Raw genomic sequence first — 144,179 nt, forward strand, 5'->3', positions numbered from 1 at the left:
TACACACCAGTTCCTATTTATGAATATTTTATAGAAAAAAAAGTTCATCAAGAAGGAGATAAAGTGTACATTTACAAAGCCTTTGAACGTTGCAATTTTCACGAAAAAAGTTTAGTAGAAATGTTTCCCACTGCTCAATGGTTTTTTTTCTTTAAAAGAAATTTTAACATTTCAAGGATTTTATATAGAAAAGAGGATGACGTTTATAATTATGAAAACGACATGATGGTATTGAAACAACCTATTCATTCAAACACACATTATACTAAATATTATGTGACTGCGGAAGAAGGATTATAAATAAAAACAATTTTTTTATTTTTTTTTATTTTTTTCCATTTCAAAAAGTTGATATACAAGTTTATTTACTTGAAATATATTGTCAAAACATTCACAAGTGTTTTTTTTCAAAACTCTCATACATTGTATATTATCTTTTATCAATTTAATGAGTGGTGCATTTTCTTCAACGCTTATTTCTGTAAAAACAAATTCGTGAACGTAATCTTCTAAATATAAACAAAACATGTATGTTTCATATCGAGGACAATGATCAACATTGCACGCCTTTGTAAACGAATGTCTAAAATGTTCCATACATAATGGTTCGCTATTAATATAAGTAGGTAGTCTACTTACTTTAGGAAATAAAAAATGGTTCAAATCAAAAGTGTAAATGTTTCTTTCAACTTTTATTGTTTTTAAAACATTACTTTCAATTTGACCTCCTTTATAAAAAACAAGATTCCATTCGTATTTATTGAATTGTTCTTTCAAATAATTGTTTACAGAAGTGCAAAAAATAATTTCTCCTGTATATTTGAAGGAAGGATAGAAACCTAATCCATGCATGTTATCATGACAAAATTTAAAAACTTTTTGATCTTTTTCATCTAGTTCTTCCATCTTTGAACAAGGTATCACTTGTACATGAAAATATTTTTTATCGCTAACAGATCTCAAACAAATTTCTCTAATACAATGACGACCCCAAGAATGAACTTCTTTATTCGTTATATATTCTACATCAAGTAACCATAACTAGAAAAAAAATGCTTTTTTATTGAAAAAAGAAACGTATTCTTTTATTAAAATGAATAAAAAAGTATAAAAAATCAAAATTTTAAAACATTTTTTAACATTTTTTTAATTTAAAAAAAAATGAATCGCGTTGATAGCATCATTAAAAAAATACATAACAATTGCGCAGTTTGCGCGCTTGATGAAGTATCTAAAAGATATAAACATTACGAACAAAGATCTGGAAATTCTTCACCTTCATCTGATCACGTAGAAGAAGAACATTTTACAGATAAAAAATCATTTGAATTTTTACAAAATGTACTCGATTCAAAAAGAATAACATTAAATTCTTACAGTATTGAAAAATGTTTTAAAAACAGTCAATTTAATAATTTACTCGAAACACCACAACTCTGTTCTAATCATATCCACCACTTTGATGATTTGAAAGAAATATACGGCGATAACTTTATCATAGAACTTTATAAATCCAAATTAACTCTTTTGCTACTAGAAAGAAATATCAAACCACCTATGGATCAAACAGATGGTGATCAAACTGATGGTTTTGTAGATACGTTTACTACAAAAGTAATACCTACCGTCTCTTCTTTGCTAAAAAAACTAGATGGAGCTTTAAAAAAGAATTCTGTTAAAAGAAATTTCGAAGGAATTATAAAAGAAGGAACCAGTGATAAAAAAACTTTATTTGTTAATATATTACATGCTATTGTAACACTATTTATTACGAGTTTTTTTAATTTAGAAAAAGAAGAATAAAAAAAAATGGCTACTGATGAATCTTTGTCTCGTTTTTTTAAAAATTCAGAATTTAAAAATTATTTTATAGGAATATATGCTTTTGACAAACTCAGTCAAACAAAAACACATATTCATATTATTCAACAAATGAAAAAAAATGGTTCTTTTATTATTTACAACAATGAAACCACAAAAGAAGCAGGTCAATATTGGAGAGTTTTAATGAAAATAGACAAGGGTCATTTTTTTTGTTTTGATAGCTTAGGTGAAGAAAGTGTATTGCAACAAATTCCAATACATTTAAGATGTAATAAATATTTATTTGAAGCTGTAGAAGAAGTCAATAGCAATATACAAATCAACACTATTAATATCAACTATAATGAAATTGAAATCAATTCTTATATAAGACAAACAAATCATTTTCCTACAGAATGGACAGCAGAAAATCATGAATTTTATTGGTTTACTAAATTTATTTTAAAATATAGTGAAATCAGTGGTAATCAAAATGTTTTTTTTTCATACAATAAATTTCTTTTTCAATGGAATGATAGCAGTTTATGTGGTGCATTTGCCGCTTATTTTGTAGCTCTAGTTTTTCGCAGTGAAAATGTATTATATACAGATCAAATATATTTACCTTCGTTGTGCAGACTGTTAAATTATTATTTTTCCGAAGTAACAACTCTTCATGCCTCTTCACTAGTTCAATCCATTCTCTATTCATTTTTCCAATTTATTAAGTATGAACTTTTTCCTTACCTTGATAACACTGCAAAACAACTGTTTAAAAAAGACATGCAGTTGCATTTATATATGAGAAAACAAGAAAAACTGGAACGTGATATATTGTCTATGAAAACAAAAGAAATTCCTTTACATTATGATATTTATGAAAAACAAATATTGGCTCAAAATGCTATTAAAAGTTTTTTAAAAGATGCAGGATTTTTAAGAACAAATTATGAAGCTACATGGGATAAATTATCAGTATTAGATATTCAAGCCATTCCATCTGTAATGAATGAAGAAAATATTTACTACATGATGCAAAATGAAATGGATCGAATTTATGCAAATAATTATACACGATTAAAGACTGCCAATCAATTCTTAGACGTGCCTATTGATGATGTCATGACAAAAAAAGAGATAAAAAGGCAGATTGCTCTAAATTATATATAAACAGAATCATGAAACGATCAACGTATACACTACTAGAAGAAATTGTGGAAGAAAAATGTACTACATGCAACGGTTATGGTGAATTGTTTTTTCTAGTTTTAAAAGATAAAAAAAATAACGCTTTATTACAAAATTGCACGATTCATGTTGTAAATCAAGAAGTATGGATTTTTAATACTGTTACGAAAAAATCAGCAAAAATACAACTTCATAAAATAAACTGTTTAACATGCAAGGGAAAAAAAATAATTACCATCAAACGATGTAAAAAGAAAAAAGAAGAAGAAAAAACAAACAATTTTTTATTTGTACATATTTATTCATTAAATGAATTAATATAATATTTTTTTTACAACTCATTTTTTAATATACTTCAAACACTTTATCCGGAGGCATATATGGGTTAGCGGGTTTTGTAACAACAGGAACAGGAACAGGAACAGAAGTAGTTTTTGTTTTTTTGCCTTTCCACGCTTTTTTTAAACCATATAGCAGCGAACCCACTTGCAATGCGTTAGTTACATTTTTAGGCGTAATAAAATCAGCTAAACCTCTTCCTCGTCGTACTCTTCGCTTACGCAACTTTAATTTATAACGTCGTTTATACCTTTTACGTCGATTAACCATTTGCTTTGAGAATTTCCAACAAATCTTAAAAAAATTTTTTGTCTTATTTTAAAATGATGAATTTGTCCGTCTTCATATATAAAAAAAAATTATATTTATTATTTACGTAAGTTACTTTAATCATTTGACCCTGTTTTAAACGATGCAACAAACAAAAATCTCCCTTTGCTTTACTATTAGCTTTAAATAATGAAATATACAAATCTTCTAATTGTGGAAAAGGATAACAAGTCTCTATATAATCTGTAATAAACCATTCTTCTTGAGATTTAATAACAAACGATGAAAAATTTTTAAAAGGAACTGTAAAAGTATGTTCGACATCTTCTTCGTATATAAATACAATAACGAGTTCATCGTTGGTACGTGTTACTTTAATAATGATTCCCCATTTGTAACGATATATCAATGAGTAATCTCCTCTTGCTTTACTATTAACTTTAAAAAATGAAATATAAAAATCTTTTAATTTTGGAAAAGGATAAGATTATCTACATAATCAATAAAATGTTTCATTCTTTGATGACTTCTTCTTTGAGTAACCAAATATTAAATGACTCTTTAATAATGTCAACAAAATTTTCATATGTCATTTCAAATTCGTGGTCCATTTTATTATAAATAAAATTAATATGAGCGTTTTCATTAGAACGATTAACTTTAATTTCAGCAAGACCGTCCAAACGAAATATTAATTTGAAATTACCCTGAACTTTTTTTAAACTATCATTCACTTCAAACTTGGAAGCTTCCACATTCATAATAGAGTTATAAAATTCGTTTAAACAAGTTTTAAACTCCATTTTTTTCAATAATTTTTTAATCAAAATGAATTTTTTGTTTTATTAACAAAATTTATAGTCTTTTTTTAAAAAAAAAAACAGAAAAAACACTATTAAATATTTTTTTTATCAATATATTTTAGGTAATTTATGTCCTACAAAAAAAACACCGTCATATATATGTGATACACTATATAATTTATTTATAACATCATAATCTAAAACAAATCCACCAAAAAAAGTATTTTTGTGTGTCCATTTTTTTCATCGCCAGATATAATTTCGACAATACCATTTTTATATTCGTAGGTTAAAATGTAATTGCCAAACACACACGTGTCAGTTCGTAAATTTTTTAATTCATCCGGGTTATGTTTTTCCATATCTTTAAGCATCCATTGATAATCTTTTAAATTCTCTTGTACGTGATTTTTCATTCTTTGCACAAAACAATTGTCACAATATTTTTTGATATGTGTTTTTCTTTTAACCTCTTTACACTCTCTTGAATTCATTTTTTGTAAATAAACGTTTTACAGAGTTGAGCTTTTTTATACATGTTTTTAATCCGATTAAAATATAGTTTTAAATACACCACCAAGTACGGGTATATGTCCTAATAAGCTACCAATTATGCCTTTACCACGCTTTCTTAGTATACGTTTTCTCCCTTTACCAACTAAAGAATGATAAGGTCTTGGATGAGGTCTCAATTTTCGATGAACAAAAATATATCTTTTAGTATTTCTATGACCTCTATGTCTTCTATGTCTCATTTTTTTTTAAATATTAAATACTTCGTTTCTTTGTTTATTGCGATCCACTTTTGTTAAAACAAAACGATATATCGGTTTTCCTACTCGATTTAATTCACGATTTTGTTTTTTATTTATATACTTGCTTTTTGTTTTTCGATAACACATGAGTGCTTTTCTACAAATTTGACGCTTTATTTTTTTCAAATTTTTCTTAACTCTTCTTTTTCTTAGAGCTCTTATTTCCGTATTATTTGGATCTGTTAATTCATTTTCATCAAATGAAGTTCTATCAAAAAATTCAAAAAAAGCATCTCTATGAAAAGGCCATTTTCCATCTACTGTATATTTGGGTAATTTAGATGTATATTTAGCTCTTAAGTTACTTTTATAATACGGAGGTCTTGAAAATAAATTCCGTCTTACAATCATACGGGAAAAATCAATATCATCTGCAGCCATTTTTTTTTTTTTTGACTTTAACTTTTTTAAGACTTTAACTTTTTTTGTCTTGTATTTTTTTTAACTTTAATTTTTTTGACTTTGATTTTTTTTTGACTTTAACTTTTTTTTATATCTTTTTTTTTTTTACAATATAAAAAACATAGTGTCACCCTGACACAACCTTACTTATTCTGTCTTTACTTTGTCTTAGTAGGCCTACTTAGTTGTGTTTTTTTCTTACAGTGTTTATTTTTTTATACGGCCGTATTTTTTCTTACTTACTTACTTAATCTTACTTAGTCCTTACTTAACTTACTTAACTTACTTAGTCCTTAGCCTGCTTACTCACACACTCGTTCGCTCACTCGTTCGCTCACTCGTTCTCACACACTCATACTTTCGCCGAGTATTTCTACCCAACGTTCGCCGAGTATTTCTACCCAACGTTCTAAGCTTTCTAGTACTTTCGCGGAGTATTTCTACCCAACGCTCGCCGAGTATTTCTACCCAACGTTCTAAACTTTCTAGTACTTTCGCCGAGTATTTCTACCCAACGTTCGCCGAGTATTTCTACCCAACGTCTAAATTCCTCTAGTACTTTCGCCGAGTATTTCTACCCAACGCTCGCCGAGTATTTCTACCCAACGTTCTAAACTTTCTAGACATTACAAACATAGAATGATATGATATATGCCTTAAGCAAGATTTGAACCCACGGCGGGTAAATGACATGGCGTTTGAAACATAGTGCGGAATGCGAATGCACTATGCTACGTCGACGTGATGGTTCATGAAATTTTGAATTTATTTAAATTGTTATTTTAACACTTTACGCAGAGTTTTTTTTTTCTTCGTAGAGCTTTTAAAAAGTTGTTTACTCCGTATTTTAATCTCTTTAATCTTGTTCATAAAAGTGGTATTAAAACTTTCTAAATTTAACTAACATGACACAGCATTTTCTTTTCATTCATAAAGTTGCATCACTTTAGCTTTTATTTCGCGTTAATCTGTAGAGATTAAATTTTATACATAAAAAGCGTGTTTTTTGTTAACAAAATCAAATGGCTCGTACAAGAATTGTAAAACGTAAAACTATGGCAAAACAAATAGTCGCTGATATAGAACAGGAATTGGAGTTTAGCGAATCAGATTTACCTCCTCTAGATGAAATCATCGTTTTAGAATCTGACGAAGATGTGTTTGAAAAGTTATTCAATATAAAAACTTTAGAAAAGGAAAATGACAAAGAAATACACGAAATCGATTTTGTAATCGAAAAAAATGTTGAAAAACTTGATGTTGTCGAAAAAGATATAGAAAAACTTGTTAAAAAAGAAAGTTTTTTTTATTTTTGTTTCTAAAATAAATAATATTATATATTCTACAAGTATTTTTATTTTTTTTTTAGAAAAAAAAAAGAAATAAAAATAAAAAATTAAGAAGTGCGAAGAGACTACAAAATTATCTATTAAAAAAAAAAATATTGTAAATACATTTTTTTATAAATATATTATTTTTGTCTATTTTTTCGTCGTATATTTGCTTCTTTTAATTGTCGTTTAATATCGACATAAGATTCGGCAGTATGAACCCAGCGTTTTATTCTTTTACCGACTCTTCCAAGTTTACGATTTGTTTTATTATCTTTATATCTATTGTTTGTTCTTCGTAAACACGATAATATTCTTTTACAATTGCTCGGTAAATACTGACTTTCAGTCTGTGTCGATGTTGAACTTTGTTTAGTACTTGTTTGCGTTTGAACTGCTTTTTTTGTTCTAGGAACTGTAGTTTTTGTTCGTGCCATATTCACCGTGTTTAATGATCTAGGAGTATACCTTATTTTAGGCATTTTTATAAAAAATGATATTTTTATATTTATAACTATTTTTATTTATTACAATAAAATAAATAGAGTATTTATTTCTAAATAAACCTATTTTTTTAGTTATAATGAAATATATTACCATCAATAAAACTAATTATAAAGTATATAGAGATAATCTTAGTGATCGATTTTATATAATACAAGATGGCAAAATAAAACCGATTTGTCAAGTTTTTCCCTATAATCCAAAAAGAGGTAATTGTTTTATATAATTTTATTTATAAAATAAATTTATTTTTTTATAATACTATTTTTTTTTTTTCTAGAAAAAGAAATGCAAAGACTGACAGATTTTAGGAATTTTGTCAATACAAATTTTGTCGATCATACAAGAATATCTCGTGCTCGTCGTAAGTTTTTTTAACTTTACTATTATTCTTATTAATAAAAAAAATACATTTTTTTTTAAAAAAACGCTTTTTTAGAAACTCCGTATCCACCACGATCACCATCATTACCACCACCAGAACCAGAACCCAGGGAAGTCGGTCCCTCACACTGGGACTACTCTCCTCGTAAGTTGAACTTGAACCTTTTTTTATTTTATAAAAAAATTATAAATTATTTTTTAATTATTTTTTTTCTTTTTTTTTAGAGAGTCCAGATCCTGAAAATTTATAGTTTTTTAATGTATTTATTGTATATTGTTTTTTAGAAAATAAAAATTTATTGTTGTTATTACTATTTTGGTATTACTAATTTGATATTTTTTTTCTTATTACTATTTTGTTATTACTATTTTAATATTACTATTTTTATATAATAGAATAAAAAAATGATTAAAGAAATAATAAATCACACCTCAAAACAACTCCATCATGAATGGAAACATTTGGCGTTTTTGTTAAATTTAAAAAGAACTGAAATCAGAAAAATCAATAAAAATTATATAAAAACATTCGATAAAATAAAAAAAGTTTTAACTACATTTATACTAAATCAACCAAACAAAAAGTTGGCAATAAAGCATTTGTATTTTATTTTATCCATATGGGAAGATGAAAAACTTTTATATAATATACAACAATGTAAACTATTTATAATGAATTATTTATATTAATTTTTTTTTGTATTTTTTTAGCAAAAAATAACATGAATTTTATGCAATTAAAACTAAAAATAGCAAATTGTTTACAATGGCAATGGGAAAGTTTAGCAGAATATCTTGGATTTAAAAAAAGAGAAATTGTATGTATTCAGCAAGACTATCGAGACGTAAATGAAAGAATTCATAGATTATTAAATTTAATTTATCAAAAACAAGGCACAGAAATACAAGCAGCACGTATTTTATACGATTCGCTATGGTCTTGGAAAATGGACCTCACAAGTGACGAACAAGAACTTTTAAATAATATAAATGATTGCATGTCAATAATACATAATTTTATATTGCAATAATTTTTTTGTAACTTTTTTTTGTTTTTTTTTAGCAAAACTAATATATTTTTAAAAAAAATGAAGCATCATGTCAAACAATGTGGATGGTAAGTCTTTGTTTTTTTTTATTTTATTTTGAATTTTTTTTTAATTTTTTATAACATTTTTTTTGATTTTATTTAGTTATGGAGAAAATATTAATGAAGAAAGTATATGCTATCATGATTTATTAACAAAAGAAGAAGAACAAGATTTGGAAGAACTTATGGAAATAGAGGAGTATACAGAAGAAGATTATGAAAAATATTTAGAACAATTAGTTCAAGAAATGGAAGATGAAGAAGAATTAGATTATATTGAAGAACTCAAATCACAAATGATAGAAGAAGAAATTGAAAAAGAAGTACAAGAAGTAGTAAAAGAAATTCATGAAATCTTTGAAGAAATAGATTGGGAACAATATATTCTAGATGTCATCAATAAAATGGACAACTTACCCGAACTTTATTTGTAACTTTTTTTTTTATTTGTAAATATATTTTTTTTCTTTTTTTAGTCAACTAATAAAAAAATGAATAATAATAATGATTATGAAGATATGTTTCCTGATTTTGGCGACGTGTTTGAAGAAATTGAAAAAGACGCAACAGAAGTTGAAAACATAACTTTCACCGATATATTTAAACAGGAGGATGATGATGAAGAATTAGAAGAGAATCTTATTTATATTTTTATTCTTTTATATGTTTTATTGTCTTATTTATTTATTAATTCTTTTATGTTAAAAAAGACATGTATATTTTTTATTATGGTTTTATATAAATAAATGTTTTTTTTCAGCAACTAATAAAAAATGTCAGACAACACATATCCATGCTGTTTTTGTGGAAAAGAATTTAGTGCAAAAGAACTTTTTAATCATCAATCAGAATGTTCTACAGAACAATACTCTCATCATTGATTTACATGTAAGAAAAAGGTACAAGATTTGTTAAACCACGAATGTGATTATGAGTTTCTAGATATACAAAAAATATGTTTTTTTTGTAATACCAAAGTAGAAGATCAAGATTATTATGAGCACTCTGTCATTTGCTTTCAATATTATAAAGAACAACAAAATCGTTATTTAAACCAAATCATTCAAGACGAAAAAAAAAATTTAAATTATTTAAATCTTTCCATTAATCAAATCATGAATGGAATGAAGAATCTTCAAGAAATAACAACTAAACAAATCATTCTCACTAAAGAAAAAGAACAAGAAATTAAAAAACTAAAAGAAGATAATGACAAACTTCAACAAGCACTAGAAGAAACCAAACAAGAAATGTCAGAATTAAAAAATATTTTTTACGACAACATGATGGTTTTAGCAAATGAACAAGATACAGATCTTAAACAAGAAATTACAAAACTTTATCAAATCGTAGAAGAAAACAGTACTGAATTCTTAGGTTTAAAAAATTTAATGCAACAACCTAAAAAAGTCAAGGTAATACAACATATTTTTAAAGATACTCAAATCATTAAACTGGATCAAATGGATCTAAGGCTATTATCAGATGAACCATTTTATACTGAACCTGTTTACACATCAGAAGGTTATCGTTATCGAATAAAAGTTTATACTCGAAGCACCAACGTAAACAATTTAGCCATTTATTTTCAATTATTACGAGGTGATCTAGATGATGCATTAAAATGGCCTTTTACTAAACATGTCAATATGACCTTGAGAGATAAAGATAAAGATTTTACTCGTACTACTAACAACGATAATTATCTTCAAAGTTCATTCGATAGTTCTTTTGATAAACCTACAGAAGAATATAATGTAGCTGTCGGCTTTAACAATTTTATTACACACGAACAACTCAAACATTTTATTATTAATAATAATTTATTTATCACGATTACTATTATATAATATTTTTTTATTCTAAAAACTCATTTTTTTTATACAATTTTTTTTGTACTTTTATCTAATAATTATACATTTATTTTTTTAGATTAAATAATAAAAAAAATGAATACAATTGACATATTCAGAGAAATCAGTTTTGAACTAACCACTGACAATGTCAAATCTATCAGATTCCTTCTCAAAATACCGCTAGGAATTAAACAAACTTTAAAAAATGGTTTGGATATTATAGAATACTTTAAAGATAATACTATACAAAGTGAACATGGTCATATTTACGAATCATTAGAAAGTAAATTGGAATATCTACTCGTATTATGCAAAACAATTCATCGAAATGATATTTTTAACAAATACAAAAACAAAATACCACGACTTCCTAGTTATGAAGAAAGCATCGCTAAAAATTTACCACCTGTATATTCACCACCGAACGCAGTATATCCAAGTGCAGTCGTAGAAGCAAAACAAGAAGAACTATTACATTTTTATAATCCTGTACCAGAACCAGCTGAAGCACCTGAGTGTGCCCAAGAACCAGATTTTATTTAAAATACTTTTTTTATTATATTTTTTTTTTAACTCTATTTTTTGTAAATTTTTTTTTTTTTAGACAACTAATTAAAAAAATGGGCAGCAACTGGGGTCATATTGGAAATATACTTCATATAGAAGAAGCTACACTTCGTCATTTTTTACAAAGACTTCATCAACAAATGTCAAGAAAAAAAAAGTTTATAGAAATAGACAGAGAAACAAGAAAAAAGGCTCATTATTTAGAAAACATTCATTCTTACATTAATAACTTTGAACAACAAACACTCATCTGGTTTACTCCTCAAGAACGACATTTTTCTTATTATCTTTTTGAATACGACAGTTCTAGATTAAATAACAGATTTACCCATGAAAATCAATCCAAACTTAGCTTGAAAGATTTATGTAAAAGAACTTTGGCATATCGTCGAATTTATTTAGAATTTAAACAGTTGCAAAAGAAAATTGTTTCTTTATTTGATAAAACTAAACTAACACATAGCAAATGGAAAAATAAAGATAATATTCGTTTGGTATTTTACAGCTTTCATTCGCTCGTTGATTTTGAATTTGATTCCTTTTTTAATATTTATAATAATCGTTTATTATTTTTTAAACTTCAAAGACAATATCTTTTCAAATTATTTCATTTACTTTTTACAGAAATATCCTATTTTGCTGATCCACGTAAAGAACTGGAAATACATTTAATACGAAAATTATATCGATTAATTATGGAATATATAACTTGGTCACAAGAACAATATTTTTATATTATTGAACCTTGTTTTATTCATATTAATATTGTTAATAAATATTTTTAATATTGTTAATAAATATTTTTTAATTTTTTTTAGATTAATAAAAAAATGCAATGGTATATTGGAGATAAGCTTCGTAAAGAAGAAGCTACATTTCGCCGTTTTTTACAAAGACTTCATCAACAAATGTCAAGAAAAAAAAAGTTTATAGAAATAGACTAAGAAACAAGAAAAAAGGCTCATTATTTGGAAAACATTCATTCGTACATTAATAACTTTGAACAACAAACACTCATCTGGTTTACTCTTGCAGAACGAGAATATTCTTATTATCTTTTTCTTTTTGACAGTTTTAAATTAAATCGCTTTAACAAATTTACCCATGAAATTCAATCCAAACTTAGCTTGAAAGATTTATGTAAAAGAACTTTGGCTTATCGTCGAATTTATTTAGAATTTCAACAGTTGCAAAAGAAAATAATTTCTTTATTTGATAAAACTAAACTACCACATAGCAAATGGAAAAATAAAGATAATATTCGTTCCATATTTTACAACTTTCATTCAAACGTTGATTTTGAATTTGATTTTTTTAATAATCGTTTATTATTTTTTAATCTTCAAAGAGAATATCTTTCCAAATTATTTCATATACTTTTTACAGAGATATCCTATTTTGATGATCCATATCATCAACTGGAAATACATTTAATACGAAAATTATATCGTTTAATTATGGAATATATAACTTGGTCACAAGAACAATATTTTTATACTATTGAACCTTGTTTTATTCATATTAATATTGTTAATAAATATTTTTAATTTTTTTTAGATAACTAATAAAAAAATGCAACTAGAAAGAAGTAAAAAATTTTACGAATACAACTTTTACTACATTGTCAAATGGTTTTGTGTTGAATCGTACAATAACATGGATCGAGATAAAAAATCATTTCAACAATTGACTAAAAGAACTTTAGCAATAAGAAGAACTAAAATTGAATTGCAATTCTTAAAAGAACAACTAGGAGATTTATTCCCTCAATATAATTGTGAACAATTTTTTTATACCAGTTATGAATTGTCTTTTTTAAATGATCATAATTTATTTTTTTGGATACACAGAAGAATTATATTTTATTTAGATCAATTATTTAGAAAACATTATTTTAATCTTTATATTAATGATAATGATTTAGAATTTTTTTATCATTGTATTATGAAATATGCTCAATGGTGCATTGATCAATATTATTATATTTGTGAAAATAATTTTGTAGATTATAAAAATAATATTTTGTATTTTTAGACAAACTAATAAAAAATGAAAAGTGGTTACAGCAATAGAAAGCCGAATAAAAAAGTACGAAAACAAATGAAAGGTATATTTTTCTATGTATTTTTTTTTTCTTTCTTTTATCATTAAATTTTTTATTAATTCTATTTTTTTTTACAGCCATGTACGCCTACTATTTCAAAATTCAAAAACATTCAATAGATTATTCGAATCAATTAAATAAGCGATACTTTTGCATCAAGAAATGCGGGATATGCCAATCGTGTCGTTTAAAGAAATAACTTTTTTTGTATTTTTTTATTTTTAGAATATATATATATATTTTATCGCATTTTTTTTATTACATTTTTTGTGTTTTCTTTATTTTTTTATATTACTTTATACTAACATTTTTCTTTTTTTAGATATAAATAAAAAAAAATGAATAATAATATTGAAGAAAATTGGGACGAAGAACTCTCAGCTCAACCGTTTGAGTTACCACCACCTAATTTGAAACTTAAAAAAATTAATCCTAAATTAAAAGGACTTGATGTAGAAAAATGCACAAAATTAGAAATAAAAAACAAAAAACAATTGGAAGAAACAATTGGAAGAAACAAATTGGAAGAACAATGGATTTGTGATTCACCCCCTTTTGAACTTAATGAAAAATTTTATGATTATTATGATTTTATTATGAATTTATTGTGATTTTTTATAATGATTAATTTTTTGTAAATATATATTTTTTAAACTAGTTTATCTTGATTCATTTTTATAAATAAATTTTTTTTTTTTTAGCTAATACAATGAGTAAAAATTGCAATTGTACCAATTGTAGCGTTCCGCACATAATTGAATTAACAGCTGAAGAAGTATTTTTTATCTCGAAGTATGCAAAACAATATAAAAAAACATTCTTTGAAGAACTCAACATTTACAATCACTATGTCACCATTGGAAAACGTTTTCATCCAAATATGACGTTTGAAAATGATGTCAAAAAAAACTATCCCATTTTCAGAAAAGAAAAAAAATCAATATTGTAATTTTTTTTATATGTAACAGTTTTTTAAAATAAATATTATATCTACGTATAATCTACCTAATCTTTTTTTCAGCGCGCATGCGCATGCGCTTAGAGTCATCTCCGACAAAGAGGTCTCTTATGACAAAAAATTCTTTCACTTTAAACGGTTCATCATCTCGGTTTCAACACTTTATTACTCGGTCAACATTACAACGACGGACGGATGTCTTTTAAGATCTCTTATTAGAATTTTTAAGGTCTCTTATGAGAATTGTAACTTAGTATATCATCAGAGCATCAGTCTTTAACCGACTTGTCACTCGTTTGTACTTTCTTGGCATCTGAAAAATTATTACTCATATTACTCACTCCATTATTAAAAAAAATTATGCTCTTTTTAATTGCACTAACCAAAATCCAGATTAGGCTATAAATTTTAAATTTAATTTAATTTAATGAAAATAAAATAGTATCACAACGCTATAAAACTTATAATGTGATTAAATTTAATAAGGCTAATAGTGAAGAACTTTATTTAAACTGAATTTAAAATACAAAAATGATTGGCATCAAAACAATACTTACTGTGAAAGATGTCTTCAGGACAAAGTAACAAAGAAATTCAATATAATTATTATTATTTTCTATGATAAAAAACACTTTACTATAAAGTAAACATTGAAATCTTATCATAAACATAAACATAATTTTCTGTTCACTTGCTTTTATACATAAATACTGATTATAAAAGTTAAAGTACAGTAAATTAAAAAAATGATAAAATTGAACAGTGTCCCATTTCACCCCATCACTTGTAGGTATGAGAAAACCTTTATTTTATATAGTTCTCGTTGCCATATGCTTATCATATTTTTTCAGTAGTTAAATAAATAATAGTGAATAATTAAAAACCATAAACATAAAAATATATGCAAACAACACATAAATATTTAATGTTAATGATGTCTTCAAAATCCAGGAAAATTGTTACATTTTACATATTCGCAAATAATCCGAAATAAAAAATACTTCTGAAACTTAAAAACACAATAATATGATGAAGCTATTGCCAACTTACAACATATATTGAAAAATTTTTGCTTCATTAAATTTTTCACTGAGATATTGCCAAATCCCATCTCACCCCATGTCCAATCTCACCCAGTTCTTCCCTACGGTTGATTTTTTTTTTCGCGACGATTTTTAATTATATAGGCAAAAACCAACATTTTATCAAGGTTAAAAATTTATTTAAAAATATCAAAATAATTTGGCGTTGATTCAACGTTACTTTGACGTCTTCATTTCTACTTTGACATTATAAATCTTGTGCTTTCCTTATTAACGGGTGATGCGGAAGTTATCGGACAAATCCTAATTTCATTATTTGAGCATAATAATTAGTTTTTGTGGTTTTATGCGTAGGCATAAATGTTCTATAAAATATAAACTTTATTATTTGAAACACAATTATTTAAAATGAGGTTAAATGCAGCTGAACGAGAATCTTTTTGAAAGCGACTAAAAATGTTTTTTTTAAATAAACCTAATTTTAAAAAAAAATCGTAAATCATTTTGAAAAGGAAGGATTTGCTCGAAATACAATATATGATAACCTAAAAAGACTTGAAACTGTTCAATCGTTTTCTGATAGAAAGCACCCTGGTCGTCCGACATCCTGGACTTGAGAAAAGAAAGCCGAATTAACGAGACTTGTCAACAATCGAAAAAAGGTCAGTCAGAGAAAAATAGGTATTAAATTTGGTGTAAATCAATCGACAATTGGTCGTCAGTTAAAAAAAATGAATATGAAATATAGAAAACGTGAAAAGACTCCAAAATACACTATAGAACAACAAACAAAGGCAACAACAAATAAACTCTATAACACAAAATCGCTTCTAGTCATCGATGACGAAAAATACTTTTGTTTTGCAGGGGACAACATGCCTGGAAATTCTGAATACTACACAAACAACAAAAAGACATGCCCAGATTGTGTTCGTTTTATAGGAAAAGAGAAATTTCCAAAAAAATTACTAATATGGATAGCCATATCTGACCGTGGTATGTCCGAGCCATTGTTTCGCACTTTCAAGGCTGTAGCGATCAATTCATCAATCTATATTAATGAATGTTTAGAAAAAAGACTTCTTCCATTTATTTACAAGTATCATGAAGACTTTAACTATTTATTCGGCCAGATTTAGCAAGTTCTCATTTTTCTAAAGATTCTCTAAATTGGATGGACCAATATGTCTATTACGTTGATAAAGAATCCAATCCCCAAATGTGCCTCAAGCACGACCAATTGAAAATTTTTGGGGACATATGGCACAGAAGGTTTACGAGGGAGATTAGAAAGCTTCAACAGAGTATGTTTTGATTGATCGCATTAAACTAAAACTACAAGAAATTGATTTAAACTTTTTACAGTCGCATATGAAAGGTGTCAGAGCAAAATTGAAATCAATTGCAGATGGTGGTATTTTTTCATATAAAAAATAATATATTTTACTTTTTAGATAAATGCTTTATTTAAAAAAAATATAATAGTAGTTAGTTTTTTTATTTATAAATAAGTTATTGACGTTTTTATTTTGTCTGATAACTTCCGCATCATACATGCCGAAGTTATCAGACAAAATAAAAACGTCATGATGAAACGTTAGATGGTGAGTTTTACAACTTAACAAAGAATACCACAAAGAATACCACATGACTTAACTTATGATCAGATGCAATTCTATAAATAAAATGAGTGGGAGAAAGTAAACCCTTAAAAAGGAACGATTGAAAAGTGCTAATATAATAAGTTCAAACTAGCATTAAAGCGAATACCATAAATGCAAATTAGCGCTTGTGAAAACTTTGAATACTTGTTATCATTGAAATGTTACTGAAAATTATTTATAATTTTAAATCAAGTTTTAACGTTGAATCAATGTTGAATTAGGTTGATTAATTTAATTCGACGTTAGTTCAAAGTCTTCATTTTGACTTCGACATTAAAAGGGTCTTATCAGGTCAAAATAAAGCAAACTGAAGATACTTAAGTAGTGCATTTTCAGAACTCAAGCACCCATGCGTGACATTACAGTTATTTATTTGGTCATGTTGTGCTTTCTTATAAGGTTGTGAATTTGAAAACTTAACAAATAGTAGGAAAGGGAGGGGTATTGGCGAACAGCTAATCGGGAATGCAAATTAAAGACACCAGTTACACGAACTTGATCATATTTATTGATTATCAATTAGTCTAACCATTTAGTCAAAAACCCTTAAAAGCAATTTTTATAAATCTTATTATGAAATAAATGTTTAGGGGGAAAATAATACTATTGATGTTCGGACTTACCCTGCATAAGTGGGGTAATTCTGAACACACCGTGAGTAATCAGAAACACCGTTGTGCAAAAACAAATAAAATGCTAATCACTTTTTAATAATGCTGATCTTAATAGAAGCGCCCCTTCGACCGTGCTTGAAACGGAACCCTTAGCAGCCATTGCAACCAAAGCAATGGTGAGAAAGAGTCGCAGCACTTGTTTTATGAGAAAACGTTATCAAAAGTGCATGCAAATACCTTTGAACGAAAGTGCGTACACTTTTGTTCAACATACATGTATGCAAAAATATTTTTTATTATATAACATATATTTATTATGTAATTTTAAATATTATATTATGTGATATCAGGTTTTGAAGTTTTACTTGCATTGCGACAGCATATCCTTAATTTTAAAATTTCTACAGAATATAAACCTGGATGGCCGAGTGGTTAGCGCCCAGACATTTTGAAGCAGAGCGCCCGAGGTTCAAACCCTATTGTTGGAACTTTTTTATTTTTTTCATTTTTTTTTTGTCTACACTAAAATACAAAAAAAAAACATTTAAAATGAGAGCTATAAATTTGCTTTGTTTTGCATTTTGAATAACAAAAACTTAAAAAAATGCAAAATGATGATTTGAACTTGGCGCGCAGCGACCTAATCTTTTTTTAAACACAAAAAAGGGGTTTAAATAATATGAAGAGTACACGAGAAAAAACTGCTCTCACATTTAAAAAATTTTGTGAAAGTATATAATAATCATTTATAAAAGACTTTGTATAAAATTAGGAAAAAAAATTTTTTAATAAAAGTTACAAATATTTTATTAAAAATGTAAACTTCAGATAAATTATCCTAGAAATAATTTTTTCTAATTTTCTTCTATGGTTTATATGAAAACTTTTATAAATGATTAATATATACTTTCTCAAAATTTTTTAAATGTGACTGCCGTTTTTTCCCGTGTACTCTTCTTATGTTTTTTATAAACATAAATAAAATTTTAATTTTATATTTAAAATGAATCATATTAATAAATTTATTATTTTTGAAAATAATAAAAAGTTTAAATTACCCAATATTAGAGTTTTAAAGAAATTTTATGTATTTATAGCTCTTTTACCACGCCCCTGCACTGTGGAAAATAGTACTACAAAAACGCACCATAAATGTTTTTTGCTCAAATTTCAATTTCACTACTGAAATTATATTTTAATTTTTTTTAATAGTATAATAGTCAATCTTTACTATAATGTAGGAATTGATTGAATGACCCTTTTGAACGTAAATGTGGATGGCCACTTTATCAATTGAACTCCAGATCTTTGTATCATTAAACCAATTCATTTTTGAAAGACTTTGCTAAACTTAAGGCAAGAAAGATTTGTTACTTGAAGAAATTTTTAGTTTCTTTGGTTTATTTCATTTTTTATCATTATAAATTGTACAACATTCTTTACAGTAAAGTTTTTTTAATTTCTTTGATCAAAAATGTGTTTTATGACGCTAACAATTTTGTAGTCAGTTTTTATGCAAAGTACGGTAAATATTTAATAGGACATTATCGTTTAATTGTACTTCAGGGGTTTTAATAAACATGCGCAGTTTACCAAAACACATATGATAAGTTAATAATAAATATAAAATTATATTTTTATTTTTTCATAGTTACTGTGATGAAAGGACATTGGTTTATTTATATAGCCAACTTTACTAATATATTTGATTGTTTATTTAAATTATAAGAAACAATCGCACTAGTAATACTTATCCAAATATTTAAGAACTTATAAAAATATTAAACCCTCAAAACATTTTTTAGAACTTTTAAATTCTAATTACACTATTTTTTATAATAGGGAACGCCAATTTTTAATCTTGCATATACCAAAAAAAAAAATTCTTGAACCGGCCCTGATTACATTAAACTATTTGCATTTATATTATAAAAGCAAATAATTATAAAAGTTAATATAACCTGTTCTGAATGACAAGGTTTCTTATCATTTGTTAATGAACTCAAATAAATTTATTACAAATAGAAATCGATATATAAAAAAAATAAGAAAACCGACGTTAGTTAAAAAGTTAAAGACAGTAAATTTTATTAAATAGCACATGCACAAACCCAAAATCTTTATTTTATAACAAACATGGACAAATAAAGCCTGGCACAAAATCGGTGAGATCGGCAAAGTTGGCCGATCGTAAAACAAGCATGGCTAATAGGGTGTGTCAATTAGACAACTAAAACCCTATATTTTCAACAACAAAAAAATTATATGAGAAAAATATTTGGATTTCATAAATGAAATGGAGTAATACTTTTAAAAATAAATTAAATTAAGTGGTAGCTACATTTTTTTGGGTTTTTATGTATTCTGTTTGCGAATATTTTGAAAATCATTAAAACAATGACGTATTTCGTTTTTCTGTTTAAAAATTATACTTTAAGTGGAAGAAAATTATTTCGGACCTATTAGGAGATATTTTTCAAAACTTTACGCCTTGCCTGATAAAAATAAATTTAAAATAAAATTACTTTGATTATTGAAAAATTAAGTTTTAATAAAATAAATGGCACCAAAAATCACAAGAAATTTATCAGCTACTCACTTAAGTAGATATGTTGGAAAAGGAAAACTTCTTTTACCATCTGAGCTCCCTACTGCAAGGGATATTTTACGCTATGGAATATTTTTGAGAGAGACCAGTGACCTTAACAAAAGAAACTATACTGTTGATAAACTAGTTAATGATATGACTCTAGCTTTATCTGCTCAATGGAAAAAGGCTAATTGCAAGTTTTAACATCCAGTAATTATTAAAGAATGTAGTATTAAAGCTAAACTAAAGTATCTGTGGGAAACTGCAGTTAAAGTTAGCCTAGGAAATGCAAAAAAATCAATAAAGGATACTTTTATTCCAAAAATGGACAAACTCTTCGATATTTTGTCCTGTAAATGTTTAATAATGTTTTGTTCAAAGTATGGTTGTGACCAAGACTGTAAAAAGCAGGCAGATTTTAAATGTACATAAGTACGTGAAAGTAAAATTCCTGTTATAGAACTCAGCTTTATCAAGTCACAGAGAGACAAAGTTGGAAGTTTTGCACATTACTAAATTGGTGGAGTTGACACTCTAGAATCAACAAAAATAAAACAAGTTATAAAGAGAAAAGTAGAGTATCAGCTGCAATTAGAAAAGAGAGATAAAAAAATTAAAAAAAAAGAAAAAGTAAACCAAATGATTCCAGTAGATTATAATTGCTTGGCACAGATTATTCAGGTAATAATAAAATATGTTTTTTTGTAATTAATATAATTTTTTTTGGAGAAATGAAATGTTGATATAGTGATTGTTTATAAAAATATCTCAATATCTTTTTTTTTTAGATTTTTTATTAACCAGTAACTTAATGTTAATAACAAAAAGTTTAAGTCTTGTATTTATTTTTTTCAGATTGAAAAAACAAATAAAGTTGAATCAGAACCGGATTTTTCTAGAGAACCAGAACCTTCCAATAGTATTGTAAAAGTTTATAACAGAATGGACATAACAAACATTGCAATGGCTAGTATGAGGCATCACACTAGCTTACGAGAAACTGCAGAAATAGCAACAGCAGCACTTATAGATGCAAAAATTATAACAAAGAATAATACATTGATGATTATTGATCACAGCAAGGTTAAAAGAGCCCAAGAGAAGTTAGCTATTGAATTAGCTAATAAATTTAATAAAGACCTTGAAAATAATGTGGTATCCTGTATTTTTTTTGATGGCAGGAAAGATAATACAAAAGTATTAACAGAATTTGATGGTACGCATTCCCTGGTCTTCTCAAGGAAGAGCATTATTCTGTCGTTACTGAACCAGGTGGAAAATATCTATTTCATTTTGTTCCTGATAAGACTGATCACAGAAAACATGCTGAGGTAATTGCAGACCACTTGATTAACTGGTTGATGGAAAGAAATTTAGGAACACAACTAAAAGCAATAGGAGGAGACAGCACTAATGTAAATACTGGTTGGGAAGGTGGTGTGATGCAATGGGTGGAAAGAAAATTGAGAAAGAGATTAGTATGGATTGTCTGTGATCTTCACACAAATGAGTTAGGTTTAAGACATTTAATTATAAGCTTAGACGGTCCTACAAAATGTGGAAATAAGTGGTCAGGAATACTGGGAAAGATATTAAATTCAGCAACAAGTCTTTAAATTAATCCCAGATTTACAAAAACTGATATTGGGCCTGCATTAATAGTTCTTAGCCCTGAAGTTATAAATGGTTTAAGTACTGATCAAAGCTATGCTTACCGAAAAACAAAAGCATGAAAGTCTGGTGATTTACCTCAGCAGTTAGCAATGCTAGAAATAGGACCTGTTTGCCACAGCAGATGGCTCACTACGGCATTAAGATTTTGCAGGATATGGGTTTCTCAGCATGGCCTATATGGTATCAACCTTCAAAATCTTACATGGATTGTTGAATATATTGTAGGTGTTTATATTCCAAACTGGTTTAACATAAAAGTTAAATCATGTTGGGTTGAGGGAGCAAGACATATTTTATACAAATTAGAACTCCTCAGAAGCCAGAGGGAACCGGTTCTTGATATTGTAATGCCCACAATTAAAAGCTCAGCTTGGTATGCACATTCAGAAGCTATTTTACAAGCTATGATATGCAGTGACAGTAAAGTAGAAAGAGGTCAAGCTGTGGAAATTATTCTTAAACTCCGTGAAAAAGATCATGAGCTATCTAATACTGGTGGTTATAGCCATAGACATCGAAGAACACCTGATATTAACATTGATGCTAAAAATCTTTTTAGTCTGATAGACTGGAGCAATAATATAACAGAACCACCTTTGACATGCAATTTTACATCTTCGGATATTAAAGACTTAATTGATAACCCCATGGTTGTTCCCCAATGGAATTCACATACACAATCAGTTGAGAGGTGTGTAAAGATGGTCACAGAAGCTGCAGGACATGTCCACACATCAGAAAGAAGAGAAGCTTACATAAGAGCCCAATTCATTAGCAGAGAGTTGATGTCTGCTAATAGGAGCAAGAAAGACATGATGGAACTTCTAAACTATAGTTAAAGTGATTTTTATTTTTTTATTTTTTGTTGAGCTCAAAAAATATATAACAATATGTTGTTGTTTTAATATTTAACATATATGTTTATATTTACTGAACATTTAATATTAAATAGATTGCTTATTATTTTTATAACATAGTAGTGTTTTTTAATATTATAAGTTGTCATAACTTAACAAATTATATATTTAGAGACCAAAATATATAGCCTTTTTCTAAAATTATTTTATTTTATGAGAAAGCACATATTATAAGGATAACACAAATTATAGGGATATTTAACAATAGAGCACAAAACCACCCTAAGTGTAAGAAGCCCTAAAATGTATTTTGTAACACAATATTTTGGTTTTTATAAGGATATTGTTACATATTTTACACTATTTTTAGCAGAATTTTGTAATTTTTTTTGTTTAACCACAATAAATGGAATACTTAGAAATATTAAAAAGAAAACTGTTCGACTCTAGGCAGAAAAAAATAATTCAAAACAGCCAACCATTTTTTGGTGTGTGCTCACTGAGTAGTATACAGAATAGCAATAAACAGTAAAACTAAAAATTAAAAAAAATGTAGCTTGCGCTAAAATTCAACAAAACGGAAGGTTACATTTCTTAATTATATATAAAGTCCTAATATTTTTTCAATATAACTTTTTTTAAATCAATTTTTTTTGTAAATGACACACCCTAATGGATAACTATTGGTTGATGACAGGCATTACTGGGGCGGTGGTGCCGGTCATCAATCAATGAATCTCTTGTATGGACCATGAATGGCATGTGTACTGTGTAGTGTTTTAGGTATTTAATTTTTAGAGATTCAGTGTGTTAAGTATTTATTTAGTTAAAGTTAATATTTAACGTTTATTTCACGTTTTTATGTGACGTGTCATTGAGGTGTAATGTCCGTTTATATGAAGTTACGAAATCACGTCATTTTTGGACGTGCCGTGAACGTCCCAGATAAACTTACAACGATCGTGTTTTGGTCTTTTATTGCACGAAGTTAAGACCAGTTCTTGAGACGGAAAATTTTGTTATCAAGAATTCTAGCAAACCAAATTTTCCGTTTTTCTTTAAAGAAAAAAAACGAAATATAAATGGATATGTAATTATTTTTTAGCATTAACTACATTCTTTCTGGACTTTCTTCACGTTGTTCCAGCGCAACAGTTCGTGGTTCTTGCTTTAAGTGATCACCAATGTATCGGTCAATGACATCACGGGTGTTAGATTCCGATACGAGCGCAGCTGCAAAAAAAAAAAACTTTATTAACGGTTATTAATAAACATTCTACATAGGGATAAAGTTAGTTACGATATTTTAACTTAGAACACGGCATTATTGCCGTGTTTGAATGCATAAATGTTAAAAAGATAGAAGACTCAAACAAACAATAAAATAACTAAATAGTGCATAATAACATTAAATAACAATACATTAATTTATAAAAAATACCTATCATTGCTTTGTATAAGAGGGTTTGCTTGAAAGGACGTTTTCCTTTGTTTCCAGCTTTATTGAATTTCGCTTGAATTCGCCTATGTAACACTTCGTTCAGGCATTTGTTTACTATTTTTATGTTTCACAATGCATATATCTTAATCTTATCATTACGTTCCACTAAAGGTATGTGAAAAAAATATGGAAATTGCACAGACACTAGTTTAATAAAGGATCTTTATCTGTTATAAAAGACCATTAACATTTTTTTCTCCCAGTACCTGGCAGAGAGTGTATTTTAAGTGTGATAGTTAGACTTCAATAGTAGCTTTTGAATAATAAATATAAAAAAGGACTCAAAAACATTAATTACCATTAACTCAAATTCACTTTTATCAACTAATTTTCTCTCTAGCTGATCAAATTCTTATATGGAGTCGCACCTCTTAATATAAAACAACGAATCATTAGGCTCAGTTCTCTGTCCAAGTAGATCAATAGCAGCAACAATATTAGCTTGTGTTGTTTTGATCTCTGTCATTTCCATAAAGAAAGCGTATTGCAAACCTATGATAAACCAAAATTTAGAAGCTACCCATACAAAATAATTTTAAAACATCATTTAATATTGGGATTAACTTAATCAAAACAATATTCAATAAACTATAACTTTTGAAAAAACAAAGTTAATATTACTCCTTTGAAAACAAGTACATTAAGGCAACATTTTATGATCAATGCAACTGGTACCATGAGACGAACCAATTTAACTCCGCTGTATTCAATCTTTGGGAGAGTAAACAAAAAGTGGTAACAAAAATACTCATATGGTGTGTAATTTACTTTTTAATATACTATAGCCTTTTAAAATAGTTTTAAATGGAAGAAAATCTTGTAGAATTTCTTCATATTGGCACTCTTCGAAAAAATGGCTGATAAACTACATATTACTTAGGGTGATTGGGTCATGGATCATTAAAGTCTTTGACAAAACTAATAAGGAGAGTAGTTGTGTCAAGCCAATTTTTGTTAGTTTAAAAAGGAATACTTACGCCTGAGATCCATAGATTGAATGTAACTGGAGGTTCATCATAGTTTCCAAGAAGATAGTTTGTATTTCACTGCTAACCATCAACATTCTGTTGACTAGAGGGTGGTCTAAATGGCGTCGTTTTTTTTCTTGGTGATCCTTTAGGTTGTTCTGAACATTTCGGTAACTCTCTTGACAACAAACTTAAGTTTCCCCTTGACTGTCCATGCTGTGATGAGTTCAATGTTGAAGATTCTGACTGATAAGTTAAACTACTTGAAGAACATTGTGCTTTACTTTGTAAAATCAAATTACCAATCTATGCTTCAAATCTCTGTTCAAATGCTGCCTTTGTTAATTATGAAGAGCTGATTTTACAAAGAAAAGCACTATATATATATATATATATATATATATATATATATATATATATATATATATATATATATATTTATATTTATATATATATATTCTTCTGTAGTGAAATCTGTTAGGCTAGTTAAAATAAAGAAAATAGTGTATGATTTATTGAAGGTGGTCTTGTTAGATTGGTAGGGGATAATTTAAAAGTTTTTTCCTTTACCTGTTTATTAATTTATATTAAACAGCAGCATTAACTGAAAGAATTGTTATTATTATAGTGAAAGTATATTGTTATTTCTTTTTTAAAATCAACTGTCTTACAAGAAAGCCTATTTGTGTTTTTAAATATTTTTATACGACATTATATTTTATACTTTTGACAAGACTTAGTTAAGTCAGAAAACTTTGCTCAAACTAGAAAGCCTTTCCAGGAAGAAAATTAAATTCAAATTTAGAATTGAGTGCTAAAAGAAACTTGCCTTCAGGAACATCACTACACAAATATTCACAATCAATATTCATACAATTGTTGCACATATCCTTTGTGCCTTTTTCAAGGCATATTTTCAGCAGATCAAATTCCTGCCAACTCATATCTGGCATCGCTCATTTACTTGTATAATAATGGATTGGCTTCTTTCCTTTTAGAGGCCAGTACTTTATCTTTTGATTTCCTCCAACTCAATGCAAGGAAACCATGCACTTTTTTGTCAAACCTTCATTTATGGTCATAACAGAATGCAGTCTTCTTATGGAACTAAAAAGCAAAACAAAATATTATTTATGTTTTAACAAACAGGTACATAAAATAACAAAAATATGAATGTGGTGTGCAAACAATGTCACATTCTCAACAAAATAGCTGTCAAATAGTTTTATTTTATTCATATTGTCAAATAGTATTGTCAAATAGTTCATACAAAAGTAAATGTCATCAAAATTTATGTTTTTAATAAACATGAAAAAAAAGTCATACGTGTCATATTATTCAACTTGCAATTTGTAAAATACTGTTTTCAAAAGTTAACTTTTGCAAGTGGAAAACTATATAAAATTGAAGTGTTTCGATGTATGTTTATTTGGGCATAAACATACACCCATGCAGGTGTATGGTCTAAAAAAGGAAGATATATGGTTGCAACTTTAACAAGTCTGACAGGATTTATTTAATCTATAATTACATACTAACAAGTAAAATAAACAATACAAAAAAAATTTTTTGTCTTATGCTAAATCTAATACTATATTTTCATGCTAATAAACCAACTCATGTACCAATGCTGAAATAACAAACCCATCTTCGACTTTCATGCAATAACATTTCCGTAAAAGGTTGTCTTTACGTTCAACGCAAACAACAGGTTGAACACTATTTCTAAGAAAGTATATTCCAAAATCTTTTGAATAGAGAAAATAAGTGAAGTAATTTTCCAAACATTGTTTACGATATGATTGGCACTGAAACTAATCTTTAGCAACTTGTTTTATTAAGAAAACTACAGTATTCTCAGTTAAAAAGCAATTATCTTTTTTAGATGTAGTTATTTTACTAGTCAACTTCTGTAACAGAACTGCATCATCCATTTCATCTAATCTTTTTGAAGTCTGAACCTATGGATTGTGTTTGCTACGTACTAACTGTTTTAACTTTTGGAGGTAATTTTTTTGGAGGTAAAAGATGATATAATGTCAAGAGAAGCAATATAAAAAAAAACATCATCACATAAATGCAAGAAACTATGGACATCGTACACACAAAACAACTCTCCAAAAATTTCCTGGGAATTTCCTACAAAGTAACTTAGGAGTTGATGAGCACTTTGAAGATTTAAATTACGAACATAAGTATTACTTTCGCACAAAAGCATTAATGCAACAGAAAAGCTAATAAAGTGCTGTGTCTACAATTCCTTTTAGAACACCTATACCAGTATAAATTAAAAACGAGTGCATTTTAGTTGCTTTCCACCGATCAATCTCACTTAACGTTCTGGGTTGTCCTATAAAATCACTTGATAGCTTTCCATTCAAATTCACAAGTTTAAAAGTAATTTGACTTATCATATTAGTGGATATTTTTCAGTTGGTACCTTTAATAATCCCTTTTAAAAAATATAACCATCTCCGCATACACCCTAAGCACGCTAGATCCATATAATCTAATGGAAACATGTTGATAAAGTTTATTGTATCAGGTTTTCTCAGAATTGGATTATTTTGTTGATGAAATCTTCCATTTTCATCTTTTTCCTTATAATCATCATTTTTAAATTTTTCACTTGTTAACAAACTAACACCTTCTTCTTGATGTGTAAAGACTACTCGGTGAGTAATACTTTTGCCCACTATTATACATCTCGCACAAGAATGCAACCGAGAATAAGTAACAATTCCTTTAAGCAAATAAAAGCATAAATATTAATTTTATAATTAATTCCGTTAAATTGATAAAATTATCCTGCAAATCTTTTAACTCATTAACAAAGTCTCTTAAATATGGATCCCAGGGTGGTTTGGTATTGCCACAATAATGTTCCACAACGAACAGTTCAAAGTTCATAATAGAGGCAAGAATAGGCCACAGCTGAGTAGAACTTGATTTGTATAATGGCATTCCATAGATATTGAAACTTAAATACGAAGAAGTTTCTGAAACACAGAAACGAATAATTTGTTTTGTAACTTCTGCCTTTAAACCCAAGTAGATGAAATCTCCATTATCAAGATTAGTGCAAATTATGTTTCGCTTAGTATTCAACAACGTCCTAGAGTCTTTTGGGACATTAAAAGAAGATTCTAAAAATGTGTTTAAGACTTCTTTTATATATTGTCGTGTGCACCCATTTTTAATTGCCCTATTGCGTAATTTTAAACATAAAGCTTCATCATAACAGTCATTTTCAGTTATACTTTCATGACAATTTGATAACTCCGAACATTCATTTTCTGATTGTGAGCCATTAACAACTGGATCATCCAAAAAATGATTTATATCATTTGGAGATGTACAACTGTGTTCAGGCTCAGCTTCATCTAAGGGTCTGGATTCGCTGGAAAACTTGACACGGATATATCGTACATTTGTACAACTGCCCTTCTACGTGCACGCCAAGAAGAAAGCGAACTAAAAAGTTTATAGTTATTTCAAACACCTTCTTTCGTTTAGTAAATTATTGTATAAATTATTTGATAGTTAGTTAATCTAAATTGACTCAACAAAACATTAATTTAAACTTAACCTCCCAAACCTGGTGTTTGAAAAAATTGTTATGGGGTTTATTTAAAACAAAAAAAATTTAAAGCAATAATTAGATTGGTCTATTTGATAACATTTTAATAATATATGACCTAACCTGAGGTAAAAAAAGTTAACTTTTTTTTTTGCTATAGCTAGCTATCTACTGTAGATTAAAAAACAATAAAATGTCATAGCCCTATATATATATATATATATATATATATATATATTTATATATATATATATATATATATATATATATATATATATATATATATATATATATATATATATATATATATATATATATATATATATAGATGTCTAAATATCTTTATTTGATATCTAAATTTCTAAATAATTTATATATAAAAATTATTTAGAAATTTAGATATCAAATATAGATATTTAGACATCAACTATAGATTTCTTTGCAATCAAGTATAGATTTAACAGATTATTTTACAGCAATCTGTTATGTGCGTGAGGTAAAAAATGTTAATTTTTATTGCTATCGCCAGCTATCTACTGTACGATTGCAAAACAATAAAATACTCATGGCCTTGTATAGATTATTTAGAAATTTAGATATCAAATATAGATGTTTAGGTATCAGGTATAGATTTCTTTACAATAAAATATAGACTTAACAGATTGCTGTACAGCAATCTGTTAAATCTATATTTGCATACCTTGTATTAGGATTCGATCTTTTTCTAGTTGTAATATATTCAGCCGTTTTTTATTCTAATACTCCTGATATTTTTGTATTTTCAAAAAAATCCGTTTATGGTATTTGTGTGACGTTTTTTGAACGTGAATAAAACGTTGGTAAAAGTACGTCATTGTTGAAGCGATTTAAAGACGTGAAAACACTGTTATTTTAATTTGTCTACCTATATTTTCTAACTTTTAAAAGGTATATTAAATATATATTTTTCGTATGCTTCTTACAAAGTAGAAAATATAGGCAAACAAATTAATATAACTTTTTTTTATGCTTCAAATATGACGTGCTTTTACCAACGTTTTGTTCACGTTCATAAAACGTCACACAAATACCATGAACGGATGAACCTGAAAAAAATGTGCCTAAAACGTTGTGTGCCCACTGGGAAGTAACATTTTGATTTATCGATTATCTTTTTGTTAACTTATTTATCATGATTTGAAAAATACAAAGAATGTTTAAAGACACATATTCTTCTATAAACAAAAAATGTAACTTATTTTTAAAACATTAACACATTAAAACTCTCACTTTTTGATTAATTAAGCCGTAAATCTTGTTTTTTAATTGTATGTTATACCGTAGACTAAACCAAACGTGAACATATTCTAGTCAAAACGTTAGTTTTAATAGTCACGCTAAAAATTTGTTTAGGGAGATTTTTGGCCAAAATTTAACGCGGTGTACCACCGTCATAAAAATGGTTGTTAGTAAAATAAAGAACACTTTGAGATTTGGAGTTTGCAATAAACCTATTCTTAAAACGGTGACAGATATGGTATTTTTTTACTCCATTTTCAAATAAACAGCTTTGTTTTAGTTATCCGAAATCCGAAAATAGACAGGCGTGCCGAGAATAGACAGGCGTGCTAAGATTTAGGGTACCAAATCATAAAAGCAATGCAATTGTTGATCAATTCAGGAGAATTTTTTATCTTATCGAAATATTTGCGGCCTTATTGCCTTTTTTATTTTGACAAATTTAAAATTGTCAACCATCTTATTGTTGTATGTTTAAAGTATATTATTGTAAATAAAATAACAATAACAACTGTTGGTTAACAAAAAATTTGTTATTTATTATGGCTTTTAATAAATTTTGCAGTTTAAAAACTTTTCATTGGTTACTTAAAAACTTATCGTTTTTTATTTGCTTTTTCTTTAAATTCGCAGTACGCAATGACAAATAATAAAACAATTTTTTTGACGCTTTATAAAACACTTTCAATAAAGTGTCAGAATGCAAACTTTTATATTTATAGAACAGTTTTAATTTTTACTTTCATAAAAATAAGGTTTAAAAATATATATTTTTATTTAAAAAAAAAATCATAAAAGTTAAAAAAAATGTAAATAAAATTATATTATAGTTAAAAAAAAAAATAGATAAAATTATTCTTACTAACAGCATTTTTATGTTTTTTAAAAGCAAAGAAATCTAAATGGAGAGCTTGGATCTGGAAAAGTGCGGAGGATACAATGCGCATTTTTTACATGAACTTTTAGACGATTATGAATGCCCTGTGTGTAAAATGGCTCTTCGTGAACCTGTTTTAACACTGTGTGGTCATCGACTTTGTTTTTCATGCTTAGAAGAAATGAAAAAAAGGTATTGAAATGAGTTAAAAATTAGGTAATGTAATATGTATATATATATATATATATATATATTTAAAAACATTTAGATTTGTTGCAAAAGTTTACCAAACATGTTTTCTGAAAATTTTAAAACTGTTTAATAAAAGTTGCTAGAGCAAAAAATCATTTTATTAAATATTGTAAAATAACAATAAAAGGAAAAAAATAATGTAAAAAGTTAGATATAGGTTTGTTTTTTGTTTTTTTTTCCTGTTAAGTTATGTTTATTGAGTATGCAATTAATATGCAAGTAATTCTGCTTCATGAAAGCTTTAAGTTTTGAAATTTTTCAAGCTAATGAATCTTACAAAATGAATATACTATTGTGATTATTACTTTTGTGGGTCAAATGAAGGAAAGCTACCAAATGATAATCTGTTTTTGAGTTGATCGTTTGTGTACTTAAAGAATCTCAAGCATATATGAGAAGACAAAAGGTTTAATTTGATATGATTTATACAGGGTATACAATTAATTTCTGATTCCCCATATTTTATTACAACAAGTAGATGTATTATGTATTACAACAAGTGTATACAACAGTGAATGGTGATTATTAAAGGAAAAAGATCTGTTTACATAGCTGCCATGATTGATAAAGTATGCAGTTTGATTGGAAGATGGATTATATTGCATGTTATCAATAGGGAGTTCAACAATATCTAAACTGATTGACCAGGGAATTCACCAGACCTTAATTGCCTTGAGCATGTATGGACAAGACTTTAGAAAAGTGTTTTGAAAAATCTCACACCCCAAAACCGCCTACAATTCATCACAAGAGTTCAAAAAGAATGGGCTTCCATCACCCAGGAAGAATGCTATTCACTTATTAAAAGTTTTTGCGCCAGAATTTCAGAATAATGTTGATAAAAATGGTGGAATAACTCACTACTGATCAATAACATTGTTCTAAAGATTTTGTGAAAAAATCAATAAAAAATATTAACTAACAACTGAGTTTCAGTCATTTACAAATGAACACTAGAGGAGGTTGGGGGGGGGAGCTCAGAAATTAATTGTACACTCTGTATATATATGCATATGTATATTATGAAAATGTATAGATATATTTGTAAATATAGGCCTTGTTATAAGATTTCATTGTGTAACGAAAATGCTTAAGCGTAAATATGACTTAACTCACCATTGATATTTGATATATTGATATGTCAAATGTTTTTCTGTACTCACTGTCAGTCAAATGTTTTGTATCACCTTTCAATACAAGTAAAACTGATTAATATTACTACTTTAATTTTTTAATACTAAATACTTTTTAATAATAAAAGAAAATGTAATAAAAAGTATCATCTAAGGAAATTGAACATTATTTTTCCTAATTTTTAATTTTTTTAAGTAATCCCCCAGTCCCATCTTTTAGCCGGACAAATTTTTGGCTTTTATTATTTTTTTTTACCTATTTCTTGAATGAAAGTGGTAATTATGGGTGTACTGGAATGAAATTTTAAAATTTCAGCCAGAACCAGATTTGCCAGAATTATCAATAAAATTGAATCTGAATTTTTATTGATTATTCCAGCAAGAATTTATATTATTTTTTACCTTTAAGATTTAAGTGAAAACCTACACTCAGAATCGTGGCTATATAATATATAGTTTTATAACCTATAACAATATTTACTGTAATAGGCATCCTATATTTTTTAACTAATTAAAATTTAAGTAGCATTTAAAATAAGAAATCTTTTCAGAGGCAGGCAACATTCTTGATGATAAAAGAGCTAGTTTGCTGCCCAAAACTGAAAAATTTTTTTTACCACAAATATTTGTAAAGCTTAAAATAAAATTACATTGTGCTTTTAATATAAGTTTCTATTTTTATAATTTTATGTATTTTCCTGTTGAGTTTCTTCAATAAGCAATTGTTTTCTCTAATTTAAACAGTCATACTACATGTACTGTTTCAAAACTATTAGCAGACCCTATCAAAGTATTTTGCAGCCTGTAAAGGGAACTTGCTTTCCTTATTTTCAAAATTCTTGAGACTATCTGACTCATCTAACTACCGTCCCGTTAGTTTTTTTCCTATCATAAGCAAGGTTTTTGAGTCTTTAATGAACAAATACTTAACTTCTAATCTTAAATCTAATAATGTACTTTCTGATCATCAATATGGATTTCGATCTTCTTGTTCTACAGCTGATTTGCTAACAGTAGTAACCGATAGCTAATTTGAAACCATATATCAAATCCATTGCAAAATTAGTATTTGCTAAGGTTGCATCTCTTTATCATGCTCGACACTTTCTTACTTCGGATTCTATTATTTATCTCTATAAATTTCAAATCTGTCTTTGTATGGAATACTGCTTCCATATCTGGGGCAGATCTTCCAATGATGCCATTTCTCTTTTAGACAAGGTGCAAAAACGCATTGTAAACTTAATTGGACCTACTTTTGCAGCCAACCTTCCACCATTATCATATCATTGTAATGTTGCTTTTCTTTCTCTTTTCTACAAATACTTTAATGAGAAGTGCTCTAAAGAGCTTGCGTCTCATTTGCTATCTACCAAAATTCGTTCTTGTGTTACTTGTCATTCAATTTAGTCTCATCCTTTTACTGTGACTGTTCCTAAGTGCTCCAAAAACGCTTAATTATCTTGTTTTTTTCCTCTAACAATCTTTTAAGTTGTCTGTCAATTGTTATAATATAAATCTTGCTCTATAAACTTCATCTTTTCTCTTCTAGTAACTTCCCACTCTAATAGTGGTTGCTTTCAGCCTTGTTGGATATAATATTGAAAAAAAACTTTAAAAAAATGTATGCAGTTTTTGTCACATGTTTTACAAAATAAAGGTAAAAAATAAATTCCAGCATTTCAGCCTGAACTAAAATTAACAAATCCTGGCCGGAATAGAATTCCCACACATCCCTAGTAGTAAAATTTTATTCCAGCATTGCTGCAAATGTTCCCAGAATTGTTTTTGATTGGTTGGCCATTTTTTTGTCTAGTTTATCCAATAAAAACTGGGTTGGATTACTATACAGTGAGTAAGGGGCTTAATTCATGTATGTTATTGTTTTGCACATTCATTTGATAAATTATAATTTTTACACTGTTTTAATGTGCTTAGGATTGTTGTCTTACTTAAAAATAAAGATATTTTGTTTTGAATGGTTTAATTTCTAGCAAGACTTCTATGTTGTGCTAAAAGCAACAACATTAGAAGAACAAAAACTCTAATGCAAAATTCTATGAATAAATAGCTCTGATACAAAACAATCAGTTTTCTTGTGGGTAAGGGACGGATAAGAGGTTAAATTAAAAATGAATACTTAAAAACATTAAGTTTCTGCGCTCGGAAAGCCATGTACCTACTTACAATAGCTAATATACAAAAGTATGTTAATGAAATCCAAAATAACGGTTTTTCATTATCACAGACAAGATAATTGTTGCGATTAGAATCAGGTATAGTTTGTATATTCATAAGTGGTGATGGAAGCCAAATGGTGTAAACAATTAAGGTCTCTATGGGATACAAAGTGAAAAAAGAAAAAAACACTTGAAATTTATTTTCTAAGTACTTGGAAACTTTTGTAAACCGTCCATTAAATACCCGAACCAATCTGTATGTTTTCACAACAACAAAGCGAGAATTGTAGTAAATAAAAAACCAAATAATGACGATCTTAACATGCACAACATTGGAGTTGGTTTTTCGAAAAATAAAAATGAAAACAAAAACAAAAATTTAAGAGAAAACAACTGGATAAAAGACATTTCTCTGTTAGCACCTTTAACAATTGGTTTATTCCAATTAAATAAATAGAAAATAAACACAATTGTTGTAAAAAATACACCTAATAATGAACCAACAATAATTATTCCTGTTGTACTGTAAATTTTTAATCTGACTTCAGTCAAATTGTTACATTGAGTTTGGTTTAAATTTTCTAAAGTAGTAAGAGGGCACTTTTTACACTCATACTCATTTATTGATCTTGTAATATAACCTTTTTCACAGCGTGTTCAAAACCTACTTAAAAATCTTAATATTTTATGTTTGTATTTCTTTTCTTGTGCTACATAAGAAATAGATATTTTATAACATTTTTTTATGTTAGTAGCTTGTAATCTAAAGACTTATTTGCAAAACCGATTTGCATACATACATACATGCATGCATACATACATACATACATACATACATACATACATACATACATACATACATACATACATACCTACATACGAGGGTGTCCCAAAAAAATTAGTAATGTTATATTTTTTAATGGATACCCTCTCTAATTTGAATGGTCTCAAAACATTTAAAAATAAAGTTTTGTGTACTTTAACATGTATGTGCTTGCAGGGTTTGGCGTGACGGAAATCTTGCATTGCTTGCTTGTTATTACTTATTTATTTTATTAGTAAATGCATTACAATTTAGAGTAGTCAACATGTCAGTGGAGTTTTGAAGTTTTAAAAATGAGATATTTTTATTAGGAGACATAAAATATCAAGTCACCGGTTCAAAGCTTCCCTCTAATTGTCAAGTACTCGGAGTATTATATTATAATATAATAGTCTAGTATATTATAGTATTTGTAAAGTGAATTTAAGTGTCTATGAAATTGCAAGTCTTACTATTTAGGAGTGTATTATTTACTGGGAAAAGGCATGTGTATTGACTAAATCATTACCTAACTATCTGTGTTAAGAAACTAGTTTCATTATATCAATTTTGGAGAGATTTGCAAAAAATTGTTTGACATTACTCATGCCGATGCGCTTCAGCTAATTAAAATAAATGAAGATAGGATCTTTTTGGAGCACCAAAATGAACAATGTTGATCTGTTCACTTAGCTGGCTTGGGCAAAAAACTTACAAAAAAGAAGATAAAGCTCACCTTAGAAATTATTTTTAAGGAAAAATGACATTTTGCATTGTTAGCTCCATTGGCATCATCTTATGAACCACCACCAAAAAACTCTGAAAGACCATGCTGAAGCTATAAAAGTTAATTTTTAAAACAATATTTTGGATAGGGTAACTGTCCACTGATACAGCAAATTATTGCCAGCTCTAGATTCACAAAAATCAAAAGAAGAACCCTCTTTCAATAGTTATTTCATATGATGATAATAAAAAACTTATCACTGTGCTAAAATCAGACAGCTCATCAGTAAGCAAACAGGCAGAGGCAGTTTGAAATGTCATTATCAACTGAATTCTTGAGGACAGAGTAAAGATTCTCTGTTGTGATACTGCTTCAAATACAGGCCCTAATAATGGTGCATGTGTGCTTCTCGAATAAAAACTGGATAGAGAAATATTTATTTTTGCTTGCCTTCATCACGTCTATTAACTAGTATTAAAAAGTAAAAATTTGAAGCAAAAATCAGTCAAGTAACTAGAAGCCCGGACATTCTGTTGTTTAAAATGTTCTCAAAGACTGGGAAAATGTTGATGCCAAAAAAAAATACAAATCTGTACAGAATAGAGATAGCACTTTTACTTTATTTGATGTAAAATCGCAAATTACTTAGCGTAAATTGCTTTACATAACTCATATAAAAATATATAATTTATTTACATTTAAAAGTAATTCTTTTTTTCTTTACATAAATTATATAACGTGTAAAACTTAGTAACTTACGTTTTTTAAATGAGTAACTGTTACTTGAAAAAGTAATTTACTTTTACAAGTAAAAGTTATTTGCATTTTTACTTTTATGTGTAAAAGTAACTAATTAGCAAAAACAACTTACATAAAAGTAATTTAAAAAAAATTGTTATTTACAATTATAAATAAAAGTAATTTTTTTCTTTTGAAATTTTATACTTTACTTTGTAAGTAAGTAAAATGTAAGTTATATTATTTACTTTCTCAAAGAACAGTCATTTCATGTTGATTTAACATAAATATTGAGATAGGTAGTGTATTCAAATGCATTGTCTGTTTGAGGGCACTTCTAGGTAATACTTCAGGTAATACTCTGATGTATGTGGGCAGTGTTTGTGGTGCGGCATCGAGAGAGGACTTTTTTTCATGTATATCATAAAGGGTAGTTCTATTATAATTAGAGGCAAATATAGTCAACATGGGGTATACCAGTAGTATAGAGACGGGCTCCCTGACGCATGAGTGCTAATAGGGGCTGCTAATTATCATTGATTTTTTAATTCTATTTTTTGTTGAGCAGAAATAGGTTAGTGGCCATAATGGAACTTTGGCGGGGAGGGGGAAAGGGGGCATAATTTCTAAGCTATGGGTAATACATGCATTTGTAAACCTTGACTAAGTCACTATTGTTCGTTAGAGCGCATTTTTTATCCAGTTTTTTTCTTTGTATTTGCCTTTTCAATCAAGTATTTTATTATGGTATTATGACCCAATATAACATTTTTGGATATCAACTGCTGAAACAGTTTTCAAAAAATTATAAGTCATTTAAACTATCTGATATAGTTTATATGATTAAAGGAGCGTTTATCAGATATAATCTTTTATTGCGTTTTATCATATATAATCCATTTAAAAAAAGATGGTAAAGAAAGCTGCTCAATCTTCTACTATAGGTTGTGGGTGCCCTAATAACCTCCTCTTTGTTGCGTTGGTATCTAGTCTGAAAGGTATTGATTTTTCAATACCTTTCAGACTAGATAGAGCTCCAAAACTTCCAGCACTTGTGAAAATTTATTAAAAGTACATCTTAAAATTGTTTTCAGAGCTAACTGGAGAACTCCACTTTTTTGAATCTTTTTTTTTTTTTTTTTTTTTACTTAATCCTATAGGCTTTACTTTGATTTTACTTTATCTTGACAGCATTTGTGTAGTCCCAATGAACATGCATGTTAAATTTGTTTTCTAGGCTAGGGGGGTCGCACCCTTATTTTTTTTTTTTAATATTTTGTTATTCTTTAAAGTTGGGGTCATTAACTTTTTACTGAAACAGAAGAAATATTGCATAATTAACAAAAGTTTTTAATAATTTTATTTTTTTAACAAATAAATATTATCCATGTAAGTTTAAATTAAACAAAATACAAAATTTAATATTAAACTCATATAAAGACTTTATGGTAACCAATAATATAATGATGTCTACTTGAGTAAACTTCGAGATGTAATAGGCTGGGTGAAAAAAGCAATTGCTTTTTACTCAGTAACTGGTCAGCTTTACATGAATAAAAATTTCATCACCTTCACTAAAGTCTCTTAAATCATTTTCATCATGCTCATTTTTCGTCAACATGTAGCTTTATCTTGTGGCATTACTCTTGACTATGAAGCAAATGAAAATTAAATGGTGTTTTGCCACATTGCTTGCTATAAATTATTAACTAATAAAACAAAAATTGAGAGAGCTCAAAAATTAGCAGAGAAAGACCAAGGTAAGTCACTTAAAAATCAAAAACAACCTTTAAATGTTTCAGTTTCTTCACTAAAGAAAACGCGATCGTCACAAGTTATAAAACAAAGTAGCAGCAGACCAGCCGTTCTCCCAGATATATGTATCATTTGCAAGAAAAATGAAAAATTTGTATGTATTTAGTCTAGCAGTATTATTATTTTATAGTTTATTTTTTATATTTTATAGGTTATGAAGTTAAATCAGTTACCAAGTTTATTTTAATAATATTGCATTTATTGATTAACCAGGCAGATAATTTATTGGTAACACTCCCTCTGAAATCACAGGTTTAATTAGTAGTAGTAGTAGTAGTAGTAGTAGTAGTAGTAGTAGTAGTAGTAGTAGTAGTAGTAGTAGTAGTAGTAGTAGTAGTAGTAGTAGTAGTAGTAGCAGTAGGATATTCTTATTGAATCTGGTGTCGTAGCATCTGGCTCTTTGAATGGAGTGTTACGAGGGAAGCACTATAATCATTCAGTATATGCCTATAAAATCTTATACGAAGCCTTACAACAATTAAGGTTGCATTCATTCACTGAAACATTGAATTTAAATGAACTGGATTGCCTCAATACCCCTATTGTAATGCTGAGAGAAAAATTTCCCAATCAGTTTACAGATCATCTAGTAGAGGACGACTACTTGTCAATCTTTGCGAGGTATTTTTGCTTCCTTTCTTTTTTCTGAAGTACTTTTGAAACTGTGCTTTATATTAACTGTCATTTTAAAACAGCGTGGATCTGCAATTTTTTTTTCTGAAATTATTTAAAAAACCCTGCAGTTTCCAATCATTTTGCTAAATTTTCATATTTTTTGACTATTATTTTGTTATAGGTATGATGATTTTTTTCTCGAATTAAATCAACAGTCACCAACGTTTGCATTCTGGTCATCTTTTATTGAAATGATAGAATTGTTGTTATTATTTCATTAGTGCTACATTCTACGGTGATAGGAACCTTCATTTGCCAACTACCAGATCAATTTTACCTTGGTGTTTTAGCTATGATCAAGTTAACTATTCAAGGTATCTCTCGTCATACTGGTTAGAAATGACATTGCTCAACAAAACACATCCTGATAAGTTTACTAACAAGGCGTTATGATTGTTTGTAATAGAAAAGTTAATTATAAAATTTAAATCCAATTAAAATAAGTGGTTTATTATAGGGGTCAAACATGAGCTATCAAACAAATGGACAGTCCAACGGCAGACTGAATATGGCTTTTCATCAATTGCATATGACCAAACCATTGAACAAACAGCTAACCATGATTGCAAAACTACTGCTGGTATTGTTGGCTCTACCTTACACCAAGGAGTAGTTCATCGGTGGATTTTAGCTCAGAGTGATAGAGCTGCAATATCGAGTGAATGCGAAATGATGGCAGGCATCAATTTAAAAAAAAGGTTAGTAGGGTCATATCTTCCTCCCTACCTGGAGCCAGCCCCTATTGTGATTTTTTTTAAATAAGAAAATTTAAATGTTTTTTTTCATTAATTTTTTTTGTATTGTTTTACACAAAACTAATTTATTTCAGTAATTATATATTTTTGAATTGATTTGTTTTTAAAGTTTTTAGATTTTTTTTATTTGCGAATGATTTTTATTGCTTTCTTGTAAAAAATGTATTTACTTTTTTTTATGGCAAAAAATTAATATATTTTTTTCGATAAAAGTAATTGTTCAAGCATATCAATTATAAAATAATTGTTCAAGCAAATCTAAATTTTATCGCAAAAATTGTAGTTTTTTTTTATATAATGTTCTATAATTCTTGATATGGTAGGTGATTACGAACATTATATGATTAGCACAGAAATATTATTGGATCGGTTTTATTTTATTATATATTTTCTCTAAGAAACCAAATAGGTTACCCCAATTAATAATTATAAGTTATTTAGCTCTAGGGAATATTTATTTTACATGATATTTATACTTTATTTAAGATGTGAAACGAATGCTTATAATAAGATTCAAGATTCGAAAAAGAAAAAAATACTCAATTAATTATTCTTGATCTTACGAAAAATTAAAAATAGCATTAAAAAAAAATTTAATTAATAATTTAGTATCATTATTCCGCGCTAAACCCAAATTTATATCTGTTACCGTTTTGGAGTTTTTAAGTTAAAAGTTTTCACGGTATGGGAAGATAAATAATTAATTATTTATCTTCCCATACTCTAATCATATTTTCTGTATTCGCCAACGTTACAAAAGGAAATAGTAATAAATTAAGATAAGTAGTTGTCAATCGAATCAATTCTTTAGGTACAGAAAAAACCTTGATCAGTCTAGAATACTAAAAGATAAGGATAATGTCCGAAATGTGATGAATACCATTGATGCAATGATAAATCCATTTACTATTGAAAGCAAAGAACTACTCAATATCTCAACAGGTTCTATTGCTCCCACTGATATTGAATCTGATCTTCGTAATGCCCATGATATAGATGATAAACAATTTACCTCATTCGTAAAAGAGAAACTGTTGTGTGAAGATCCTGATATATTTTCAACAATAAAGCGAAATAGTTTGAAAACATTTGCTAGCTTAAAGCAGGTAACAAAATCTAAGTCTTTAAATGGTAAACTAGTTACATTAAAGAATGACAGAGACTTATTTGTTAGGCTAGTGCTAATTGGTAAAGATAGAGAAGTCGATGTAAAGGCAATTTTAGCATATTCATTGAGAGTGTATCCAGCCTTTATCAACAATCACAGGGTCACTTGTAAAAACATGTAAAGCCAAGTTACTAAATGTTATTGAATCAAAATGTAATGATATTACTGTGACCACTATTCCTACAGACAACGCGCTACTCATTGATGCTATGGCAATTTTACAAAGCTTAAAAGCAATAGCGGGCACATTCAAGGAGCTAGCAAATGAAGTACTTAAACAAGTAATACGATTAGCTGATTACCATAAATCATCTCGTGTTAAATTTGTATCTGATTGCTACCCATTAATTAGCACAAAAAATGCTGAAAGAGAAAAAAGTGCACAATCCGGTGTACAAGCATTTACCATCTATAGTGCTACTCAACAGGTACCAAAGCAATGGAAAAAATTTATGTCTCTCGAACAAAATAAAGAGGAGCTAGTAAATTTTCTATACATGTCATGGTGTGAGTGTGATCCACAAATTCTTGGCAACATAACTCTCTACGTAACACACACGAACTTGTGTAACAAAATTCAGTCAATTGACAACCTTATTGTTGTAAGTGAAGTTCATGAGCTTGCCAGTGACCACGAAGAAGCTGATACTAAGTTGATTTTATATGCATCACATGCGTCACTGCACTATAAAACTGTTGTTATTAGTAGTCCTGATACTGATGTATTTGTGTTTGCTCTGTCAACTTGCCTTCTGTCAACTATATACTTCGATTCTGCTGTTGGTAACAAACGCCGTATCATTAATATAAAAAAATATGAACCTGATTTTGGTAAAGATTTTTCGATTGCTATGACTGGCTTTCATTTGTTTACAGGTGACGATTTTTGTTTCTTTAGAAAATATTGTAATGTTTAGACGGGGTAAAACTATGAATTCAGATTTTTAAATTTATTCAAGTTTATATTTATAGTTGTTATTTAGGATGCGGTTCAACAAGTGCATTTTATGGAAAAGGAAAAGCAATAGCTTTCAAAGTCCTACGGAAGAAAGCAAAATATTTAGAAGCTTTTAAAACTCTAGGTGATTCAGTACCACCATCTGATGAACTAATAAATATGCTGAAAAAATATGTCTGTGATTTATACGGGGCTGAACAAGTAGAATCAGTTAATGTAGCTCATTACACATTATTTAAATCTGGTAAATTTAGCAAAGAAATGTTGCCACCGAATAAAGATTCGCTTGTGCAACACATAAAAAGAGCTAATTTTGACGCTTTTATAAGAAAAAGATCACATGTAGCATTGATTAATCCACCAAGTCATTTTGGAAATGGTTGGTTTAATGATCAAGGTTCCATTGCCATATCTTGGATGGAATCGCATGCTGCACCAGATTTGGTGCTTGATTTTGTTATATGTTATTGCCGTGGTGATTGTTCCGCAAAAAGATGTTCATGCAATAATTGCTTAACATGCTTATAGTTTGCACAGATCTTTTCAAATGTAATGTCTGCAACAATAACCATCCCAAGGAGGAGGATGACGAATAGTCAGACAAACTATCCGAGTCAGAGTCCGATTGCGATAGTAATACGGAATAAATGTTTAATTTTTTTTTATTATATCATTGCTATTTTTATATTTTCGGACATTGAACTGTGAGACAAGCATTAACAGTAGTAATGAAAATAAAAAATTTGGTTATAATAATATTTATGTTTTAAATACAATACTCTTTTGAAGCGGAGCATAAATATGGTAACTGATAATTATCCTAAGAAAACAGCGCACAAAAATACAAAGGTGTAGAAGTCAGGTTACCCATATCATAAATTGTCCAAAATTTTATATAATATTGGCAATTTATTGAGGAATACACTAACAAAATTTGAAATCACAAATATTATTTATTTGGGGGTAATTAAACAAAAAGCAGACTTGGGTTTTTTTTAGTTAGTTGAAACCGTCTTTGTTAAAATCAAAGGATGGTTTTTATATACGGCAAATGTTTGACCTCAGTTATCCGGTTACTGTGACACTAAAAATCTGGGATCTTTTGGGTATTATATCAGGTCATTTAGATCTTCAAAATAACGCTTTCGAAAACTAAATGTGTCTAACGAAACTCTTTTTCTAGAAGACTTTTCTGATAACAGACGCCGGCCTATTAATAGATTTTAGTTGCTTTAAGTAATGAAACTAAGTTTTGCTTTTTGCTAAAGTTGTTGCTTTTGTTGTAAGTTGTTTGTTAATATTAATAAAATAAAATAAAAATTTGAATAAAATAAAGTAAAAATTTGAGCAAATGATTAGAATCAGATCATGCTAAATTAAAAGATGCATAAAATAATACAAAACCCTTTGATTTGTTTGGGAAATAAGTTTTAGGAAAAAATTTAATAAATTTTTCTTGTTGAAAAAAATTGTAACTGAAGTAAAGATTAATAATTGTTTTAATGAAATTGCTATTTAAGACTATTATCATAAGACTTAAATAATCAACAAGACATTCAATACTTTATGTAATAAAGTATTGAGCGTCTTGTTGAATAACGATAGTGCAAATATAAGTTTAGTTTAACGTTTAAAAGTTTAGTTGAGTCCCTAACTAATTAAACGTAAAAGATTTTTTGATGATAAATCTTTTGAAGTTGATGGTTGTTTTTGGATGGTGATGTTTTCGATGTTTTTTTTAAACAGCATGAAAATCTTTGTATGAATAATTTAAAGCTTTTCAAATAAAATAGAACTGGTTAAATTCCAAGTGATAGAATTAATATAATTATGTAAGAAAAAATATTACCAATTTTTGTTCTTAAATGGATATGACTCAAAGAACTATTTCCTAAAACTTATCTTTTCCAATGAATATTATTAATAAAGTGATTAAAGATGATTGTAGTTTTTTAAAATTTACAATCAACGATAGGTCAGATATATAAATACGATTTTGAAAACAAAATTGCCAAATCTCTGAATATTGAAAAATTAAGATTCAATTAAAAAATTTTGAATTAAGAAGTGTTCTGTTTTCGTAACAAAAAGATTTCATTTTTTTGAAAAAATAAAATCTTTTTTTCTAAAAAAAAAATTCTAAAAAAAAAAGAAATTTATTATCACTTTATTACTACAAGCAATTTATTTGTAAATAAAAATGAGTGTAATTTTTTTCTCACACAAAATATTTTGCATAGATGTCTGGTGCCATGAGCTCAGCATACAAGCACACAAAATATTTTGCATAGATATCTGGTGCCATGAGATGAGCATACAAGCATATTAATTGAAAAGGTCCCTAAGACTCACAAATTTGCAAAAATTCAAGATCCACAATAATAAAAATAAAAATCACAATGATGTTCAAGATCCAGCCCTTATCAGAAACATTTGTTTAAAACATTTTTTTTGTATTTTTTTGAAATTTTTAGTCTTCATGCTTTTTGTTTGGATTTTTTTAAATTAGTTTATAAAGGTTTGCTTTTTTACTAGAGCAACTATATCACTGCCCCTGTTTTGTATGTGTGGGAAGTAGAGAGTGATAAAATTCAATCTTTCAATTTTATGTCTGGAGAAAGTAACTACGAATTACTTGATGATTTATTAGCTACACAACAACAGCTAACAGATGCTATCAAAGGTTTTTACTACTTTTATATGTTTTATTAAGTACTTAGATTAATATTGGGGTTGGTTAAAAGTAAAGTTGTTAAATGTTTGAATAAATCAGTAAACGCATTTTTTTCAGTAGCTGATCTAAATGCTTTAATGAGCTTACCTTATTTTGCACTGTGTTTCAAAACATACATCATATATATTTTTAATCCTTTATTATGTTTTAGGTTATGTGCCTAAATCAGTATTTTGGGATTCTATTGAGCCAAAACTTTTAGTATGTGAGACAGTTTGAATGAGTTCTATTAACCAAGAAGAAACAAGTATTGAAAAAGATCTTTATGATAATATAATTTTTAGAATTTGTTATTCGCCTCCTTAAAATATTGTTTTTATCTTTAGGATTTGTTTTTATTTTATTTTCTCCTTTTTATCTATTTTATTCTTATTTTTTAATTCTTTTGATGTTTTTCAAAAATATTAAAATGTTTATTAAATTTACTAATGAAACTATTTATTAAAATTAAAATGTTTATTAAAACTATTATAGATAGTTAAATTGTTATACTTTTATGAGAATAATTTTTAATATCTTTTTGATTTTGTTTTTGAATTCATTAATTGTTACAATGTTTAGCTGTCCTGAATATGGCTTGGTTGTCCAAGATCATTTTAAAATAGATCCTAGTTATACTGGTAGCTTTTAATTCAATTTGTTTTTTAATTTTATATTGTAAAACAATATTTATATATGTATATATATATATATATATATATATATATATATATATATATATATATATATATATATATATATATATATATATATATATATATATATATATATATATATATATATATATATATATATATATATATATATATATATAGTGTTGGAAATACAGCTCTTGTCTGTTTAAGAGTGATCAATATTTTTTTTTAAAAAATAGATCAAATTATATTAAAGTAATTTAAATGAAAAAATACAACTTTATAATAGAACTTAAAGTTTCATGCCTTTCAGCAATCATCAGCCATATTATTCAAAAATATGAAATAAAAACTACAAGTTTATAAACTTGTATTTTTTATTGCAATAAAAAATAATTTTCAAGTCAAATTTATAAGCCTGCAAGATCTGCAGTTATTCGAACTTCAGATCCACTGGCATATGATGTTGAAAATGTTTTTAAAAGTTTTAATCTAAGTTTTCACTATCTGTTTGTAATTTTTGTTGGAGCAGGATCTAGAACTGTTTTTAGTTTTTCACAAGTTCAAAAGCTAATTTTTTTTGTGGATAGGCCATTGATTATTTATGTTGATGGAAAACATTTTCCAGCCATACCTGGTGGATCAGAGAAAAAAGTTACCAATATTGTTTTGGGAAAAGAGGTAGAAAAACCTCTTACTATACCAAAAAATGCTGAAAGGGCAGGAAATCTAGTTACACAGACTAACTGTTTTGTTTTTGTTTTTTTAAAAAAAAACTTCAAAAATATTTACTATGCTTTTTTGCAGGCACCTCATCCATGAGGTGTTTAGAGATGTTTTTAAAGCAATATTTGGCCCTAAAACTGATACAGATGTGTTCATTAAATTATCTAGGTTATTCTTTAGGTTATTAAAGTCCAAAACTTTATAATTAAATAAAGTAGTTATAAAGTATATTATACAAAGTATATTGTGTCCCTGGAGATGGAGTTTCACCTACATTAGTTTAGTACTTAATTTTAATTGGATGTTACAACACCATAATTTTTTTTATCTTTTTACATATTTAAGTACTTTGTCTTTGTTTTGTTAAACTATTTGTTTTGTTTTATTAAACTATTAAACTCTATTCAAAAAATAATACTCACCATCTAACGGGCCATTTATGCATTTTTTTTAGTTATAAAGTATAATATTTACCTCATCGAAGCAGTTTAGAATACTGCCGGTTAATTGTCATTTTATTTATAATAGTAAGTTTTATGTGCTCTAAACAAATGTTATTAGAAACTTTTTAAAACAGAAAAGTAGAAAATAATTGTTCTATACTTTTTTAATTTTGAAGCTTTTTAACTCTAACATTTTACAAGAAGATAATGATAAAGTTTACCTGCTGACTGCTAATTCTTTGTTGATAACATTTATTTTAGATTTATGACTAGATTTTTTTATGTATAGTTCATACATTTTAAAATGTTTATTTTTTAATTATAAAATAATTTTTACTTTTCAATTCATGCATAAATGTAGCTTTTTAAAAAACAATTTATTCTAATTTTTTATTTTCTACTTTTTAATCTCTTCCATAGTTAGGTTAATCATTTTTATGCCCTAATTATTTTCCATAGTTAGGTCAATCATTTTTATGTCCTAATTATTTTCCATAGTTTGGTTAATTATTTTTATGCCCTAATTGTTTTCCATAGTTAGGTTAATCATTTTTATGCCTCAATAATTGGTACTTTAACAAGTTAATTTCAAGTTATTGTTGTTACACTTGTCATTATTTGAAAAAGTTTAAAAGATTATTTTGAATAATATATTTTTTTAATGTACAGGGTTATTGGGGATGGATACGCCTTTTTGTTACTTCATTCAATCAGTATGTTATTAAAAGCAAGATTTTTTTTTATCAAATTATTAATTTTTCAAGTTAATATTTTTCACTTTTTTATTTTGATTTCTGTTTAAAAAGATTAATTTTAAATAAGTTCAGTAAACAATTACATGACAGGGTCAGCATTGAGATCAATGTGTGGCAAGAAAAACAATGCGTGACTTTGTAGAATTTGAGAATGGCGACCAAGTAACTAAAGCAGCCATGATGAGTTACAGCTATTTATCTGCAATTGGTAATATGGATGAAGCTTTTAAAGCTATCAAGTCTATCAAAAGGTATACTTTTTTATTTATGCTGATGTTTTTTTTTTAATTTAAATAAAGATCCCATAAAAGCATGCAGAAATTTGATTTGTAAAACATCTTTTTGCTCAATAGTATTTTTTATATTCTTAAGTATTATGTAGTTTAGATAGCACAACATTAGAAGCTTTTGTTTTTCCTTCTACAGATAATATGCAGGTTAGACATGATGTAAAAACTCGGTAATTGTTACATTGTTAGATTAAATTTTTGTCAGTTTATAGTTTTTATAATTTTTTTTCTTTAAAAAGGTTAATATTTAACCTTTTTTTAATTAATTAAAGTAGAACAGAATAGAATGAGATAAAGAATATAATGAAGTAGTTATGACATTGTTTATTTGTTGCTTTTAATTAATTTATTGAATAAACTTTTTACAAATATTTATTGAATTTTTTGTTGAGAATCATTTTCTGAGTAAAATGATGTAACATTTTTATACAAAATAAATAATTTTTTTGATAAATTGTTAAATTTTTAACTGAATAAAAGTAGCCATCAAAGAAACTTTAAATGTTGTACAATATTAGTCGTTTTAAAATTATAATCAATTCAATAATATATTATATAGGTTAATAAAAGTATAATATAGGTTTATAAAAAAAAGAAAAACTCGTAGAAGACCTAAGGGTCTTGTTGTCAAGACCCTAAGGGTATTGACAACAAGACCCTTAGCTTTGTTTTTTAATTACATTTGTTACGTTTATAGTGTTGAATCTATATATTTTTGTAGAAAGTAAAAATTCATATATATAAATATTTAGAAGTGATTTAGAAAGATTTTACTTAATGAAAATTAAAAATATAAAAGTATTTTATTAGTTGATAAAAATATTTGTTTAAGTTTTAATTGTGTTGTAATTCCATTATTGAGAAAAATTAAAATGTTTCAAAACTTTTTTGTTTCATAAAAAAGTTCCTTGATAAGAAATACAAAGATCTACAAAAAATTTTTATGCAAAAAAGGTTGTTGGATAAACTTTTCATTTCAAAGATAGTATTTGTTTTTTTTCTTTATGTGAGTATAAATTGTAAGAAGAAAAAAGAGAGGTGTTGGTTTTGCATTTATATTTAAAGCAAAGAACGTTATAAACCTTAGGCTTGTTTACATTAAGAATATTCATTTTAAGTAAGAGAGGCTTTGTATGATTAAAATGGTCTTTAAAGTTTATAAGGCATACAGCTACTTTTAATGATAAATAGGTTCTAGTATACTTTTGTTTACACCACCCCATGCAGTATTAGCATAATTAATATGGCAATGAACAAATGAGTAGTAAAATACAATTAAATTATTTTTACTTAAGAGATTTCTTGACTTGTATATCATTCTTATACCTCTAGCTATTTTATTGTTTAAATTGTTAATTCGATTTTTCCACAGGAGAATTTCATCAAAATAAACATCTAAATTATTTCTAACTTTGACTCTCTTTATTTCAGTATTATCAATAAACAGAAAAGGAATATTCTGAAGTAGATTTTTTTTTCTAAAACTGGATAAAAGAGGATCTATTTCATGGAGTTCACTATTCATTTTTTCCAAATAATATTGATAAATTATTGTCAGTTAAAAAAAGGTTTGTGTAATGACTAAACATTTGTTGTTAAATTTGATGCTTTATAAAGAACGTTAATGTAAATAAAAGCAAAGGATCTAGTAAAATCTAAAGGATTTAATCCTTTTGGAATTCTCCAGCATATTGTTATTCTCCACCATATTGTTATTCTCCACCATATTGTGGTTTTTTAAACAAATTTGAAATACTTCTAGTTAATTCCCCCCTTTTAAAGATTGGGGTAACTCCAACCATATTGAGAACATCTTGATATACATCCATGTATTATTATTTTAGTTTTAGATCGACACTTGACACATGTTACCTTTCATGTCATACTTATTAGCATTAAAAGTAATATCTTGTTAATTTGCTTACTAGTTCAGTTGTTACACATTCTACAGCCACTAGATGTTGCCATATCATTAGAGTTAAGTGCAAATTGCAGTTCAGCCTGCAAAGTGTAAATTGCAGAGACAAAGTTTAGCAATTTATCAAAAGAATGCATTAGTCAGCTCCAAACATAATTTTCAGCTCTTGAGAAGTTTTTACATGCATGCAAGTAGTCATTAGATTTTAAAATAATGATTTATTTTCACTCAACATTTATAAAATCCATTAAATCAAAATTACAAATTGCTAATTTATTTGAAACACCATCATCTCAACCGTCAAAATCAAAAACATCCAACATCAGCATAAAGTTATATAGCATCAGCCTAAAGTCAACTCATCTGCAACTAATCTTCAGTATTGCATTTTAAGCTGTTTAAAAAGAAGTTAATAGGTGATTGCAACTGGCCTAATTGTTTGCCACAGCTTATGCAACAAATGTTATGCATCCAACATGTCCACACAAAAAAATGAAAAAATGTAGGGGTACAAAGACTTAAAAGGAGGTGTCTTAACAAACTTAAAATGCTCAAGAGATTGAATGATGCTGATAGCAAAAAAGCGCCAAAGAATGCTTGAAAACAGCGTAAGCTTAACTTTGATAAAGAGCAGCAAATAAATCAAGAACAACAGTGACTCCAACAGCAACAAAACAAGCCTAGTGTAAAATTAGTTTTAGGCAAAGCTGCAACAAACCAAAATAGGGAATGGTAAAAATGCAAAAAATGAAAATGCTTTGTTTGGCTTTGTCAAACATGCATACCAAAAGTAATTGTAAAAGACGACAGGTTTTATTACACCAAAAAGTGCACAAGGGATAGCTCAATACATCCTCTAGACCCTCTCAATGACTGGACATCACATGAATAAGTTTTTTGTTTTGATAATTACTTGTATTTTTTTAAATTTGATATTATTGGTTGCTTTTTTTAATTAGGCATTCTTTAAATTGTTTTTTGACTTGCATATTTCATTCTCCTATGATGTAGGAATAGAATAAAATGTTTTTTATTTCAATTAAATAAAGTTTCTGCAGCAAACATTAAAATATATTTGACTAGATTCAAATATATTTTAATGTTTGCAGTTTCAAAAAAAAATTGTCTTTTTTTTTATGTAAAAAAGATCAATTAAACTATAGTAAACTCGTGATAACTGGAATCCTCTCTCTGAACTCAAAATTCTACTTAAGTATTTTTAAAGTCCTTTTGAATCCAAGCATTTACTTGAACCCTTTTTTTTCACCCCAAGAGGTTTGAATTATCGGTAGTTTACTTTATTATATTTTATCCCATTTTACTGTATTTTATATTAAATATATAATGCTATCTACAATATATGTGAATGGAATAATAAATATAAAATAAATAGTATATAAAACTACATACAAAGTATGTGAATGAAATAATAAGTGTTTGAAATAGATTTTACTTACTTTTTCAAAAGATTTCTACTTAGTACTGATGACAGATAATTTAAATTTGACTCTTACTAATAACATACATTTTAAAAATAAAAATTTCCTTATCTACTTAACAAGATCATTCATTCAGTATGGCGCTTGTAAATTGTCTTCTAAATATAAAGCAATCTTTTTTGTCAATTAATTTTTGTGAAAAATGGAAGTTTAAATGTTTTGTGCAAATTACCAGAAATAAAATAGTATTTTCAGTTATAAAAAAATAAAGTTTTGCGTTAATGATTAAGAAAAAGTTTAAAAATGGATAAAAATGAGTAATTATGATGATTTTTTTTAAGTCCATCTGTTTGGGAAAATATGGCACGAATGTGCGTTAAGACAAAGCGTCTGGATGTTGCATTTGTGTGCTTAGGTAACATGGGTAATGCAGCAGCAGTGAAAGCAATTCGTGATGCTCAGTTATCAGAAGTTGAAGTTGATGCCCATGTTGCAATGCTTGCCATACAAGTGGAAATGCATGTAAGATATATTTTAAAAAGTATATGCAATATGCATCTTTACACACACATATATAAATGTGCTCATATATATATATATATATATATATATATATATATATATATATATATATATATATATATATATATATATATATATATATATATATATGAATCGGTGAATGTTAAAAGGGCGGAAGTCCAACAATGTATACTTTCGGGAAACTAAAAAAAACAGCACTACTTACTCAGTAAATTTTTGTTAATGGATTAACAACTTTTTTTTTGAAGGGGATAATGTTTTTTATCTTAAAAGCAAACATATATTTTTTATATTTATTTTTAAAGAACCTACAAACCAATTAACACTGTGGACTTCAGCCCTTTTAACATTTAACAAATAATTACTGCTTATTTTATTAAGATTTTAATTTTGATCTATAGTAAATAATGTCACAAACTGCAATAAATCTTTACAAAGTGTATATTTATGAATTGTTTATACATTTTAACAAAAATTATAATGAAAAAAAGGTCAATTACAGAAATTTTATCAGCTATGCTTAATCATTTTCCCCAACATCTTCTGCTTCTCCATCGTTGCTTTCTGCTGTAGGCCATTGCAGTAGTTTATTATAAAAGTCAATATGGTCATGTGGGATATACTTAATACACTTTCTTAAGTCATTCAATTTAGCAGATTTTATTGGAACCTTTCCATTAGGGTAAAGAAGCTGTTCAGGCAAGTTCACTTTGCTTTGAGTATTTTTTCTCATCATAAAAGTATGTTTGACAAAACCATTGATAATTTCACTGGCTTTACATTGACCTATGTTGTCACAATCGTATTGAAAATGGTGAAATTTGCTTATTGCAAACTGAGTTTGTTGGCTTCTGGGTTTACCTATTGTTTCGATTGAGGTAACGTTTTTTTTATAGTGAACTGGCCACCAACTTTTAACATCGTAAACTAGAGATGAACTCTCTACATCAACCACTAAAAACTTTCTTTGATTACTACATTTTAATATAATTTTTTTTATTTCTTGAATGCTGTACACTCTGTCATGTCTTCTTAACTCTTTTTTTATAAACGAAAAGTCACTGTCACAGGGCAAAAAGCTGTGCCCTCTGATTGGGAAAAATTGATTGACCTTTTTAATCCACTTATTGTCAGTAAGCGCCATAAAAAGTTTTGAAAAGCAATGGTTCTTATTTTGCCCCCCACAATTATCGGCATAAAAGTTGAGTTCATCATACTCTTGAGGACAGGTAGACAGGTAGTGCAAAAGAAAGGAGCAAGTTTCATTTGGAGACTTTCTAGCCTGCCCCTCGTGATAAAGGTAGAGCGTTGCAACATTTCTCTTCACATCATGAATAGAAAATACACTAACCGTTAACTGCCTTAGGTAAAATAACTCTTGCACAGGTATTTTGGGCAAAGAAATGTTTTGCATATAATCTACAGCTAGGGACAAAACATTTACATTTTTTTTTCCCTAGCGTCCTGTACATCTTGTTTTATGGCTTGGTAAAATTTCTTTGCACGTCTTTTATGTACTGCCAAGTCAGTTACTGCTGCTTGCTTAGCAACTTCATTAAGGTGAGGTGATTTTATCTTTAGCTTTAACTCTTCGCATATGCAACATGTGTCTACTTGATGTTGTCCGAAACGTAAATCAAAGTGCTCATTGTAGTAGTTATAATAGGACGTGTAACTGAACTTTACCCCCTCATTTTTTTTCATGAACAGTTCATACATTAATTTCACGTTCAAATCTTCACTCAAAAAATACCTTTCCTTTACGCCATAGTGGATCAGTTTTTTTGGAAAAGAGTCTATGTGAGTGAATACCTTAGCTAGTATATCATGACTGGTAATGTAACTCGTATGTACTCCTCTCAAGTCTTTAACTGCTTTTCCATCCATTTTTAAACCCCTTACTCTTCAAACCCTCTTTTCTGACACAGAAAATATTGATAAAAATGCCACAACACATACCTGTACTCGTTCATCTCCGATCAAAACATGGTACTTAAATTCCTTTTTGTTTCCGCCGTTACTTTTTCTTTTTCTTACAGTATCTTCATTGGCATCACGACTATTTCCTTTGCTATCTTTTGAACCAGGCCTCTTCCTCACAATATCCGTAACGTCAATCAAGCCATGAAAAAATAAATCCTGCTTATCTTTTGTATTGAACTGGCTGTAGAAGTTTATAAATGCATCATTAAGGTTGTCTTTGCCAATAGATTCAAAACACTTTCTTGAACAACTGAAAAAAAAACATGATGTAATTTTACTTTACAAAAAAAATTATAGGTAGCCTAGTCTAGGAAACAAAATAGAGTTTAGTTAAAATACGATTAGTAATTGTAGACTACCCTAAAAATGTCATTTTATTGTTTTTGGTCTACAAATATTTACAACCTAAACAACCTAGGTCTATAGGCCAACTATAGAGTACAGAGCCTAAATCTGACCAAATTTTAAACAAATTAAATTTGAAATAAAATATGGCATAGACTTGTCATGAAATTAAGAATTATTGAGCATTATCTCTTACCTGCATGGATCTCCGATAGACTTTGCATCAACTTTTTGTCCCCTGTGGTTTTCATACGCCACACCAGTAAGCCTAGATTTCTTAATCTTGTTCCTTTTATAATCACCTGGGTTTCTTATCTTTTTTTTATAACTTGTATGATTGGAGTCACTACCACTATCACCTATTTAAAAAAGCAGTTAATCAATTTAAATCACTATTAAAATGATCAAACGTAATAAATCAACTTTATTTACCACGCTGTTGTACTATCAAAACAACAAAGTGAGTTACGTTTGGTCCGTTGAAGTCCGGACTTCAGCCCTTTTAACAAAAAACCAAAACTTTTAGACACTGTATAGGCTAGAGAAAACTTTTGACAGACACCTTTTTAACACAAAATGAAGCAGCTATCCTTTAAATATACAAATTTGCAAAAAAGTCAATTTTGTAAAATATGTGACTTCCGCCCTTTTAACATTTACCGATTCATATATATAAATATATATATTATATAAGGATGTTTCATATTTTATCAGTTTTTAAAATTAAACTCGCAAATCAATTTATAAATTGACCATTTATATGAAAATAAGTTTTAGCAAAAAATATATATATTCCATTTTTATGGTCCCCGCTAGTTCGATTTTGGGCAATAATGCTGGGTGTTTTAAACACCTGGCGGGGACCTTAAAATTTATCCTATAAAATTTTTTATTCTTAATAATGATATATGTTGGATTGAATATTAATTACATAAAAAGAGCATGTTGAAAAAATTAAGATACGCCTCCAAGTTATAAAATACGCCACCGAGTTATAAAATAGGTTTTAGTAAAGAAAAATTTGGATTTTTTACCAATTTCAGTAGATTCTGTAGAATATTTTCTTAATTTTTTCAACATGCTCCTTTTATATAATTAATATTCAATCCAAAATATATTATTATTAAGAATAAAAAATTTTCTAGGATAAATCTTAAGGTCCCCGCCAGGCGTTTAAAACACCCAACATTTATGCCCAAAATCGAATTAACCCTAAAAATGGAATATATATATATTTTTTACTCTAACCTATTTTCATATAAATGGTCAATTTATAAATCGATTTGCGAGTTCAATTTTAAAAATTGATAAAATATGAAACACCCTAATATATATATATATATATATATATATAAATATATATATATATATATATATATATTTTTTATAATTCACTTCCCGAAAGCCAAGAAGGCCACTACAGATGAGGAGGCTACTTGTGGTTATAACCCTCTCCCAACTCTATAACTCCGAAACACGAACCTTGGCAAACAATGCCGCGGCGCAGAGTAACAAGTTGAGCACAGTACTATATATATACATATATATATATATATATATATATATATATATATATATATATATATATATATATATATATATATATTATATATATATATATATATATATATATATATATATATATATATATATAATATATATATATATATATATATATATATATATATATATATATATATATATATATATATATATATATATATATATATATGTATATTATATATATACATATATATATATATATATATATATATATATATATATATATATATATATATATATATATATATATATATATATATATATATATATATATATATATATATATATATATATATATATATATATATATATATATATATATATATATATATATATATATAAATATATATATATATATTTTTTTTTTTTATAATTCACTTCCCGAAAGCCAAGAAGGCCACTACAGATGAGGAGGCTACTTGTGGTTATAACCCTCTCCCAACTCTATAACTCCGAAACACGAACCTTGGCAAACAATGCCGCGGCGCGGAGTAACAAGTTGAGCACAGTACTATATATATACATATATATATATATATATATATATATATATATATATATATATATATATATATATATATATATATATATATATATATATATATATATACACACACACACACACACATTGGTGTGGAAAATAATAAGTAATTGTTGAATAGTTTGTCTTTTTGTATGAAATAAGTACTTAATATTAATCTAATTTATTTAATTAGTTATAATACAATTAATTTAACTATAAACTAATATTTTTAATGTAATGAAACAATTACAAAGCAAAATTTATTTACTATATTTTATTTTTACAAATATCTATTATGCAAAAAAATAGGTAAATTAAAATTAAATACATATTTTGTTAAAAATAATGAACAATGATAATTAAAAATTTAATTTACTCATGATTTATTAATATTTGGGTGTATACTTGTTATTTGCAATTATTGCTGCACATCTTTTTGCCATAGTATCAACTAATTTTTCGAATGTACTTATTGAAATGTTTTTCCAACATTCATTTTTATTTTGGGTCTTAATAAGTTTTCCTAATTTATTTTTTACGTGTGCTCAGAGGTTTTCTATTGAGTTCATGTTCGGTAATTGGGCTGGCCACTTCAAAATCCCAATTATTTCATTATGGAACCAAATTTTTACTACCTTCGCTGAATGCTTTGGGTCATTATCTTGTTGATAGACCAAATCAAAGGTAGATTTTCTTCTGCAAATGGTAGCATAACATTCTTCAGTATATTTAAGTATATTTCTTTGGTCATATTTTCATTAATCCAAAAAAGGAGGCCTACTCCATAATATGAAAAGCAACCCCATATTTTAATACTTCCACCACCATGTTTGACCGTTTTTACAGTATATCTAGAATCATGTTCTTTTTTTTTTTGGTCTTGCTGAACTGACCCAAGCAAGTTAATTTTGGTCTCATATGACCAAAAAATATTTTGCCATTCTGAAAATGGCCTGCCCACATGCTCTCTAGCAAAATCTTTCCTATTTTTAATATTATTTAGTGATAAAAATGGACACTTCTTTGGTACCTTTGCTTTAACATGTTGTTAAGTAAGCTTTTTTCTAACTGGTAAAGCATCAATTTGCAGGTCAAGAGTAGTTTTTATTTTTTTTTGACATTGCAAAAGGATTTCTTTTATATATACACACACACACACACTTGCGTATCAATCCAGATATAGCTGTGCATAAAATGTCACTCATAGTGTAATACTGAAATCTACATACCATTGTCTGTCAGGTAATTTTAAACGCTTGTTATTTTGCTAAATGATGAGCATGTCACCAATTAGTAAAATATGGCTTGTGCTGACTCACTGTAAGTACTGGTATTAGCAGTGCGTTTCAAATAAGAGTTATTGCAAAAATTCAGTAATATTTTTTATGCAAATTCTGTTCTATTCCATTAAATTTAAATATTTTCAAAAATTAATAAAATTATGTTTCTTGTAACAAGATTTATCTTTTGTCTGTTGATTATTTTTTGTAGTTGTTTAAGCTTAATGAGTTTAAACTTCTCCTTTAAAAAAAAAAGTGTTTTTTACTCATAGGAAGTATTACCTGACAGACGACAATATGGAAAATATTTATTATGGCAATAAAAGTTTGATTTTTTCATTATTTTTTTCTTCTTTGTCTTAGAATCTGTTTAGATAAATATTTGCTGCAGTATTGAATGCCCCTGCCTATGTGACATACAGTATGCTGTCAGCAGTAATTTTTCATGCCTATTTAATTTCAGTTTGAAGATATATTCGTACTTAAAAGAGAAGTTATTTAGTATTGCAAAATACTGTTTATAATTGTTGTATACTTTAAAATGCTCGAACTTTTTATATTATCTTATATGTTTAGTGACCTTATGAAATGTTTTTTTTTTTTGTCAAAAATATTATTTTTAGAATGAAAAAATGATTTCTTTATTACATTTATTAAAAACATTATTACAGACTAATATCAGCCATAATAAACATTTTTTTCAATCGATGTATTAATGAAACCAAAATATATATTGTTATTAATTTTTTTTTTTTTTTGCAAACTGTCGATTTTTTTGTTTGATAACAACAGCTATAGGCACATAATACATAAATGATTGAATTTCACTAATTTCTAAATGAAATATTGTAACAATTGAAAATCAAAATATATTTTACTTGAAAATATAATTATTTTCATTAACCTTAACAATACTAAATTTGATCATTTTGCTTAATACTTTGCTTGTTTTAGATTTCAATATAATCCATGGTTTAAAAACTGTTATTTTTCTAATCAGTTAATTAAGCAGATAACAAATAAAGATCTTTTTTTAAAGTTTCATATACATGAAGTTGCAAAATTATTATTATTGCTAAAAAAGATTTATGCTTTTTTACAATTTATTTTTTAATGGCTACAGTAATAACTATCACCATATATGATGAATAAACTTAGTTGATTTTATGTTATTGCATAATTAATATTTTAAAAATATATTTACCTCCTTATGGCCCAGGGGGTTTTAATTTTTATTTATACTTGTTGTTATATACCTCTTTCTTAACTCCATAACCCTGAAACTTTACTGAGCAAGACGGCTACAAAGAGAAACAAGTTTAAAATACCAGGGATTTGATGGGTCTAATCTCTGTTTCTCTTATTTGTGAGGATAACATAATTATAAATGTTATATTAGTAATTACTTAAATAAATTACAGTTATATTATGTGTGTTAAATTAGGAAGAAGCAGAGCAGTTGTACAAGAATTGTCATCGATATGATCTTCTTAATATCTTTTATCAAGCTTCAAACAATTGGACTCAGGTTGTTTTTTTAATTATTAAAGTCAATTTATAATATAAAAGTTTTTAGTTTGTTGTTGTAACATTTTATTTTAATTTATTCTTGTATTCTGTAATTTCATTTTATTCTTGTTATCTGTTTTTTAATTAGTTCTTGAAACTTTTACTTTCAATTAGTTCTTGTATTCTGTACTTTCAGTTTGTTCTTGTATTCTGTAATTTCAATTTGTTCTTGTATTCTGTACTTTCAAGTAGTTCTTGTAACTTGACTTTCAATTAGTAATTGTATTCTGTACTTTCAGTTTGATTTTGTAACTTAAACTTTCATTTTGTTCTTGTATTCTGTACTTTCAATTAGTTCTTGTATTCTGTACTTTCAGTTTTTTCTTGTAATTTGTACTTTTAGTTTGTTCTTGTAATTTTCTTGTATTCAAATACAATGTCATGATAAAATATTTATGTAATAGGCTATTGAATGTGCTGAAAAGCATGATAGAATCCATTTAAGAACCACTTTCTACTGTTATGGACAATACCTTGAAGATCTGGGTAATAAAGAAGGTGCCGTTGAAAAGTATTTTTTTTTCAGTGTACAAATATTCATGTTAAATATATTAAAAGTTTAATAAAATTATTAACATGTTTAGTTTTGAAAAATCTGGTACTTTTTGCTTTGAAGTACCAAGAATGATGATGGATGATGTGGATGAACTACAAGCATATATTCTCAAAAGAAAAGACAGGTATGAGTTTTAGTTATTAAAAATTTTAATACGTTAATAATGTTTCTTTTGTTATTACCAGTTACTTTTAACCTGAGAATAAGACAACATGATATCTAATAAATAAAATTAATCAACATTATTAAATGTCTAATTCTGTTGAACATTATTAATATTATTTAATTAAAATTGCCAGTTGAACATTATTAATACAAATAACAATTTTTAAATTTTCAAATAAATCATATAGTTTAACAGCATGCTAAAAAAAAATGTTATAAAAAAAAGTCTGAAACTAACTCTTTTCAATTATAAAACTGTTCATAGATTTGTGTTTCATTCTTGATTTTTTTTTCTTTTTTTTTTTGATGCCACGAATCTAAATGTTGAAAATACCTTTGATTGACATTAGTTTTATTGTAAAAACAGGATTATATAATAATTCCACATATTTCTAAATTCTATTTTAATGGCTTTATAAATTTAAAATTTTGTGCAAAGATAAAAGTTATCTCCATTATATTAAATTATCGAGTTGAAAAAATTAAAAGGAAAAAACAAAAACAATAATTCGTTACATTGTGTTATATTAAAAAAAGACGGAATTGGGCAGTAGCTAGAGAGATCAGAGCAATCTTTAGATTTTTTAAAAATTACAACCACAAGAGCCATTTTTCAGCAGGCGAAAAAGTAAGATTCAGTCATTAACTTAATTTATTTAGCTTAGAGAGAAAATAATTTGTTCAGAGAGTATTAAAGAGAATCCTGGAAAACACTTGTTTCTCTGAAATAACACAATGAGTGTGATCATTGGATTCAAGTATCAGAAAAGGTCTTTGCAAAGAGATCTGGTATCTGGGATATGGTAATCTCTGATCTATCTATAAACTATGTATGTGAGAAGAAATGTTATTACTACATTTTATTGCTCAAATATATTTGGGTGTTAAACCCTAATTCCCAGAGGAAAATTGAAAGAAATAAAAGCTTTAAGATTTGATATAATTAGAAACACTGATTATAAATACTTCAATAGATCAATGAAACAATTAATACAATAGTTTTCTTTTTGTAACTTTTCAAAGGTTCAATTACTTATTAGATTGGTATTTAAAGAAGGCTATATATATACATATATATATATATATATATATATATATATATATATATATATATATCTATATATATATCAGGCCTTGTTATGAGATTTTGCTAAGTAACTCAACTTTGCAATATTTTGTATTGTTAGAAGTTATATTGCGTCACTTGCGTCTTTTCAAGTATCACATTGTAATTAAAGTTATTTTATTAACACGTTAAAAATCAAACAGTTTTTTTTTTCTCACTATGACAAAAGTTACAAATAAAATCTAAGTTCCTATTTGAAAAATCATTTTTATTATTTTTTTCAAATATGAACTAAATTTTATTTTGAAAAATATATTTTTTTCATAAAATGTAAAATGATATTTGTTTATTTTCTTATAATTTTACAGTTGGTTTTTGGTTATTTTTTGAACTGTTAATAAATTTTTTCTTATTTATTTTTGTGAACTCTTTTTAATAATGTTTTTAAACAATAAAGAGCTTTTTTTTATTATTTATCAGTTATCGATAACATATTCGTGATCATAATTTATTTTCATAAATTAAACAAACGTCATTAAAACTTTACGTTATTGAATTAACAATAAACAAAATATCTTATTAATAAGATATTTAAATCAAAATAAGTTGTGGAATTTTTAAACTATTATGAAAAAAAATAATTTTTATATTTAAAAGTAATTTATATATTTAATTCCTTAAAATGAAACTTAAAACACTTTTTTTTTTTTTAACTAATTTTTGACAACAAAAAAAAATTGTTAAACAAACTGTTTCTTTAACAAAAAATCTATTAGTTTATAATTACAGTTAAATGCTTTTACTTACAACTTTATTTATTCTGAATAAACGTTAAGGTAACGACATCAAAAGATAATTTAAATATTCTAAAAGATAAAGGTTTTTGCATAGCGCAAAACTGCTGAAGGCATAGGCAAATTGCCTTTTCGCAAGCAAAATGTGAGCTGCGTAACGCTTCTTAACAAGGCCTGTATATATCAAGCGTTATGTTATTCTATTGTTATTTTATCCCATGCCTTCATTATAGCTTCTTTCAAGTTGTCTTTACGTCTAAATGCTTGTTGCCAATTTTTCTGTCCAAAAAATACCACCAATTTTTCTGTCCAAAAAATACCACCAATTTTCTATTGGATTCAAGTCCGGACTATGAGATGGCCATTCCAAAAGACTGATGTTATTTGTGTCAAAGCATAACTTCATTTTCTCAATTGTTAAGAAGCATAATCTTATTGCAACTGTTGCTAGTGTGGTCGGTAGAGAACAAAAACGCAAGACCACTAGTGCAATTGATCAAAATATCATTAATGTCATCATTAATGTGAAAAAAAATAGATTTGTTTTGGCAGCTAAATAATAAATCATTTCTTAAACATGACATCTTTTTCCTATTATTATAATTCTAGGTTTTCTTTTTACATTATTACAACGATTTTTTTATAAATATCTTTATGATTTTTTATATTATCTTATTGACTTATAAAATTTTTATCTCCTCTCCCTACTGACTTGCTATGGTTTAGCTTTTAATGTTGTTTTAGCTAGTTATCAATGTTAAAAATTAACATTTTTGTAAATTTTTTGAAGGGAGTTAATGAAATGGTGGGCCCGATATCTTGAAAGCTTAGGTGATATGGAAGCTGCATTGTTTTTTTATAAACAATCTGAAGACTATTTATCAATGGTTCGCATACACTGCTTTTGTGAAAATATGAAAGAAGCAGAGCAGCTTTGTCAGGATACTGGAGATAAAGCAGCATGCTACCATCTTGCATGTCAATTTGAAATTTCTGGAAATATACCAAAATCAATCCATTTTTTTTCTCGTGCACAATGTTATTCAAATGCAATTCGTTTAGCAAAGGTAAAAAATTTTTAAAAACTGTAAAATGTAAAATAGTATAAGTTTTATGTATTTGTTGCATGTTTTATGTAAAATTGTGTATTTAAAGTTTTATGTAAAATTGTGATGGCTATAATGCCAGTTGTGTAAAATTAATGGGTAAAATATATATTGAATATATTTTAAAATTTCAAATTCATTTTGCTAGGAAAAACAGCTAGATCAAGAGTTGATGAATTTATCCATGCTTAGTACTCAAGAAGATATGCTAAGCTGTGCCCAGTAATATTTTTATTTCTTTATTTTTTATCATTTAATGATAATAGTTTATTCATATAATAATAAATACATATAAATAAGTATATATATATATATATATATATATATATATATATATATATATATATATATATATATATATATATATATATATATATATATCATATTTTACTGATGCAGAAAATATTTAACAGATATATCTCAAAAAAGTATATTTTAAAAATATATTTATTTAATTGAGTTCACAGAAAACTTTTTGAACATCTGTAAAAACAGAAAGTCTTTTATATATTTTTAAAGCAAATTTACTTACAATACATAAATGATATATAGTTGAATATGTAACAAACAAAAAAAACAAAAATGCAGCATAACACTTGTCATTGTTCTTAGAAAAAAATTAATGTTGAAGACTGCACATCTTTTGTAATGAAGGTACTTTTTAAAATCAGTTATAACAGCCGCCATTAACAGGAATGTAGAATTCAAGCACAAATTATAGTAAAGAAAACCATATTATAATAATTAAAAATATTTACTACCAATGGTGACAGTTAATGTGTATTAAAAAGTTGTGATTCCATAGTAACAGCAAGTTATTAATTAAAAAAAAATTTGAAAAAATCTCAAATTAAATAGAAAACAAATTTTTAAAAATTACTTTATTATGAAAACATTTTGATGACAGGATCAATTTCGAAATCAATTTCTTTAATGAAAAACCGATATCTCCTTCGAAAAGCAAAATTATTAGTAACACAAATGATAAAAAAAGAATTTGAGGTTTAAACAATTGCACTACAAGCCACAACACTTGCTTGGCTAATTTAACAGGCTAGCTCTACACTTACTGCAACACACAACACTTGAGTGGCTAGTTTTACGACCTTGGTCTACACGATTTTCTGTAGATAATAACATTAGTAACTTTTTAAAATCATTTATAACAGCAGGCAAAGCAGCAAAAACTTTTTATTTATTTTTAAATTTTTTTATCAAAAAATGCGATGTTTAATGGTAAAAAAAATATTTGTTTATAAATTAAGTTTATTTGTAAATAAAGCATTACTTGTATATCATACTGTAAATCATTCAAAGATCCAGCTTTTGGAATTTTATATGGAATTTTTGAAACAATACTAGTTCATTCTTATAAAAATCTTGCAATTTATGAGTTTTTTACTAATTTAGTTAGATAATGCAATAAAATAATATTAAAATAAATAAAAAGTACAAATGATAAATAAAAAGTTCTATTAATAACTAAAAGTTATAACATACATACATACCTGTGAACTATGATTTTTTCAAAATAAAAAATATTAAGACTATAAATAAAGGACACATAACATTATTTGTGTAACTTTTTTCACCTATCATACCTTGAATTAGATGTTTATCAATTTTGAAAAACTATTAAATCCCCAAGTTCTTGCTCATGCAACATATAGTTGCCCATGAGAGAAACACGTTTTTTTTTAGATATACACCAACTATCAAATATTTTACTTTTATTCATTGTCATTGAATATGTCAATCTGACAGGAAACTGACAGAAAACACCTCTGCATCAATATAACTATTTTAAAGAGCACTAACTTTCATTAGCGTGCCATTGCATAAGCAACAGCTTTGAGATTTCTAAGTAGTATAATTAAACAACCAATTTTCAATTTTAAACAATGAGGAGACATACCTGAAGGAGTTAAGCTGTTCCAAAACTCAACAGAAAAGTTGAGTTTTGAAACAGCTTAACTCCATTTCCAGCTTAAAAAATTTTTTTCATTGAAGTCATCAGACAATAATGAAAGAAATAATATTCAATTACTTCTTCATTGATTGATAATGAAACTACATTAGTGGGTGTTAAAACTACATTAGTGGGTGTTAAAACTACATTAGTGGGTGAAAAATCTGCATTAGTGGGTGTTAAAACTGCATTAGTGGGTGTTGAAACTACATCAGTGGGTGTTAAAATCACATGTTTAATCATCTTGTTCAGCATCTTCAAATATCTTATCAACAATTAAGTCATTTTTTCTAATAATGCACTGATGCAGTATTTCAATTCATCCTTTAAAAGGATCCTCCTCTTTTACAGGTATTCTTCCACTACCAAGTTTTAATAGAAATTGGGAAAATTCTCCTTCCCATCGTGTACTCTTATATTTCCAGTTTTTTCTTTTCTCAACAGGCAGCATTAAAGTCACCACCAAAAAGAATGAATTTTCATTTAAATGAAAAGTTATTGTTGCAAACATATATATATTCTTTAAAGCATATATATATAAACCTCTACAATTTAACTCATTAGTTTAACAATAGGTTTACCATTAAAGTCAAAAATACTTATTATAAAAACAATGTTTTTATGTTTTAACCTCTATGTAACATAGAGGTTATCTGTTTTTCTGTTTTTTTTGTTCTTCAAGGTAAACTTGAAAACTATGTTGCTTAGAGAAAAAGTAAAAAATGAACTTTGTTTATAATCAATCTGAAAGGGATCTTAGCAAAAAAAAATTAAAAATAATCAATTTAATAAGGATTAATGATTGTTTTAGTGAGAGAAAAAAAAGTAAATGTTAAAAAAAAAACTTCAACGTAATTTATTTGGTGTTAATTGGCGTCAAATTAATGTGTACAACTTTTAATTTGATATCATGAAAATCAGGTAGTATTCAGTTAAGATTAAAAATTTTAATGTTTAGTTAAGAAAAAAATTTAAATTAGATAATTAAAATATTTCTTTATTAAATTGTATTAATTAAGAAAAAATATTAAACTAATTTGCCTAATGTTGTTTTAAAAAAATGAAGCAATGTCAGTCAGTATATTTTAGTCTAAAGTAAAAACAAATTTGAAATAATTTTAAAACTAATTTAATGATTTTTAATATATATATATATATATATATATATATATATATATATATATATATATATATATATATATATTTATATATAATAATAACAATTCAAATGCTGTTGAGATAGAGCGCCAGGCAATATCTATGACTGCCAACATTGTTGTATAAGGTCACCTCTTAGTCTTTGAACTTCTAAAGTTGTTAAATCTAATATTTTTAGTCTTTGATTATGTCCTAGATATCTTAATTCTAGTATTAATTTAGTTGCTCTTCTTTGAACTTTTTCAAGTTCTTTGATATCTTTTTTATAATAGGGATTCCAAGCTTGAATCGCAAACTCCAAATGAGGTCTAATGTACGTGCAATAAAGCATTTTCATGAGGAGCTTATCTTTATACCTAAAAGTATTATTTAATATTGCAAGCATATTGTTTGCTTTACTGGCAGCATTCCTTTTTTGTCTCTCCCATTTCAAATCCTTGGATATATAAATACCTAAATCTTTTTGAGAGTAGATTTTTCAATTTCTTTTAGTTCACCATCATTTTACTTGAAATAAGAATATTTTATTACTTGCACCAAAATTTTACGTATTTCAAAGTTCAAACCCAGTTTCCATTCAACAGACCATTCATCAAGTTTTTTTATGTCATTTTGAAATGATTTTGAATCAACCTCAGTATAAATAGGAGCAATTATTTTATTGTCATCGGCATACAAACAACATTTATTAAGAAGTTTGCTCGGTAAATCGTTTATGAATATCAAAAAAAGGAGTGGGCCAAGTACAGAACCCTGTGGTACTCCACTTAACACATCAACCCAATTTGCCTTGCATTTTCCCATCACTACCCGTTGTTTCCTATTCGATAGAAATGATTCAATCCATTTAAGAGGCATACCAACAATACCAGAAGCATAAACCTTAGCACATAATTTCATGTGTGATGCTCTGTTGAATGCTTTTCGAAAGTTGGTATACAAAACCTCAATTGGAATACTGTTTAACAATGCGCTTGTTAAGGTATCAAGAAATTCTAGTAAATTCGTTGTGCAGCTCTTACCTTTCAGAAAGCCATGCTGTTCCTTTGCTAATAGCTTGTTTGTTATTAAATGCTTGATTATATTATCAGCAACTATTCTTTCTAATATTTTGCATGGTATTGATGTCAGAGATACGGTCTGTAAATTGTTGGTTTCAACTTACTCCCTTGTTTCAATATAGGCGTTATATTAGCCTACTTCCAAATATCAGGTAGAGTACCATCTTCTGTAGATTTTTTAAATATTAAATAAAGAGGATATGAAATTGATGAACTACATTGTTTTAGAACAAAAGGATGTACTAAATCAACTCCAATTGATTTTGATATATTAAGAGCCTTTATTCTTCTTTCTATTTCATTTTGTGTTATCTCAACAGCTTCTAATATCGTGTTTAGTTGACAGTTTTCAATATTTTTGTTTACATCTTTATCTTCTTCATATACAGAATGGAAATATTTATTAAATTCTTCAGCAATAGTCATTTGATCAGTGACAATTTTTCTGTCACTGTTCTCGATCAATGTAATTTGGCTTTTTACCAATTTTTTCTCATTAATGTACATATAAAGTAACTTAGGATTTATTTTACTATTATTATCAATCTCCCTCTCAAATGACTTAATGCTTTTCTTTATTTCGTTTCTGATTTCAATCTTTAAGTGATTATATTGAGTTTTATTTGATTCATGTTCCCAGTTTGTTGATTTATTTAAAAGCCACATTTAATTTTTTAACTTAATTTTTGATTTTAGAGCAGAAGTTATCTACTTTTTTTTTTATTATTAGTTTTTGAGTTTTCAATTACTGGAATATATTCTTGTGACACATAATAGTAATGAAACAGAAACAATTCATAGTGTTCATTGATTAATTTGTTGTTAAATTCCTTAACCCAATCGGCGTTGTCGACATACTTTGAAAATAACTTGTAGTTACCTTTATGATACAATTTTATAGGCTTCTTAAGTTCATTACTCAGATTAGATTATTTTAGTATATACTTGCATTTTAATAAATGATGTCCTTGTTTTGTATATATTCAAATACTTTTAAAAAGCAGCATTAAATTTTTTTTTCAATGTTAATTCACCTCCCCAAGGCCGAGAAGGCCACTACAGAAAGGAGGCTACTTAATTGTGGTTATAACCCTCTCTCAACTCTATAACTCCAAAACATGAACCTTGACGAATAAGGCCACTGCGCATTCTCTTTAAAATCTTTTAAAAAAGATTTTAGCTTAACATGAATAATGTAGTTTTACGTAAATTCGTTCTTCGCATATGTGAAATGCAATTTCTGATCCTAAAGGGTGAACAGTAAAATTTGAGATTTTTTTTGAAACGCTCTAACTTTGCAGTGGATCAATATTTTTTGATAAAATAAAAAACAGCTTATAGATTTATGATCAAATAGTTTATTTATGAAGCTGCAATAGACTTGTTTCACCGATTCATCTTACAAAATCAAGCTTTCGATACACCCCTCCACACATATTCTGTACATCGTTTACATCTACTTTCTTCAAACAATACTCAATCCGTTGTTTTAATTCATCAACTGAAGTAGCCTGCCAATTGTTCTTATTAGCCGTTCCCTTCAAAATTGACCAAAAGTTCTCAACTGGACGAAGTTCAGGTACTGCAGGAGGATTATTGGCTTTTTGTACGAAAGTGATGTTTTTTGAGATCAAGTAGCTTGTCACTAATTTAGCATAATGGGCCAAAGCCAAGTCTGGCCAAAGCACAAATTACCCTCAGGATGATGTTTTTTAATAGAAGGCATCAGTCTTTTGATAATGCACTCTTTCAAATACACATTTTGTTTGACAGCAAGGCCCAAAGGAACAAAATAGGGTGTTGAGATGTCTCAAGGTGAAATTGCTAACCATACAAGCATTTTCTTTTCAAAATTTGCCTTGGACTTGTATTTCACACCACAAGAAACTGCTTTTGGATTACTTGACCAATACCCAATGTTTGGGTTCTTATCAGAGTGAGAAAATGTGAAGTATGATTCATCATTGATTATGAAATCACACCAATAAAATTTTCTACACAATCTGCCACAACATGTTTGTAACTTGCTCAGGAGTATGGCCTGGAATGGTCTGTTTTCTTCAGTAAACAATGTTTGTGTGTTGCTGAATTGTATACACAACATGAGATTGGCTGCACTTGAGCTTTCGAGCAATTTGTTGGGTGGAAATGCCTGAATGACCATCAGTCATGCTTTTCAACTTGGTAATTTTGGTTTTAGTCATTATTTTAGCTGTTCGACAAGAACCAACAACATGAATTTTTGATTTGCCTTTTTCCCACATTGAAATGTATCTGTATATGCTTGCTCTTGGGTGATTTTCTTTCAAAAAATGATCCATGACGACTTTTCTACCTTCCTTGAAATGCGAATCACAATACCTGTACACATGAGCAATCAAACTTTCACGCTTCATTTTGATGTAGATTACAAAATATTAAGAATATTTTCATAAAACTTTTCCAGCAGCAGGCACAGAGAGTGGGCTCTAAATAGAAACAATAAATGAATCAGTGCACAATAAAAATTAAAAAATAAAAACCTTTAAAAAAATCTCATATTTTACTGTTCACCTGTTAGTCAGTGCTCAGTTTCTCCACATTCACCCTTAAGTTCTACTGATCATGGTTTGATCAGAAGAACTTAAGGGTGAATGTGGAGAAACTGATCACTGACTGGGATTCTTTCTGTGATTTTTCTTTCTTGTGATGGCCCTTGGGTAGAAGTCTTTTGTCTTCCTGCTGACAAATTTTGCTTCTTAAATGACTTCTTGGACTTTGGCTGGTAATGAATTTTTTATTCCCTCTTGACAATTCCAACTCAAGTCTCACTCTTCTGCATGGTTTTACTCTCATTGTGCTGCTGCAATTTCCAATCTTAACTATTACTTCCATATCCATCACCAAAACTATTCTCCAGTAAACAGACATCTGTTTAATATTGCTAAAAATCATTGTAAAAAGGTTTTGTCTAATGCCAAAGCCTGCAATTCTCAGATCACAAAATCTTGTATTTCATCTCAAAAATTAGGCTCCCGACACTTCTGGAGAATCTTAACAATAAGGGAAAATCTGTTATTCCACCTCTCTTGTATGATTCAGATTTTGTTACCTCACCTAAAGACCAAGCTGAATTGTTTGCTAAGAACTTTTCATCAATCTCATTTCTTGATTTCACTAATCACATCCTACCTGACATAGTCGACAAACAGGTTGATCCATTGCTTGACATTCGTATCACTACAGCTTCTGTATCTAAAGTGGTTTTCTGCTTAGACTCTTCTACAGCTTATGGTCTGGACAACATACCTGTTATATTTTTGTAGAAGTGTTCTCCAGAGCTGTCGTCTATACTTTCAAAACTATTTAACAAGTGCTTAAAGAGTCTAGTTTTCCAGTCTGCATCTATTATCCCTATGTTTAAAATGTCTGGAGAAATATCTGACTAGTCTAACTACCATCTCATTAGTTTTATTCCTATCATAAGTAAGGCTTTTGAGTCTTTATTTAACAAACACTTAGTTTCTCATCTTGAGTCTAATAATTTACTTTCTAATCAGCAATATGGATTTCAATATTCTCATTCTACTGCTTATTTGTTAGCGGTAATAATCAATTGGTTTTATTGTCCATTGTATGGACCTAGAGAGGTTAGGGCTATCGCTCGCAACATTTCTAAAACTTTTGATAAAGTTTGGTAAACTAGTCTTCTCCATAACTTCTCTTCTTACGGTGTATCAGGTAACATCTTTAAGATTATTGAATCCTTCCTTACCAATCGTAGTATAAAAGTTGTCCTCAATGGACAGCACTCTTTATATCCTGTAATTTCAGGGGTTTCTCAAGGTTCAATCCTTGGCCCTATACCTAATTCTTACATCTAAAGTGCTATTGTTTGCTGATGTACTACCATTTATTCTTGTCTTGATAAGAACCCAACACTCTCTGGTTGCTTGGAGGGGACTTTGAGCCTGAAAAGGTTCTCAGTGGCTGATGAAGATAAAACTCAATTTTTTTTAGCTAATTGTTATTACAGCAATCTGGATCTTCCTTTATTTATGAACGGTTATGTACTCAAGGCATCTACCCATTGTCTTCTCTAACTTCAAACTTTCTTTTTTCTCTCTAACTTTCTTTTTTGGAAACCATATATCAAATCAATTGCAAAATTAGCTTCTAACATGCTAAGGTTGCATCTCTTTATCATGCTTGCCACTCTCCTACTTTGGGTTCTATTCTTTGTCTCTATAAATCTCAAATTCTTTCTTGTATGGAATACTGTTGCCATATCTGTAGCGGATCTTCAAATGATGCTCTTTCACTTTTAAACCATTGTCAAATCTTTGTAATATTGCTTCTTTTTCTCTTTTATATACTATTTTTAATACTACAATGGGTGCTGCTCTAAAGAGTCAACGCCTCTTGTGCCATCTACTAAAATTTACTCTTGTGTTACTCATCATTTAATTAAGTTTTATCATTTTACTGTGAATGTTCCTAAGTGCTCCGAAAATCCTAGTTTGTCTAGTTTTTTTCCTCAAACTTCATTTTTTTGGAATTTGCTTCCTTCATCTTGTTTTCCTGATTCATATAATTTGCAACCTTTTAAGTTGCCTGTTAATCGTTATCTTGTTTATAAACCTCATCTTTTCTCTTCCAGTGGTTGCTTTCGGCCTTGTTGCAAGTGAAGATATTTAAAAAAATTTTTTTTTCTCGCTTCAAGCATTATATATCTTATACTGATAAGAAATAAATATAAATATATATATATATATATATAATTTATATATATATATATATATATATATATATATATATATATATATATATATATATATATATATATATATAAATTATTGACCATATAATATTGATTTCTTTTAAAGGTATTTTGAAGAAAAAGGAGGTATGGATGATAAAGCTATTGCACTGTATCACAGGGTTTGTAGTCTATTTCTTTTTCTTTCTTTTTTTTTTACATATTTACTTTTAAAGGATGAGGGAGGCACACTTTTTTAAATTGTTGTAACCCTCTTCCAATCTTAAACTCTTGTTACACAATAATGCTGCACTGAGAATTGTTTTGAGCTCTGTACTTCTAGGTATTTGGCAGACTAGAACTCTGTACCTTCTTTATGATGGAAGCATTCTACTACTGTGCCACTATTTTAATAAGTTAAATATATGATAATAAGTTTAACTTGATGACCTGAAAAATAAAGGCGGCACAAGCATGCAAGTACACATAATAAAAAAGCATGGACAACACAATTTTGCAAGTGCACATCAAAAGAAAACATCTAAATTAAGCCTTCAATTAATTGATATACTTTAATTAAATGAAATACTAACTGCACTATAGTTTCATATTTAGACTTAGTACAAATATGACCATGGTGAGTACAACCAAAGTATTTATAGCTCTAAGAAATATCATTACAAATATAGTAATTACAACCAAAGTATCTATATCAATAAAAATTTCAATATAAATATAGTAAATACAACCAAAGTATGTATTTATATTTCAATATAAATGTAGTAAGTACAACCAAAGTATCTATAGCTCTTAGAGATATTAATTCAAAAAAGTAGAACTTTTATGTTTACAACAAAAAGTTAAAAATATTCTCTGATCCTTTCAAGGACTTCATTTAAACAATGATGGAAATATTTTTTTTTAAATAATGAAGATTTTTTATTATTAAGATTATTAATTTTATTAAGATGTTATTCTTAACATATATTTTATCATCAACTTCATCTTTAGGATTATCAACTTCATCCTTAGGATTATCATCTTCATCTTTAGGATTATCATCTTCATCTTTAGGATTATCATCTTAATAATTGTCATTATCATCAACAAAACTGAAAATCAAAACAAATAAATTTAAATGAATTACAATTTTGTAAAAGTTGTATGAAATATCCATGTAATAAAATCTAAATTGCATCCTAGCAACTCAGCAATTAAGAATATAAATTTTAATTTAAGTTATTACTCAAATAATAATCTAACATGCATAAAGGAAGACCTTGCAATAAATATATAGACAGATACAAACTTTCATTATCTATAATTCTTGAATTCATTCTTTCAATAATAAAATAGTAAAATTATTCAATTGAAACAACAAAAGCCAAGAGAGCTTTTAAATTGACAAAAAGCTCTTATCAATAAACCCATTAAAAAATAGAAAATAGAAGATAAAACAAAATATTAATAGTTTAACTGCACTTATGATCAACTTGACATTTTTATGGTAAATGCAAATACATACTTTATGCTTACCTTATATGTATCTTATGTACTATTTTTATTTTATACGTGTTTAAAAAAAAAACAAATGCTTTTGCATGTAAGATCTTTTTTTAACAGTTTAACATTTCATTGTTGAGCTTGTTATAATTCATTATTTATAATGAGCAATTTTTAAATTTCACGTGATGCATTTTATGAAGACTTGCATTTTAGGAGGACTTTTTATAAAGGTTAAAGAAGAGTCAAGATTTTCTTTTTTCATTATCTTTATATTCATAATTTCAGCTGCTAGCCAGTTCTTCTTTTGTTGTTTTGAGTTTGCACATATAAAACCATAGAAAAAATTCTGAATTATATTTATATGAATCTCATTACATACTTTTTTATGTACAAGACTTAAAAAAAGTTTAATCATTTTGAAATTTAATTTTGAAATAGAAGCTTAAATTTTTTATGGTTTTTTAATTGTTTTTGAATTCTACTTTTCCATAAAAACCTTGATTAAAAGCAGAAAAAATGACTTAATAAATTGAAAATAATCAAAAGTGTGGAACTGGTAATGAAGTTGTATGAATGAATGAATAAGTGAACAATAAAAATGAACAATGAAGTACTTTAAGAGAATAAAGATAGTTTTGAATCAACCTTTATGATAAAAAACTTTTTTTTATCCACTTGTTCAACAATAAAACTGAAAAAGTTACAAGCTCATTTACAATTTTACATTGTCACTCTTCTAGATAAACACCAGTCATTAGCGTGACACCTTAATTACATAACTAGTCATTAGAGTGACACCTTAATTACATAACTAGTCATTAGAATGACACCTTAATTACATAACTAGTCATTAGAGTGACACCTTAATTGCATAACTAGTCATTAAAGTGACACCTTAATTACATAAAAAATAAAATAACAAAAAGTAGTATAAAAGATTTAAAAAAACAAAAAGAACAACAATAGTATTTAAAATGGCAAGACTAGTATCAGAAAAAAGAAAATGAGTGGATGAGATGATATGAGAGATAATGAATGAATGAGAAAACACAATGTTTAATGAGATATGATCAGAAGGATGGTAATATAAAAATAAAGCATGGATATATTTAAATATTAAGATGAAATATCATTTGAATTATAGCAACAAATGTAATAAGCAACAACATTGCAAAAATAAAAAAATAATAAAAAATACACCACAGTAATACAAAAATAATTCATAAATAACATTAATAATGCAATAAATTTTGCAAGAATGTTGACTTCTCAACTTTTTGTTGTAGATGGGGTTGAAATTATTAAACTAATAGTTTGCCACTGCCAATACTTTCATAATTTCTATCAATTTAAAAATTGAACCATCATTTATAGATGTGAATATTTGACATGTTACTACTTACAAAAATAATAAAGTACAAAAAAAAACTTTATTCTTTTAATAAGCTATTACCAAGGAAAAATTTATTATTTCCAAAATGTTAAAAAATAGAAAAACATTTGTTATTTTTAAATCCTGAAATAACAAACATAAATCTTAAAAAGTAGAAAGCTATTTTGTGAAAAAGCTAAAACACCAAACAGTTGTTTTTTCATATTTTCAGAAATCCTGTTTGCCCTCTCTTACCTCTCTCTATTTACCCTCTCTTATTTCCCTCTATTTAACCTCTTTTACCTTGCTCTATTTACCCTTTCTTATCTCCCTCTGTTAACTCTCTCTTACCTCCCTCTATTTAACCTCTTTTACCTCCCTCTATTAACCCTCTCTTAACTCCCTCTGTTAACCCACTTCCCTCTATTTACTCTCTCTTATCTCCCTCTATTAACCCCTTTGTACTTCTTTCTATTTAACGTCTTTTACCTCCTACTGTTTACCCTCTCTTACCTCTCTCTATTAAACCTTTCATACCTCTCAGAAATTTTCGGTACCAAGAAAATGTGAGTGTCATGTTTAAGGAGATTAAACTTTAATATGTCCAAGATTACTTAAAAATGTTTCTCTGTGTATCAAAAACCAATTTTAAAACACCTACTGATATTTTTGGTAAAACAATGAAATTCAGCTATTTATAAGAAACTATAATATAGAAGTTTAAGCTTGTATGACTGTTACATTTTTATTTATTTAATATTGTGTTTTTAATTTATTCTGATTCAGGGAGGAAGTGTTTCAAAAGCTATTGATCTTGCCTTCAGTTCAAAGCAGTTTGGTGCTCTGCAGTTAATATCAGATGATCTTGATGAGAATGTTGATCCACAAGTACTACATAAATGTGCAGATTTCTTCATAGAAAATGATCAGTTCGACAAAGCAGTCAACCTTCTTATTGCTTCAAAAAAGGTGAAAATGTAGATTTTTTAGAAAATTAAAATTTTTATTTGAGTTTTTTTTTATTTCATAATTTATTCTTATTTAGTTTGAAAAAGCACTTCGAATGTGCCTTGATCATGATATCCAAATAACAGAAGAAATTCCAGAAAAAATGACTTTTCCCAAAGAACACTCTGATGCAAAATATCGTTTATATTTACTTGAAAAAATTGGAGAATGTGCATACAAACAAGGTTCTTTTCACCTCGCCACAAAAAAATTTACTCAGGCTGGAAACAAGATGAAGGTTACTGCGTCTAATTTTTATTATTTTAACATTTTCCTGTTTTTGGTTTTGTTATATGTTTATAATTTATTTCTTAGGCTATGAAGTCGTTATTAAAATCAGGAGATACAGAAAAGATTTTTTGCTGGTGTATCAAGACAAAAAGAAATATATGTAATGGCTGCAAACTATTTGCAGTCTTTAGATTGGCAGAAAGATCCAGAAATTCTTAAGAATATTATTAGTTTTTATACTAAAGGACGTGCTCTTGAATCATTATCAACATTTTATGAGTCTTGCGCTCAGGTATGTTTTTTTGCTCTACAAATATATCAGGGGAAAGTGGGGTGAGAATGAATGTTCGTTTTCATGTTGTGTTTTTTTCCATAAAGTACCATAAAATTTGTGTTGAATTTATAGAATAATGAATTGTCATGGTTATAAAACTAATTACTTAATCATTGAATTAAAATCATGGTATTAATTTTTTAATGTGACACTGTTTGTTGCATCATCCTGTGTCGGGATGGTACGGGACAAGGTTGGAGTGAACTTAGAAAAAAAAATTTTTTGGTGTTTTTTTATTCGCTCTTTTCTATTCATAATATACCGTAACATACCAATATTCATAATATACCATAACATATCAATATGCATAATTTATTTATGTCAAGCAAAATAAAATATTTTAGGAGCCACTTTACTTTTCTAATATTGTTTTATTTATTAATTTTTTTTCCATAATAAAAAAACATTAACATTAAATAAATATTGAGATCTTATAAACATAAATTTCTTTTCGATTTTTTTAACAAAAAAAAAATTTATTATAAAAATAAAAATATAGTAAATTTAAGCAGGAATGAATTTGGACAGTTTCCCATTTCATTTCACGCACCCTGAAATTTTAGGACTTGATACTAAGAAAACATCCAATAAAAACCTTTCTAAGGTTAATTACATTTTCCGGTAGATATCTATTTCAAGTGGTTTTAAAATCCTATAATTGGGATTTTTTATATTTTTCACATGTAAGATTTTATATTTCATTGTTTTACATTTACACACAATCTAACAATAAAAGTAGAAAAAATACTTGAAATAAATAAAAATCAAACAGAGAGATTTATGAGTTACAATATTTTTACTCATTTCAAGTGTTTTTTCTACTTTTATGGTTAGATTTTGTGTAAAATGAAATATAAAACAATTTTTGGATAAAAGTTTAGGAAATAATAACAACTACACTAGAGTGTTTAATTAATGGTTTGTTCTAAGAGGTTGTTTTTTTAATTAATTAAATAATTATTTTTTTATTTAATTATTATAGGTTAGGGTCTCATTAGGGGACACCAACCTGTGATTACCAATAAAAAAAAATTTATAGTAAATTTTTTGCTACATATTAAATTCTTTTCTAATCAATCTCTTTTTTGATATTTAAAAAAAAAATTAAATTATTAAATAATTTTTCAGTGTAAAAACACTTTATCAAGAAAAAAGTTTGAACTTTAGTAAAAAAGGTTAAAAACTTCAAAACAAAATACCAAAATGTTCTAAAACTCATGAAGTGTGCAGAAGATCTGTTTACACCATCTGCATAAAGAAAACCAATGGCAAATGACAAAACTTTACCAGCAAAAGTGTGTTTAATTTTCAAGATTAATACGAAAAGAAAAGCATCCTTTCAATTATAAAGATTTAACAGCAAAGAATCAACAGGTAAATCAAAATATTGAAAAGTATTGCATCATGTGTAGTCATAGAACCTTTTTGTAATCATAAAACCATTAACTGTACGATGACTGTTAAGAGAACTTTTGTCAGCTCAAAGTATAGTGCATATTCAGCATAGTTTTGTGAGCATTCTAACATTAAAATGAGAAACTAGGATTAACTCTAAATCAAGTTAGCTTTGATAGTATTGTAAGAAATAAACTTTCAGCTGAAGTTTGTTGAAGCTGGAAAAAAGCTAAATGGCCACTTTACTGTCACAAGCCTAAGTGAGGTTGAAGAGAAATGTCAGATGTCAAAACTTGCAAATATTATTATGGCATACATTTCCACTGCTATAAGCATCCATACTGTTAGTACGATGTTGGCTCCTCTAAACTATTGAACTGTGGTCAGCTTAAAACTTTTTGTGAAATATAGTGATAAAATCTTAAGTTCTGGGGAGACATAAATTGTAAAAAAACTTCAAGAATGTTATCCATTAGCCATTGCTTGAGTTTCCTGGTAACAAGCTTTTGCTTGAAGCTATTCCACCCATGGAGCTTCATTTGCTACTTGGGGTAGTAAATCATTTTGTCAAATAACAAAACATCACTGCATATTCCAATTCGGCCTTATTATGGAGGGCATTTTAATGGTAATTTTAAATATTATGGAGGGCATTTTAATGGTAATGATTGTGTAAAGCTTTTTAGAGAGTTGTATCCTTTAAAGAATCTCTCTGAAAAAAATCAGCTTCTATCAATCTACTTTGTTCATCTATACCTTGCTTTGTTCAGAGATGTTGTCAAATAATAACTTGGATCCTGATTTTGAAAAAAATCTTTCTGTCTCAGTCACACAAAAAGTACATGTTATTTTCCATCATGTACCACAATTTTTAAAAAAAATTATCATTGGTTCAATTAGTAAACAACAACACTATTCAATGTCAAACCACACTGGGAGAGATACAAAAACCACACTGGGAGAGATACAAAAACCACACTGGGAGATAAAAGACATACTTCTCATTTTGATTTTTCAAAAAATCAGGAAAAATAAGTGGAAAATAACCTCATTGAAAAATTATGTAATTCCCTAAAAAAGCTTTTGAATTAGACACTGACAGGTATATATTACGGTCTAAACTTTTATCTAAAGAAAATGTTTTACATTTCATTTTAAACAAAATTTAACCATACCAGTGGAAAGAAATGCTTAAGTTTAGTAAAAGTCTTTAAAAACTTAAATATCTCTCACAGATAGTAATTTAAGATTTAAAAACTATATAAATAAAAATAAAAGCAGGCAATACATGAGTATTTACTATTAGTGATGTTTTTGAAGTTCAGGAAACTTGTTGAATTTTCATATATGGTATTTCATATATGAAAATTCATATATGTATTACTGTAGCGGCCTTCTAGACCTTGAGGAGGTGAATTAACATTAAAAATATATATACATATATTCACAAATAATTTGCAAAAAAACACCAACTCTTCTAAAATTCAAAAGCACAGTAATGTTAAGTAGTAAATAGAAATTTATAACTAATTAATTTTTGCGTTTAAATTTTCCCTTGAGATATTCCCATGTCCTCATCTAATGTCTCATCTAAACTTTTTTATTTTTTAATAACTACCTTTATATAAATGTACTATTATTCAGGTTGAGATAGACGAGTTTGAGAATTATGAAAAAGCGTTTGGTGCACTTACTGAGGCTTACAAGTGTCTTTCAAAAGCTAAACCAAAAAATGTTACAGTTCAAGAAGAAAAACTTGCATTAATCAAAACAAAATTAACTCTCATGAAAAAATATATACATGCAAGAAAGTGAGTTTTTTCAGCGTATATGAATGTATGTATGTGTATATGTATATATATATATATATATATATATATATATATATATATATATATATATATATATATATATATATATATATATATATATATATATATATATATATATATATATATATGTAAATTATGTAAGTGTATTTTACAAATAGAGTGCTCAATGTTCTTAAAGAACAGAGCAATAATAAATTAGTAAAAAACACTTATCTAACTTTATCTTCTACTTTAACCATTGCTGGATCATCAGGAAGAGTTCCATCTTGGATATATATAACTCTTCCTGATGATCCAGCAATGGTTAAACTTAAAGTAGAAGATAAAAGTTAGATAATTGTTTTTTACTAATTTATATATGTATGTATATATATATAGAATTATGTATGTATGTATTTGTATATATATATATATATATATATATATATATATATATATATATATATATATATATATATATATATATATATATATAGATAGATAGATAGATAGATAGATAGATAGATAGATAGATAGATAGATAGATAGATAGATAGATAGATAGAGATATAGATATATTTTTTAGAGAGTATTCGAGCACTCCTGATGAAAACGTCAGCTCTTGTGAATTGCTTTTAGAAGATCCGGATGTTAATGTAGCAATACAAGTTAAACATATTTACGCTTTCTTAATAGAGCATTACGTTAATGTTCGTAACTATAAAAAAGTAAAAATATTGTTTTATTAAGTGTTTTTTGTAGTTAATTTTATATTGCATCGTTTTGTAGAAGTTGTGATGTTCTTTATGTTGTAGGTTACGATGTTGGTGAAATTGTCAATATTTTAGATTATTTTTTGTAATTTGTTAATAATATTATTGACATACACATGATATTGTTGTGGGAAAAGTTATTTTTGTTAATCTCGTTTTTCTTTTGTAGATGTTTTTAATGTTTTGTGTGTACTTTCATTAAACTTCTAAAATATTTATTAGGCATATCATTTAATGGAAGATTTTCGCAAGTGCTGTCCTTCCGAAAAACTTGAAAAAGTTATTTCTAAAGGGCATATTCAAAAAGTATATACAGAACTTGGAATCGCATTAAAACCAACTAAAGACAAAGAAATAGATAAAGATCCAGAGGAAGAGATAGATGAAGAAGATGGATATATTTAGTTATAAATGATGAAAAGATGGATGCGTTTAGTTATAAAAACGTTTTTTTTTTTTCAGGATTAAGAACATTGAGCATTTGATTTTCTTTTCTCATAAAAAGAAAAGGAAATTGCAAATCAATAGTTTTAGTTACGTTCATATGCGCCCACCTACGCACACAGCTTTTTAATTTAAAAAAACTATAATTTATTTGTAAATTTTTATTGTAAATAAGAATATTCAGTGAAGATTTTTAAAACATTTAAAATATATAATATAGAAATACCAAGAAACTTTTTTTTACTTCACTGTCTCCTTATTTGGTTTGTGTCTGAAGTCAATTTAAATAACTTAATCGAATATATTTAAATATGTTAAATTGACGTAATGAATTTAAAAAAAGGTTCTTGCTTTTAATGCAATATTCCAAATACTTTAAATAAGTTTTGTCTTACGTCCATAACATTATTTTAAATTTGTATTCCGGGATTCCCGATGTGTATCAATGTACTTAAGGACATATCTGTAAAATACGTTATTCTTAAGGGCTATAAAAAATCGAAAAGTAAAATTTCTGTTTTACCAGGTTCTAAACAAAATAATCCAAATCAACGATCGTTGCTTCTCCTATAAGAGGAGCTATTTTGATAAGGATCGTTGAAAAATTCTTTTCAAAACAGCTCTCTTATAAGAGGAGCTATTTCGATAAGAATCGTTAAAAAATTTGGAATATTTTGGAACCTGATAAAATAGAAGCTTTACTTTTTTATCTCCTTTAATAATTACGTATTTTTAACAGCGAAATTTTACTTAAGTTTTTAATTGCGGAATATATCTTAAGCTTAAAATATATTCCGCTGTTAAAATTTTGAGTAGACTTGAAATCTTTAAATACTTTAGGTTGTACGAGATCGTCATTCTAATTTTTTTGTTTGGCTTAACAAGCAAAAAGTTTTAACTTGCCATACTATCCAACGTTCTTGTTTGTAACTTATATTAAACAGGGGTATGTCAAAAAGTTTTTTATTATGAAAAAAAAAAAAATTTCGGCTGTTTTTTATTACTGTTCATAATGTTTTTTTGAACGTCAACTTTTTTATATATAATAAGTATAAAAATTAGCGATATTGTAGAGATTTAAAAATAACTTTATCGTAAAAACCGTCCTTAGCCATTTTGGTAAAGTTGTTTTCTATATCTCGGGTTTTTATCATTTAGTTTTTATCATTAGTAACTTTACCTCTGTTACCTCTTAAAACTCATATTTACTATATAAGTTGGAAAAACATGTTTCATGCACCAATTAAAGCTGAACATAACACATTTATTTCCTAATGAAAATCATACTTTTTAACAATGCAATAATCTAAAACAAACAACTAGAAAAAAATAAAAATATATATTCAAAATGCTGGAAAACCCGACTCTGAGTGGCGAGCATAATCATTTGATTTTATTCGGTTAACAACCTATGGTTTGTATTTAGACCTAAACTTAAAAATAGAAATAATAAAAATGAATAAACAAGAAATAAATAGTCAGAGAGTTAGCTTAAAACATCCTGGAACCTGTACAAATACACTATAAAACTAAAATTTGATATATAAGAAACCGAGTTTAAACAAAAACTACAATAAAAAATATTCTGAAATAAAAGTTTTTACATTTCATGGATATTTACAAATAGTTCAAGCTTCTAAGGTAAACACCAGTTAAATTATAATAGAAACCATATAATGATATTAATTATAAAACAATATTAATAAGTAATAATGACAGTAACAAATATGTAAATAAAACATCACATTTAATCCTTTACTGGAAAAACGTTCCGAAAATAAACAGGTTATGCTAATAGAAAACTTAGATACGGACTAAATTACAACGAATTAATCCTTATCGTCACTTTTTTCTGTTTGCAAGTGAGAAAAAAAAAATTTTTTACTATTAAGTATTAATCAAACTACGCATAAATATTAAGCATATCTGTGTTAAGGTGGTTTCTATAGAAAAGTGCTGAAAAAAATTGAGTTTTATCTCTATTAAAGTTCACCAGCATCACTTTAGTATTAAAGGTGGTGTATGTTTTCAAAATGGTTCAGTTAAAAAAGATAGAATAAGTATTCGAATGTCGAAAAAAAAAGCATCAGATGATGGTAAAAAGAGAAGAAAGACAATCAGGAACATTAAGAAAGGATTTATAGACATTCAAAATGAAAAAGAAGTAAGAGATCCTTGTCTTTCTGGTAGATATTAAATTTTAAATTATGTTTTTGATGGATATTTGTGTTTTTCTCAAAGATGTGTTTTTCTGACTTTTGCTTCAACATCAAACAATATATTTCATAAAATAATTGTACTATGGCTCTAAAATTTTCGCTCTTTTTCCATTTAACATATACCTATGCCATTCACCAAAATCAAGGTTCTAATGTTTTTTTAGAAATTATGACCCAAAAACTGTAAGGAACCCCCTTATTTATGATCTTAAAACTATTTTTGTTACAGTAAGAGGATTTATTCAATACTGGTAGAAGCTATTTTTATAATTTTGGTAAATGTTTTAACCTATTAACAATGAATATTTAGGGCAAATTTGAAGTTTTTTTGATAAATTGTTCCTAAGTTATTAGGTAAATAAGATATACCAAAATTGCATCAAATTTATGTGAATATTGTATTAAAAAAGGACTTTTTTTTTTTTAATAAAGGTTTAGTTTTAGCCCATTGAATATAAAGAACCATAAAAATATAACATAATAACTTCATTGAACGATTTGGATTTTTCTATAGGAACTACCTTAAATAAATTCGTAACGCCTGTCTGCCTGAAACAACAAAAAATTCATAATTAAATGTCAAATATGTTAGTGTATTTTACAAAAAGAATTTTAATATTTTTAAAAAGAAGTAATAAATTAGTAAATGATACTTGTTTCACTTTTAGCAAAGAGAAACAAGTATAAACAAAATTGACTCTATTATTTTCATACCGCTGAATTACTTTTTTGGAATAATTGATGCCAATCTCTGGCTAAAATAAGGTTGTGCTTTTTAAAGCATTTAGTCACATATAGATCTGATTTCAAAGGTTGGTTTGTTTTAAAAGAAGAGCTTTTAAAACCACAATTGCATATAATCTGCCGTACTAGGAACTTGGGAGCAAGTTTTTAATTCAAATGCACTTAAATTTGTCAGAAGCTTTATAACGTTTTGACTGATAATAGTATTGATTACCTTGAAGCATCGAGTGATCTTTTTTACAGTAAGTTTCATCGTCTTCTAAAATGCATAAATATGTTTTCGTAATTAATTTTAGCTCGTCCGATTGCCTTGGTTTTTCCATCAAGCGACTTTTTTGGTATTCTTTTCTTGTAATATGCTTTCAGATTTTTCATTTTGAATACTCTGTTAACAAAAGATCTACTGTATTTAAACTTTTTGTCTAAAGCTTGTTGTGACTGAGTTGCATTTTGCCTGTTTTTGAAAATCTTGGTTTTCCACCACTTATTGATTTTCTTTTTACAGTTTTGTTTTCCTTATAACGTTTTATAACAATTTTAACCGTTGATTTTGGAATATGAGAACGATAGATTTTCTATGTAAAATTTCAATAAAAAATTTCGGTTTTCAGACTCTTTACTCGACACAGCAAAAACTAATGCATAGCAGACATAGCAAAAACTAATGAGAAGTAAAAATACACCCTTCTACAAAACTACACCCTTCCACAAAACTACACCCTTCCACAAAACTACACCCTTCCACACAAAAAAACTTATTATGTAAGCATCGTTATAAAAAAAAATTATTACAATTGATGTATTGATTTTTAAGAAAACTCTTTTTAAAATTGTCCAAATTTCAACCAATCATGGTGATATAATCTCACCATTTAAATTAATCCCTGGTGTTTTAAAATCAAAATCATTATCACTATCTTTACTTTCATTATTTAGATCACAGGTCTTCATTACTCAGATCACAGGTTATTCAATATTCATTAGATAGTGATATAGTATATAAAGAAGAACAGTATAAGGTTCGTTAAGCAAACATTTACTCTGAATTCTTCTTATTTTACAAGAAATTTTTTAAAATCGGTTTTGCGGTACACCTTGTCTTAACAAACTGTTAAGAAAACTTATTTATAGTTCATACTTTGAGTTGTGATTTTCACAAATGCAAGAAAACATTTTAAATTACACGAACTGGCAATAATAAAAAAACATCTAATTTTTACACAAAAAGTTTAAACGGCTCTATAGCATACTGAAAAATTTACATTAAATGAGGTATATTCCAGATCTCGACGCATATGGAAAACAGGTTAAAAATATTGAATGAAAAATCATAAAATAAAGAGCCTTTGATAAAACACAAACTGCTGTGCAAGTATTTAAAAGCTTACTATACTCAAATCTACAAAACTTAATAACTTAGTAATCTTGCCTTCAACCATATCAATGAGGCAGCATTTGAAGACTTTGTCAATTACTTGGGTCCATAGCTTCATTTGAAGTTAGCCAGAATTATGGTTAGATCAAAGCTTCCTCTTTATTATTGATTTGTAAAGAAGGCAGAATCAACAAGATTGTAACAGATCTAAGAGACAATTTATATTACAATTTATTTTGTATAATAAATGTTAAGACCAGCTCAAAATTTAGCCTGATAATGATTTGGTCTAGCCTAAAGAGGAATTTGAACAGGTAATTTTTATTGAGTTTGATTTTTTTCAGAACTAAAAATTATTAAAATTCTTTATTCCGAATAATTCAAAACTTTATGAATATTAAAAAAATTTAATTTTTTTTCTTACAAATTGTTGTCATTATTGGTTTACTTGTCAAGATTAAAAAGATGTCTTTTTTAATATATTTGTGTATATTTTTACTCTGAGCAACAACCTGCCATTTGCCAAGTGGTGTCGAAACTTTTCAACATTGAAGAACACCTGAGTTCTCAACTTAATAAGTCCTCAAACAGCAAAGAGACCAAAGTGTTTTCCAAAATTTTTGGGACCAAATAAAATCATCTATAAAGCTTGTTTTTGGTCCCACAAACCATAAATAAAGATTTATGGTTATAGAGCAATTCTTCACCCATTTTACAAAGAACTCACATTTCCCAATATGAAAATGTGACTTACTGGGAAATAATTAAGCTGATAATCAAGGAGACTAAAGTTGGGCCAGCCCAGGACTTAATGAGGAGAACTTGACAATGAAGCAAAAATTAGGAAAGTGGAATTTAAAAAAATTGAGAAAATTTGCTTTTTAAAAAAGAAAATCATTTTAATTAATAATCTTATTTCTTCAGAGCAAGAACAAGGTCTTCTCAATCGAGCCAGTCCACCCAGTCACTGTTTTTATTCAGCCATCAGCCCTATGCAGTTAGAAATGAACAGGTACTTCAACTTGACGGAGAGTGAAGATCTTCGCAAAGATCAATAAAAATGAAGCAGAGGAGAATGCTGAATAGAAAATATTTTTGTTTGTTTGTTTGTTTATATATATTTTGCAGTTTAAATATTGCTACCAAACCAAAATGTATAAATATTTACATGGCCGGGATAAAAGAAGACGTCAGTAGTCGTATCACTAAGCCCCGTATTTTTACATTGCAAGCAATTATTTTATAAGATATAATTTTTCTTTAACACCGTTAAAAATTACTTGATATTTAATTTAAATTAACAAAAGCAAAAAATAAAAAAGGCTGACACAATTTAATAAAAGACAATAAAAACCTTGCGATGTACGAAGAAAAATTAAATAAAAGAGTTGACTTAAAATAAAAAATTATAAAAAGAATTTTTTCTTAAATAATTTTAAATAAACGGTTTTGGTTTGAAAATCTTTGAGCCTTTCATAATAAGGAAATATATTTTTATATTTTATTTTATATTGTACTTATGTGTTCTCACCACGAAAGATTTTCGTCGAGAAATACTTCTAAGTACGCACAAGAGCCCTCTCTTTTTATATAACAATTATCAAGATGGGAAATTTTGAAAGAATAATTTTTTTGTGTGGAGTCCATGAAAAAGTGTGTATCTGGTTTTACTTATATTTAAGAATGGTTTATTTGACATAAACCAATCAGTTAAATTTGTGAGTTCCTTATTGACCGTGTTAAATAAGAGATCGATATTACTATTAGAGTAAAACAAGCTTGTGTGATCGGCGAATAAAATTGAAGTTAAAATATTAGAAAAAACTTATGTAGGTTGTTTATATAAGCGATAATGAGTAGTGGTTCGAGTATTGGTCTTTAAAGAACATCACACGTGACTGTCATATATTTTATTCTTTTTTTTCATCATACGATATACAGTATTGGACAAAACATTTGCAAACAACATCGAACAATGCTAAAAAGTGTTCTTAATTTTACATGTCTTAAAAACGAAACGAACTTTACTACCACAGCAAACAGTTCAGGAGTCTGGAGTCATAGCATGCCATGACATGAGCAATCAGCTGACAGGTGACAGCACACAGGCAGAATTTTGTTGACAAGTGCCATTTTGCAGCGGACAAAACAAGTGCAACTTTTTTGGTTTGTTTCATTTTCTTAAGTCTGGTCCGTGTCAACGTCACGGAGGTTTTTTAATAATTAAAGGAAGTATCCAGAAGTTTCCAGAAGTTTCCAGAAGAAGCATCTGGAAGCATCCAGTAGCATCCAGAAATATCCAGAAACATTCAGAAGCATCCAGACGCATCCAGAAGCTTCCAGAAGCATCAAAAAGAAGCATTTAGAATCTTCCAGAACAGGTTCACACAGGTTCATTTTACTATATAAGAAACATGTAAATCGACATGTAATTCAGTCAGTATATGGAAGTCAATCAGTCAGTATTATCAAGACAGTTTATTGAAGTGAGTTTTATCAAAGTGTTTTATCGAAGAACATCAATACAAGAAGCGAAATACAATAAGTGTTTCATTACATCAATACAGTCCACATCCAACCAAGACGTTGTGTTCCACAGAGCATTATTGTGTCATCACAAGGTAAATGTAACACGGTAAGCCTTGAGAAGCGTGATTATCCGACAGTCTTGGATTGAAACTAAGAAAGAAAATTAATGGTGATTACGTAAGAGGAATGTCACAAAAAAATATTTGTGATAAATATCGCGTGAAAAATGGACCGTATCAAGACTATATTCCAAATATCGTTCTACGGGGAAGTTGGCAGCAAATAACAAAGGTGGAAGACCGCGTTCCACCACTTCTAGAGAGGATTCTATGATCGTCAGATCCGTCAAGAAGGATCCCTGGATATCATCAGTCGAGATACAAAAGCAATTAGAGCTGCCTGTATCGGACCGAAAATCAAACGACGTGCTGTTGAAGCCGGATTGTTTTCTCGACGCCCTGCAAAGATTTCACTAAAAAACCAGAAGAAAAGACTCCTGTTTGCTACATCTCATATTGACTGGAAAGTGCAGAAATGGCGAACTGTCCTGTTCAGTGATGATTCGAATTTCAACATCATTGGGAGCGATGGCATTTGCCGTGTACGTCGAATGGCCGGAAAACGCCTCGATTTACGTTACTGCCATAAGACCGTGAAGCATGGTGGAGGAAATGTAATGGTCTGGGGGTGTTTTTCTGCTAACGGTTTAGGTCCAATACATCGAAACGATGGAATAATGGACCGTTTCATGTATGAAAATATCCTGAAAGATGTTATGTTACCTCATGCTGAATGGAATATGCCAATAAAATGGGTTTTTCAGCAAGACAACGATCCGAAACACACTGCAAAAGTAGTCAAGCAGTGATTTTAAGACAACCACCTATCGGTGATGGATTGGCCGCCTCAATCTCCGGATCTCAACCCTATCGAAAACCTATGGGAGATTGTCAACCGCAGAATTAATCGTGAAGGTGTTCGTAATAAGGATCAACTGTTTGAACAAATCCAAAAGGCCTGGGCAGCGATTCCACAAAGTTTCATTGATAACCTAATCGAATCTATGCCTCGAAGATGCAAGGCTGTGATCAACAACAAAGGATTCGCCACGAAATATTGATTGCAAAATACAGCTTGGTCAACATTTTGTCGAGTTGCACTTGTTTTGTCCAGAAGGAAATCAACTTTTTTAATACTTTTGATTAACTTATTAATTTTCGTGTACAAATAATGAACTTTGTGATGAATAAAACTTGAAGAACTTTATCTCTAAAAAGTTACATAATTATTTCTCTAAATTGAAGAAGTGCAGCACTTTTATATAAAGAAACTAAATTAGCATTATTTGGTTGCACTCGTTTTGTCCGATACTTTATATTGTTTTCTATTTGTTTAGTAACTTTTAGACCAAGCTACGTTTGATTTTTTTATGCTATAATGTTTTATTTTAGCTTGAAAAATGTTATGATTAACTGTATCAAATGCTTTGATGGAATCTATGAAAACTCCTAATATATATTTTTTTCCATCAAATGCTTTAAGTATGTCCTAAATACTGGGCCGGCGCAAGCATTTTTTGGTCTTTGAGATAGCTACCTTCCAGACATGGAGCAAACTCCAAACACTTTGTATGTTTATACTTATGTCAAATAAGAATGCTTTGCAAAAAAAATGCGATGATTGGAGCTTGGGAACAAAAAAGCCCCAAAATTTTTGCCTAGTCTGCCCCAAACGTGAGAGCAACAAGTTGATGAAATATATTTTGTACTATTTTAAACTAGACTTATATTCATCGATAAATTTTAAGTTTCATTGAAAAATATTTTAGCATTCAAAAATTATGACCATATAAAGTTTAAACCCCCTCAATTTGAGAGGGTTGCAAATTTTATATGGTCATAATTTTTTAACACTAAGAGATAATACTATAAAACTTAAAATTTATCGATGAATATAAGTCTAGTTGAAAATAGTTCAAAATATATTTCATCAACTTGTTGCTCTCACGTTTGGGGCAGACTAGGCAAAAATTTTGGGGCTTTTTTGTTCCCAAGCTCCAATTATCGCAAATTTTTGCAAAGCATTCTTATTTGACATAAGTATAAACATATAAATGTTTGGAGTTTGCTCCATGTCTGGAAGGTAGCTATCTCAAAGAGCAAAAAATGCTGGCGCCGGCCCTGCCTAAATATAAAAAATAATTGCATTGTCAGTGAAATGTCTTGACTTAAATCCGAATTGTTTGTTATAAAGAATATTATTTCTTTTTAGAAAGGAAACAAGGAGGAATTGAAATTGGTCTATAGTATACAACCCTTGAAACATCACCACATTTAAAAATTGGTACAACTTTTACAATTTTAAGTTTTTCAGGACGAACGCCTTGTTTTAAAGATTAAATATGTGCAATAGTGGAATAGTTATACATATGATTTATTTTATACGACTACTCATATCATCATATTCTAAATCATTTTTTAGGTTTTAATAAAAAAGTTGAATCTGATAGTTTTCTTTCCGTAAGTTTATTATTGTCCATCACATTGGTATAGTTAGAATTTAAAAAGGATTTGAATAAGGTTTTAATAAAAATGTTGCATCTAATAGTTTTCTTTCCGTACGTTCATTATAGTCCTTTACATTGGTATAATTTAAAAAGGATTTGAATTTGTGGTTTCTCTTTTTTGTTAGAATCTACCTAAACAACATACTGATTAAATTGTTCTGCAATTAAAGGCTTATCTGTGATAAATTCATTATTTGAGTTAAGATTGATTGGAAGGTTATTTTGATTAACTTCTTTTTATCAGTTACTTCTTCATTTTTGTATCATTTTTGTGTTTACTTAACTATTCAGAAGTATAATATTTTTTTAGAACGTCTAAAGTTGATTCAAAAAGACGCTTGTAGTTTTTATACTTGGTTTCATTTTCAAATCTTTTTTTTGAGAAATTTATTATATAAGCCTGTTTGTCTGTTTTTTGAAAAATTTTAGAATAACCTTTGTTTTCCAAGGATTTATTGGCGTTTTTGTTTTTGATGAGGGAAAAATTTAAAAAACGTCTTAGTAAAAGATTCACCCAAAAATCGTTTTGGCAAGGAATACAGAAAAAAAAAAGCAAATTTGATTTTAATCCTAGTTTTTTTTTTTACCTTCAGAAATGAAACCTCATCAAACATTTATATTCAAAGCATTAAAATTGATTTATTTTGTTGAAAAATCTGTAAAATGTACAACAAAAAAAAATTTTTGTTTTGTTTTATTTAGTTTTTCAATGCAATTTTTTTAAGAAACCTATTAGAAGACCTTATCACTGAGCACCGCCACATCATTAGTATTTATATAGTTGGTTGCCAATTCCGGACAAAAACGGACAGCGCTCATGTTTTTGAGCGCGATTTTTGATTATATCTTTGACGAATATAAAGTTGAAATGCCAATTTTATATTAAAAAGTTTTCTAATAATAATGATATTAATTTCTAATGATATTGATAATAATTTCTAATGATATCGATATTAATTCGTCAAAATTTGAATAAATTTGAATTTAAATTTCTAGTTCGAATTTGACTCAAATTCAAATTAGACAAATTTTGATCACTTTAAATTTCATTTTCCAAATCAATATTCGAACAAATTTGAATGGATTCGACCAAGCTTAGCGGAATGTGACTGGTTAAATTTTAATTATGGTAGTTAGGCGTTATTTTGTTAAAATTTATGTTACTAAAAAGACTTTGAAAGACTACAAAGAACCTGAAAAATGAATTAAACTTCGTTCCCCCTCCAACTATATTATATTTTTTTGATAATCTTTTCACTCTTTTGCAAACTTAAATTGAACGACTGATAGAACCTCAGAAAGTGCCACCTCTGCACCACTCCACCTCTGCACATTAAGTTATGGCTTTCAAATACATCCAAGATCTTTTTACAAAGCTGTGCAAAGTTAAGGTTCTTTGTCAAACCATAGATCAAGAAGACATAGAACATTACGAGTTTGCCAAGTTCTTGAATAGAAAAAAGAGATTGGCTTAGAGCAGTTTTGTTGCAGTTGGTCATAGTTTCCTGGGTAATCACAAAATGAAAGCTATGTGTAGTAAGTTATGAGTCTTAAAAGAATTACATTAAAATGGTATGTAAAATGTCATCTAACGTCCAAATTCTAAACGCTTATCTCAATAATTTTTTTCTCCAATATTCAAAAGTTTTCTCTCTATTATATTCACAAGGAGATAGAGCTTAGTCATAGTAGCAAGACAAACGCTTTCAGAAAGATCTATCGGACTTTAAACGCCTTTATCAAAGACAGTATAATAAAAATAATAATGGTAAACTTCATTTGGGGGCTACTTTGAGAAAGTCATCACTCTAAAAATGGACTTATTCTGTAGTTTTTTTACCGTTTCCGATCTATTCAATATGCGTTTTTTTTTAACTAGACTGGATAAACAATAAGTTGAAGTTTTTCTTGTTCTATCTCAAAAACGAATTTTTATTTGTGTTGTGATTATAAAATCAAAGTTTGTGCCTAATGTTTGTCTTTCCGCAGTCATTAGAAGTCAGCATTTGAAGTATTACACTTAAAACATTATGACAAAAAGTGTGTTTCATAGTATTATTAGTAAGTTTAACTTTTGTTAAGAAGGTTGGATACCAAATAATAAACGTTTAAAAAATAATTATAAAAATATCATACTTTAAAAGATCTAGAAATTATCTAAACCAATTTAAACTTTGATAGGTATGATATTCTTTTAATAAAAAAAAGTTTATGGACTAATTCAAAAAAAACTTCTGTGTTCGTTACAACCTTCTGCATAAATTTGGATAAATCAAGTTTATAAATATAAAAACAGACTATATTTAAACGTCAAGAAAATACAAGTAAGATGATGTTCAAAGGTGATAAGAAATTTTATATAATCACCATAAAGTATTCTAAAATTATTCGTTTGTTTTTGCATTTTTAATCGCAATAAATTTTTGTTATACGGTTTACCTTCTTCTCAATTTCATTTATTTTAGGTCTTTGAACAGGGCTAAATATCCAACACGACTTCATAAGGTTAATAATATTTATGTCAACACTTACATCTCTTGGAATGTCAGGAGTTATACCATTTTCCCCCACTTGCTTTTGCAACTGAACATATGAAAGATTATTAAATGGCTCTTCTTCATAAATTATTTCAAAAAGAATTAAAGACAACGAGTAAATGTTGCACATAAACCACGCAGATGTAGCTATTAGCTCCCCTCTTAACACTTCTGGAGCGGAATAGCGCGGTGTTCCGATATTTTTAAAATGTTGTTCAATACTGGAGCCCGAAGTTTCTGTATTATGTTTAATGATGCTTAATCCAAAATCGCAAATTTTTGCAACGCAAACGTTTTCCTTTTCATTATAACGTATCAAAATATTTTGAGTTTTCAAATCACAATGAGCGATTCGGTTTTCATGCAAATAAAGTAAACCCTTGCATACTTGTGATATGATTTTAAGACGTTCTTCCTCAGAAAAGTCTATATCAATCTTAGCTTCAAACAAACTCATGTCCATGTATTCCATTATAATGCATAATGGAGTAACTGTGCATGCACCTAAAAATTTGACAACGTTTGGATGATTTAACATATAATAGTTTGTGACCTCTTTTGTAAAATCCTTAAGACGATTTTTTGAAATTCTTTGAAGACGTAGTTTTTTTACAGCCACAATTGTATCTTTCCGTTTAGATAAATAAACTTCCCCAAAGCCCCCGGATCCAATTTTTTTAACCAGCTCCAATTCTTCGTATGCAACATCTTTTCCAGATATGTTTGCAAATGATTGTAATGTATTTATAGGAATTAACTCTTGCGATTCAAGTGCTAAATTATTTTTAATAGCTCTTCGATCCATCAAGTTTTGTATAATTTCCTTTGAAAACATTTAATAAATGTTAAATATATTATAACTTAAGTTATACTACATTTTTCAAGGAAGGTTGTAAATAATTCAAAACATTTATATATACAAAGTTTAGGCTTTAAAATAATACTTTTAATATTAGTTACCTGAAGCTTATTGTCATATTCACTATAGTCATTTAGTTGTGGACGTATTTCTTCGTAGGGGAAGGTGGGTAAAGCAACAGCTTCTACTTTTTTCCTTAATGGTTTGGAACCAAGTGGAAATCCAACTCTTCCGTGTCTTCTGTTAAATGCGTTATCTACGTAAACTTTTTTTGATTTATGATTATTTTCTGTTAATTTAACAGCTTCTACCCCCATTCTTTTTTCTTCATGTATTTTTGTTTTTTGACTTTTCTCTGGAAATTGATGATTGCTTTGTGTTGAACTGTCATTATTTTTTGAAATAACCACGGAGCCAACTTCTAATCCAACTCTACCTACTCTGCAATTAAAAGAATTGTCGACGTATGTTTTTTCATTGGAGTGATAATTACTTTTTGTTGAACTGTTATTATTTTTTGAAATAACCATGGAGCCAACTTCCAATCCAACTCTACCCACACTACGGTTGTAACCATTATCTACGTAACTGCGGTTTAATGATGAAGTAGATCCAGAAGAGTGACTTGTATGACCAGTGTAACTATTTTGTCTACTTGAACTTCCTGAGCTTCCACTTGAAATAACTGCGCTTCCGTGGACCATTCCAACTCTACCAGCACTTCTATTATAAGCATTGTCAACGTAGGTCTAAGGCATTTCTTAATAACAAAAAGAGATGTTTGTATGTATGGGTTGCAGTATTTTTGTTGAGATGTAGCATAGAATAAGTTTGATTTAGTGTACCTTCAGGCAGAATTTCTACAGTCAAGTTTTGCTAAATATTAAGATCAAAGAAATACATTGTATTTGAATTTGTCAAAGTGAAAGTGTGATACCGACTTTCAAAACATAGATTTGTGAACAGATAAAACTATTTACAAATCTATGTTTTGTTGTTTGCTTAAAGAAAACAATTTTAATCTTTAATTAGAAGTACAATGATCTAATCTTTAATTAGAAGTACAAATTCCATCAAAAAATAATGACAGCAACACAAAGCAATCATCAATTTCCATCAATTTCGTTGATAAAACGAGGTTTATAAACTCACAAAATGAGGCTTACATAGCTTAAGTTTTTTAACATCATTTGCTCATATAACAAGTAGTTATAAAAACATAACAGGTAAAGATAATAACATAAAGTAAAGATGTCGGTAAAAATAATTAATTAAGCACTTGAAAAAAACAGTAGTTTAAAGCTTTATAAAAATGAGCTAAAACATTTTCACGATTAATGTTATTATTTAAATTTTAAAAATGCTAAACATAAACTATGGATAAAATTTAATTTGCGATAAAAAAAAAAAAAAGTGTAATTCAACTCATCTTTTACAAATTCTTACTACAACTTATATACAATTACAGAACCACAACAACTCACATTAAAACCTGTATAAACACATTAACAATTACACATTAAACCATACAAACACAATAAAAATAGTTGCCAATTACAAAACACTTTAACTATGAAACTCGCAAACGTTACCATGGAATTACAGTTTGCAATCAATTGAAGACCCGACAAAATCAGAATATTTGGTAAAAAAACAATAATAAAACAAATTTGCTTCGGCGCTCAAAATATCGGGTTTACAATGCTAAACGAAAGTTTATGAGTTTATTTATTGTCGGGGTTATAAATGAAACTTAAAAACTAAAAGCCAAGAATTGCTGATGAGAGATCATTTGTAAAATTTATAAAGAAAATAGTTTTGTCATGTTTTAGAGAAAGATTAAACTGTTGATATGCCTAAGACTGGTTTTGTAAAATTTACATATGGAATTGGTAAAATTAAGTTTTGCAAAATTAAGTTTTGATTTTAGTAAAATTGAGTTTTGGATTTGGTAAAATTAAGTTTTGGTACAGTTGACAAATTTTTTTTTGTTACAGTGAGATATATTAAGGGGCTGTTTAAATGCGGTAGTGGTGTAGTGGTAAAGCGCTCGCTTCATAAGCGAGAGGTTCCGAGTTCGATCCCCACCACGTCCCTGGTAGTACCGCGCTCAACTTGTTTCTCGGCACAGCAGCCTTGTTTGTCAAGGTTCGTGTTTCGGAGTTAAAAAGTTGAGAGAGGGTTATAACCACTATTAAGTAGCCTCCTCATCTGTAGTGGCCTTTCAGGCCTTGGGGAGGTGAATAAAAAAAAATTAGGCAAGCTAGCGTGGTTAGTCGGGCTGGCTCACTTGCATGAGGTCTCGCCATGTTTAATACTTACTTATAAAAGTTAAATTTGTTTATATGACCAATAGACTAGCCCGGATAATTGAGATTTTGCCTAATTTTGGTGGGATTTTACTCAGGTGAGACATTAACTCAAACAAGTGAGCCAGCCCAGCTTATGAATGTAGCTAATTGGATAAAGTATCTCACGCTATTTCTTTTATCCGATCAAGTTAGATAATTTTTAAAACTGCGTCAAAAGGATTATAAAATTAGACTCACCTTTATGAACTGTACTTTTCTCGTTTCATTCCAGCCAAGTCGTCAATAATGTTATCAAAGTTGATTTTGGCTGTCGTGTCAGATTCAATTGATAACGTTGCCATAATAATAAACATAAAAACTACAATAATAATAAAACAACAAAAACAATAATAATAATAGAAATATTAAGTCACTTGTTTTTATATACACAATAGCTAACTATACAAAGTTGGCAACATTAAACTAAATAAAAAATACATACCAAATATAAAAAACATACCAAACAAAAGCAACACACTAAAACATATAACAATATTAACTATTCACTACAATGCCCAATGAACAATACACAAGAAAACAACAGCAACAACAACAAAAACAACAACAACAACAACAACAATAACAACAACAACAACAACAAAAACAAACAATGAAAACAACGCACAAAATTTTTTGCACAACACCAAAAAAACGTCAGAGATTTCCGGGAACGTTTTGCCGCGTCACAAATTACAAGGTTGAGGCTGTGGCTAGCGCAGGGCATGTAAAATGGTTTGGATTTATTTCTAAGATCCGTGCCTGTATTCTTGAGTGGATACCTTTCATATTCGATTGTTAAAGCTTTGTTTAAAGGCATTTCACATTCCTTTCACGTTTTAACGTTCTAAACATGCTTTAGTGACGTCTAATGGGATTAAAGTCCTCTGCTAAGATGTGTCTAATCACTTTAACCTTCGGAAGATAATTGAGAGCCAGTGTTGTAACCAAATAGTTTACAGTAAAAAAAAAAAAACGCCTTGTCAATAGTTTTACTGTATGCAAAGGGCCATTTCGGATAATTTCATTAAATTTAGCAGTTGAAAACGAAACAGGAAACACAACTGAATTGTTAATGTCAGAAACGATCCCTTCAGCTCCAGCGCAAAATTAACTTCAAATGCTAATCCTCCAATAGAAATTGAATGGTTTTGAGGATTAGAAGAATGAGACGGCAAAAAATAATTTAGCTCTTTATCATTACTTGTACTTGGATTGATCTAAAAGTAATTTGGTTCTCTTACTCACCATACTTAAACACTCAACAGCAGCTGATCCTCCATCTTGATCTTAAAATTCAGCTTCATCTTGTATTTAAAATTTAACTAGCGCACCCTGTTGTGATTTTAAAAACTTCACGTTTATATTTTTTCTTCTGTTTTTCAAAACCACTTTTAAACTCTCTAGACATGATTTATATCAATTTAATTCACTAAAAACAGTCACTAAAGCCATAACAATGATTAATACATAATAATAACATCTATAGTCATAAAAAAAAACTATATACGTAATATGTTAATAAAGATATATAAATAGTTACAAACTATATTATCAAATGCGTTGCATTTAAAACAAGCTGCAATATTAAAAAATTATAAATAAAAGACCACAGATAAATACTAGTCAAAAAATATACGTAAAAAAAAAGAGATAAGGGAAAAAATATACTAAAGTTACAAATTACAACACTGAATAAATTACAATAAGTTAAAGTTACGTTTATTTTAAAATAATGTTTGAAATGACTATATATATATATATATATATATATATATATATATATATATATATATATATATATATATATATATATATATATATATATATATATATATATATATATATATATTATATATATATATATATATATATATATATATATATATATATATATATGTATATGTATATATAAATTACGGCCGGCCATACAGATGAAACTATATAAAACTAACATGATCGAATAAAACAGTAAATGATTATCTATGAATAAGTAAAAATTGTTATACTAAAAAACTAAAGAAATGAAAAAATTGTCACGTAACATCATAAACTTAAATTAAAACTACATAACAACATAAAACTAACTAAAAATAAATCATAACATAAAATAAATAACCAACAAAATATTAAAAACTAAAAGCAATAAAAACTCTTGGTATGCTGACCTTTTTCAAAGTTTCGAATGTTTTCTTTCTTTTTCATTTATTTTTAAACTTTTTTTTCTTTACTTTTATTTTCGTTACTTTTGAATTTTATATTCTTTCATATAGTTTGTTTTCTTTTCTACTTTTTGGATATTTTATTTAATCTTCATTTTATTGATTCTATTTTTGAAAAACTAAATAAAAATTTTGCCTGATCTATTAATTAATTTTTTCACTATTTCCTGATTTATTAGTTCATTTTTTTTCCTTTTTCAAAAAAGTACTTTAAACTCGTTAAAAAAAAGCGTCCACCATTTGCAATGTCATTGCAAAGAGGATAGCTTCAATAGCTCCAAATGATAATAATAATAATGATAATAATAGCAATAACAATAATAACAATAATAATAATAACAATAATAACAATAATAATAGTAATAATAGTAAAAATAATAACAATAATAATAATAATAATAATAATAATAATAAGGTATCAGGGCCGACACGGGTTTCAATGTTAAGGGAAAGAAGGGGGGGCACCATCATCAATTTGTAAAAAAAGTCCTCCATATCTAATTTAAAAGAAAAAAAAAAAAAAAAAAGTTCTTCAAAAAAAAGTGGAGGGACTCCCAGCCCCCCTGGGTATAGCTGTAACAACTGGTGTTAACATTTGTAAAGTGCTATAACAGTAGGTATTGTGCTGTAACAGCTCAGTTTGTTTTTTGTTTATGTTTTAGCAAATAGTTTCTGCAAAGTTCAGATTTGTCTAGTTTATTTTTAAAGCTATTTGTTTAAGCAGCTTTCACTCTTTCAGATAGTAAGTAATTCCATGCATTAACAACTTGATATTGGAAAAAGTGATATCTGAAAGTATTTCTGCAAAAAGGTTTTTTCATTTTGAATTTGTGTTGTTATAAATACGGACCTTCATTTGATGTACTTTGATAATTGTTTGTAACCCAATTTCTTTTATCATGGCCATGTTGAATTTTAAAATGTTGAATAAGATCTCCACGTAGTCTACGTTCTTCTAGTGTTTTTATTTGTGTAATATTTTACCTAGCTTCATAGGGTAATTTTTTAATTGTAGGTGCTAGTTTAGTTGCTCTTTTTGGATCATTTCAATTTTGTCTATGTCTTATTGAACAAAAAGGAGACCGTACCTGAACCGTAAAATCAATATGTGGACGTTTGAATATTGTATAGAGCTTTTTTACTATGTTTACATCTAAATACTTAAATGCTCCTTTTACAATACCTAACATTCTGTTTGCTTTACTTGTTACTCAATCAACTTGTGAGCGCCATTTTAGATCCTATTGAACCTTCATACCTAAATCACGTTCAGCTTCTGTATTACATAATTTATAATAGTAATTGTAATCAATATCATTCATTATAAATGTAGCATTTGGATTTTTTTTTCCCGATATACATAACTTTTCGATTTTTATAATTAAACTTTGTGAGCAAAATAGATGACCATGCCAATATAATTTTTATATCATTTTGAGGACTTATTGAATCATTCGGATTTTATATAATGTTTTTTATTTTACTATCATCGGCGTAAAGTTTTTGACAAATCGGTAACGAAAATCAAAAAAGCAGTGGTAATTAAAGTGATCCCTGTCGTACACCACTGCTAACTGGAAGCCAATCTGAGACAGTGTCATGATGGATCACTCTCTGTTTTCTATTAGTTAAAAAGTTTTTAATCCATCTTAGATAATTTCTTACGATACCATATGATTGAAGTTTAGTGAACTTCACAGTTGATATGTTATATCTAAACTTTTCAAAGTTTAGATATAACATATCAACTGTGAAGCCATTTTTTATTGCACCTGTTGTGCAGCTTTTATTTTTTCTGAGTTCATGCTGATTTTCATTTAATGAGCTGTTTTTTGTTATTTAATCCATAATTTTATCTCGAATGATTGATTCCAAAACTTACATGGTATAGAGGTCAATGAGATTGACCTGTAATATGATATATTGTTCATGTTAGCTTTTTTCAAAATCGGAGTTATATTTGCTGATTTCCAGAGTTCAGGTTTGTTTTTTTCAATAATTGTTTCTCAATCAACGATTTATATATATTAAATTTAATGGTTCACAGAGAGTACTATGACATTTACTTAAGACATATGAGCTCATTCCATCTACTCCAACAGCTTTGTAGACATCAAATTTTTTAATTTATTTTCAATAGTATAACTAGTTATTATACTGTTTATATCTATCTTGAATAATTTTAGTCTTCTGCAGCATATTTGGTATGTTATGCTTATCTTCATTTTTAAAACTGAAGTGAAACAATTGTTTAAAATATTTGCTATAAATATTCGTTACCGTGTTATTACATTAATCAGAAATTGAAACTATTCCTCCTTTAACTTTTTTCTTTAAATTAACATAACTGTAAAATAATTTTGGATCTTTTTTTGATGTTTCACTTATTCTTTTTTCGTATTCAATACGTTTTAACTTCACCAAGTTTTTAACTAATTTACTTTGTATTTTGTATTGTTGAATCAAGATGGGTGAATTGGATTTATTTGATATTAATTTGTTCCATTAGGTTGTATTATGTCTAATTTCCCAGGAAAAAAATTTTTATGGAATTACTATAAACTTTTGGAACATATGGTCTATAGAAATTCTATAGAATTCTACAGAATTTCTATAGAATCTCTGTTAATTTCTATAGAAATTCCAATAAAACTTTTTTTTCTACTTTTTGTTTTATAGAAAAAAAAGTTTTATAGCAATTTCTATAGAAATTAATAGACATTCTATAGAAATTTTATAGCATTTCTACATAATTTACAGGGGCGGATGCAAAAAATTATTTGGGTACGTCCAAGAAAAAAAAAAAAAGGTCCTCTAATTCTAAATGTTCTGAATTCTAAGAACATTTAGGACTTTAAGAGTATGGTGTAGGGGGCCCATCCCCCCTGGATCCTGGCTGATACCCCATTATAAAGTTATACGATTATACTATACTGTTTCAAAATTATATATTTGTTATTTAAAAAATTCTTTACATTAGGTATTATAATATTATAATGAACAGCCGTGATGTAATAGCTGCATGTTTCAGAAGCAAGATATCCCTGGTTCAAAGAAAGCTTTGGTAAAGGAGGAGGCACAAATTTCCTAGTAAATCCTCTTCAGCTACGCTCTGTGATAAGACTGTTATAACTAAGGGCACCTAAAAACAAAAAAAAAAAATCAATATGGAGTTATATAAACATATTTAGTGTCACATTCTAGTATTCCAGTTAGCTAAAAAAAAATTGTAAACCCATCTTCATTCTTTTCAACCTTGCTGATAAACAAATCTAAAAAAAATTAAATCATAACATTTGTAATCATAACACAAAACTTTAAAAGAATGAACCGCAACAAAATCGATACACCTGACGGTAACAGCAAAAAACATTGTATGCCAATATGTTCATGCCAAATTATCTTTTATAAAAATGTGTAGCTATGAAAATAGCCTTTTTACCTAGCGGTAATGAATTTCTTTTTTTTTTAATTTTTTTACTTTTTTTATTTTTTATTATTTATATATTAATTTTCTATTTTTATTTCTTAATATTAATTTAAAACTTAATCTACGATTATTAATTGCAAATTTATCAATAAATTTTTCGATATCTATTACTGACTCTGTATGAATATTCATCAAAGCTAAACCATTTAAGCGTTCCTCTACCATTGTACTTCGCGTATAATTTTTCAGGCGCCGAAGCTAAGAGAATGTGCGCTCACATTCACGTGAAGTTAAAGGAAAGGTAGCAAGTAACTGTAGAATAATTTTTATGTTCTCAAAGCCAGGAAAATTTATTGCTTTTAAAGTCTCAGTAATATTAAAAGAGACATTACCTTCAAAATTTAACCAATAAACTTCCCATAGGTCAAGCTCACCAGGTAAAGCTAGTGGATTTGGTAAATCTGCCCTGTAAAATTCACTAAAAGGTACTATACATTCTTTCCAACTAGTGTCACGAGAACTTTGAACTTCTGAAATCATTTTTGTAGGAACTAGGACAAGCGCTTTTTAAAATTTTATGGTAGTGTTGTCAAACCTTGTGCCTAGTTCAGTACTCAGACGGTCTAACAAAGGAATTGTGATTGCTATTTTAAAATAATCAGAAACACATTCCGAAGGAGCATTATTTCTGTTTTTTGAAATAAATGAAGTTCTTGGCTTAGCTTCAGTAACATTTAGCTCATGGGCTATTTTTAGAGCTTGTTCATAGCACATTTGATGATGTTGATCAGCTATACTTCTAAGCAAAGATATAACATCTTTTAATGCCCGAATAAGATTTAAACCATCATAAATATCATTACTCTTTGACTGCAACATTCGTGTTACTGGAAGAGTAATGTCAAAGACATTTCTTGTTATACATAAAGCAACAATAAAGTCAAAACCTGTTAATAACTTCAGAAGCGAGAATGCACTGGAAGACGTTGAGTGATTAAAACTCTTATTAACATTTAAAGACATTTCTTCAAGACAAGAAACCAAAGGAATAAAAAGTTCTTGAAAAGTATCCAAACCATTAACTTTTTCTACCCAACGTGTTCTGCAAACATCTTTCAATTTTTTTTTACCAGCAACTGGAGCAGTTCTTTTAATGTGCTCCTCTAAATTTTGTTGCCTTGTAGGTGAAAGATTAAAAAAGTATGATACATCTTTAACATGCGCCAGAAGACTTTTGACATATTGAACATTGCATGATGCACAAATGGCAAAATTAAGTCTATGACTGTAACAATGAACATATATAGCTTTTTCATTAAGATTTAAAACACGAGATGATAACCCTTTGGTGTGTCCAGACATTGCCCCAGCACCATCATATGACTGTCCTCTACAATTCATGATATCCAACAAAAAATCTGAAATACTTTTTAACAAAACACTAATTAATCCTTGACCAGTAACACCGTTAGTGCAATGTAAGAAACTAATAAATTCTTCTCTTATATTGAACTTGGAATCAACAAATCGTATTACTAATGATAGTTGTTCTTTATTATTACTGTCTGAGGCTTCATCAGCTATAATAGAAATACTTAGAGTTTTTAATTTCTCCATTTATTGCGTCAGTAAAAACTTCTCCACAACACTTTATTAGTTGATTTTGTGATGTCTTAGATATGTAGGAAGCATTTTGTTGATGATACTTGAGAAGATCTTCAAGAATTTTATTACCAGCTTGAACACGGAAATGTAGAATTATTATTATAATTATTATTAGCATTGTATTATTAAAAACATTTTGAAAAGTTGGGTGGTTATAATAAAAATCAGCGTTTAGGAAAAGTTCAATTGAGGTCAATAATCTTAAATCATTAAGATGTCATTGCAGTGTTTTAAACAAAGTTTGAATCGTGTTTTTTTACGTATTAAAAATCAATAACATTTTTAGAACATAATAATTGCAAGAATCTATTAAAACTTACTTTGTGTTTGAACCTAGAGCAAAATCTAAATTTTTACTTGAAAGTTGTTTTTTAGTATTTAGATATGTTCTATATGTATCTGGTATGCCATCTTCGGGTCACACCTTAACTATGGGTGCCAGATATGGAAACAGAATTATACTTTAAATAAAAAGAATCTTATAAATCTACAAAATAAGTCTTTGAAAATATTCCACTTTCAGCCAAATAATTTTGACTCTGATGTAATTTATAGTATTTCAAATATAATGAAATTAGATTAAATGATCGACTTGTTGAACAGAGCCTTCGCATGGGACGTTATACACCAAAATATACCATTGGTATTCAACAATTATTTCAAGTTTACAGCTAATATCCACAACCACAATCTTAAATCTGTATCTTACAACAAATTAGCAATCTCATCAAAGCAGACATTTAAGTATGGTATCACATCAATAAAAAATTATTCAATTCACTCCTGGAACTCCCTACCTATTGAAATTAAAAAACCTACCAAACAAGTAAATAAAAAAATGTTTATTAAATAAGTAAAAGATTTTATCAGGCAAATACCAAATGAAACTACAAAATAAATATATCAGTATATGTGTATGTATATGTATATCTGTGTAGAGTATATGTGTGTAAAATATATGTGATTGTTTATATTAATTATGTGTGTATATATATATGCATACGTACGTATGTATAAGTATATGTGTGTATATGTATCCGTGTATATGTACATATGTGTTGTATGAGTGTGTGTACATGTGTGTGTATATGTATGTATAACTGTATTTATATTTGTGTGTATGGGTGTTATTTATGTTTGTGTGTATATGTATATGGTTGTATTTGTAGGTATGGGTTTATGGGTGTTTTTGTATGGTAGTGTTTATGGGTGTATTTGTAGGTATGTTATTTATGTTTGTGTGTATGAATGTATTTGTAGGTATGTGTTTATATATTAATATATAACAACAACAAACAAACAAAAAATGATTAAAATATATTGAAATAATATAATTAAAAAATAAAAAATTAAAATTTCATTTAATATATTAAACAATATATTATCACATTAAATATTACATTTTATTTTTAATTAAATGCAAAAAATTTAAATTTAATGTATAAATTAAAAGTATTTAAAAAATTATAAAAAAAACTTACTTCTTCTTACTAACAATACAATATGCCTTACCATATCTTAGATATTATTATTATTATTTCCTACTAACCACTATTACTACTTTAACTGCTATTAATTAATTTTATTTACTCTAACTGTTATGATTTGCCTCATTCAATCTATTATTATTATTGTTTATTGTTATTATTATTATTTATTATTATTATTATTATTTTGTTATTATTGTTTTTATTTAATATTATTAGTATTTATTATTATTTTGTTATTATTGTTTTTATTTAATATTATTAGTATTTATTATTATTTTGTTATTATTGTTTTTAGTTAATATTATTACTATTATTATTATTATTGTTATTATTGTTATTATTATTATTATTATTATTATTATTATTATTATTATTATTATTATTATTATTGTATATAAATTTGAACTACAAAATTTAAAAGGTGTGAAATAAAGTACACCAAAGTTTATTGGGACAATATCAGTTTTTTTATTACTTGAGAATTTACTCGATTTATTTTTGTTGTTTACTCCCGCGTACATACAAGTACCATAATGCATAGCATTTATAGGAAAAGGTCGATTGCCATACAGAGGCCACACTACCAAGGCCCGCGAAGACAAGTTCAGCTCACTAAAGAGCATCATAACCCACTTTGCAGATTAAGAGTAAGTGAATATAAGAAGAACGAAGGATAATAGAGTGAAATTCAGAAGATGTTGAGTTAGAAATAGAGCATAGAGAAAGCGGATAGATATTGAACTGATGAAAGAATGTGAAACTAATTAATATCTTATATTTTATGAGATATCTATTTTTTTCAAGCTCTTCGTTATTTATGGCAGAAAACAAAACAGAGGCGGTTTGTTTAAAGAAAATATCTCTTATAATCAATTGTGGAGCAATTTAAATTTGTTTTTATATATTAAAAATGTGTTTTTTTGGCAAAAAACCGTATAGCAACCCCTCCTTACTTGAAATCTACTCGCATCAACCTACTTTCAAAGGTATGTATGCATCGATATCTCTAGCAATGACGACTGAATTATAAATGAAAGGTAGATATCCATTCTTAACGAAAAAAGTAGATGACATCATGTTTTCCTAACTTGTCCTTACAAAACCAACTTGATTCTTCCTTTTACATTTGCTTATGATGACAGAAGTTTCAGTAGACTAAAGATCACTTATTATCTGCGATAAACAATGACAAAACAATTTCTTTTCGGATTGATACTAATTTTAATTGAATGTGAGCTTGCTAAGAGCATTGACTTTGCATTATTAATAAATTGTTTTGTTTCAACATAGCGGTCACAGACGTCCGTAAGACATCTGTAAAACGTTACAAGTTCTTATGATGTTCTTAAGCCTTCTAACGAACGTTCTGTACCCACTGGAAATGAAATCTCGCAGAAAAAATTTTATAAACTAGCAGAAGAGTAAATTTTTTTCTTAATGCTTGCTTTCAGTAACATGTATAGTGTAAATATATTTTTAAATAGTTAAACCATTGCAATAATATTAAATGTTTCTTTTTTTTGTTAACAATAATTGTTAAGCAAAGTAAACTTAGCAAACTAAAATTTTAGATTGTTAGTATCTTAAACGTACCGAATCGTTATGCTAAAATAATAGTTTTACTAAAATAATAGTTATGCTAAAAGGCACATAAAAACATCAACAAAATATGTTTACCACAAGTTAGATTCTCGAAAAAAATGTTTTTAGGTGCAATATGCCGCCAACAACCTTTGTCGACCCCAACTCATTCCTATGGTCCCCCTCCTCCTCCTCGACACTAAACCTCAATCCTCCACTGTAAGTACTTCATCTGTTTTTTTGGGGTGGGCAATACCTTTTAAATGATTATTTTTTCTTACCCTTTATAAGTACTCTTCACCATACTTAAGACGTTTTATTTCACTAATAAATGCTTCATTTAAAAGAGAAATAACTGCATAATATTTACTTTTATTATTATTATTCAAGTTAAAATCATTGGTCTCTTTTTTTCAACTTCATTTTTACAAATAACACGTCCTGCTTGAACCTTATCATACAATCAAATTAAATCGCCTCAAACTCCCATAGAGACTGTATATGTAACACCTACCCATAGAATGTCATTACCCTTTGAGCATAACTCCATTTAAATTTTAGAGCTCGAGTTCACCAGACTCCTGTATAATTATTTTTAAGTTCAGATATACGGCTAACAACGTCTTTTGCATTAAAAATCATTTTTGTACATTATACGCATTCTTTCTCTAATTAAATTTTAAATACAAAGAACTTCCACAGATCATAAGCAGGCTAGCCTGATTCTAAGTTGACAAAATATATATATATATATATATATATATATATATATATATATATATATATATATATATATATATATATATATATATATATATATATATATATATATTTATTACAAAATAATAAAAATTTACAAACTTTATATACTATTTTTGCATAATCTATAAACATATATCCTTTACAATAAGTTTCACATTTTTTCTTCTCTTTATATAAATTTCCGTTTTTATATTTTTATAACATTATAACATTATAACATTTATAGCGTTTATAATATTGGAAAAAGGTTTTTCACATAATTTTAACATTAATTACTCCATAAAATAGATAAACAATATATGCTTATATTTTTAAAATAATTTCTTGAGTCTCTCTCTATATATATTTTGTTTTTTAATTTTTAATTTTTTTTTATTTTTAATTTTATATTTTTTTGTGTTTTTTATATGTTTTTGTTTTTGAGCGGTTGTGCGGAAACAAATCGAAAATATGGGAAAGGTTTTAGAAGAAGTTGATTAAGATTAATTAAATACTTTTAGTAAAGAAAGATTTTATCAAGTAAAATAAAAAAAATTCGTGACTTTTACAAACACCACGTTACGAAAGTTACAGAAAACATTTAAATAACAAGTTCTATAAATAATCACTGGATGTGATTGTCTAATCTTAAATAACTGTATATTTGTTGTAAAAAAGAAAATATATTTGCTGGAAACAGGAACACTTAACTAAACATTTAGTTCTTGCTATGAGCCAGAGTATAAGTGTTGCTCATATGTTTTATAGAATATAAGTTTTGCTCATGTGTCATTAGTTTCAGGCTCCCATTCTCCATTTGATAAAAAACGTTTTTAATTAAAAATAATTGACAGAAAATGTCCGCAGTGTTTCTACGAACATGATATTTTTATTTTAAAATAATAATATTCCTGATGTTTCTAATTATTATCCTGATCACTGTCATTGGATCAATTTTCGAATTGTTAAATATATGGTGGCATCTGCTGTTCCATATTTTACTCATAATGGTTTAGGTGACTGTCAAAAGCAGCTGCGAGGTAGGGTTTTTCTCCGATAAATTCGCAGTTTCAATTGAGAATATCGAACTTATTGGAGAAAAACTGTTTTGGGATGTCAAAGAGTTATCTACATGTTTAAAGTATTTCCATATTGTAACAGGAGAACAGTAGACAAAGATGTACAGATTGTCCTCAATTTTTCCGCAAGTTTTACATTTGTTGTTTTTAACAATCTGTTGTCTTGTGCTTTTGGCAAGCAAGGCAGCAGAAGGTAAGCTGTTATGAATTTCAGCAAAAAGCAGAAAAAAAAGCAGAAGGTAAGCTGTTATTTTCAAAACTTTATATTGGCAGTCAATTAATAAAAAGAGAACAATCATTAAAAATTTTTCCTTGACGAAAACGTTACTTGGACAAATCATATACATTATCTTGAAAGTAAAATCTCAAGAAATATTGGCCTACTTTATAAAGCAAGGCCATTTTTAAATCAAACTAGTTTAAAATTGTTATATTTCTCCTTTGTTCATAGTTATCTGAATTACACAAACATTGCTTAGGGTAGCACAAATCAAAACAAAATTAAAAAACTTTTTAATAAACAAAAACATGCAATGAGAATAATATCTAATGTAGGCCGTTTTACTCACTCCAAAGAACTATTTATAAAGCTGAATATACTCAATGTTTACAAAATAAATATTTTTCATCTTTTAATTTTAATGTATAAAGTTAATAAAAGAACAACACTAAACATTTTTAATTCGTTATTCAAAATAAATAAACATAGATACTTAACCAGATACTCACACCATATATATATTCAGCCAAAATGTTTTTATGCCGCAACTGAGTTTTCATTATCCATTAGAGGACCAAAAGTATGGATAAAATCCTATCTAATAAACTTGAAACTCTTGAAACTCTTGACGAATTTAAAGTAAAATTGAAGCAAATGCTCCTAGTTAGTGATGGAGTCTTGACTTTTTCGAGTGACAGATAAGTTTTTCGATTTAGTTTAAAGTTTAACTTTGTTAATCCTTTTATGGTTTTGGTTGAAGCATGTTTAAATACATATATATATATATATATATATATATATATATATATATATATATATATATATATATATATATATATATATATATATATATATATATATATATATTTTAATTGCAAAGGTTCAATTTCTTCTCAATTCTGTGTTTTTTTTTTGTTTTTTTTTATTGCAAGTTTTACTTTGTGCAAATTTATATTAATCTTTATATACTTATTTATTTAATATTTATTTCTCAGAATTTGTTATTTTACTTTTTATTGATTATTTTATTACTTTAAAAGAAATTTTTTATTTTTAATTTTTAAATTTAGTCCCAGAAACTTGAACTTTTTTTCTATTTTGTTAAGAGCTACTTGCCAGTTGAAATCAATAATATCGCTCAGTCTGGTATAAAAGGTAACACCTAAATTTTTAAAACCGGTGTTATTGTTCCACTATATGATACATACATATACATACATACACAATTATCCATACATGATTGTGAATGTCTGTGTACATACATAATGCATATGTATGCATACATAATGAAATACATACACAATTATGCATACATAAATGACGTTAAAAGCATAAAACAGACAAAACATACATAAAGGGACCTACGGGTAAATTAACTCTGCGCCAAAATAACATCTGACATAACACATTTAGGGTGGAATGCATGAAGCAAACTTGAGTCAAGTTCGACTTGAACTTTGCATTGTAATTAATAGCGGCAGAGTATTTTTGAGGGGAAAACCCATATTCTGCCGCTATTGGTTACAATGTAAAGTTTAAGTCGAACTTGACTCAAGTTTGCTTCTTGCATTCCACCCTTAGTCTTTTTTTGCAAGTTGCAGTTGCCTAAATTGCAGTTTAACTTTTTTTTATTGTGGTTTTATAATTTTCAAAATAAGAAGTGTAAAACCATAAAATAGAAAACCCTTAACCAACGAATCCAATCAGCAAAACATTTTGCTAATCGTTTTCATTCCATTCATGGGATGGCCGCGAAATAGTACTAAACCATGGAGAGGAAAATTTCTCTGAGGGGGTTACAAATTGATTTCTAGTTGGATGCGGAAAAACTCTTCGAGAGAGGGAGTAAAAAAGCCTTACCGGCTTACCTGTAAAAGTACTTTTTTTACTTTTTTAAGTAAAAATAAACGACATTTAAAGTCAATTTTAATGCGTGCTTTTTCAAGTAGCAGTAACGCATTTAAGTAAATAAATTTATGTAATTAAGTTTTACTTGTAATATGATTTCTGTAAAAAAAAAAAAAAAAAAAAAAAGAAGTACTTTTAAATGTAAGGGAATTATATATTTTAATATGAATTATATATTTTAATATGAAAGTAATTTACGCTTGAAAGTAATTCGAGTTTTTACATCAAAATAAGTAAAAGAGCCAAGCCTGGCTACGATAAAATATTATTCGAACTTACACTAATCAAAAAAACAGAGTTTAAAAAATCAAAAAATAGTATTGAAAATAAAAATAACTTCATAAAAAAGAAAATAGCTGAACTTGAAGACAAAATTTGCAGAGACTTATCGGGGATTAAGGAGAAAGTTAATGACACTTGGGAAGAAAGTGAGCAAAGTTTCTTAAAACAAAGCTTAATATTTAAGATCAATTTGTAATCAATAGAGCTTATCATTTATGCTGTAGTCACTTAGTAAAAAGTAGTTATTTTATTTTGCGGATTTTCTAACAATAAAAATGGATTCACGTGAGAACAAAAACTCAAATTTGTTTAAATTTTTTTCAAATTTTTACAAATTACTGGTTTTTTCCTTTTAATAATTTTAAAGCAGCTGGAATCTTGCAAAGTAAAGTAAATATTTTTTTACCCGTTCGAATGACGTAAAATCTTTTACTAAACTATAAATAAATTTTTTTAATTTCTTTAAGAATTTCTTTAAATTTATCGTTTTCTCTTGCAATTAGGTATTCTTCATTTAGTAATTTTTAATTAGAATTCTATCAAAAGCGCAATCCTTGAAAACTTTTTTTTGGAATAACTTTTGTCTATTACAATACATTTTATATAAACACTTGTTTACTATAATTTTGCCAGCATTATATAAATATAAACTTTGTGGTGATGCAAAAAGAAATGTTTTGAATGTGTTTTTTAGATGTGTAATGTGCGGGTAGATTATGTTAATGAGTGCAGTTGAGTATTTTTTTATTTGATAAACTTTTTTGCAGGTGTATATTATGCGTGATAGGCTTATATTGTTTAATTACTTTTTTTAAATGTCTTTTATTACTTTTTTAAAATGTCTTTATTTCGAGTGGTTTACTGTAATTTTATCATATTTTTATGAGTATGCAAGATTTTACAAATTACTTTTGGTGGTAGTGATTTGGATAGGACGGTTGTTTTTTATATAGGTAGATGAGCTCAGCTCACTAAACAGCATCATAACCCGTTTCGCAGATCAAGAGTAAGTAAGTTTGAGAAGAACAAAGGATAATAGAGTATAAGTCCGAAGAAGTTGAGTAAGAAAGAGAGCATTGGGAAAGCGGACAGATGTTGCACTCCTGTAAGAATGTGCAACTAAAAAAAAAAGGAAAAAAACTTTGGCTAAGTTTTTTGCTTATGGTTTTTTATATAGAAATGATATGGTTGTGTTGTGGGCATATTTTTAACTTGCAGTGTTGATTCTTAGTTTCCACAAGGACGATTTAATAGATAGACGTTTAACTCATTGTTTAAAAGCCAAGATATGCGCGCTTGCAATTGTTATAAGTACATGGCCGTCTGTACTAACAGGCCTCATAAACGCGTTAATCGGGGCCTGGGTGCTATCAAAAAACAACAACAACTAAAGAAAAGTTAATGATTGTATGAACTTTTGCTTGTAAAAATTCATTTACATTTAGTATGCATGAACTATAGCTAATTTTTTTTATCTTACTAAATGAATAAGACCAATTTATAAATAACAAGTTGACGCAAAAATAAAAAAAAGCATTGCCTAACTGTAAAGCTTTTTCTACAAAAACTAAACCTAGTAAAATATTCCCTAGCAATAAGGTGCCAAAAATCATACATAATCACATAATCATTGATTGAACATGTACATAGAAAATATATCGAGGTGGCTACACACACAAAAAAACCTAGGTATATTTTAAAGTGCAAAAACATAAATTTTATATATTTAGTCAAAGAGTAAGTAACAGCAAGATTGTAACAATTTTTAATAAAACTCCTAAGCTATAAATTAAAGTTTATTTTTTACCAAAATCGCATAATAAGTAGAAAATACACAAAACATTTATGCAACATAAAAGTTGTTAAAAAATCGATAGGTTTACTTTGAATGTTTCAAAATCTTTTGTTGCGACTCTTTAGACGACCTTGGTGCATATAAATAAACATAGTTTTAAAAAGAAATGTTTGAAAGTGAAATATCATGTTTTCTTTCCATATTAAAGTTGAAAGACTCTGATATCAATATTAGTACATTGCAGAGTGACTTTCGGCTGACTTTACCAACAACTTCATGAAATAATATATAAGAGAAAATAGTCCACTGACAAACATTGTCATTTGGTATCTTCAAACCTCCACGATTTATTTCTGCAGTATAATCACCAAATTCTCCATAGTAAAATTTAGCTTCTTCTTGCTCTTCCACTTCATTTCGCACAATACATCCAGCAATATATACTAATCCTACTTTTGTATCTATTTGTAAACTTTTTTCTAACTCAGGCAAATTATCAAATATATCAATAGCATTACTGCTAAGAAAGTATCCACACTTTTGGCAGTTATGTCCACTTTCTGCAGATAAAGGATTAATATCTATACCAATGTTGAGACTTAATTTTGCTCTTTGAATTTTAACTTTTTCTATGACATTTTGCACATTGATAAAATATGTGCCTCCAGATCCTAGTCGAAGTTTTCCAAACATTTTTTCTAGTTGATCAGTTGTAAATTTTCCTAGTATTACATACTTAAAAGAATGTTGTAACAAAAATTTAGTAATGGATACTAAACCACGACACGTATGAGCTAAAGCTGCACCTGTATCTCTGATCAACTGAAATTGTCTGTTTCCCTGTCAGCTGGACATTTGTTCTGTCATTGTTGTAAGGGAAAGTAAAAAAACCATCTCTGGATCTTTATATCGAATATCAGCATATGGTCCTTTTGTATTGACAATTTTCCAGAATCTTACAAGTATTTCAATAAAAGTAATGGTATTGCCTGCTTCTTTTATGCTACTGTTTGATTTTAGAGCAGTTGCGGTTTCATCACAAAAGACTTGTAGGCAAGTAGACACTTTTTGTCTCTCAATTTAAAACAGGTGTCATCAACACTGTCAGGTACATTATCTCGTGGAATGGCATTCATCCAACGATTATATTCTTCTTTTTCAGACGGAAGCCGAAAAACTTTTTCTTTATTTTGCTTATTGTAATTACCATTACAGTTGGTCACGCAACATTTTTTAGGCATTCTAGATAGACTTTAGATTCAAACAAGATAATACTTTACTTAATTTGAAAATTAACCAAGATGTCGCTAGAACTTACAAGATAAGTTTAAGAGTATTAGATTAAATCCCAGTCCCAGGCCCCAATTACGAAGTTTACGAGGCCTGTTAGTACAGACGGCCATGTAAGAATAACAATAGCAATAGGAAACATTTGCGTCACAAAACAATGGAAAACATTTGCGCCACGTGGAAATACTTTAATATGATTATACATCAAAATGACAACTGTCTCATTTATCCATTTATATAAAAAAAATTAATTGTGCAAATTATTGTGATTAATATATTTTACTATTTTGTTAAAAACTATTCTATCTATTTAATTACCCTTGCATAACTCCTGTATAACTACATTATATTACAAAAAGTTATTGAATCATATACGAGTATTCTCGAACCCTACTAAAACAAATTCAAATACCAAAAAATATCAAAATAAAGTTGTGAGACAAAAAACAATTTGATTTTCATCAAAAGTGAGAAGTTTAAATCTATAAGAAAATGGTAAATTTAAAGTGAAGGGAGTAATGGTTGCCAAAAATCTCTTGTTCAATCTTTAAATGATCTTTGATATAACCTACAACACGTAGATAATTCTTTTTACTTTACAATATTCATATTAGTATATCATATATTACAAAAACATTATTTTTGACGTCAAAGTTTTTTTACAAATAAGTTACTATTACCTAGCAAACACTTGGTCTAAAAAAGACCAAATGTTTACTGGGTAAATATCTTAAGGTGGTTCACCTATAAAAAAAAATTTTTGATAAAAATAAGCTCTACCGAGATAATTTTTATATAATAAAATAAATATTGAAGAATTGAAAAAAAAAAGTTGAAAGTAACTTGCCTCGATTATCCATACTTTTTTGTACACTTTAGTGTAAAAAAATGCAAATTTCATCACAGGACAACTAAAAATGTTTACTTCAGATAGTGCCAAAAATTTACATACTTGTTCTAAACTACCTTATCTCTCGTTTGTGCCATTATTTTTTAAAAATACATGCTCCTGTGTGATTATATTATTATTTTTTTTAAAGATTGCACTAAATATCAACATTATTGCGTGTTATATTGCATAAAAATAATATTTCCCATTATCAGTATTATAAATCCATGGCATAAATGAATCTCTTAACTTTAATGAACAATCTGTGAAAATTTCAAGTCAAAAGCAGGTGATTAACTAAAATTACAATGTTTTGAACTTCTCAAAAATTGTAAAAACTAAAAATCAAGTAAATCAAGTTTTAAAATTTTTTTTTATAGTTTTAGACAATTACAAGTTGAACAAACGCATCAAAAACCCCCAGCTTCATATCCCAGTTGTTCCTTTTAGTTTCAATATCAAGATACCCTTTTTTTATTGTTCTTAAAGTTTTCCTACGTTCTTTAACAGGTTGACGAGACTAGTGTTCCATACGTGTTATTCGAAGAATATCTTGTTTCTGAGTTTTAGCGGCTGTTACAAAACCATCACATCCAAATGATGATAAAACTTCTCTAATACTATTTCCTCCTTCATTAAAATGTAAGACTGAAGAGTATACTGCCATTTCAAAAACCTCTCTTGTAACAAAAACTGATTTTGGACACTTTTGCCACACTAATGAATTAAGACATTCATTAGCATTTTGAGTTTCCCCATGGAGACATTTTAATAACAAGGTATCAGCAGATAAATCAAAGAATATAGGCTTAATTATCACGAATCCACTTTGGTAGTGATATTTTGTTTTTATAGAAAGAAGTTCCTTTGATTTTATCATATTGCCATTTACACCATGTGTTTTCAGACCGTGGGCAAAATGAATGTCTAAAGTTTTGATCCGGAAACTTCGTTGAGTGAAAAAGAATAGCAAAAACTGCTTTCTTCATAGCATAGACATTACTTAAATTTTTTCTTATGGCAAGACCATAATAATTTTTCATACTGTTTATAGCAGACTCAGTCAATTTAGTTCTACCATGAATTGGGGCCTTCGTACTTTTACATGACTGTACAATACTGCGCTTTCCCATTCGCTTTTGAGCATGTCCTACACATTCAAGTTTTTCTGGTGTTATATTGTAAGACTTGTATGGCTGAGAATCAATAACTTCTTTATAAAAACTTGAATCGCCATCTCCAAGATATCTATCATAAATGATGTTATAATTTTCAATGGAACGACTGAAAATGTTTATCGCACCAGCACTTTCCATAGAACGAGAAGATTTTAAATGATTGATTGAACAACTATGAGATAGTTTCCAAGTTTTATATTTCAAAGAACCTTTACGACTCTCCCACATTTTACATCCCCGACAAAACTTAGAAAGTACTTCTACATCAACACATTTGTCTGCAATGATTCCAGACACGTAACCATTTAATGAAACATATCCTCTTTTTTCCAAGCACCATCAATTTTAATACATCTTCTTATTGGTTCATTATTAAAGTCTATTTCCTTACAAGCTGCATTTTCCATGGATACAATGGCTACATTTTTATATTCCTTTGCAACTTTTTTTTTGTAAGTAATAAATAAATTATTTGTCATACTAAACATATTCATGCATTTTGTAAATTTCTCCATTCCACTGAAACCTTTTCCTATCTCACGAAAAGCAACAATAGCACGTAGGTTTGCTTCAAACAAAGTTTTTCCTTGAGACTTATCTGTAGTTGAACACTTCACTGATGTGTATGAAGACTCATTCCAATCACAACAAGTACAACTAATTTTGAATAAATGACAAAAACCCTTTTGAGATGTTAGGTTATCTGTTAACGTTATTGTACTGTTACACTCAGGGCATTTTAGAAGTGATACTAGATTCTTTAAATTCCAAAAGTTTACAATACATAAATAATTTTCATTGTTATTAATACTTTTGTTTGTGTCATTGCATTGATATTTTTTCTAACTAATTTTCTTCCACTTGAAGAGGCTACCTTGTGTTGAACAGACACAACATTCTGCTTTTTTACTTTTGTGAATTGATTTCCATGAAACTTTTTCTTTTTTAAAGGAACAAAGTTCTGTTTGTTAGAAAGTTTCACAATCTCCATATTCCTAGCATGAAACGTTTGTATAACAAATATATATTAAGCTGAGATGAAACTCGAAGCAACTCAAGAACAGCTGAAAGCCTTATTTTTAATCTTAAAAAATGTGCTTTTGTTACTTGAAAGCATGACTAAAAGTGTTAATAATTTGCATAACAAATAAAGAAAAGTATTCATAACATTCATATTTCAAAAAATATAATTTAAATGAGTTAAGGATAGGATGATATAAATAATTTTTTTGGTTGCCAGTATGTTGCTATGTGCGTTGCTATGCGTTTTAAAAGTACATAGTACAAGATTTTGTTTAATAAAAAAAAACTAAAATATATTTTAAACTTTTTTTTTCACAATAAGAAAGTTGAATAAATTTTGTACAAAAATCATCCAACATAGAAAAAACGCTTTTTTTTTGAATTTTGTGCCTTTTTTTTATAAGTGAACCACCTTAAATATGTCTTTTACACGTATTAGACGTGTTTTATTATTTTATTCGAATGTTTGCTGGGTAAACAAAGCTTACATATTAATTAAAAAGTTTTCAAATGCATGAGACATTCTTAATTATATAAAATGCATTTATATTTTTCAAAAGTTAGTATTTTACGACTATTAAAACATTTACTGAATAAAGTTAGCCTAAACAAAAACATCGGTTAATAGCCGGTTTATTTTATAAAACTATTTCGAAAAATGACGCTAAGAATTCCAACCCGCATAGAATTTCAGTAATTTGCGGCGCCTCTGATCTAGAACAATGCGTTAAACGTCTATTTAAACGTACTTGGTTTCCATTGCGGCGGTAACAATTTTATAATTTTATAAAGTTGACGAGGTTTCATACCTACTAATTGTTGATCGAGAAATCCCTACACAAATACTTTGGAAATGTCTGCTAATTTAATTATTTTGTTTTTCTCTGCCGCATCTTTCCAGGCTTTATTGTGTTGTCGATCAAAAAGTTTTAAGATTTAGCTGAGCTGTATTGACTTTTATTTAGTCGTCGATAATATTAAGGCCACCTTTTTTGATAGAAATTTTGGAAATTTTTTTTATTTTTATGGTATTATTGTCGCATAAGTATTTTTTAATTTAGTATTAAAAAATACGTATGCGACAACAGTACCATATATAATAATCTTTCTATGGATTTGATTTTTTAGCATTCAGCAACGGAACCGATACTGTAAAAGCAAGACGGTATATGATGCTGAGGAAACTTTGGTTAATTACAATTCTTTTCTTTTAAACAATTTAAAACGTTTTCAACTTATTATTTTTCTCGATTGTATTAATGCATTTAACTCATTGTTGTTGGGTGTCAAGTTTGTGTTGGAGAAGACGACACCTAAACTTTTGAATAAATGGTCTTTCTAAAAGAAGTTACAATAAATTTCTTTAATTTCATTTCTGATTTTACCCAGCCAGATACCCTGGCATTTATTTAAGTTTATCTTAGTTTATGTTGTTAAATTATTACGAGCAAGGGCTTCTCTAAAAGCTATGATTGAATTATCAGTTGTAAGAAAAATATTGGTATCGTCAGCATACTGTTAGAGTTTCGTTTCTTTGTTGTTCATAGTAATGCGTTTTATTTGTGTCTTTTTTCTGATTTAGCTTGCAAATATCTCCGCTTGTATTATGTACAGAGTCATAGATATAGTGTTCCGGTAGACAGGTGACTTTGAAAGTTTTGCCATTATAATAGGATAAAAATGTAAACAAAGCCGATATAAAAAAAAAATTAATTGTGCAGTATTTTAAATAGAATTTAGTTGCGAGCGTCTTTTTATTTATAAAACATAAATTATTATTTTTATTACATAATAGGTATCATATATATTAAATAACGATATGGTTTCTTCTTGTGGAGTGTTTGGTTGCTCCGTAACTGAAAAAAAGCAACCCTTTCAGACGAACGTAGAAGTAAATGGTTAGCTTCATAAAACAGAACTAAACTCAAAAACAGTTGTCAACAATTTATTCAACTTTACTAGTTTGTGGAAAACACTTTATCAACGGTGAGATTCTGTATATACTGTGTATATAAGCCGTGAAAATAGATTGCAGTTTAAATTTACAATAAACAGCAAAACTATTTGAAAAAGATTTTGCAGATTAGGTTCCAACACGTTATATGAGTAGGAAAGGAGGTTTAATGTCAATGAAATTAAAAGATGATTTAGAATTAAAAGTAGATAGATTAAAATGACTTAAAAAAATAAAGGCAATGCAAATTCCTCAAGTTATTGATAATAAAAGAAGTAAATTTGACAAAGGTACTTTTTCGTTAATGAGTTAACGGGTGATGCGGAAGTTATCCGACAAAATAAAAACGTCAATAACTTATTTATAAATAAAAAAAACAAACTACTATTATATTTTTTTTAAATAAAGCATTTATCTTTTAATAAAAATATATTATTTTTTATATGAAAAAACACCACCATCTGCAATTGATCTCAATTTTGCTCTGACGCCTTTTCATATGCGACTGTAAAAAGTTTAAATCAATTTCTTGTAGTTTTAGTTTAATGCGATCAATCAAAACTTGCTCTGTTGAAGCATGCCAATCTCCCTCGTAAACCTTCTGTGCTAAATGTCCCCAAAAATTATCAAATGGTCATGCTTGAGGCACATTTGGGGGATTGGATTCTTTATCAACGTAATAGACATATTGGTCCATCCAATTTAGAGAATCTTTAGAATAATGAGAACTTGCTAAATCTGGCCAAAATAAATAGTTAAAGTCTCCATGATACTTGTGAATAAATGGAAGAAGTCGTTTTTCTAAACATTCATTAATATAAATTGATGAATTGATTGCCACAGCCTTGGAAGTGCGAAACAATGGCTCGAACATACCACGGTCAGATATGGCTATCCACATTAATAATTTTTTTGGAAATTTCTCTTTTCCTATAAAACGAACACTTTCTGGGCATGTCTTTTTGTTGCTTGTGTAGTATCCAGAATTTCCAGGCATGTTGTCCCCTGCAAAACAAAAGTATTTTTCGTCATCGATGACTAGAAGCGATTTTGTGTTATAGAGTTGGTTAACTAGTTTCCTGCTTCTTTTCTTTGTTGTTCTATAGTGTAATTTCACAAGTCTTTTCACGTTTTCTATATTTAATATTCATTTTTTTTAACTGACGACCAATTGTCGATTGATTTACACCGAATTTAATACCTATTTTTTTCTGACTGACCCCTTTTCGATTGTTGACAAGTTTCGTTAATTCGGCTTTCTTTTCTCTAGTCCAGGATGTCGGACAACCAGGGTGCTTTCTATCAGATAACGATTGAACAGTTTCAAGTCTTTTTAGGTTATCATGTATTGTACTTCGAGCAAATCCTTCCTTTTCAAAATGGTTGACGATTTTTTTTATTTTTAAATTAGGTTTATTTACAAAAAACATTTTTAGTCACTTTCGAAAAGATTCTCGTTCAGGTGCATTTAACCTCATTTTAAATAATTGTGTTTCAAATAATAAAGTTTACATTTTATAGAATGTTTATGCCTACGCATAAAACCACAAAAACTAATTATTATGCTCAAATAATGAAATTAGGATTTGTCCGATAACTTCCCTATCATCCGTTATTAAGGATAATCTTAATAACTGATAAATCAAATTTCATTTTGTTTTACTTTAAAAAGTACGTACATATTTTTTGTTTGTTATTGTTTTAGATATTGAAGAAGTTGAAATCAATTTATGCCAAGAAAGTTCATCAGAAGTCAGTAAAGAAAAAATAGTTGATAAATTGAATGATGAAATCAGGATGTTAAATGAGAAATATGAACCATTTTTGATCAAAATCAAAAAAATCTAAATGATGCAATAGAAGCATTGATTTCTAAACAACTTTTTAAAAATAATGCTGAAGCAGTCATATTCTTCACTGGTTTACCAGATTATAACACCTTATGTGCTGTGATTGAACTTGTGAATAGATAGTGCAATTATTCCATGTACTCTAAATAGTTTTTTGTCAGGTAGTTTTGTGTCAAATGAAACTTCGTTTGTGATCTGGAACAATTGATCTTGCACACCGTTTTCGTGTTTCAAAAACAACTGTCTCGAGATTGTTTCTTCACATTATCAACTCATTTTTCATTAAACTATCACCACTCCTTATATGGCCCGAATATACCTCTTATATTTAAAACGAATATACCTCTTATATTTAAAACGAAATTTGGAGACAAAATTAAAAGTATTACTGGTTGCTTTGAGTTGTTTATTGATAGACCTTTTAACCTAACAACAAGATGCTTAACATGGTCATCATATAAACACAACAACAACGTAAAATATTTGATTAGTATGACTTCACAAGGTACAATAAGTATTATTTCAAAAGAATGAAGTGATAGATTGAATTACAAAGTAGTTACTGAAAACTGTGATTATTTGAATAAGCTGGCTTATGGGGACCCAGTTATGGCTGATAAAGGTTTTAATATTGATGATATTGTAGGGTAATTTGGAGCACACCTGGAAATTCCTGCTTTTACACGGAGAAAACATTAGCTTAGTGCTATTAAAGCTATTATAACACGTCAATTAGCAAACGTTAGAATACATGTTGAGCGCGTTATTGGTACTTTGAGACAAAAATTTTCAATTTATTCAAGTTTTCAACAACAAAATACCAATTGACTATTTGTTTACTAAAGACGGAAATTGTTCATTCTATCTGTGCTTTAGTTGTTAACTTATGTTCATCTTTAGTAGCACTTAATTTGCATTTACTTTGAAAAATAGTTTGACAATATGTTATCATATTAATTAATTAATATGTATATATTACATAATATAATATAATATCTTAAAATGAATAAAAAACATCTCTATTTAAATAACTAAATATAGTATATAAAAAAATATATGAATATATATTTATAATATATGTATATATATATATATATATATATATATATATATATATATATATAAATATATATATATATATATATATATATATATATATAAATATACATATACGTATATATATATATATAAATATACATATACGTATATATATATATATATATATATATATACGTATATATATATATAAATATACATATACGTATATATATATATATATAAATATACATATACGTATATATATATATATATATATATATATATATATATATATATATATATATATATACATATACGTATATATATATATATATATATATATATATATATATATATATATATATATATATATATATATATTTATGTGTGAGTGTAAAACTGTTAATGAAATATAGAATTGTTTGCTTTCGTAGCAAGTTTCTTTTTACTTTTAAAATGTTTTTTTTTCATCTGCATTCTGGACAAAACCAATTGCTTTTAGGCATTTTGTAAATTTTCATACACTTCACATGGTACCATCTAATTTTACAATGTTTATAGTACAACTAATCGAATCGTCAACTTTTGAACTCTTGTGACTGTAGCAAATCTTACCTTGAAATGATAAAACATTACTTTCAATAGGTTCAAGTTCACTATAAAACTTTGAAATCAGTTCAGGAAGGATAATCCTTTTAAAAAACTCCTTCGATATGTTAAGAATATTTTCTATCAAATTTTCATCGCGAAGAATTCTAAGAATTAAAAAGTCCTTCACTGTCTATACAAAAAAAATCACAGAATTCATATTCAGTAACTCTTGTTACTGAATATGAATTCTGTGAGTTGAGTTTGAACTTAATATATATGCATGGTCTTTTTTAAGTGATAGTTCACCACCTTTTTCTTAATAAAGATAACTAATTTTTTCATTTTCAACTGAATCTTGTAATATGTTGTTTCTAAGGTTGTATTTTTAGGCATTTAATTTCTAAACATACTTTTCCACAACGAGAACACTCAACAACACCATTTGGTGACGCACCCATATAACTAAAATCAGTTTATTATTATTAATTAATAAACCTGAAAAACCATTATTTTTAATAAATACCATAAAACCATTATTATTAATAAATAAACCTGGGTCAAGAACTTTAAAGTTTTTTTTAAAGAAAAACATCGATTTCGATCATATCGAAATTGCCAACAACTAGAACTTGATTGTAATCGTGTCAAGCTTTCTATTTTAACTACTTGCTCAGTTGTTAAAGTTAAACTAGGATAAATAAATTTACAATAAGATCGCATCGTGTAATTAAGAGTTTTTTCTATATAAAGAATATAAATCGCTCATTAAAGGTACTTTACGATGATCAGATTTTGTTGAGTTTGCATGAGCATATTTAGGGATTGTTTTTACAATAGCTACCTTTGATTTTGATTTATTAACTTTATTAAAAAATATACTTAGTTCTTGATGTGTTGGCCTTTCAACAGATTTCTTAATGGTAGACAAACTAATGCAGAAATGCTGCAATCATTTGGCTCATCTTCCAAACTTTTATCTAATATTCGTTTTTTTGATTTTGACTTGATCAATAATTTGATTTCACATAAACGTTTTGGTGTTAACTTCGCAAGAGTTTGGGGGTAGCTAGTAAGATTTATATTCAGTTACTGCTTTAGATTCTTGCATTATAACAGTTATGTCAATCCAAAAAAGAACTGCAGCAATATGTGTGAATGCTTCATCAAGACCTGCCATGCAATTACAGTGTGCACATACAATTTTACCTCTGCATTCAACAACAATCCATGAACTAAGTTAAGACGTGGTGAATAAAACACCTTAAAATACAAATTATAAAGTAATAAATAGATATAAACATTCAAAAATATAAAATTATATGTACTTGCTTTATCAATATTTTGTTTCTTACCTTTCCCAAAACAATTCTCAAACTTCCTATGCTAATAACTCCCACATTCCTAACCCATCCTTCTAACACTTGATTAAACGCTTCTAATTTATTGGCCGTCATATCCTCAGCTGTATAAGAACTTGGTGAAAATACAAGATAATTTACTACATCAGCGTAAGTTACAGGCGGAAAAGTTTCTTCACTGTTTTTGAATTCGCTGTCTGGTATTGAGTAAGGATCTACACCATTTATAAGTAGAATTTTTGCTTTTGGAAGGCAGATCAAGTGTTTTGTAATAAGGCATTTCTTTACAGTAGATATTTAAGTTGTTAAACTTGATATTTGTTTTATCTAAATTAAAAAAAGGTTTATACCAATGGAAAGTAGATTATTAAGCCACACTAATACCAAAATAATTACAAACCACTTTTAAAAAGAATACCGCACACAGTTTGTTTACATATTTATCCTCTCATAATGGCAAAATTTTCATAGTCGCGTGTCAACGGGAACACTCAAAAGTGCAGCTTTGTCTTACTCCTCAGCGAATTTTGGTTTCTTTGGATAAAAAACTATTTATTTTCAAACGCGAGTTAATGTCATAGTATATCATTGTATGTCAGTCTTTTAACTATATTATTAAAATGATTACTAAAACTAAAAATAAATAAACAATCAAATAAAAAAATCTTGCCTACTTTAACGAATGCTTTTGTTTGATTTATTGATATTATGGATGCGTCTTGATTATTTTTATTTGCTATATGGTGTCGGTATCTATGTCTCTGGTGTCGGAAAGTTTTCGAATATTGTTCTATGAGGATTGCAAGCAGTTTGTGTTTCTTTAATAATAAATGGAAGTATGTTTTTAAGTCTGTTGGTAAAAATTTTTGTATGAGTTTTGTAGTTTGTAGAAGAATTTGATCTCCATTTGCTATATTTGATGTATTACCTTTTGCATAAATGCACGTTATAAGGGCTTCTTTTTGTAAGGCTAGCAGCTTGTTTTCTTTTATCAAATTATTTAACACAATAAGTAGGGTCTTGCCAAGGATGTCATTCTTTATAGAATTCCGCAGACCGTCGCTTCTGCGTGATTTGCTCGTTTTCACGGATTGAAGATTGAAGAGCAGCTTCAGGGTATATAGTTTAGGGTTATAGTTTCGTCAAATGATTGTCATTGTTGCTGGGTGATTCTGGTAATATCCGTGTTTTCTAGTAGCATACTTTTATGTTTACGCTGTTTCCAATTTTTTTTTCCAATTTTTTTTTTTGTTTTTGCGCTCAAGCCTATAAGTTGACAAGAAGTGTTTTTGTTCGGGCGTAAGTTTTCTGGAATTTTTATTTTTTTCGTATTCTTTTTATTTCTTTTTCCAATTATTTTTTATTTTTAGTTATTATTTCTTTCTCTGCTATTGCTTCATCTTATTAGCTAATCGATTATTTTTCTACTTTTAAAAATTATAATGTTAGATTAACTATATTTGACGTGTCTAAAACACAGTTTTTGTTATAATTGCATACCAATATTTATATATACCTATACTTATATTTTATTATATATACCTTTATTTATATATTATTATTATAAAAATAGTCATAACCAAGATTTTATTCATGCTTCAGTTCGCTTATATTCTTACAGAGTTTTAAAAGTTTTTTTTATCTTAATCAATTTTAAAGAGCTTTACTAAATTTTTCAGTTCAACTTTCTTCTCTCGTAGTTTTTAACTTAACGCCAACAACAGCATGCACCAGATGTTTTCTAATCTCTTTGTGCTATTCAAATAACTTTTGAGAATAATTTTTCGGTTAATGTTATGAAAGTCCTGCTGCAACAACATTTTTTGTAAGTTTTATAAACAGTTTAAATTTATTTTGTAAACGCTAGTATGATTGTGTAACAGTACACTCTTAAAAAAGTTCCGGTAAAATTTGCATGAACTGTTCAAGCTATTTTTTACGCCTAAAACTTCAGGCGAAACAACTGAAAGTTCGATCGTTGCGTTCTGATGATACCTTTTGCCTGAACAGATCAGGATTAGTTTAGGTTAACAGTTACTGTTGATATAAATTAATCCTGAACTTTTGACAAAACGCACGAACCTGTAAAAATCCTGATCTTTTAATCTTAATTTTCCGCTTTTTAAAAGAATGTGCTCGATAATGGGTGTATATGAATACTGCTGCACCGGACTACACCGGACCACACCGGACAACTTCAGAGTATTAAAAACAATCATAGTAGAGCGAAATATGCATAAGTTACATTCGTAATACATAAATGCAATAAAAATTTATACCCGAAAAAAAAAAAAAAATTGTAAAATTTAAGTTTTTATAACAATTTTAATTGTGCACCCACAAGTAAAAATATTTTTTTTAGTACAAATAATTCAGCATTTGCATAGCTCAAGCGCGCGTGCGCATCCTTGACATATCAACCGATGAGTTATCTAAAACTGGAAAGGCAGCTTCCTTGCCTCTGCGGGGAAGACCTGCACTAGTGGGACAACTATAATATTGCAAACACGTGCTAAAACCGTACGAAAAATTCAACGGCGATATTTTTTTTGAATTTTTAATTACGTATTAACAAAATTAAACAAACAAAAAATTCTTTTGATAAACGTATACGTTCCCTCGGGACATGAGTTTTCTTAACGCGGAAATGAATTATTTGAATTAATCGAAAACAAAATCAAACATAAATTAAGAAAACGTTGTAGTCGTCTTGGCGGGAGATTTTAATATGTTTTTAAACGAAATTGATAGGCACCCACAAATTTACAGGAAAAAATGCTCCTCGACGGAGAAACTTAAAAAAGTAATAAACTCGTAATAGAGGACACGTGGCGTCTTTTTAATCCAAATAAACAAGAATTCACTTATAAAGCCACAATATTTCTTAATCTCGACTCGATAGAATCTATTTAAGTAAAAAAACAAGACAAAATGTGGAGATAAAGCACAAGCCGATGGCGCATTCTGACCACTATAACGCGTGCGTTGTTTCCATTTCCCTTGACAAATGAGAAATTGGTAAAAGTCTGTGGATTTTTAATAACACTTAGAAAATAAAAACTATTTAGTTCAAATTGAAATAATTATTACCAATAAAACATCCCAAAACGTAGAATCTAAAAAAGAAACGTGGGAAAATCTTAAAAGTAAATTAAAAAAACACGCAAAAAAGATTTTGTAAACAACAGGCAAAAAATAACAGGATTGAAGAATATAAATTAAAAAAAAAACGCAGTTAAAAAAGCGCACCTGAACCCGCGCATGCAGATTTTGAGCGCTGAAATCAAAAACAAACTTAAAATTTTTGAAACAAATAGGGCATATGGTGCGTCGATAAGAGGAAAAATTAAATGGCGACATGAAGGCGAAAAATGCATTCGCTCGTTTTTTCAATTAGAAAAGCTAAAACCAGCAAAACAAGTAACAACAAAAATAAAGGATAAGAACAATAACATTAAATCAGAAAAGGATGAAATCCAAAAAGCGCTTGAAAATAATCACAAAGAACCTTACGCAAGCGAAAAGTGCGACGAAAAAAGTCAAAACTTTCTTTTTTACAAAACATCCCCTATTCAAAAAGTACCCAAAACTTTAAGTAAAGAACTAGAAATGCCAATAACAATTATAGAAACTAAAAGGGCGCTGAAAACAATGCAAAATAACAAATCACCCGAAAGCAACGGCCTCATCATCGAATTCTACAAGCAAAATATTTATTTGTTTGAGGAATTGCTGGCCGCAGCTATAAACGAAACCTTAAGCAGCGTTGAAATGTGCGAAAGCCGAAAAAAGGCAATAACCATATGTTTGTTTAAAAAAGGAGATAAGACATATATCAACAATTGGCGTCCTATCTCCTTTTTGAATACAGACTATAAAATCATAACTAAGATAATTGCAAATAGACTATAAAATGTTCTACCTTTGATTATAAACGAAAATCAAACGGCATGCGTCCCGCGTAGAACCATATATTACAATTTATCCTACACCAGAGATATTATAAGAATACTCAACAAAAACCAACTTGATGCGTCTATTATATCCATTGACCAGGTCAAGGCATTTGATACAGTTGATAGAAACTATCTATATGACACTATATCTTTTTTTGGTTTTAATACCGTATTTACAAATTTTATTAAAACGATATATTACGACATAAGCGCGCAAATAAAAATAAATTTTCATCTGAAAAAATTGAAATTCACAGAGGAGTAAGGCAAGATTGTCCTCTTTCGATGATTCTATATATCATACTTGCCGAAATTTTCTCAGGGTACATAAGAGCAAACAAAAACATAAAAGGAATAACAGTAAACCAAAAATAAAATAAAATCCAGCAATACGCTGACGACACAAACTTCTATTTAACAGGAGATGAGTCGATAAAAAAACTCGGTAGGGCCTTAGAACTCAATGAGCGAGCCACAGGAGCCAAATTAAATGTAGCCAAATACCAAGGCTTGTGGCTAGGAAAAAATAAAACAAAAAATAAAGAAAATTTTCTAAACTTTAACTGGGAAGAAAATACTCTTAAAAGCTCGGGCATTTATTTTTCCAACAGAGATTGTTTAACCAACACCAAGCAACGGAACAAAAACATTGCCATTATTCAAAAGAAAATTAAATGCTGGCAAATGTTTGACATATCCTTTAAAGGAAAAAGAATAGTAATTAATCAAATACTCTTGAGTAACCTTTGGCACTTAGCTGTTACGTTTCCAATACCTAACGTTAGAATTATCAAGTTTATTGGAAAAATTGTTGAAAATTTTCTCTCGAGCAACAGCTCAATTAAAACAAACCAAAAATTTTCTAAACTTTCTATAAGTCGCGGAGGTTTAAACATAATAACTATGGGCGAAAAACTAAAATCCATCCAGCTGACTTGGGTGGCAAAAATTTTCAATCACACCCTAACAGGCGCATGGAAAGACGCTGCCACGCATATTTTCAATAGTTATAGAAAAACTAATCAAGGAGAAAGTATATTTATCACAACCCACTCAAGCAGCGCAATCGATACTGTTATTCCTGTGTTGCAATATTCCTGTGTTACAATACTCCTGTGTTCAACCAGCAACTAATTAAAAACTGGAGTCACTTCTTTAAAGGCGAGAGCGACATAAAAAATGTGTTCATTGAGGAAATCCTCAACCAGTCCATTTTTTATAACAATTTTATTAGAGACTAAAACTACCAGACTCTAAAACCTAAAAAAGAAACTAATTTGAACCAAGTATCCAAAATATCTGATCCTGCAAAGGTTTTTGTACCTGGATTCTTGGATCACCAATTAACTGGTCTTAAACAAACAACATTTAAAAAAATTAAAACAACATTTAAAAAAACTCCATTTCGCGTGTTTGGAAAAAAAAATTAAAAAGGAAGGTCAATCTTATGACCACAATAAATCAAATTTTACCCTAAGAAACTTTATACACCCCCTAAAACCGGTTTTGATTACCGACCTAACATCAAAATCAATTTACAATTTTCTTATGAAAAAGAAATATAGTTTGGGTGTAACAACCCTGTTTACAAAGTGAAACTCTGATTTTGAAAAGAGCATGACGGTTACCTCAAAGGAATGATCCCTTCTCTTTCAAAACATTTTCAAAAGAAATAACAACAACAAAGCAAACGAAATAAAATATAAAGCAATTCATTTTGCGCTACCCACAAACTCCATCGCTACCCACAAAATTCATCATCAACGCAAAGGTCATGTACCTGATGACCTTTGTCCCCAGTGAATGTCCCCAGTATCTCTATCTCACATGATATACAGCTGCGAAAAAGTACAACCATTAATTAAATAAACAATCTTTGCTAAATAAGATCTATTCTAGCAGTAAACCTTTTAAAAAGACTTTTAAAATTGTAATTTATTCAAAATCTCAAAATTTTATATTTATAATTTATTGCTTGACGAGCTTTTGTATTATATTTATTCTATACGAATGAGAGCTTATCATGAGAGAAGTATGAGCGCGAGAATAAGCCTTCTAAGAGCATATATATCTAAAATTAAAAAAGTACTTCAGATCGAACACAATATTGCTGAAGAAAACAACCAATTAAACTCTTTTTTAAATGAAACTAAAGAAATAAGAGATATAAACAAAAACAAAAAACTAGAAAATAAATTAAACCAATTTTTGAATTAAATCAAAAAAACCTTATACTTTTTGAAAGACCCAAACTTTTTATTTTTTTATTTTAAATTTTCGTCTTTTCTTTTTACTTTTTTCTTACTTTTCTAAACTCGCTTATTCTTGATGCGCTCCGTTTCTCGACTTAAAAAGCACAGAAAAAACGTTGTAAATATTTCTATGTAATTCTTGTCAAGTAGTCCACAAGGCAATTAGCTGGCGGACTACTGAAATATAAACACAATACCATCAATGTTTTTGGTTTTTTGAAAAAAGAGTTAATTTTCTTAAATATCTGTTTGGATTTAAGCAGAGCGGTAGGCTTTTTTACGAGAGTTATAAGTTATCCTTTTGAACTGCCTTCCCTAACCAAAAACCCTTTGCATTTGCATTTACATTCCAATGCGCCTGTCCCCTATGTTAGTCAGTCGATGTATGCACACTTTACTGCGCCTTTCCCTATTTTAGTAAGTCAAAGCATGAATATTCCACAGCGCCATTTTTAATGAAAGTTTTTTTTTTTTAATTAAATAATTCCTTATTGCATATATGTCACAAATAAAACCTACTTATGTTTCGCTCTACTAAAATTGTTTTTTTATGTTCCGGTGTTAGTCCGGTGTGGTCCGGTATAGTATTCGTATACACCGGTCGATAATGTTAAAAAATTTGAACACTCGAGAGTTAATTAATCATTTGATTTCAAAAGGAATTTCTGTGGAAACAACAGCTAAATTGTCGAGTAAGTATATACTACATAAATTTAACTAATTAAAATAACTTTGAAAATGTTATCTTTCGTAAACTTAATATTTAAAGGTGAAAATATTGACGGAGATGCATTTTTTCAAATGAACTCTGTTTTATTTCATTGTATTGGAATAAAAATGGGTGAAGCAATAAAGCTTCAGTCTCTCATTGCAGCACAAAAATTAATATTATTATTTCCTTTTTTTTAAGGATGTCAATGTGCTGTTACCTTTGCCCCAAAGATTTTTCAAATGTTGCTTGTTACATAAATCACTTGAGAAATGTTCATTACCGTTACAAAATTTAGAAAAAAAATTCAACCCGTTTTTCCCAAAAAAATCCTTTGCAGGGATGAAAGTACACACATTCCTAATTCCAAAAATGTAAAAACCAAAATCAACAAATTACGTCCGAGAAAAAAAATTGCGATTGAAATTTACTCTATTAGACAACACAACTTACTGAAAACACAACTTACTGAAATGACAGTGAACAATATATTTACATTTTTTCAGTATTATTAAAACTAAAAAATAACTTTCAAATTAATTACAGCACCTAATTAAATTGCAAAGCATTGTATCAAATTGATTGTCACAAAATAGGCAATAGTTTTACAGTATATTAGGAAAGCCAGTTTGCATGTTTTTCTGTTGAAAATTATGTAAAAGAATTCACTTATTATATCTATCTAAAACCATAAGCATATTTGACTCAAATACTAACAGCACAACCATATAATGTGCTCAAACTAAAATTCTAGGAAAGTGCTACTTTAAATTAGAGTGCTTAAAAACTTAATTTGGTAAATTTTAAAAAGACTTACATTTATAAAAATAGCAAATTCTGCAAGACCACATGAAGACAACAGGAAAGTTGTCTGCTTCTTTTGCTTTCAAAAGTGTGATATTCAAGTGACAACATTCATCATTGAAAAACTTCATTCTCTACTTAATAAACCAATTGATTTCTTTGATACTTAAGTCCCAAAGTGAATATGTGAGTATTGCAGAGTGAAACTGAGGAAAAAGGATTCTGGCCAGCCTGTCCTCTTGCCACCTATCTTCAACTACAAGAGTATTCAAGTCAGACCAGAGACATGAGAACAAAACTGTGACTGTCTTATTTGCAAAGTTGGAAAGCTAAAATTGAATGAAAAACATCTACTCAGTACTGATCCGATGCCATCATCAGCAGCAAAAACTCACAGAAAATGCTCAGAGTATCTTGCTCTTGTTGGCAGAGGCCTTTCCTATGAGTGCAATCAGGCAACATTTAGAAAAAATATGCAAACCCTTGTGACAAAAGACCAAACATTGGCAGAACAGATTACATCTTCAGTGATTTCTTCAAAAGATACATCTCCACATGGAACAATCAGAGTTGCATAACAAAATGGAAGAACTCTCCCAATCACAAAAGGTAAATTGTTAATATCATTTTAATTTTATAAGATATAAAATTTACTATAAAAATAATAGAACCCCACAATATATAAAATTTAATGTCAAATTGGTTTAATGAAATTTTGATATTATTAAGCTTTGTTACACTATTCAACTAATTGTTCTGTATTTTAGGATCTTCCAGTGCCAAACTTTTTGACAATGCTCCAATCATGACAGTGAAAGACCTTGTCACTGCTCAGGTGAATACTAATTTGTCAAACTCTAGTGTTAAAAAAAATTGCATCAACAATCAATCAAGTCAGCAGAACAAAAGTTATTAAAATCAATATTCATGCAAAGTTTGATGCCTTTGGAAGACATATATCAGATCATTTCACACAAACTGACATTGATGTGTCAACTGAAAAAGCTTCAAACACAAAAAAGTCAAAAACTATTGTTCATTGCAATGACCTGAAAAAGCTTTTGAATGAAGTTCAACAGTCTCAATAATCATGCTCTGATAACATTTTCAAGCTTGGAATAGATAGTGGAGGTGGATTCCTGAAAGTCAGTCTGAGAATAATTGACACAAGTGGTATCAGTCACTCTCCCCCAAGCAAGCGATTGCTCACTGCACCACATGCTAAAGATTGTGGAGTTAAACAACAGCTTTTGGTTGCAGTTGCAGAAGACATGTCAGAAACATATTAAAATATTAGACAATTGCTTTCATTGATTCAAGCCAACTCTACAAACTTCTTCATTTCTTGTGACTTAAAGGTTGCAAACATTGTCTGTGCTTTACAAACACACTCCAGCACTCACCCCTGCACATGGTGTGCTGCTGATTGTCAACATCTTTCATTTCCTGGGCAGCCTTGGACTTTTGGCTCTATCAGAAAGAGCTTTAGAGACTTTGAACCTGCAGGATTGGACTTAAAAAAGGCAAAGTTTTACAAGAATGTCATTCATATGTCTTTGACTGATCTTTGACCTGACCAAAAGCTTGTTTTTGATCTCATACCATCCATGGAGCTACACCTGATATTTGGGGTTGTCAATCACTTGTTTAAGGCCTTAACAGACATTTGGCCCAAAGCGGATGATTGGCCAAGACACCTAAACATTCAACCACAACCCCATCATGGATGTCAATTTGCTGGCAATGAATGCCACAAGCTTTTGACGAATGTTGATCTCCTTCAAAAACTAGCTGAAACTGACTGTGCATTCCAAGCAATTGGTATCATTGATGCCCTTCGAAAATTTGGAGCAGTTGTAACTGCCTGCTTTGAACAAGATCTTAATCCACACTATGCAATTAAAATTGAGGCATTTCGATCCTCATATTTGGCTTTTTCAAATGTTTCAGTGACGCCCAAGGTATATGCAGTCTTCTTTCACATCAAAGAATTCATTGAAATGAAGCACACTGCACTTGGACCTTACAGTGAGCAGTCAACAGAAGCTTTTCACCACTCATTTGCTGAACACTAGAAAAGATACAAAAGAGACGCATTGTGGACTACAATAGCAAACACATGTAAAAAAAACCATGTAAGCCAGAATTCATTTACTTCAATTTATTTTCAGAATAAGTTATTAGTCAAATTAGAAGATTTAGCATTACTTCTTTATTTTTATAAATAAAGAAGTAATGCTAAAAAGAGTTTTGCATATTAAATGTGCTGTAAAAGTGCAAAATAAAATGTGTGCTGTCATTTCTGTGTGCTTTTAGAATAAATTTTCAATTGAAATTTTTTTTCTTGAACGTAATTCGTTGATTTCAGTTTTTACATTTTTGGGATCAAGAATGTGTGTACTTTCATCCCTCCAAAGGGTTTTTTCAGGAAAAGCGGGTTGAAGATTTTACTAAAAATTGTAACGGTGTCATCTTTTATCTGAGCTTTGTCAACTTTGGTGTAATATCGGTGGTTGTATACAATTGTTTACTACATATAATATGCTAAGAAAACATGTAAATAAAGATCATACCGGTTTTGTAGTTAATATTGATCGAACATTTAACATAAGTTGTGAAAATCCAGTAAGACATAATTCTGAAGGTAAAAGTAAAATTAAAATAGACGTAGGATGTGAGAAAAAAATTAAAGGTGTTGCCCCACCTTTTGTTGATGAGCACGGCATATCACAAGCAGCATTAAAATTTATTATGGCTTTAATGTCTTCAAGTTCTATTTCTTTAAGTACTTCAGAGTTTGTTAAGAACTGTTCACAAAACCTAATTGAAGTTATACTTTGTTATTTACTAGGTAAAACAGTTTCAGTATTGGAAAGTACTGAAACTGTTTTAACCTAGTAAAATATAAGTGCGAGAAGCATGTAATAGACAACTTAGCAGAAGTGTTTAACAGATGGAAAACACCTTTTAGTGAAATTGATTCACAACATCGAGTATTATCATATTTGAAAAATAAAGGCCTTTATGTTAATTATCATATTTGAAAAATAAAGGCCTTTATGAACCAGTACCACATTCAATGGATGAACGATGGGATACAAAACGTGACAGAAAGACTACAAATACAAGTCAAATACAAGTCATAGTAAAAGATTTGTTTTATTACATACCTATTGAAAGCACAATAAAGCTTGTGTTGCTACAGCCAAAAGCCATGAGTTTGTTAAAAGTGGAGCAAGTATCTAATTTTGAATATGTTGAAGATTGGTTTTATTATAAAATGGTTAAAAGTTAATAGCATATGCTAAATTTAAATTTCCTAAAAAGTTTCCCTTTATTTGTTCAAATATACTTCAATGAAGTAGAGACCCCAAATCCTCTTGGATCAAAAACAGGCATTCATAAACTTGGTGCTATTTATTTTGTGATAAAGAACTTTCCTCACGCAGCAAACTCATCCTTAAACAATATTTATATGTTAGCATTAACTCATGCATTAGACATAAAGAAATATTCAGCAGAGCCAGTGATAAAAGTGATTGTAAATGAATTGCAAAAACTTCATGACAAAGGATTTGATATTTTTATGGAAGGCAAAAAAACTAACTTTAGATGTTTGCTAACCCAAACTGTTGAAGACAATTTAGGTCTGCACTCTTTACTAGGATATATGGAAAATTTCAGTACTGTTTCATTTCCAAGTGACATATGTATGATATCAAAAGTTGACATCCAGGATGTTTTTAAAGAAGACAAACACACTCTAAGAACCGATATTTTATACAACTCTAAAGTTCACCAAATGCAAAGTGGGGAAATTTCTAATAAGAATTGTGGAATTAAACGATTTAGTTGTTTAACTGAATTGGCTTATTATCATCCTGTTTTAAATGATTCTTTATCAAGTGTTATATGGTATAATGCGGTAGTGGTGTAGTGGTAAAGCGCTCGCTTCATAAGCGAGAGGTTCCGAGTTCGATCCCCACCACGTCCCTGGTTGCTTAACTTGCTACTCCGCGCAGTAACCTTGTTCATCAAGGTTCGTGTTTCAGAGTTATAGAGTTGAGAGAGGGTAATTACCACTATTAAGTAGCCTCCTCATCTGTAGTGGCCTTTTCGGCTTTCTCGGAATATAACAATAAAACAAAAAAAAATGTTTTATATGACGATATGATGGAAATAAATAAATTACAAAAATCATGTAAACTTCATTTATTATTTTTAAATACTATATTAATGTTAGTCTACAAAGTTAAAATCAATTTAGAGTATTGTTATTAGTTCTTTTGCGATTCGCACTTCCACTTCTGTCTCTCAAATTTATAAAATAGGTGGTCAAAGCTTGCTCAATAGGTAGGTTCTCAGCATAACAATGCTTTTTTCTTACACTTTAAAAAGAGAAATATGGCATATTGATTACTCATTTTGCCTAAATGATAGGGTCATCTATGCATAATGATGTCAGATGATTACCCGGTTTATTGAACACCTTCACCCTTTATCAAACTCAGTCAATTTTTTGCCATCTCTCATTGAAAATGATGTCAGTTTTTGTTATCATATTATGATAGTATATCTGAATTGTTAATATAATATAAAAAATGCATATACCATCAATTTTTTTTGGTTCAATTAAACATTTATTCACAACAGTACTAAAAGTAAAAAAAACAAACAAAAATTGTTCATTCAGATAAGTAAGCTAATTTCTGAATTTAAATTGTTTTTCCTATGATCCTCTACAGTTTTAAGCAACAAAAGCAAGAAGTTTTTAGACCACATTGTTGGTGTAAATACCTCTAAAACCTGCTCATAGCTAGCATAAATTGTTTTACTTTTTTTTAAATAAAATATTTTACTTTATTTTTTAATTCAATTTTTTAATTGACATTATTTTGGTTTCAACATCCCCTCCCCATTGTCAATTATTGTTAAACTCACACTGCCCCTCTATCTACTGGCATCATTTATGGATGATCCCCATAGCCTAAATACTATATATATATATATATATATATATATATATATATATATATATATATATATATATATATATATATATATATATATATATATATATATATATATATATATATATATATATATATATATATATATATATATATATATATATATATATATATATATATATATATATATATATATATATATATATATATATATATATATATATACATATATATATATATATATAAATATATATATATATTCTTTTTACTTTATTTACAACACCATTTGATATACAACAAACCCTTACAAAGCTTACAATAATTCAGTTAAAATTCAATCTGAGTTATTGAAACGTAATAAATTTAACATCAATAGAAAAGTAAAGCTGTCATCATTTACAATGTAAAGGGTGTTGTCACAATATGTTGAAAGTAAAATTAAGTTACTAATAAAATCACGTTCAACAATGATAAATATTCTTACTGTAGTAAGAATTAGTACTATTTAACAAATTTGAACAAATAAATATAAAATAGTGAAAAAACAATGAACAAATTAGAACTTGAACTTCAACTAAATCTTGAATTTGAATTAATTGGTACTAATTTGTTCAAGCATAACCTTAAAAAATAAGTTTATATAATAAATTTTATGTATAACTAGTTATACATATAGTTAACTATCAGGAGTTATATGTATAACTGCATGCATTTTAAAGTATTTTATTTAATTTATATATTACTTTAGATCATATTACTTTGAATACTGGACCCAGAGACTTTATTCCCAATTACACTGAGGTACTCCAGATTAAAAATTGAAAAGTTTCTGTAAATATCTTGTTTTTGATCCTCAATGTACTTCGTAAGTCCCTTAAGTTTTATGAACCTTATTATATATAAAGTTAAAAGTTTTGGAGCCTAAAAAAGTTACAGAAACCTCCCTATCTCCCCCCTATTTTAATATTTTTTTTAATAAAGAAAATTTGACTTTCAAACCAGCATTTCTTTGTGGGATACTGCAGTGTCCCATGCATGCATGCTTAGTTTTTGACAACATTTGAACTTGCATCAGTCAATTGTTTGCAGATAATATACTCAAGAACTATATTCAAATATCATATGAACATGTTAGAGAATGTTATATATTTGAACATCACAAATTTAATAATATTGTTGTGATAACATATCATATAATAATACCATAATAGATTATGATATGAAAATTAGATAGGATATAAAGACAATGATCTAAGAATAAATTTACTTATAGAAATTTAGATGTTTGTTTATCAGTTTCAGAATATTATATTATGTGTGACCGCGGCTTTCTATAATAACAGGCCTTGACATCGCGCAACAAAGTTGTTAAACTGAAGGCCAATTCCTAATACTGTGTTTACATTTTCATCTTTTAACATTAGACGAAAGTTTGTGTTTGCGCTTTTTTAATAAATCTTTAAAATTTGATTAGTTTATAAAGTAGATAGCGCTACTTCAAGACGATAACGTTGTAAGGTTCAAGGCGTTAACATTGTAAGGTAATAACATTTTCAAACTAACGATAAGTTTTTTTAATAATTAAAATGTCTTAAAAATGCCTTTAAAATGCTGAGTATCTCTTATACAATTTATACAACTACAGCTACAATATCAATTACAACTACAACAAAATTATCAATACTCAACCACAACAAAAGTATCAATTTATAAATTCCCGAAGAATCTAGAGGAGAGAAAAAGATGTAGTGAAGCTATCCCAAGAACTGGTTTTATTGTTACAGACTATACAGCAGTATGTCAACTGCATTGGCCAAATGAAGCACCTTTTGAAAGCAAATATGGAAGCGACGACTTTTAAACCCACCATCTGTTATTAAAAATATTCTGCCTAGTTGTTTAGCCACACCAGCAAGTTAGAAAAACTGTAACTTCAAGCAGTTTTCAAAGCAATTTACCAGATGAGTTAATTGATTTTCTAAAAGAGGATGAACTTATATTTGACGATATTCAACCTTTGTTAAGTGATAATAACAATGTTATTGTTTTCCAGCTTAATAAAAAAAGTTTACACATACAATCAAAAATGTACAAACTTGGTGTTCCATTAATTATTTTAGTAATTTTCAATGATTATTCATTTGTAGCTAACCATAATGGCACAACTTGTAATATTTCATCTTTAGCTGTAAACAAATTAAAGTTAATAAAAACAAAATCAGCTTTATTTGAAGCAGTTAGATTTTTAAAAAATAAAGAAAGTTCGCTTCTGTCAAATATTCTATTCGAACACCTTAATGCTATGAGAAAAGTTAATATTGGTGAAGTTTTATATACTTCAAATATTATATACAGAGCATATGAGTATTTTGCTATGCGACGAAGTTTAGATGATTGTTTGTGTATTGACTACAAGTTGCCAAGTATAAGGACTTTAACACAATTGACTTCAAAAATAAGCTCAATGGAGGACCTAAGTTTCATAAATAGTATTTTTATGAACTTAAATCCATTAAAAAGAACTTCCATACTACTAATTGATAAGGTCTATGTCAAAGCTTCATTACTTTACCAAAGAGGTGCTTTGTTTGGTCAAGCAGTAAACTACCCTGAAAAGTTAGCTAAAACAATTTTATCATTTATGATTAAATATCTTTTTGGAGGTCCAGAATTTATATGCAGAGCTCAACCTGTTGCAAATCTTTCCTCTGAATTTCAGTTTGCTCAATGTCAACAAATTGTTGATACGATAAATAATATTGAAAATAGTCAGACACTGGTAATAATTACTGATGGTAACCGTGTAAATCAAAGATTTTTTGGAATGTTTAAAACAGTTGATAGTAAATCATGGTTAACAACATCAGGTATATATTTATTGTATGATTATGTGCATCTCTTAAAATCTATACAAAACAATTGGTTGACAAAAAAGACTGGCGAACTTCAATTTTTGAACAATAAAGAACTGGCTTTGGCTAAGTGGAGTGATTTAGAAACTTTATATAAAACTGAGTGTAATAGTCTTTTTAAACTCTCTAAACTTACAGATAAATCAGTTTATCCAAAACCAATAGAGAGACAATCTGTAAAGTTTTGTTTGTCTGTTTTTTGTGAAGAAACAGTAGCTGCATTAAGAACGCATCCAGAGATTGAAAATATAGCATTTGAAGGCACTGCTGTATTTATTGAAAAAATATTTTTTTTTCGAATGTTGTTAATGTCAAAGCACCTGGTGCTGGCATTCGGTTTAGAAATGAATTATGCGGAGAAATCCACTCAGTTGGTGATCAACAGTTACAACTGCTACGAGATATTGCTGAACTGTCAAATTTTATGAAACCTACAGGTAAGAGTGAAAAAGAGCTTACGCTAGATATTAGCAATGCAATAGTGCATTCATTTTAAGGCTTTATTGATCTCGTAGAAACTTTGTTGAGTAATGGAGCAGAGTATGTCTTATTAGGTTGGTTTTCAACAGATCCACTTGAAAAAGCTTCTAAGCTTCGACAGGGATCTGGAGGTACTTACTTTATAAACGCTAAATCTGTAATTGAAAAAATTAATATTCAACATACTAAATTGATATTACAACTTGACATTCCTGTTGATGGTATCGATGGTCATACTTGTGACATATGTTTTAGAGATATTTCTACTGATGAAAAAGAACTTCTGGATAATATACATGATCTTGAAAGCTCAGTTAATAAATCTACATTAGTGGCTATAGTTTACAAAGCTGGCTATGTGCAAAAAAGCGAAATAAAAATTTATGATGATTCTACCAATTATTATTATAAATATAGAAGTTATCTGTATAGCCTAAACAGAGGCGGAATTGAAATTCCTTCTGATACTCTTTTCTAATGGTCAATATTTTGCTTTTTTTTTTCAAGGTGCTACTGCCCCTTTATGCAGAACAATTTGTGTTACTCAGTTTCAGTTCATTGCTGCTAAGTATAAATTTAAAATCACAAAAAAACAATGCAGAGTATATTCTAATATTCTGCTAAAGAATTACTCACTAATTACCACTCCCAAAATACTAAAGCTATCATAATTTATGTGAAAATTAGTTTTGTAATTTATTATGCTATTTACTTGTTATGTTTTTTATTTTCTCATTAGCCTATATGTCTCTCAATATGTTTGGATTTGTATATATTTACACTGTTACTCTCTCTCTCTCTCTCTCTCTCTCTCTTTCTCTCTCTCTCTCTTTCTCTCTCTCTCTCTTTCTCTCTCTCTCTCTCTCTCTCTCTATCTATCTATCTATATATATCTATATATGTATATATATATATATATATATATATATATATATATATATATTTATATATATATATATATATATATATATTTATATTTATATATATTTGTATTTATATATATTTTTATTTATATATATTTGTATTTATATATATTTTTATTTATATATATTTGTATTTATATATATTTGTATTTATATATATTTGTATTTATATTTTTTTTTAGAAAATGTTTGAAGAAAGTTAGAAGATACTAAAAACCTTGGTATTATGCAAGCCGAAGCGATTTAATTAATTCAATCGACAAAAAACGGCGTGTAAATCGCAAAGGAAAAAATAATATTTTTAATATTCATTTTGGATGTATTGATTAATAGCATTTATTTTTAAATAAATTCATTTTGCAACACGTTTTTTAATTTTATAAAATTTCGTCATAATAGTTTAAGGTAAATCCCACATAGGTTATAGGTGGAAAACATCACATGTAAAAGATCAAAAATGCTGCACATTTTGAATACCAAATGGGATAAAGTAGCAAATACCAGATTAAGTTAAGCCTCTCTGAAAGCTTCGATGATTAATTTTAAATTACTATTTAAGTAATTTTTAAATTAAAAGATTTTTAAAAATTATCATAGAAGCATTCGGACTTTCATTTGTCTAGTATTGACTACTTTTATACCATTTGGATTAAAATATGTGGCATTTAAGATTTATAACATGTAGTATTTTCCACCTATATCCCATGTAGGATTTACCACATAAAACCCATGTGGGATTTACCATATAAAACCCACATGGGACAAAATAATAATCCCCATATGGGTTACATATTGTAAAAACCCACGCGTATCCCATATGGAATCCATGTGGGATTTACCATATGAAACCCACATGGGACAAAAAAATAATCCCCACATGGGTTACATATGGAAAAAATCCACGCGTATCCCATGTGCGCTTTTTCACTTGGTATTAGCCTGTAAAATTCAAACCAATATTCTTTAATTTATTTATTTTTAAGTGAGTTTGTTTTCAAGTTCTATTACAACCTTGGATTTACATTCATGGATTACAGAGAAAAGGCATGTTCTGAAGAAAATTTTCTTTTCTAAAAAAAATTAAATTCTCTTGCTGTTGTAGTCAATGACACATTTTAAAAGGTGACTGGCATAATTTGGGTGCAATGGATCTCTTATAAATTTCTCCCAGTGAGATTTGAAGTTGGAATGTAGAGCTTCTGTTGCCTGCTCACTAAAAAGGCCGAGTCCAATTTGTTTCATCTTGATGAACTGTGGCACGTGGTAAAACACTGCATGCACTTTGGGAGTCACAGAAATAGGAAGGTTGGTGTAGCTAAGTTTGAACTGTTCAATCTTGGATTCATAGTCAGAATCCAGGCTTTTTCCAAAGCACGAAGTGACCACTGTCTTGAATAGTGTGAGTGTTTGAATGAAGCCAAGAGCTGGACTGAAATCTTCTTTTTCTGAAAGCTGTTGAAGCTTATCCAGACCTCTTAGAAGCTTCATGCAATCGTTTCCATTGAAATGCCCCCCATGGTAAGGCTGGATAGAGACATGAAATGATGGAGGCCATTCCTTGCAAAGATATTTAAAGATGTGGTTCACAACTCCAAGTAATAAGTGGAGCTCCATTGGTGGAATAGCCTCAAGGACAAACTTATCATCTTGAAATTCAATCAAAGGTATATGAATGACATTTTTGAATTCCTTCGACTTTCTTCTGATCTGACCAAAAGTCCTAAGTTGTCCACAATTTTTAAGACCTGGAGATGCAGCATCACACCAACAACAAGGGTGTTTGCTACTGTGAGACTGAATGCCACAAAGAATGTTGGCCAGCTTTAGGTCACAAGAGACAACCAAAGAACCTGTTTGGCATTTTTCTTTGACTTGAATGAGGTCAAAAATGGCCTTCACATTCTGGTAACTCTCAGGAGTGTTTTTTGACAGTGCTATCAGCATCGGCTTAACACTCGTTTTTTTGGTTGATGCTGGTGCCATCAGCTTGATTGTCTTCTGTACTGAGCTGTGTGGAGGAGTCTCATCTTCTTTTAACACAATATAAGTGAAGCTTACTTTCAGAAATGATCCACCACCATCAATCCCGAGTTTATAGTTTTCGTGATGCTCTGAAAACATCACTGAGATTGCTGAGGCTCTGGCAGTGCACAACTTGACAAGTTTGACCATTCTCTGCCAATCTGATGTTGCTGACCATGAACTGATCATTAAGTTTCTGGCCGGCTAAAGCAAACTTCAAAGGAAAACTTGGCTCCACCAATCTAATTGGGCTGATTTGATTTAGAGCTGAACCTAGTTTTCGCATGCCATTGTTTGAAAGTCCTGTATTTTGCTGAATTTGAACCATATTTTCTGTTGTGAGTGGTTCTTTGAATAGCTGCTGAGCCGATGACGGACCTTTAAAAACAATAAAATAACAGCCATTAGGAAAAAAAATATTTATTCTTGCAATGAGAATGATTTAAAGTGAAATTAGGTTGATAAAATAAAATTGAAGCAGGGTAATTAACTAAGAGATGAATTTTCAATAAAAGCAGTTGCAATTAGCATTTTAATTAATATAAAAGCATTCTTGTTTCTTTTTCTCATAATTAATTATTACAGGTCATAAATTAAATGTTTGTGAATCAACATTTTGAGTGCCTTTAATTTAGCATAATGATACTATGATAACTATCTAGACAATAGAAGTAATTACCTCTCCTCAATGGCAAAAGTTTTCTAATAGTGCCATTTGGAGATGCGCTTTTGGATGCTAAGACTGCTGCAGCCACTTACTGTGCACCTACGGGATTATCTGTGGCCATTCTTCTCAGGTTTTCATGGCGAGTTCCAATGGTGCAGTTGTGAAGAAGTCCTCGGCCAATAATTGACAAGCACTTTTCAGCGCTTTTCAGAACTCTGAGAGTGCAGCGCTTTTCAGAACTCTGAGAAGTATGCTTTGGAATTTTTTACTCGGATTTTTTGACTTTGTCAAACGGATGCTCCTCCTTTCCTTTGATCTTGGCAATTTGGCATAAAAGGAATCACAAACTGACGAAACTCTGGTTGTAGGTTTGATAGAAATTGACTCGAAGTCAAAAAGTTTAGGCACACGATTGATTTTTCCAGCACAAAGTTTTCCGATTTGAGATCTGCATGAAACACAAGTAGCCAAAGGCACTCTTTCATCACTGATATCTATGTCTGTTTGAATCAGTTGAAGAATTTTCAACTTAAAGTTTTCAGTCAACTCTTGATCACCCTTTTTCATGCATATAACACAAACAGATATTCTGCAATCTTCATGAGTTTTTGCAAATGTAGGCATCTTTAAATTTATTTAAAAAGCGCTCACTGTGTTTACATTTTGCTTTCTTCTTTGAATAATTACTGCCATTTCCCGCAAAAAATTATTGACCGGTAAATTTTTATTGAGGGGCAAAGTTCGAACTTGAGAATTTATCTTGATACATCGGAACAGCAATAAGATGCATATTTGGGTAAAAGCTTTTAAAATAAAAAAGTTTTGTTTTTATGCATTACATTTTATATTATATATATTGTTAAACAAAGCATGTCTTGTAGCATTTTAAGCACTTAAATAGATCGCATTATGGTATGCAAAAGCTTATTTTTGACCAAAATTATGCTTTGGATGTTAATGAGGGATTATTATTTTTGACCAAAATTATGCTTTGGATGTTAATGAGGGATTTCAAAACCCTTTATTTTGGGCTCCCATAGGCATGTACTATCACCCCTTAAAAGGATTTTCATAGGGTATTTCATTGATATTAGGACCCCAAATCTACAAACCGTGGCAAACCTATGCTCACTAAATCAAACGAAAATTGACGAATACAATCAACCACCGAGCATAACCGCCCACATCTTATGTATAACACATTTTTTAAAAAATAAAACTTAAGCT

At 28.1% G+C, this 144,179-nt stretch overlaps 4 protein-coding genes across 4 annotated transcripts in view; 1 reads left to right on the forward strand and 3 right to left on the reverse strand.

Annotated features, from left to right (window-relative positions):
• Positions 1-38,485: 38,485 nt before the first annotated feature.
• On the forward strand, positions 38,486-80,734 carry LOC136083417 (intraflagellar transport protein 140 homolog). Its single transcript, XM_065802813.1, is given in 23 exon segments — positions 38,486-39,328; positions 39,504-39,696; positions 39,840-40,080; positions 44,799-44,946; positions 45,149-45,210; positions 45,324-45,328; positions 45,559-45,617; positions 47,471-47,518; positions 47,660-47,807; positions 51,545-51,725; positions 58,885-58,968; positions 59,414-59,520; positions 59,594-59,689; positions 62,381-62,657; positions 62,845-62,918; positions 71,750-71,804; positions 75,287-75,469; positions 75,546-75,746; positions 75,824-75,861; positions 75,863-76,031; positions 79,113-79,279; positions 79,866-80,007; positions 80,275-80,734. Coding segments are annotated over 21 exon segments (2,463 nt in total). The 5' UTR covers positions 38,486-39,328; positions 39,504-39,696; positions 39,840-40,044; the 3' UTR covers positions 80,458-80,734.
• An 11,434-nt stretch (positions 80,735-92,168) lies between these two features.
• On the reverse strand, positions 92,169-94,255 carry LOC136083939 (probable serine/threonine-protein kinase DDB_G0267514). The gene is made up of 2 exons (XM_065803896.1): positions 93,427-94,255; positions 92,169-93,289 (listed from the first exon to the last, which is right to left on the reverse strand). Exons 1-2 carry the CDS (start codon positions 94,027-94,029, stop codon positions 92,336-92,338), a joined length of 1,557 nt encoding a protein of 518 aa, XP_065659968.1. The 5' UTR covers positions 94,030-94,255; the 3' UTR covers positions 92,169-92,335.
• A 7,637-nt stretch (positions 94,256-101,892) lies between these two features.
• On the reverse strand, positions 101,893-102,942 carry LOC136083418 (52 kDa repressor of the inhibitor of the protein kinase-like). The gene has a single exon (XM_065802814.1). It carries the CDS (start codon positions 102,940-102,942, stop codon positions 101,893-101,895), a length of 1,050 nt encoding a protein of 349 aa, XP_065658886.1.
• Positions 102,943-125,215: 22,273 nt separating this feature from the next.
• Positions 125,216-144,179, reverse strand: part of LOC136083419 (uncharacterized) — an 84,675-nt gene continuing 65,711 nt past the window's right edge. Inside the window, exon 5 of the mRNA XM_065802815.1 lies at positions 125,216-127,729. Coding sequence (XP_065658887.1) covers positions 127,700-127,729 — 30 coding nt within the window. The 3' untranslated portion in view covers positions 125,216-127,699. The remainder of the gene's footprint in view (positions 127,730-144,179) is intronic.

This window comes from Hydra vulgaris, chromosome 08 (genome assembly GCF_038396675.1).
Source record: "Hydra vulgaris chromosome 08, alternate assembly HydraT2T_AEP".
Classification (NCBI taxonomy): domain Eukaryota; kingdom Metazoa; phylum Cnidaria; class Hydrozoa; order Anthoathecata; family Hydridae; genus Hydra; species Hydra vulgaris.

Coding starts and splice junctions, on each gene's coding strand:
- LOC136083939 (XM_065803896.1), bottom strand. CDS start 94,029: ATGGTCCACGGAAGCGCAGTTATTTCAAGTGGAAGCTCAGGAAGTTCA. Junction 93,290..93,426: donor AATATGACAATAAGCTTCAG/GTAACTAATATT, acceptor ATGTTTTCAAAG/GAAATTATACAAAACTTGAT.
- LOC136083418 (XM_065802814.1), bottom strand. CDS start 102,942: ATGGAGAAATTAAAAACTCTAAGTATTTCTATTATAGCTGATGAAGCC.